At 33.4% G+C, this 144,179-nt stretch overlaps 2 protein-coding genes across 2 annotated transcripts; one reads left to right on the top strand and one right to left on the bottom strand.

Moving 5' to 3' along the window:
• Window positions 1-27,163: 27,163 nt before the first annotated feature.
• Window positions 27,164-98,742, bottom strand: LOC149475780 (uncharacterized). Its single transcript, XM_089712777.1, has 13 exons — window positions 98,310-98,742; window positions 82,550-82,691; window positions 82,051-82,160; window positions 38,836-39,040; window positions 37,609-37,784; window positions 36,698-36,883; window positions 35,861-36,086; window positions 35,115-35,238; window positions 33,575-34,026; window positions 32,341-32,483; window positions 31,619-31,700; window positions 30,489-30,604; window positions 27,164-29,569 (listed from the first exon to the last, which is right to left on the bottom strand). The coding sequence occupies exons 1-13, from the start codon at window positions 98,328-98,330 to the stop codon at window positions 28,484-28,486; spliced, it is 3,069 nt and encodes a 1,022-aa protein (XP_089568903.1). The 5' UTR covers window positions 98,331-98,742; the 3' UTR covers window positions 27,164-28,483.
• Window positions 98,743-127,762: 29,020 nt separating this feature from the next.
• LOC149475781 (uncharacterized) lies at window positions 127,763-138,026 on the top strand. Its single transcript, XM_089712453.1, has 9 exons — window positions 127,763-127,769; window positions 130,267-130,409; window positions 130,863-130,927; window positions 132,284-132,436; window positions 132,966-133,051; window positions 133,881-133,960; window positions 135,399-135,491; window positions 135,645-135,735; window positions 137,823-138,026. Exons 1-9 carry the CDS (start codon window positions 127,763-127,765, stop codon window positions 137,948-137,950), a joined length of 846 nt encoding a protein of 281 aa, XP_089568579.1. The 3' UTR covers window positions 137,951-138,026.
• The last annotated feature ends 6,153 nt before the right edge of the window (window positions 138,027-144,179 follow it).

A 144,179-nucleotide genomic window follows, 5' to 3' on the forward strand; every position in this document is an offset into this window, starting at 1 on the left:
ACACCAGACGCTCTTCACTATTTGCCAAAACGCGAGAGTATGGAAGGGAGGAGCGACTTAAGAGAGAGGTCGAGGTCCCCAATATGGCTTCAGGCATCTGAATCGTAAGATATATTTAAATTTATCTATACAGAATAAAATTGATTTCTCTGACATTAAAGTTCGACAATTTTTTTTTGTTTATGTTTTACGATGTCTTATGTCTTCTCTGTAAATACAAATTAGCATAACTTTCGGTCCTTTTTTTATTTCGGTTTACTGAATTAAATTTAATCTGTCTAATAATAGCAATTGTTTTTGCAGAGCGCCAAGAGTGGTTGTACGAAATAGTGACGAAGATCGCACGCCATTGGAGGCCGAAGACTCAAACACATTTTTGACCACTGACGCCCACACTATTTTTATTTCCCCAAATTTGAGTGAAAGGAGGAGTGGACGAAGGAGTGGTCGAAGGAGTGCACGAAGGGGTGGCCGAAGGGGTGGACGAGTAAGGAGTGTACGTGGGCGTGGGCAAGGCCGTAGGGGTCCTCAGTGGGATGTAGGACACCCATTGAATGAAATTTGGGTGACAGATGACGATGTGCCAGATGAATTAAGAAATATGGTAATGGATATTGTAAATAGCAGAATGCAAGGTCGCGACAGGAACAGACCTGAAAGAGGAACGGAAAGCGAGAATGAAGATGATGAGTTTTTCGATGCAGATGAATGTAGGGATTTTGAATGGGCTTCTATGCAGTCATTTCAGGGGAAGGAGGAAACGTTTTTACCAGCAGTTACTGGTTCGACTCAGGTATATAATTCGGCCTATGATGCTTTTCGTTCCTATTGGGATGATGACATTTTAGGTCTGATTGTGTCTGAGACGAACCAGTATGCTTCTAAAATAACGTCTTCCGCTTTCCAGTCTGAATGGTACGCTACCAACATCCACGAAATTTTGTGCCTCTTTTCTTTCTGGATGATGCTGGGCATCATAAAAATGCCAACCATCACCAGTTGTTTTTCCACCCACCCACTGTTAATGACGGAAGTCTTCAAACGTATTTTCATTCGCAAGAGGTACGAAAATTTGACGAGAGCCCTCAATTTTATAGATGCCGACCCCGGTTATGATGCTTATACCTCTGATTGTCTATACAAATTAAGACCTATAATATTACACCTAAATGAGAAATTTCAGTCGAATTATGTTTTAGACAAAGATATTTGTATAGACGAGAGCTTAACGCTTTGGAAGGGGAGATCGGATATAAAGCAGTACATTAGGTCAAAAGCTTCGAAGTTTGGAATCAAAACTTTCGAATTGTGTGAGAGTGTCACTGGCTACCTTTGGTCGTTTATTGTTTACACGGGTAAACAATCCTCAGCGGATTTAGAACAGACACACGGTGTATGTACAACTGTCGTAAAAAAGCTAATGGCACCTTTGCTTGGCAAAGGATATCGATTATTTATGGATAATTGGTATAATTCACCTCTTTTAGCTAGATTTCTTAAACGTAACGGCACCGACCTCATCGGTACTGTAAGACCCACCCGCCGAGATGTTCCCGTTCTAATAAATAAGGCTCCGCTAAAAAGGGGAGAGATTATTGCCAGACATTCCGGCGATGTCTCGGTGTTATCATGGCAAGACAAAAAACGTATAACCATGATTTCAACTTGTCATGGTTCATATACTGCCTTGCCTAGAGTTCCATCTAAACATACATCTCGTCCAGTACCATTCAAACCACAAGTGGTACTGGACTATAATAAATTCATGGGGGGAGTGGATCTCAAAGATCAAATGCTAGAGCCTTATTTATTGGAACGGAAACGTTGTCAAAAATGGCACATGAAACTTTTCAAACGGTTGCTCAATGTTTCCATCCTTAATTCACGCATTCTTCTTCAGTCATCAACTAATAAAGTTCATGATCATTTAGCTTTCCGCCTTCAACTAGTAGATTCTATCCTCGCTGAACACCTTACTCATTGTCCTCAAGCTCGCAGCTTCAATGTATCCAGCAGTAGATCGCAGCACCAAGAACTTGGGAAGCTGATACCTGTTGCACATTGGCCCACTTTGCTTTCACAAATCGTTGGTAATTCAGCGGAAAACCGCAATTTTCGAAAACGGTGTGTTGTTTGCCTTCGGGAAGGGAGGAAGGATATAAAAACCACCTTTTCTTGTGAAATTTGCCGTGTCCCACTGTGCATACAAGGTTGCTTCAAATCATATCACACATCTTAATCGTGCTTTTCTTTTTCCACTTCTTTCCATCCAATTATTCATAAATAATCAAATATTGCATCGTGTGTCAGTTCGCAATAATCTCTGAAACTACTGAATGGATTTTCAGGTTTACCATTGTGAGCCCAGAACCTCATAGCATCTGCATGATAGGATACAGACTGTAGTTTTTAATGGAGAACGTTCTAGCTGTGCGTCAATTAACATTGGTGTTCCACAGGGGTCTATTTTAGGTCCCTTCTTGTTCTTGGTATATATCAATGATCTACCCTATTATTTGCAGGATAGGTGTGAAATAGTTCTGTTTGCAGATGATACCTCATTAATATTTAATGTGGATAGGCATGACCCAAATGTTGACGAAGTGAACAGTGCTCTTTTACACATATCTGAATTGTTTACTGCTAATAATTACTACTTACTGTACCATCACAGTATATATTTAATAATATTTTGCATGTACACAAAAACGCTCACTTACACACAAGAGTAGGAGATAGACACTGTTATGGCACAAGGAACAGAAATAAAATTGAAATGCCATTTTAGCGGTTAGCTAAATTTAAAAATTCATTTATGGGTCAAGGTATACGCTTTTACAACAGAGATCCACAATGTATTAAAGAGTTTATTAGTGCTAAATATAAAACTTATGTAAAAAATATATTAGTTCAGAGAGCCTATTACAACTTTAAGGAATATATCGCACCCCTAGATGAAGACTCCGGTAACTCAAAAAACCGGTTTTCAGAAATAAAGAAAAACTGATATTTCTACATTTAGAAAAGATAATATTTTTAGACCGTGTTGGATTAAACTGTTTGTTTATTGACTTTTAAAAACCTGAACAATATATTTTTTTTTAGTTACTGGGGTTTTGAAGTAGAAATATTGAACTTTTTTGTACACTAAGAAGAGTTAGTTAACTTTACCTGAAATTAAAATGAGTTACGTTACTTTTCACCTGAAAAAAAAGCTGATTTTTGCTGAGGAGTTTTGAGGTATATTAGTTACTAGTTTTTCAGTCATAAATGAATAAATAAATATTTTTTTAAATAAAAATGCATAGGTAATATTAGAAAATTTAAATATATGTATTCAAATAAAACCGGCCAAGTGCGAGTCGGGCTCGCGCACAAAGGGTTCCGTAGCAGCAAATATAATAAATTACAGTTAAATCAACCTATCTCAAAAACTATAAGAGATACTTTGATCAAACCAAAAATCGTTGAAAGAGTTAATTAGCATGCATCACCTCTATTTTTTTTAGAATTTTATACCCCGTAGTTATAAAAATAGAGGGGGGGGGACATACTTTTTACGACTTTGAGAGCTGATATCTCAAAAACCGTTCACTTTAAGAAAAATGTTTTTTAGAAAACTTTATATCATTTTAAAAGACCTTTCCATTGATACCCCACACGGGTATGTACATCGAAAAAAAAAATTTCATCCCTCAGTTACATGTATGGGGGGCCCCACCCCCAATTCTTTTTTTTACTATTTAGTGTCATATTTTTGTAGCGGTTCATACAACACATATTCCCATCAAATTTCATCACTGTAGTACTTATAGTTTCCGAGTAAATCGGCTGTGACAGACGGACAGACGGACAGACGGACAGACGGACATGACGAAACTATAAGGGTTCCGTTTTTGCCATTTTGGCTACGGAACCCTAAAAATGGTACATATGAACTTATCATTACAAACTGTTATTACTAATAATTACTATTTTTATATAATAATTGAGATCGTGTACTACTTATCTAAACTAACTAACATAACTTTCTTAAAATCACAGCAATAAGTGAAAAGATGTTTAGTATAAAAAATAGAATTAAAAACTGTTAGTATTTTTGTAATTTTAGGCTCAACAACTATAATACTAATAAATCGATGATGTTCTTATAAAACTCTAAGGCAGTCTGCTAATAGTGTTACTTACCTACCTTATAATATTAATAGTAACTTTTGGTTATAACCCCGGTCAGTGGACTATAGATTGTTGTTAATAAATACGCAGGGTGGTTCCCACTTGTTGAATGAAAACTCGCAGCGATTTCAGAAGGTGCTTTATTTTCTTAAGCAATTACAGGTGATTTATTCGGTAGTATCCTATTCTATGACGTCGACGACTACGACGACTGGGTCTTCACACACGCGGCCTCCGTTAGGAGGCTGCGTGGGGGATGCTGTTCAGGTCGATTCGTCCTCTGCAGCAGGTTGCTAGCGCCGCCCGCTAATACGGGCGGGTTACTAGGAGGACGAATCGCCCTGTTTAGAAATTTGGGACACAGTATAGGAGACTGTGCCCGACTCATTAAACTTTGCCCTTTTCGCTTTTTGCGTTGACTCGACATACAATTTTTACACGTTATATACAATCTTAACCTACTTAAAGCTACCGGTAGGTACGAGTGAGTGTAAGGGCACAATACGCCCCGCCCACTCGACCCTACTACCGCCGCCCTATACCGCCGTCGTCCTCGTTTTCGTCGACCGCAACAATCTGCTAATGACCTTTCACTTTGAATGTATTCCCGTGTAGGTTGAGCTCGGAGATAGTGCGATGGTAACCGCGGAATTGAATTAATAAATTCAATAACACTGTCCTTGATTGCAGGATCAACCGTAGGGTGATTTTTATGTTTCCCTCTTTGCTCGCCCTCTATAAATACAGCCACTGACTTTTTATTAAAAGCCGTTTTAATTACTTGATCACCTATGTCAAGCGTGGCCTTAAAAAATGTTTTACAAACACGAATGCGCGAGTTGTTGTCTTCAAAATAGAAGGCCATATTTAGAGCCCGATAGTTTTCTGTGTTTGAGTATCGATACTTGGGCTTTATTACGTGGGAATGACGCAAAATGTACTCCCTCTGTCGCTGAAGATCTCCGAGATTCCAAAATGCATCAAAATTTTTTTGACGAGATGTTGTATTGTGAATGGTAGTACATTTCAGTCTGAACTTTTCTCCGCAAGGTGGTCGCATTTTGCGAGCAGCAGAGATTTCTTTTTTTTAGTTTGCCTCGTGACTTGTACGCCTTTCCTGAATTTTTTAGAGTTTTAGCTGGATTTGCTTTCCATGCATGTGCTTTTCTTAGTTATTTTTTACTCTGGACTATTTCCTCATGCGCTAGACTTATTTCAGTTGGAGAAGTATTTCGATCCAGATTATTCTCGGGATCAAAGTTGGCAACATTACTTTCGGCTACATTTTGAATATTGCGATTAGAGTCAGTAGCATTCTGTTCATTATCGGAGTTACTACTATTTGCTGCTGCTTGAACTACTGCTTGAACTGCTGCTAGTAGTTGAACTGCTGGATGAAGATGAAAAAGAGCGAGTGCGTGACGTTTGCGGTGGGGAGGGCGATTTATGCAAAGGAGAGAAGATTATTTTTTAGGACAGGGGTTTACGTAGTGTGGATCTGCAACGGAATCATCAAACTCGGTTTCATTGACACTGTGGATTGGTGATGAGACAATATACTGACGTTTGAGAACTCTTCATTGTCCTTCAGTGATAGACTGTTCAGATTGTAGTTTAGGCTGCTCGTCATAATTTAGTGAAGAGTCTAAAATGATGCTTGGTGATGTCACTAACCTTTCCTCCGCTGGTAACTCGGGCTCTTCTACATTACTGACCATAATTATACCCGGGGACAAATTCCTTGAACCCTCCAATGCTTTTAGCGGGTTAGGATCCTCCTTTTTTGTGTTCAACATCTCTAACATCAATTTTCCCCGACCTTTCATAATTCTGAAAGCAAATAATGATCACATTCATTAATAGATCAAGTAAAGTCAACCAACAAAAAACAACAAAACTTCACGATCTTAGTTACTTCGAACATTTATAACATAGAAAGAAATCAATTGAAAATGTTTACTTTATTAAAATTGCGTATTTAACTAAACAAGCAACTATAAACAGAGTTAATCTTTTATTCAGGAAAACTAAGAGCGAGCGCCCACGAGCAACTTTGTCTCCGCAACAATTTTGTCTCCGCAACTATTTTGTCTCTCCAGCCATGGGCTAGTATGAAAGTGCGCGTACGTAGCGACGCAACTCCCGGGAGACTTTTTTGTCCGCGGGTTCGGAGACAAGCCCGCGACGCAACTGTCGCCCTATCTATTGGTTTCAATGCAAGTGCGCGCACGGCGACAAAAATGTTGCCAGGCGACGGCCGCCGGCCAGTTGCCGCGTAACCGGCGTAGCGATAATACGTATTTATGTCAACGTATTTATTCTCGTACACAGTAGTTTTAACCGACTTCAAAAAAAAGGAGGAGGTTATCAATTCGGCCGGTATATTTTTTGTATGTATGTATACCAATTACTCCAAGGTTTCTGAACCGGTTTACGTGATTCTTTTTTTTTTGATGCGGAATGGTGTGGAATTGGTCCCATAAATTTTATTCGGATAAGCCCAGTAGTTTTTATTTTATGAGCATTTTTGTCTGGTCTCGATGACTTAAGGGCTTGGTCTAGTAGTGCAAACAAATGCATCCTGTCATCCTATATGTAAATAATACAAATGTACTAAGGGAAAGTTGCTCCACTTAATTTTTAAAAATTTAATCATTCGTATGCATAATTTAATATTCGTAATAAGTACCAAAAATGACAATTTGAAACAATTTTCGTGAAAATTACACCGGGTGATTTTTTTTTATCAGTACACAAAATTTGCAAATACTTTCTATTGATATCTTCAACTTCATGTTTATATAACTGATCAACTTTTACAAAGAAATTTGGACGAAATATAAAAAAAAATAAGCTTTCCATACAAAATGCACTATACATTTTTTTCGACCTAAGTTTCTTTGTGAAAGTTGTTCAGTTTAACTAATAAAACGGATAAACAAATTTTGTATATAATAAAAAAAATGTAATGTTTGTGTTAAAAAATTATAAAATAGAAAAATACGCAAATGAAAACAAAAGATAATTATTTCTGACTAGCTTCCGCCCGCGACTCCGTCCGCGCGGATGTCAGTCTTCGCGTCTTCTACAGATTTATTATATTATGTGTAATATATAGATTTATATTGATAAACCTAATAAATCTTTTGCTAGCATTCTGATACTTTATCGGTTGCACTGGATTTATCTCTTTTTTTTCAATCGCTTGAATGATATAGGATGGGTCCTTGATGGGCATCGAATGCTGAAGTCTCGAATCAATCAATTCTGACAGTAGGCAATTTATGTAAAATCTTGATAATGGTCCATCATTTTATTTTGCCTAAACGTTACATACTTTTTTATACAGGGTTACTTGTAAAACACCGGCAACCTCGCAGAACAAGATAGCTAACATCATAAGTAACAACATTTGTTCTACGACTTTTGATAATTTGTTAGATTTTATTTTCATACAAAAATAAATATTCATTAAAATTTTCCGTTTGAATATTATAAACTCTACGCCTCCCAAAAATTACGTAAACAAAAAGCGAACGAGAGGGGGAAGGGGCCGTCGCTTCGTCCATTCGATAATGAATAGAACATAGACTTACAAATGTTAGGAGAGTACAATAAAAGTTAAATCATTAATAATCATCAATAAGTAAAAAATCATTTAAAAATAATTTATTGCGTTATGCCAAAAGTCGTAGAACAAATGTTGTTACTCATGATGTTAGCTATCTTGTCCTGCGAGGTTGCTGGTGTTTTACAAGTAACCCTGTATATTCTATTTTTAACGAATTATTCACTCCAGTCCAAACAGCAAATAAGCAGACTTCTGCTTCTGCAACGTTTAGTTGTCCCTGAATTTAGAAAAAATAGTCATGATTCTTATCTATGACAAAAGTGTTATTTTTTGCATTGTATTTCAAATATTAAATTTTTTTTTAACCGCATCTTCCGCATTCATGTCTTTTGCCGGAATTAGACATTTAACTTCTACTAGTCCCATTTTCCCTTTTTGATATATGGGAGTGTATAAAGTAAATTTTTTAGATATTTCTCGTTATACTTTTTAAAAGTTATTATCGTCATTTTGCTCATTAGGTAAAGTAATTTCGATATCAGTTTTAAGTTTTTTGATACCTGCAATAATAACGTCATAATCGCCTGCACATACTTATCGATTACACCCTGTATACAATCCACCATCCACATTCATAATGTTTTCCTGTCCTCCTCTCCTTTACGCTGTTCACCGATACATTTGAAATGAGTAAATCTGCTACCACTGAAGGATGTTTCATTGTGATCAGCAAATTTTCACCACTGTTGTCGATTATTTGTTTTTCATTTTTAATCAGCAATTGGGAATCATCAGTTTTGTTTTTTGCAGATTGGTGATGTACCCTAACAATACGTCGAAAAGGGAAAGCATCAACGAATTATCGTTTTCGTCCTCTTTTTTTATTCTTCGCGTCTCTGTTACTTCTGTTTGTTTAGTTCTCAACACCCACTGAATTTTCTATGTTATTGTGATCTTCCATTACATCTGAGTTTTGATGATGTGATGATAATCCATTCGTTTTAATATTGGTACTTAGAGTTGGTAGACTAAACTAGAAATGGCGGACTAAATTTGTCAGCGCGTCTGTAAGATCAGAATATAAAACCAACATCCTGTATTTAACTTACAAAATTAATAATCAAACAACATGCCGCTACGTTGAAAATGACTAGAAGAAAAAATTAAAACACCTCGGATCAATTTTGGAGTAAACAAATCATTTTCCCCGTATGGGGATTTCCCCGGATGAACTTGGGAAGTTCAAGTTCTCAATACAAGTTTATATATTTCGTATTTCTCAAACGAAAAATAAACATTTTTGGAACTTCAAAAAAATTATATTATAAGGAAATTTATGAGCTTACTTTAGTTTTAAAGAAATATACATCCCTTTACTGACACCCCGTAAAATAAAGAAATTGTTGCCAATCACCTTTGCAATCTATTTGGTTTCATTAACTTTATGTTCGAAGATAATTTTTTTCTAGTAGTTACACGCGTATTTTTTTCGTTTATTTTCCATATCGAAATCAAATGTTTAAAAATACGAATATTTGCACAAAACTAAGATAAAAATAATCAATTAACAAAAATATTAAATTTAATGAAGTAGAGCAACTTTCACTTCGGTATGAAGGAAAATCGAGCGTAGAGCACACGTCAGAACGCTCCGGCCCAAGGAGCGCGACTAAAGAAATTCGCTAGGATTTTTCCTAATTATTTTAAATATTTTTTTAATATTTAAAGAATTATCAAAATTCAAAAAAAAAATTTTTTAAAGGATTAATACTCATTGGTCTTCAACCAACTCGAATAAATTAATGGAAAAAATAACTTTTAGCAGTATTTATCAATAGATTTTGTAAGGCAAAAAATGGGAAATTTAATGAATTTATAACGTTCTAATTAAGAAAATCATAAGTTTTTCGGCAATTGTATTCAGCAGTTTTTAATAACGACTATATAAGGATAATAATGCGCTGATCAGATTGTGTAAATTGTAATCGGTTGCAACGTAGTGAGTGCACAAACTTAGCTCGAAATGTCTTTGGGGGAAAGAGACTTATCTTGAAGGCCTGATTAAGGTAACATAAAGTAACTTTATAAATGTGAAAAAATTCACGCGCATTGCGTATATAACACTAATTGATAAACAAGAAAAAAAAATTCAGTTTATCATTTCATTAGCCGGGAAAAAATTGTCAAATAACTTGTTGAAAACGCAATTTTGCTAGACTGCAGCCTTAATTGAAATGTAGCAAGTAACTTTGATTCATTTCCAGGTAACCGATTGAGCTGAAATTTTGTATACGCATGTAAATTGGATAACGATGAAACATTATTATGACATAGAGCTGATTTGATGATGGAGTCGGAAGGTGGTCATAGGAACTTAGTAATATATTGACTCAACTTTATCGAGTTTGGGCTCGTTTGATTCGTGTTGAAAAATACACTAAAAAGTATTAAATAAAAACTCATTTACTTTTTACAATTACGATTACATATCTATACTAATATTATAAAGAGGAAAGGTTTGTAGGTATGTATGGTTTTCAGTTTTCACGCATAAACTACTGAACCGATTACAATGAAATTTAGCACACATATAGAGAGTAACTTGGATTAACACATAGGATAGGTTTTATCCCGGAAATCTCACGGGAATGGGAACTATGCGGGACAAGAGCACAGACCACAACCGTCTCTTCTAAAACCATGTTGATAAATGAAGAAAATTTTAAAGAAAAAGTTGCGTTGCTGTCGCTTTCGTGAGCGCATCGTTCAAAACTTTGCGAGGAGACAGCGACAGAGACAAAATAGTTGCCGGGCAACTAAGTTGCTCGTGGGCGCTCGCTCTAAGTGAACTCAAAATTTACGTAAATTTTCTTGTAAATTAAAGTAACTCAAAATAGCCAAACAAAACATTGTGATACAATATCATCAAAACCCCTGCAAATCAAAATGAGCAGTCCTTAATATCAACGAAATTTCAGCAAAAGTTGAGCAACTCCAAATAAGAAAATAAACTTACCTCACGTAAACTCCTGCATCTCAAAATGTGAAACTTTTGAAACTAAAGAATTAGGTAACTAAAGATGGCGGTGCGGGGCAAGGTCATTCAACTAAAGTAATGTTTCGCGCCACGACATTTTTTTCAAAATGGTGGACGATATTATTATGTACGTATTATTACCGGAGTCTTCATCAGTAGGGGTGCTATATGGAAGATGAAAATCAATGAAGGGTTGTCGCGTAAGAACCACTGGACAGTTTTTTTGGCATATTATGTTATATTATGTAGTTAGATATAACTGATATAAGTTACATAATATTATCACAGTATTACCATTATTTCCTACTGTAAGGAATCGCCTTTGATGTCACGCGATGCCGCCGCCAGCGTAGGTAATGACGCTGCCACACGAAAATACGCTAGGGTTGCAACAAATGGGAAATAAAACAATTGTGATTATTAATATTATGATGAAATCTTTATTCATATGTACATTCAAAATAATTGCGATTATTAAATCTGATGTAATTATTTGTTCATAAATATATAATTACAGATATTGCACTGCTAAATATTATTTACGTGGACACTTTATTTTTGGATGTTCTTAATTGTATATTATAACATTTAACTAAGTAATGCATTCGCATTGGGATGTACAATCTGACTAGAAAATAATGAGGACAACATATATACATAGCTTTGATTTTAATTCAACAGATACAATTAATACAATCTTTCTGAAATATTGTTTCCTTCTGGGATTTCAATGTAGATTTACATCCGTAAACCGAACAGTTTGTGCGCGCCATAATAGAATATGTAAGTACCTATGTATGTATAATAAAATTATTACACAAAAAATACGACTGCGTCATCCTTTCGCGCTAGGTAAAGCAAACTAAGCGTGTTTGCTTTACGCGGCCCGCGTCGCCCGACCCCCGCCAGTTCCCCTCCGTTTCTCTGCACAAGTACATTCGTCGCACTACTGTAGGAAATAATGGTAATACTGTGATATTATTATGTAAAATTCAATTATTGTAATATTCACATGATTTTAAAAGATCAACTATGGAGTTTCTTGCCGTTTCTTCTCCATGGATACTGCTTTCCGAATCGGTGGTAATTGTTAAAAATATATAATGACGATTCGAAAGTGCTTCTAAAAGAAGTCTAATTGAATAAATAAATGTTTGAGTTTGAAGCCGGGGCAGGTCGGGAAAGTAATATATATTTTGCAAAAGGCACAAAATTTCATTTTGGTTTCACGGTAGCTATTTGAAAGGTATTTATGAGAGAAGTGAAAGATATTTGAAGTGCTGAGTGTTTGGTGGCTGAGTGTGGGCGTTGGTTTAGTGGCTTAGTAGTAGAAGTACCAATTATTTCATAGATTTGTGTCATATTCAATTATTCCGCTGAAATACATTGATGATAACAAGAATTTTATGTATATGCCGCCGATTAGGAAATACACATATTCCAGCAATATATTTATTTCAAATTGAGAACCTCCTGCTGTTTTTGAAGAGAGTTAAAATACACATTATGTTTTTGTTTTTGTAATAGAATCCATAAAAATAGGAAACTTGTTTGAGGATTTCGGACTACCTTCTTTCTTCTCCGCGATTGAGTTGAACGCAATGGTGATGATGATGATGATGAACATTATAACCAATGTTTATATTTTTCGTGCAAATAATTAAAATACACATTATGTTTTTGTTTTTGTAATAGAATTCATAAAAATAGGAAACTTGTTTGATGTTTTCGGACTACCTTCTTTCTTCTCCGTGATTGAGTTGAACGCAATGGTGATGATGATGATGATGAACATTATAACCACTGTTTATATTTTTCGTGCAAATAAAGCAATTGTAACTTATGTTGTATTTTTTTATAACCCTATAGGTACTTGTATTCCTTACAAAAAACGTGACTTCGATAAACTACAAAATAAACAGGTACATCCCTAGTGATGTAGTTTTTCAAATCAAATAGTTTATTGCATACTAATACATTTTACATATTAGAAACATTTTTTTTTAAGTGGGGAAATCTTACCTAAGATACCCACGGCTCCCGGGGAAGGAGCCGTGGGTTATGTCGGATTCCTACCGACTAAAACCACACTGTGTACCAACGCGCTGCTTTAGACGGGATGCGGGGACACTATCGCAATCTTCCGCATCTCCCGCCCCGCAGTTGCCCGTTTCCAGGCCCTCCGAATGAGCTAACCTTGACCTAATATAAATAATGTTCATATTTTTAACAGACTAAAACTTTACCGAATGAATCTCAGTTCCTTCTCGGGTAGACTGAGACTCTTTAGCGTGATAATAATATAATACTAGTATTACAAGGTTGAAGAGTTATTTTGTTCATTCATGCTTATCTCAGAAACTGCTGTCCAATTTGAAAAATTCTTTCAATATCGAGGAAGGCTATAGGAGCAGAGCAATGAGGGTAAAAACGGGAGGCACAACTTCAGTAGATACGTTGTTAAAATTTAAATAATAGGCTCAATGTCGAGTCTCCGTAGTTATTTTCAGTATTGTTTCATTTATTGCAGTATTATTTGAGGGTTCATGGTCACTATTTCTGTAGTTAACATAGTATAAAACAAAGTCGCTTTCTCTGTCCCTATGTCCCTTTGTATTAGGTTTTAGACAAAGCGGGCGAAGCCGCGGGCGGTAAGCTAGTAAATTATATAAGTACTTAAACCTTCCTCTTGAATCACTCTATCTATTAAAAAAACCGCATCAAAATCCGTTGCGTAGTTTTAAAGATTTAAGCATACAAAGGGACATAGGAACAGAGAAAGCGACTTTGTTTTATATACTATGTAGTGACTAGCTGTGCCGCGCGGTGTCAACCGTGGGGCTCCGCTCCTGTTGATCTTAGCGTGATAATATATAGCCCATATTACTCGTGGATAATGTGGCTTTCGAATGGTGAAATAATTTTTAAAATCGGTCCAGTAGTTTATGAGCCTATTTATTACAAACAAACAAACAAAGTATTCCTCTTTATAATATTAATATTATATTATTAATATAGTGTAGATTAGGTTTTAGACAAAGCGGGCGAAGCCGCGGGCGGTAAGCTAGTTTGGGATATAATATCTAACCTAATATGTAGTTATAAGCAGTATTAATTTCCATTTCTCGTTTATATTGATAAATGAAGTATCTCGAGAAAGAAATTAATTCCTGCTTCTGAAAAGGAAGTCGACTAACTAAAGGTATAAGAACGATTTGTAACATTTTTATAGTTATATACAACTAGCGGTCCGCCCCGGCTTCGCCCGTGGGCCGTGGTACCTACATATTCACGTTTTCTCTACATAAGAACCATCCTCGTACTTCAAGGAATATAATAAAAAAAGAATTATCGAAATCGGTTCAGCCGTTCTAAAGTTATGCGCTTACCAACACATTTTGGGATTCATTTTTATATTATGTATAAGACTAGCGGTCCGCCCCGGCTTCGCCCGTGGTACATGTTTATGTTTTTTTCATAAGAACCATCCTCGTACTTCAAGAATTATATTAAAAAAAGAATTATCGAAATCGGTTCAGCTGTTCACACGTGATGCCGTGACAACGCGAAACGGGTTTCATTTTTATATATGTATATACTAGCTGTTCCCCGCGGTTTCACCCGCATTGCTCCGCTCCTGTTGGTCTTAGCGTGATGATATTATATAGCCTTCCTCGATAAATGGGCTATCTATCACCGAAAAAATTTTTCAAATCGGACCAGTAGTTCCCGAGATTAGCGCGTTCAAACAAACAAACACACACACAGCTTTATAATATTAGTATAGATTATCTTTTTAGTTATGTTTTTAATACATTTTGTTGTAATATTATGTGGCTTTAAAATAGCTTTACACTAGTTCAAATAAGCATATTTTTCTGATATTACTTCTAATATCAATAGAATATTAATAAGAAACGAATCCTAAAAATAATAACAATTTTTATATATGGAGATAGCAAAAAGAGAGTCAAATTTTCTATTACAGTGGTGTTGGGGAACACTTTTCCTCTATTAAACCTCATAAGGACCTGATTCACAGGCGTGGCTAATCTTTGACCGCAACAGCAGTCCCTCCGACATATTGCATCTGATTCTAAGGGACGCAGCAAACCCTGATCAAGATGACAATATTTGCTTGCGCATGGGCCGACAATGGGGGCAATCACATGGCAGTGGATTTAGAGCGGATCCACCACATCTACCGAATTCCTGTGTAGAAACGGACTCCCTCTGTCCCATGCCGGCGCGTTTGTTATATACGTACGGACGTAAAAAATTTCGCTTGCGCGATTCAGAAATATATTTTTCCATTTTGAGTTTTATTATACACTAGCTTCCGCCCGCGACTCCGTCCGCGCGGATGTCGGTCTTCGCGTGGATGGTTTATTTCTCCATTTTGAGTAACTCTGACAATGACATCTTATAATTATCTATTGGACCCAAATACGGCTAGGCCTATAATAATACGCAACGTGTGTTCGCGGTTCTACAGAACAACGTCTATGGATAAAAATGAAAAATTAAGATTAATTTTTTTCTACATATTTTTCCAGGATAAAAAGTACTTATCCTATTTTACGCCCAGGATAATAAGGTATAATTATACCAAGTTTCATCGAAATCGAACCGGTAGTTTTCACGTGATGTCTTCACATACAGACAGACAGACAGACAAAAATTTTTTTAATCACATATTTGGGTTTTGTATCGATTTATTTTGTAATCTAAGCGATCCAGTAACACCCCCTGCTTTTTATTTTTTCAATATTTTCAATGTAGACCCTTCTACAGATTTATTATATGTATAGAATTAGCCTTTTAGACGGTTATTTATTTTAAAGAAAATACTTTCAAAGAATAATCACAATTTTTAATATTAAATGTTAACAATTATTATAATAAGCGAAAATGGTGACGACGTCTCCGATCCGTGTATCGCAAAACAAGAGAGCGAAATCGAACGCGGTGCCTGACATATCCACCGACCTCGCTAACTGGCCAGCAATCCCTTTTCCATCTTTCACCTCCATGAAGGCCGAATACGCCCCTTGCCTATTCCACTAACTATAGATTATAAAATAAAACCTCCTTTCAAGTTATTATATTTTATTTTAAATTTAAATTAAATAATGTAGATGTTAATGTAGGAAAGCCCGGGAAGGTAGGAATAGGTATCGAGAAGGTAGGAAAAGGTACCGATAAGGTAGTTAGGAAGGTAGGTAGTTGAAAATCGAAACCCCATGTATTAATTTGTCTGTGATTTTGTCCAAATAAATCGTTTTTTCCCGTCGTGACAGGTTTTGGGCATGGTTTTAACGGTTTATGAGGGAATAGATTCTTGCATTTCTCATCGTAGTACAACGCAGGTCTTCTTAAAATCCTCGAGTAGTAATACCAGACACATGAAAGTTCTCTGACATCTTTATAGACCAGGACTGGTGTAAAGGGTGTAAACTTACGACCTTCAGGTGTTATTCTCGGTGTTTTTGGATAAATATGAACAGTGCGGGGGGAAACGGTTACAAATTTACCATCGTTTTCATAATCTAAGTCGATTTCGTCTTTTTCCTTGATTTGTCTTTGGTTTCTTAAAGCAGGCGTCGGCGTTGCAGTCGCTTTACCTTCTTCAAAGTGGGTGTTGTTCTCAAGTTTTCTTCGTAATTCATTCTCATAGTCTGTGATAGTTTTTATATTTGCTCTGTTTAGTAGTTTTTTATGTACATTTTTGAATACTTCACTTATGTGCGCACCTTGAATATTTTCATGGGGTTCACTGATTTTATTGTCTATGATATACAAGCTATGTACAGAATTAAAATATATTAAAATATTAACAATTAAGGCAACCGATACGTACATTTTGTGGTTCGATTTAAATATTGTAAATTGCTCCGACAATTTATTTATATACTTACTTATGCTTTTTGTTATCCTGTAACAGGAAAACGAAAACCTATTATTCATATTTTATTATTTGGATTTGTTATTAAATAATATGTAATCGTATATTTATTATTGGAAACAAGTTGAGTCCCGCGCGTAAATGACTTTTTCCTTTTAATCCTTATGAAATATCAGAATAAAAAGTAAGCATAAGTTATCTCTTATTGCATCGGCTACCTGTCAGAGAAAGTCTTGTGAAAATCGGTCCAGCCGTTTCAGAGATAAGCAGAAACATGCATACAGACAGCCAAAAAAAATAATTAATATTACTATTTTGCTAACTATATGTAGATACCATGTACCTAGGTATACATCCATGCATATGCATTTAGTAAAAAGCTATTATTTCAATAATATTACAAACAGACACTCCAATTTTATTATTGGTAAAGATATATAAAGACACTAGCTTTACGCCAGCGGCTTCGTCCGCGTAGTCAAAGAAAAACCTGCATAGTTCCCGTTCCCGTAGCATTTTCGGGATAAAACCTACCCTATGTCCTTCCTCAGACCTCAATTTATCTCTGTAACAAATTTGAAGTTAATCCATGCAGTGCTTTTTGATAGATTATACATATTCCACCCGCGGCTTCACTCGCGTGGTCTACAATATTTTGTGCTTCGTATATTTTTTATGTGACATACATTAAAGGGCAAGCAGAAAAGACATCAGTTTTGCATAGCAATTACTCTAGTTAAACATTTAGTGACATATCACACTAGCGGATTGCGAGCGGTTTCAAAGCGGAGCGGGTGCGCAACGAATACGTTGCGGGCGCGCAACGAACACGCCGCGGTTGCGCAGCGAATTCGTTGCGGACGCGTCATTTTGTATACTCTCGCACAAAAGCCAGCCCTTCCGCCTTGCCTAACTTCCATTCAATATTTCCATCGTTTCTGTAGCACTCAATTTTTTAACCGTACTGTGGAAATGCACTTACTTAACAGTTAACTAAAGATGTAATAACAACTGGAGTTGTTAAAAAAAGGTGCTATAAAATTGAATTACTAGGACTTTTAGAATGTACCATACATTCCAAAAGTATGTAACGACTGACCAGTATAATCTCTCCCATAGCAACGTATGTTATAAAGAGATTTTGTGAACCTAATTATGAGCAAAGTGATAGTGAGTTGCTGGTTGCTTGATAAAATTTTCTATTCACTGCTATTTATCTAATAATAAGATAGCCCTGTTTTAGTTAAGGAGCTTTAACATTTATTTCACTAATGAACTTTCTTAATGAGCAATTAAGTTATCTGATTGCATTTCGACCAAGATTTAATAGATAAAACAATACCCTAAACATTAACATGTTATGAAACTCGTAAAAAATAATGATCTCATAATTATTATACTATCACAAGTTATAAGTAACAACCAGCACGGATTCCATTTTGTTAAGGTGATTGCAACGATCTGTTCCCAGCCAATATCCCGCTAGATGGCGCTGAATTCTACATTTCTAGTTTATTTGAGTTTTTGCGTAATTGGAATAGTCATCAAACCTAGGAATAGTCATGGCGGTTACTGAATATTATATTTTATTGAAATATGTTATATCATTGCCTTAAAATCCACCCAATTCGGTAAAATTATGCGTTTTAACATCTGTCATTGCATACAGGGTCGTTTACACACACAGACGTATACAAAAATGATAAAGATTTAACTCTAGATGGCGTGAATGTAAAGCGCGTCACACACGGTGAAGATACTACCTATAATATTTTATCTAATCTAGTAATATTTTATATTACAGTATCTTAAGGTATCCGGTATCAGCGTTCTGACCATCATTTTTCTTTTTTCGCTGTAGAACCGCCATCCTGTTACAAATGACCCACAAAGGAGAATGACCACGGGTGGTATCGGTAAAATTTTAGTTGTGCCACGTATTCGTTATATTGTTAATTCCTATTTGTATTTATAATGATCATATGTATCAATATTAAGTCTTAATTAAACCGGATAAATTGAAATAATAGTAAAAGTAAAAGTTTTTCTTTTGAAACATGTATGAACTTTCGCATTAGTAGGAAGTAGGATTGTTATAAAAATAAAAGTTATATTTGTTGGCGTAAACTATTTTATTGTAATTTTGGGAAATAAATAATGTCAAAATTGATTACCTACAATAAAACGCAGTTTTATTTTATTACCTACATTACACTATTGTTTTTTTTTTATCAAAACATGTATTTGAAGTAGCAAATATGATATTATGCTGATCCAAGCATTTTCACTCAAAACTAATATCACTAATGATTTGTAAAAGTAAATTATTTCAAAATACATTTCATAACCAACAAGTAAGAATAATTATTCATACAACAACAAATCAAAAACACTATTTACTATGGAAAAAAAACCAGGAAGGTGAAAAACATATTTACGATTTCGATGCACTCGACTTTTAGTAAAATAATAGGTAAAAATATTATTATGGTTTTGATCACAGACACATCTGTGGTTTTGATTTTAGCTACTAGTATCAGAAAGCTGCGTGTGTTCAATGCACGTCGGGGTCCCACAACTGTGGAGGAAGGAAGGTAGAATACCTCCATCGAATAAGTGAAGTTTCTCGACATACTCGATTTGCCGGCCGGCCTCAATGAAGATTGTCCGAAAGTTGTATATGTGCTCTGTAACGAAAAAATTTCGCTAGCGCGATTCAGAGTGAGGTGTCGTACAATATACCTAATGAAGTTTTTCATCTTTTTATTTTACTGCAAATACAAAATAAAAATTAAACAATGGTAATGTAAATTCTAAACAAACTACTACCAAAATACAATTAGAACAAAAATCATTTGACTTGTTTATTTCACCCAGAGGCCAGAGGCGGCTCGTGACAAAATTGTATAGGTGTTCACTTGAAATAAAACAACGAAAATACAATAGCGTTCGGGATGATTTATTACAAAAAAATGAGCACCACATTTTATAAATGTCTATAACACTAAAAATTACAAAGTACAGGCTATTTCAAAACGAAGTCAATGACTAGGTATCAATAATTAGTAAATCACCGAATTTGCATTCGCGAGCGTAGGTATCCATAGTGTTTGTCACTGACGGTCACTGACCTCTATAACTTATAGTTATAGAGGTCAGTGGTGTTTGTTGTGTAAACATGTATGTATTTGAGTAGTTAGTAGCATATTATATTCTGAATTTCTGATCCATGCCTATTCACTCAAAACTAATAACACTAATGATTTGTAACAGTAAATTATTTCAATAGGTAGGTATTTGAACATTTCCCAACAAGACGTAAGAATAATTATTCGTAGGTATACAAGATACAATAACAAATCTAATACACTATTTATTATTTTATTATTTACTAGCGGTCCGCCCCGGCTTCGCCCGTGGTACATGTTTACGTTTTCTCTCCATAAGAAGTAATAGCTAGAGAGCTAGCGCAAAGCTACCTGTATGTATTTGACCAGACCTGGATTTTTGTGTGTTGATTCCCCTATACCTACTATACATGAGATGAGGAGTCACTAAGCCCAGAGTGGTGGACGGGGCGCGCGCTTAGGTAAGACAGGTGGAAATTTTTGGCGAACTTTGAAACCATTTGACCACGTCTGCCATTTTGATATTTGAAAATAGATTATTATTACTATCGGAAAATAACAATGGCAGACCATTATCACGCGGATAACATTCTGGCAGACACTTATGAAAGTGCTGAAAAAAATACAATTTTGAAAGTATTTGACCAGATCTGCCATTCATATATTTTATTTATTAGGGTCTTAAAAACTTATTTTCGAAACGGCAGACATTTTCATTGCGTACAGACTTCAGCAGACAACAAAACTTTACAGACTTCAGCAGTCAACAAGACTTAGCTTCTACATGGTCAGATGTATATATATGTATTACGTTCCCTGACCTTACATCAATGATTTACTTTATTAATGTTTTTATGGTCATTTACATTTAATTTTGAAAACTATGGAATAAAATTTATAAATTTGATGATACAAAACTAAATATACATTTGTAAAGAATCTCAAATATAAAGTTGTGTTGCAAATAACAAATCATCATTTAAATATTTAGTTTATTTCTTTATTTAAGAAACAATTAACAATTACAAAACAACATAAAAAAACACGCATGCATTTATTGAAATGTTCATTCATCATCACTATCGTATGGCGTTGTGTGACTCGTCTTCATAATCCATTGAATCGGATTCTGTAAAAGTAAAACGTAAATTATATAATAAAAGAAATGAGTCATTATAAACTTACCTAGTAAGGCAATGCCTTTGATGTCGCACGATGCCGCCGCGCCGCCAGTGTAGGTACTTCTGCTGCTACATGAAAATATGCTAGGGTTGCAACAAATGGGAAATAAAACAATTGTGATTATTACTATTATGATGTAATCATTTATTCATAATATTATGTACATTCAAAAAAATTGCTATTATTAAATCTGATGTAATTATTTTTTCATAAATATATAATTATTATTAATTACATAATATATTGCACTGTGAAATATTTACGTATCACTTTATTTTTGATGTTCTTAATTGTCTTTTATAAAATTTAAGTGACGCATTCGCATTGGGATCAACAATCCGATAAGAAAAGAATGGAGACAACATATACATAGCTTTGATTTCAATTCTACAGATACAAAATATACAATCTATCTAAAATGATACAACGGATGTTTCCTGCGTTTTCTCGTCAAAATACCGAAACAACGTAATTATTGTATAGTAGTTGGGCGTGAAAGTAAAAAAACAAATGAAAAGTGTTTTCCATATGATTATTTATTAAATTTACGCGATTAAGAATAATTTCAACGATACAATTTAGTAACCGAGAATTCAGAGGATTAAAGAAAATACCTGCCTGATCATTTTATCAAACTCTAAAAGAATTATGGTTATTTCGCATCACTCGGTTTATTAGTTTGGTAATAATTATTAAAGGTAGTTACAACCCTAGCCATTGAGTCGAACGGTAGGCAACACAATATCGACTTTGTGCGGGTACATATGGTACATTTCTTCTTGCTGTGAAGCGTAATTATTATTATTAAGATTTTTTAGGCTATTTTGAATCAGCTGTTCTAATTTAATTCTAGAAATTTATTAAAACGTGATTTTTTTAAAAGTATATTATGAGTTTATAAATACCTCAACCAATAGTTATTGTGTCCTATCCTCATTTCTTTATATCTTGGTAGTTAACTAAAGTGTTAAATTTACATAACCTCAACAACAACATTTACACTGCCACTGCACTAAAACTAAACTAACTAGCTCTCTAGCTATAAGAACCATCCTCGTACTTCAAGGGATATAATAAAAAAAGAATTATCGAAATCGGTTCAGCCGTTCTCGAGTTATGCGCTTACCAACACATTTTGCGATTCATTTTTATATATAAGACTAGCGGTCCGGCCCGGCTTCGCCCGTGGTACATGTTTACGTTTTCTCTACATAAGAACCATCCTCGTACTTCAAGGAATATAATAAAAAAAGAATTATCGAAATCGGTTCAGCCGTTCTCGAGTTATGCGCTTACCAACACATTTTGCGATTCATTTATATATATATACTAGCGGTCCGCCCCGGCTTCGCCCGTGGTACATAATATTTACGTTTTCTCTACATAAAAACCATCCTCGTACTTCAAGGAATATAATAAAAAAAGAATGATCGAAATCGGTTCAGCCGTTCTCGAGTTATGCGCTTACCAACACATTTTGCGATTCATTTTTATATATAAGAAGATAAGATTATGTGAAAATAACCAGGAAGGTGAAAAACATATTTACGAAAACATAGTAACATAATATGGCTGTCGCTACAATAATTATATTTCAATTTTATCTTTTTATACCTAGTAGAACTGGCCGACGAATAAAAAAAATCGTATTAGAATAAATACAATAAATTACGGAACAAAAAAAGGATTGTAACTGAATTAGGTATGTTTGTTTCTGGGCGCACCGTTTTCGACGACGCGACGCGCGACGTAAGCGTATAGGTATAGGTACCTACTTTGCTAAAACAAACTAATAAAATTGTGTGTCTGTCTGAAAATTCGGAAAAGCATATTTTGCAAGTTTGTAATTACTTTGATAGTTTACCGATTTATAATAATTGTAATTGTAATTGTATAATATATAATTTGCAATGTGGTGAAATTTCATAAAAATCACGGGCCAATTTTTTGTTTTGAATCCCACCGAAAATATAATTGCGTTATTAGAATAATTAATTACTATACCTACCCACGATCAATTATTACAATATAGTCTCAAATGCATACTAGAGAAATATTGCAATTTGATTCAATTAAAATGCATAGCATACAAAAATAAATTCACAACACAAGAAATTCCGCGCGCAAATCATAGCGCGTGTCAATGAAATCAAGAATGTTTTATATCAAGCCGACGCGGACGACGACGCGACGCCGAACAAAAGTACCTACGACGGACGACCACGCTTCGAGTTGCCAAACAACATGAGTAATAAATTGTTTACAAAAAAAACAAGTTTTCCATTTTTCTGTATGAGTAGACAGAACTTCAAAACGCCACCTGCTACGGTTTATATTATGAACGATTGTTATAAAAATAAAAGTTATATTTGTTGGTGTAAACTATTTTATTGATCAATAATTTTGGAATTTAAAATTGTCAACATTGATTACAATAAAACGCAGTTTTATTTTATTACACTATTGTTTTTTTTATCAAAACATGTATTTGAAGTACCATATAATATTATGCTGATCCAAGCATTTTCACTCAAAACTTATATCACTAATGATTTGTAAAAGTAAATTATTTCAATATACATTTCATAACCAACATGTAAGAATAATTATTATTATTCCTACCTACAACAACAAACCTAAAACACTATTTACTATGGGAAAATAACCAGGAAGGTGAAAAACATATTATTATTTACGATTTCGACGCACTCGACTTTTAGTAAAATATAGTAGGGAAACATAATATTATGGTTTTGATTTTTGCTACTAGTATAAGAAAACTGCGTGTTCAAACTACTTGTTTGTCTGTCTGAAAATTCGGAAGTACTTTGGTAGTTTACCGATTTATAATAATATTGTATATATCGTTGTTTAAAAAATATTCAAACACAATAAAATATGATATATGTACTGATTTATCACTGGTTTCAGTGATGAACTGATGAGTCAATTATAGCCACTATACTTTCGTCATACGTGTGTATGATTGATGTGATTTGCAACGTGGTGATATTTCAGAAAAATCACGGGTCAAATTGTCCCACCGAAAATATAACTGCGTTATAAGAATAACTATACCTACGATAAATTATACATAATACAATATAGTCTCAAATGCATACTAGTGAAATATTTTATTTGAATCAATAAAATAAAAAAATAAATAAAAAATAATAATAATACAAAAATAAATTCACAACACAAGAAAATCCGCGCGCAAATCATAGCGCGTGACAATGAAATCAAGAACTTTCGAGCCGACGCGGACGACGAAGGAGCCTAACAAAAGTACCTACAATCATAGGCGGCTCGTGACAAAATTGTATGGCCGTGTTCACTTGAAATAAAACAACGAAAATAGGAACCTACAATAGCGTTAGCAGTACAAAAAAAATGAGCACCACATTATAAATGTCTAAAAATTATAGAGTATTTCAAAACGAATTCAATTATTATTTAGCAATAATTAGAAAATCCCCGAATTTGCATTCGTGATCGTATTCATAGTGTTTGTCTACACTAATATTATAAAGAGGAAAACTTTGTTTGTTTGTTTGATTGTAATGAATAGGCTCATAAACTACTGGACATTTTAACAATGCAATGTTTGCAAGTTTGTGATTACTTTGATAGTTTACCGATTTATAATAATTGTATACTTATATCATTGTTTAAAAATATTCAAACACAATATGATATAGGTACTGATTTATCACTGGTTTCAGTGATGAACTGATGAGTCAATGTTAGCCACAATACTAATCACTTTCGTCATACATGTGTATGAACTATGATTGATGTGATTTGCAATGTGGTGAAATTTCATAAAAATCACGGGCCAATTTTTTGTTTTGAATCCCACCGAAAATACATATATTACTAATTGCGTTATTAGAATAATTAATTACTATACCCACGATCAATTATTACAATTTACAATATAGTCTCAAATGCATACTAGAGAAACATTGCAATTTGAATCAATTAAAATGCATAGCATACAAAAATAAATTCACAACACAAGAAATTCCGCGCGCAAATCATAGCGCGTGTCAATGAAATCAAGAATGTAATTTTATATCAAGCCGACGAGCGACGACGCCGAACTAAAGTACCTACAGTACCATTTACCTTCAGTGTACAATACAGTTTACAGACCTACGACGGACGAACAATAATGAGTAATAAATAAAAAAAAACATAGTTTCTAAGGTCATTAGTTTTATTTTATTTTATTGTTATTTTCTTTGAACGATTGGAAATGAAATTACTCAATTTTTACACAGAACTTTGATTTATTAGAATTATGCTCATTATGCATAAGATAACGAACGCGAATGCACGACATCTAGCGCGTCAATGTCTAAACATCGCCTTTCGTTTAGACATTGACGCGCTAGATCTGTAATAAGTATATAGTCTATGCGCTAGATGTCGTGCTTTATGTCGTGTTTCGCTTGGCAAAAGTCACGCACACTACTGTAGAAGTGTCAAATTTTTCCGGTATTTTACTGTTGTTTTTCTAAGTAAATATTGTAAATTATTGATTAAAAAGGTCGAACGCGCACACATTTCATTATAGAGAAGTGATAAAATGATTAGTTTTAAAGAAATAGTGTCTGTGTTAAGTGTTTAGAGGTAATCAAAAATGTATGGAGGGACGGTCGGAACATCAACCTTAATGAGTGTACATGACTGCGACGTAAACGTTGCGCATCTGCCACGCGTCCGCAACGAATTCGCTGCGCAACCGCAACGTATTCGTTGCGCACCCGCTCCGCTTTGAAACCGCTCGCAATCCGCTAGTGTGATATGTCACTTAATGTAGAGAAATTAATTAAATATTAATAATACGGTTTTATTATTTCCTAACGAATAATGACGTACATCATCCATCTTATCTATAACTAGCTGCGCTTCGTGGTTTCACCCGCGTGGCTCCGCTCCTGTTGGTCGTAGCGTGATGAAATAGACTATACCTATAGCCTTCTGCCTTCCTCTTTGAATGGGCTATCTAAGACCGAAAGAATTGCACGCCTCATAAGCGAAGCGTTGAGGTGGGTACTACTGTCACTTCGCGCAAAACATCTGATTTTTCAAACTTAAATTTTTAAAATCGGACTAGTAGTTCCTGAGATTAGCGCGTTCAAACAAACAAACATACAAATAAACTCTTCAGCTTTATAATATTATTTACCCTAAATTAATTTTAATAAACACTGCTATTTTTGTTATCGTTAAATACCAACATTAAATATATTATCCTCTATTGCTCACAAATTGTTGTTTAAAGTACTTGTTTTGCGCTCATTATACGACTTGGCTTTCGGTTTTTTTAACTACTAGCTGTCCGCCCCGGGTTCGCCCGTGGTACATATTTAGGTTTTCTCTACATAAGAAGTAAGAACCATCCTCGTACTTCAAGGAATATAATCAAGTCTTAATTAACACACAATATTTAAATCACTCCGATTTTTTTATTCCGATAGATGGCGCTAAGATAAAATTTTGACAAGTAGATAAATTATCTTTTACATTATTTGTGTCTATTGGAAGGATGAAATAACAAATTTTATTTTTTTAAATATTTGGCTTCGTACAAGCCTGTTTGGTCGGTGGTTCTCGGGCGAAGCAAGTGAACTTTCGAAAATCTTTGAATGCAGTTATTTTCTGTAAAGGAATGTTTCTTTTCAGCTAAATTTGCTATCTCCAGTATTTCAAGTACTTTCCCTTCAGGGCCCACGGTCGAAGCCGGGTCGGACCAATAGTGCTATACTTATTGTGATTTGTGGTGCTATTAGACATAAGTAGACACACATAGACACACATTTATTTACAATCAATAGCACGCACAACAACTGACAAATAATAACAAAACACAGAACATTACAAAATAATGAAATAAAAGCAATAAATAGTTGTTATTATGTGCTATGGCTGTAAAATGGTTCTGGCTCAGCATATGTCATGAGTCAGAGGATTCATGACGCTGTTGATTCTGCCAGAACCCAGAAATTAAGAAATTAAAATGATTTATGAATGAAATATGTTTTATTTATATAGCTTAAGGTATAGCTCATGAGACATGTCGTCTAGACATTTGATTATTTCAGTGTAATAAAGTCACAAGGAAAAATGGAAGGAATAAAATAAAAGAAAAAACATACTTTTCATAACTTTAATTTTGTACAGTGAACTTACTGACGTACTTGCTTCAATCCGTCGAACAGTTTCGATTCCAACGGACATCGATGCAATATATACAGTTGCGAATTTAAAAAATTACCCTAGAAACAACATTATATTAGCCTAACTAATAATTCAACTAAATTCCGCCTATCACGTGACGTAGCGCTGTCCCTGTCACACGAAATGCGTGCGAAAGAGACGGCGATATCAATTCCTAATTCAAATTGGACTATCGGCCATTTTGAAACCGTTATTTATTACGTCACATTTTTTGGCAGTTACAAGGAAAAAATACCGTTTTTTTACATTATATTTACAAAAATGGAATACTATATCGAATAAGATGAAACACTAAATAAAATTGGAAATTAACGAGAGATCGGAACACACGTTGACATATCACATTTACGATTTGCGCTATGAATTTTTAATATATACATAATATAAGAAATAAAATTAATTATATAATAGCTGCCAAGACATATTTGACACAAAAATTAAGTGATTAAAACAAAATAGAACAACCATTATTATTAAGTATTTAAAAAAAATCTAAAATAGAACATTACAATTTAATAATCGCAAATTAAAATGTGCATATTAAAATAATTTTTCTTGCAATTTCATATTTCATAATCAATTAAAATAAGGGATGAATAAATGTAACTTTTTTAACTAATCCCTGTTTTGCCGCCATTTAGCAATTTGACATAAGTAAAATTAAACAGATATAAAAAAAATGTGTGCGTGTACTAGTGTACACACGTAAGAAGTGAAACTTCTTTACGACCTTATTTTTCAAAAAATAATTTAGGTACTATATGCAACTTTACAGACATACGTCGCAACAGGCGTGGTAAAGAAAAAATGTTACATTAAATTTTTATCCAACACCGATAAAGAAGTTTCACTTCAAATCATAGATAATAAATACAAATATTATTTTTAGCATAGAGCATAGTTAATATTTAGTAAAATAAAAACAAATTTTCAATTAAAATGGAAATTCAAGAAACTCAACATCCCTCTTTGGACAAAATAATAAGTTATCTCTTTATTACACCATAAATACATTTTTTTAAATAACAACTATTACGGCCAGTTTCACAATTCTACATGTTATGTTTAGTTCTGTCAAAATGACAATGTACAAAAAGTGTTAAAAATCGGCGAATTAGCAAATTGTGAAACCGGTTTTAAATCCCGTTTTAAATCAGTTAAATTACAAAGCCGCGCAATAAACAGAATAAGAACACACTTCATAACGCAAATCCGACTTAACCGACTAGAGCACACTAATTTTTCGTTGTCGGCGTTCCAATGTTCAAAAGGCCCGAGTAACCCCTAAACTGATTGGCCATAAAGTCCCTATATAGGGCCAATTGTCTCTGGTCCATTTGGCCCAAACTACTGTAGAACGCGTTCATATACATCGGGTCCATGAAGGGGTTGACGGGGCCCTTTTGCATATCCATCATTTGGGTCAAATTCTGCCCTTTGAACACATTTGTCAGCAAATTATTTGGCATCGCGCTGTTTTGCGAGTCCTTTGACCCTGTTGAACTTGTTGGGGATACGTCATCGCGCGATATTTGGTAGTTGGGGACCACTATGGGGGCCTTTTTGACCCCAGATGGGGATGGGAACGGTTTGGGGTAATCTTTCGGTGGTGTTGGCGTTTTTGCTGATGTGAATTTGCCGTTCGAGGACCGCTTTTGCGGCGGCCGTTTTTGCGTTGGGGTTTTCGGGTTGACGAGCGTTATTTCCAAGTTGGAACCGACCACCGCTTTTCCATCTAGAAGCGTGTAGTTTTTCGTCAAATTTTGCGGCGTGGGGGTTACTGACTGTGGTATTCTAACTATTTCTACTGCTGGTTTTTGTGGGGGTGGAGATTGGGATTTGCAAGTAAGGTCGAGAATATCTTGAGGGGTCGGTACAGAGGGTTGTATGGCCCTTTGGGGTTTGATGGGGGTTCCTTGTAGCACGTGTGGGGGCGGCATGAAGGGGTCTTTGGGATTGCCGTAAACTGTTTTCTCTGGCCCACATGTTCCAAAGGCGCTAGTGGCTTGAATAACTTTTGGGGGTTGAAGGCCATTACCGTAATTTGGTGGGATAATATTATACATTTGGAATAGTTGCGCTTGCGTCATTATTTGGTGTTGTACCGCGGGGTTGAGAATGATAGGCGCGGGGTTTATTAACGGGGTTATGGGGGTCAAAGGTGTTGCTAGGGGAGTCGGCCAAATAGGGGCTGGGGGTACGGCAGTAACTTCTAAGCCCCGTTCTTTGAGGATTTCCAGCTTTTTCTTCTTGACGCTCTGTGGACTCTCTGGATACTCGTCTAAGTCTATTATTTCTGGTGTTTTTGGTTTGTATGGTACCTGGAAATGAAAATGATTGTATTATTATTTTATATATTGTTGTATTGATAATTACAAAAAAAAAGCTTTTTTCGTGACGTTACGTCTGTGTAACAAACACTATGATATTATTTATGAACTATTAATGGTAAATATATTTTTAGCCATGTTTGAGAAACTTTTAACTACATAGCGCCCGGCAAACTTCTTGGCCAAAAAGAAGCGTGGTGGGGGAAGTTTGCGCATCAAGTTTTAATACATTTTTATTTGCGCATTGCGCAAGCTTCCTTCACCACGCTACTTTTTGGCCAAGAAGTTTGCCGGGCGCTACTAACCTACTACATTTTACCATACCTATTATAATGTTAGCCGTTCATTGGCACGTAAATAAATAATTAAACTACACATAATTAAAGAATAAGAATTAAAGAATGTTTTCATTAGTTCTATAATCTAAAGAGAGGAAAGTGTTGTTATTCTATGTAATGATAAGGTTCAAAAACTTCTTGTTTGGTTTGAAAAAAACCTTTCACTAAAACCTAATAAATTATATACTAAAACCTTCCTCTTGAATCACTCTATATATTAAAAAAAACGAATCAAAATCCGTTGCGTAGTTTTAAAGATTTAAGCATACATAGGGGCAGAGAAAGCGACTGCGTTTTATACTATGTAGTGAAGTATTTATTATGTAGTACATATTCAATTCTTATAAAGATACTAGCTGTTCCCCGCGGTTTTACCCGCATTGCTCCGCTCCTGTTGGTCTAAGCGTGATGATATATATTATAGCCATAAATATTATTTTTTTTTGTTAGATAGCCTTCCGCGATAGATGGGCTATCTAACACCGAAATAATTTTTCAAATCGGACCAGTAGTTCCTGAGATTAGCGCGTTCAAACAAACTCTTCAGCTTTATAATATTAGTATAGATTTACCTCAACGATTTCATCATCGCTATGTGGGGGTGGTGGTGCGGGGTGGTGAATACCAAAGTTGGTGACTGGGGCCGGTGGTGGTGGGGACGCTTCTACGCGAACTGCTGGTTGTGGGGCTGGAATAAAAAAAAAAGTTTTTTATTTTGTTTCATAAAAAATGAGTGTGCGCCGAGCACTCGTGTCAGAAGTGAAACTTATGTCGGCTCCATGACATTTAAGACCTATTGGAAGAAATAAATAATTTGAATTAGAATTTGAATTTTGAATATGAATCACGCGACGGTATTGCCATGGCATATCATGATACAAGCTTGAAACTTTACTTTCAACGCGCCTAACCCTCACGCTCTTTTTTGTATTTATCATGGACCAAAAAACTATGTATTTTTTTTTCTGTGTGTAACTACAATAAAGAATTAAAATAAATTCTTTCTAAAGAGAAAATGTTTGCGCCAGTTTAATTTAATGTGTAATTGATTGTAATATTATTGTATAAAATAAATTAATAACAATAATAAAGGGATTGGGTACTTTTGTATCGGCTAGTGGCGTCGTGATGACATTTCGCGGCCAGAGATGAAACTTGGATATTTGAAAAGAGCAATATATTGCAGATTTGCTATCGTAGTCGTATATAGATTTGCAATCGTAGGAGAAACCTAAAAAACTCAGAAAAATCTTATAATCAATCATCTAGAATCTAGGTATATGAATAATACATAACCAAATATCTCTGTTCCTAATACGTTTCGAGGTTTGTGTCCATAATAACTTTTGCTCACAATATATTGCTCTTTTAAAATATCCAAGTTTTATCACTGGCCGCGAAACCCCTTTATTGTGGTCATGACGACGCGGTTGGCGCAGTGGTAAAGTAACTGCCTACTGAGCCGACGGTCCCGGGTTCGATCCCCGGTCAGGGCAAATATTTGTGTGATGAACTCAAATATTTGTTCTTGGGTCTGGGTGTTATCTATATATGTATTTATTAAATATTATATTTATCGTCGCCTAGTACCCACAACACAAGCCTTAACTGAGCTTACTGTGGGACTAGGTCGATTTGTGTAATAATGTCCTATAATATTTATTTTATTTTATTTATTTATTGTGGGTAGTTATAAACTCACGTGTGTTGTTCGGTTGGTGCGGGCGGGTCGGTTTGACGCGCACAGCTCGCAGCGAGCTGCGGCCGGCCGGACGTGCTTTGTGCTGCGAATTACATGTATTGAGTTATTTAACTATATTAAATGAAATAAAAATATTTTTAAGCTATTGCATAGCTTTTATCGCGGGCCTTGAGCGCGGGGACCGAATCGAGAAATTCCGTAACGAAAAAACCTCACGCTCCCCCTCCCCTCGGGGACGGGCTCGGAGGTGTGGCTTGAAGGCATAGCATGCAATAGCTTTACCGCGGCAGTCCCCGAGTGTCACACCTCTTTTTTTTTCTTACACTTCATTGTAATAAGTACAATCATTAAATAACAAGAAACAATAAAAAGAAAATATGGTACTAGACAGATGTAGTACAATTGGCGGCCTTATCACTGAGCAGTGGTCTCTGCCAGGCAACCGAGCAGCAAAAAGCGATATATTTAGTAATAAAATTTTTCTTTTTTTTGTTGTTTGTTGCGAAATATTAAAAAAATATGTGTTAAAATAAATGAATGTTCGTAAATATATATTTAATAATTGTAAATATATGTATTTAATAAATTATATTTTACATCCACTTATTTTGTTTCATTTTCTACCTCAAGTAGCAAAGCCCACAGGAACGGAAATTATGCAGAATTTTTTTTTGAAAACGCGGGCGTAGCCGGGGGCGTAAATCTAGTAAATAAATAATTACCTGATCTAAATTAACTGCTGTGACTGAATTATGGCCGTTTACTGCGTATTTCTCACTTAAAGACGATAGGCTAGTTAATGCGTTCGAAGCGATGCTACTCTGCGCGTCTGATAGCTCCTTTAGTATTGTCGTGTCTGAATTACCTGTAAATAGCAGATAAATATGTCAAAAAATGCGTAAATTATATGTAAAATAAAATGAGATGTAAAAAAAAGTATATTTTTTACAAAATTTCAGAAAATAGTTGGTGAGATATCCAATTAATATTATAATTAGTCTACTAAACAAATTATGATGTTACTTTGCAGTGATGTAGCTCATGTGCCAACACAACTGTAAATATGTAGTTATGTATGAAAAACAAAACTATACATTGAATACATTTATAAAGAATACTTGGGAATTTTTATCATGTCTGTCTGTAAGTAAATCTGGGCTAAACTCAAAATAGTTTGGAAAATCCAAAAGTGCACGCCTCATAATTTTTTTTAATAATTATTTAGTAATTATTATTTTTGTTTATTTAATAACAATTAAACCACATCGAATCAGACCCTGAAAAATGAAAGGGTTCTATTCCTGAGCATACTCAAGCGTAAGAGAAAAAAAAAGACTCGATTAGTAAAGTATTTCGGTCGCTATCGTGTTAACAAGAAAATCCTCCGCACATACAGACACACGGACGTCCAAGACAGAACTTTTTTAAACTGTTTTTTAACTAGTTTAAATAACAAAAATGACATCAAAAATATCATGAATGTTAAAAATAGTGTTTTTTCTTAATATGTGTGTGTATGTATTATCTTACAAGTGCAATGTATGATACATAAAGACATTTTAAGTTTGAAAAATCAGATGTTTTGCGCGAAGCGACAGTAGTACCCACCTCAACGCTTCGCTTATGAGGCGTGCAAAATACTGCATTGATTTACTTCAAACTTTGCATAACTATTACTAACAGGTCGGGTCAACATATAGGATCATCACGCTAAAGACAATAGGAGCGGAGCAATGCGGGTAAAACCGCGGGGCACAGCTAGTTATAAAATCTATACTTAATATTATAAAGCTGAAGAGTTTGTTTGTTTGAACGCGCTAATCTCAGGAACTACTGGTCCGATTTAAAATTCTTTCGGTGTTCGATAGCCCATCGAGGAAGGCTATATATGGTAGCAAAAGAGCGCAGCTAGTAAAGATATAATAGTATAGATGATTCACAAGAACAGAAACGTACCTAAATGCAACTTCTGCGCGAGTTCATTTAGAAACTCCTTGCCATCTTTCCTATCTTCAACCCCCACATCTATCAACTTTTCCACCGGCTTCACCGATATCTTCCCCTCCCCTTTTCCCTCCTCTCCCTTTTCCCCCTTTTCCTCTTCCTTCTCCTTTGTTAGTGACTCTAGAAACTCCCTATTTAACTCCTCCGCAGGTTTTGAGGTAATATTCATGTCCTCTTTTAGTAATTCCCCAGTTTCATTGTCCAAAATGAGTTTTTCGTCGGCTTTCGGGCTTGGTGTGCGTAACCTCTTTTCTGGGAAGTCGGTTTTATTGTCTATGTCGCGTAGAGGCGAGTCGGTGACGTCTATCGTGTCTATGGTTTTTGGTTCGTCTATTTTGCCGTTTAATTTGGGGAAGAGTTTTGGGTTTTCCCGGCGCTGGTGGTTCTCGAAGAGAAGCAGGAATCTGGAAGGAGGTACATAGATAAATAAATATATGGGGCATTTCACGCGAAGCGGACAGAGATTTCAGGGTCAGGTTTCAGATTTCAGTTTTATTTTAAGGGCCGATTTTTCAATGCTTGGATAAAACTTATTCGTCGAATAATGTATAAAACTACCATTTTAAAAACGTATTCTAATTGCCCGTATTTGATACTTTACGTGACATTTTAATATTATCGTGTAATACTTTATTGGACGGATAAGTTTATCCAAGCATTAAAAAATCGGCCCTTAATTGTGTGTTACACCTGTATATATGGGGATATTACCGCGTTTCGCCATTATAATACATACATGTAGCTTCTAAACTACTGCGATGACCACTTTAGAACTTTGCACGAAGTTTAAGCATAATATAAGCCATTTAATTAATGATCTAAAAAAAATTAAAAATATAATATAAAAGTTTGTAAAATGTGACAAAGAAAAATATTTTTTTTATTTTTCTTAGGAATTTAAAATTAAATTCGAAATTCGAAATAAGAGGATAAAAAGTTTATTTAATAAGGTATATTATTTAGTCAACAATTTATTAAAAAAATACTTTTCTTGAACTGATAATTACATTCGAATTCGTGCATCATACCGAGGATATATACAGGTGTAACATGCACAACTCTATTTTAGAGCTTTTAGTTTAGTTTATAGACATAATACTATGATCAATATTGGGAGAAGCCTCTGGCTCCTGAGACACAGTTTTAACTAGTTCAGGAGTCGAAGGATTCATTATCTAGACCTGTACAATTATTATGTCAATAAAGATTTTTATTATTATTTTTTTATTTTATTATTAATATAAAAGTGAAGTCCCATGTCCCCTAGTGGGGTAAGGGGCAGATGCATTATTCATACATCTGTTTCACTGATCGATTTTCTTTAGGGACAAATAGGTGGTCATCCTTCTGTGTCCTGCCAGACCGAGACATATTTTTTTTCTTCGTCTCCACCGGGAATCGAACCCAGTACCCCTCAGTTCTACGCTCACGCGTCAACCACTGTACCAAGGAGGCGGCAACATAGTAATAACTAATAACCATATTTTCTCACCTCTCATAAAGCCGTCTAGCCCTCGGTGCCAGACCTCCATATAACAACTTCCAGACCCGCCCTCTGCACGCCGCTTCGTAGCCGCCACAAGATCTAACCCGACCGTATAGCTTGCGGAGGGATACTGGAAGTAAATAATATATTATATTTTCATTTAAGCTAAATTCATACTAATACTCTAATTAAAATTAACAATTATATAATTAAATTCAGACTTATTCTGGACTAGAGGTCCGCCCCGGCTTCGCCCGTGGTACATATTTCGCAATAAAAGGTAGCCTATGTCCTTTCTCGGGTATCAAAATATCTCCATACCAAATTTCATGCAAATTGGTTCAGTAGTTTAGGCGTGATTGAGTAACAGACAGACAGACAGACAGAGTTACTTTCGCATTTATAATATTAGTATGGATATTGGAAACAAAATTGAAAATGTTGAGTTAGAAATAGGTAGTTATCCCTTAATTCTATTTCAAATTCTGACTTAGATATAGACTCGACTCAAGTCTAATTCAAACTCAAATTGAAGTTAAATGACACACTAAAATTGAAAATCATTTGAAACTGCTGTAACAATGTTCAGGCAAACAATGAATTATATCTCCTAATTAGGTACGTTATCGTCAGTTCAAATTAGATATTTTTACAAATACTAAAATACATAAGGTTAAAACCTAACATTCATGAAAAAGTACGAATATTGTTAGAAGTATTCCTTATTTCGTAAACACGGGTAAAATACATACTATTTTTCGTATGCGCAATCTTCATATAACTCCTGTCCTTGTAAAACTCTCTCAACTGCTGTAAAAACTCTTCATCTTTCACGCTTTCCTGTCTCTTCTCGTCTCTATCCGGTCTCTTCTCTTCTCTCTCCTCTCTATCTTCTCTCTCCGCCACTCTGCTCTCTGTTTCGTCTTCTTCTTCGCTCTGCTTGTCACCGCCGTTCCTGAGGGATACTCGGCGTGGTGTCTGGAATATTTTATTTTTATTAGAGGTTTTGTTTCATTTTTAATCCTTTGACTCTTATTGAAGTGAAAACTTCTTTAGCGGCGTTGAGCACTTTTTCTGTATTGGGTATAAAATCTTAAACTCGCGTCAGGACACGTGACCTGATCGAAAAAGCGTAAGACGGATACCATCCCAAAATATCAAACATGCTCAACGTTAATAATCAAGTTTTCACTTCTGCCGGCACTCCCGGAGTGCAACCCGTCTTTTTTTATGTGGCGTGTTGTTTGGAATTCAAAAATTGTATAGGTTAACAATTCTAATTGTTATTATTTCATTTAGTTTTCCCGTGTTCAGTTATTATAATTGGCTATTGACTGTATCGATAATTATTATTGGTGCCATTGTGAATAAATTGTAAACAAAATGTGTGTTTTGGTTTGTAGACTGCACTTTTACTTGTAAAGTTTTCATGGAGTTTTGAAATAGTGATGATAATAGTTTTGGAATAGGTGATTTTATAGATTCGGAGGAACTCTTATTTGACTTCGTACCAGGGCCAGATTACAAGAATATTTTAAAAAAAGTTTAATAAAATCTATAATCACTAAAAACAATAATAAAATGCTCACCCTCGGCTCCGTCGGCGTGATGTCACTGTCACTCGACCGCGAGTCACGGTCACGGTCAGGGTCGTGGTCACGGTCACGCGACCGCGCCCGTGCCCGCCGCCGACCACGTGGTCGTCCCTTTAGTTTCGGCGCGAGATGGTTGCATACGAACTCGTGGCCTTCCAGCTCAGGGTACTCGAAGGTGTCCTGTGGAGGATCAGACTTTAGATATTACTTTAGATATTATTGGGTAAATTATGTTTATTTGTAAGAATGTTAGTTAAAAATGGTGTAAATATGCGTGAAGGTATCTCCTTACATCACACGTAATATAACTAAAATCTGTTTGGTAGGTTTTCGTGTGCAAGAGAAGAAAATAATAAAACTAAATTTGTAATTTTAGTATTTAATTTTATTGTAATTAGAGGTCGGTACCGGCTACCGCGAGTACGAGAGAACCATGATGGTACTGTGTGTTTGTGTTTCTAGTACCTCAGTACCCTTAAGTTTCTGTGATCTGTGCTCAGTACAGTTCGATGCAAACTTAATGGCGGCTCGGAAGTTAGGTGCAGATGCGAGTGCGGGTGCGCACAGGTCCCTTAACGTCCCGTTTATATCTAAAATTGTTTTCTGCGCATCGGATCGTACGATGTTCCGAGCCGCCATTAAGTTTGAATCGTATTGTACGTGTGTATCCTTGTGTTATAAGAGTGTTTTGTTTATTTGTGTCTGTCTGTATGTGTAGGTCTTTTTCACATACGAGCACACCACGATAGTGCTGTATATGTCTGTGTGTGCCCTCACCTTGCAGTGCAGAATTGGCAGTATTCTCATGTATTATTAGTGTTTTTGTGTGTGTCTGTGTGTGTGAGATTCGCCTTGTAGCACGGTATTCTTTTGTTATTAGTGTATGTGTGTCTGTATACACGCACCTTGCAGTACAGTATCCGGGTATTACTGGTGGGTGCCGCGTACCCGCCGAGCGCGGCCACCAGCGAGTCCCGGAGCCAGGCGGATTGGATGCCGTCCAGTCTGGCCGCTAGAGCACGGTATCTGCAGTAGCGGGGGTAGGAGAATACTACGACGCCTGGACTGTCGGTGTCTAGGGCTGGAGGGAAAAAAATTGGTTGTCTGTAAAGTCGGTTTACTGACGATAGTTGAACGTGACAACGTCCGATTGCGCTTCTTTGTCACTCGTTCCGCGCTCTCGCTTGCACTTCAAGCCTTACATGGAACGCCTCAGAGCGAGGTAACGCCGCATGTGTCATGTTTTTCGTGCGAGCAGCCGGCTCTATCGAATTATAAGACGTTGTCACGTCAAAAATATGATTGAATTAAGTATCATAATCATCAACAAGAGTAGTACCATGCATGTCTTTGTTAATCGAGCTGCATATACCTACTTACTGTAGGTACTATTATAGTCTACTAGCTTTCCGCCCGCGGCTTCGCCCGCATTTTCAAAGATAAACCCGCATAGTTCCCGTTCACGTGGGATTTCCGGGATAAAACCTATCCTATGTGTTAATCCAAGTTACCCTCTATATGTCTGCTAAAATTCATTGTAATCGGTTCAGTAGTTTTTGCGTGAAAGAGTAACACAAACATCCATACATCCATACAAACTTTCACATTTATAATATTACTAGCGGCCCGCCCCGGCTTCGCCCGTGGTACATATGAAAAATAGATGTTGGCCGATTCTCAGACTTACCCGATATGCACAGAAAATTTCATGAGAATCGGTCCACCCGTTTCGGAGGAGTATGCAGACTAACATTGTGACACGAGAATTTTATATATAAGAAGATTAATAGTCTATATTGTCTTAGGTAAAAGTATCATTATTTATTATTGTCTATAAGGCTGGGGGGAGATAAAAATAGTTTCATAATTTAGAACGAAATCATCATCATCGAATGCTAGAGCCTGTGACAGCGAGTACGCGGTAGCTCGCCTCAAGCATCTTGATGAAGTCATTATTTTTCGCCTACCCCCTGTTATTAGCAACTATGTAGTTTCTTAACGGTTCTTCTCCATAGATGCTTTCCGAATCGGTGATAAATGTTAAAAATGTTATGACGATTCAAGGGTGCTTATAAGAAGTCTTATTGAATAAATAAATGTTTGAGTTTTTGGTCAATTATCAAAATACTTACACATAGCACTCTTCTCTCTCTCCACGTCACTAAAGTCCAGTCTCGTATGATGCAATGGCGCAGTATGCTTCGGCTCACTGGGCGGAGCGCACGCGCCCCGCCACACTGCGCGGAGCCCCCAGCGCCAGCCCGTACCGGAGCACACCCAGGAGAGAAGGTCCTCAGCCCGGAGGACCACTTTATCGTTGATTGCGAGTACTTCGTCCTGGAAAGAGGAGGATTTTTGGTTAGCAAAGAACGGCTGAATGTCTTTTTAAGAGAATCAAAAAAAAAAGACGGGTTGCACTCCGGGAGTGCCGGCAGAAGTGAAAACGCGCGTAGTAGAGAGGGGATAGCTGTCTACTCTCCATCCGTCTTACGCTTTTTCGATCAGGTCACGTGTCCTGACGCGAGTTTAAGATTTTATACCCATTACAGAAAAAGTGCTCAACGCCGCTAAAGAAGTTTTCACTTCAAAAACAAACAAATTTGTTTTATTGTGCACAGAGAAAAGTACAAATAAGAATACAAAATTAGTCACTTAATAGAAAATTAAAAGAAAGAACGTGAGTGAGCAAATAAAAGAAGACTGTAAAGGGTTTAAAAGGGGCAGTTCGATAATGATTTGTATTTTGCAAAGTAGTACATGCGTATTGTAATTAGGATTTTCCACAATCTACAGATCGTAGAACAAATTTTAATAAGAAGAGTCAGACTTGCGGACAATAAAGGGCTTTTAGAAGACGTTAGGTATTGGATTTTGTTTTGTATGTATTACGCACTGTGAAGTGTGTTCAGCCGTTCTATTAATTAGAGAAATAAGTTAAAAAAAAACAATAAATATACATTTAAACACAACACAGACCCTGGCTGCAAAACTTTACTGTTTGAACATTAAAAGATCTTTCTTGAACTTAGTTCAATCGATAGTCTGAATGATCCTCAGCCATTTAATCAAACAGCCAGACCAATGTAATGTATAAATAACATTTAGCTATTAGCCTATAAACTGATATTACACGAAATATGTTGATGAAAATAATAAATTTATAACCCTCATCACAAATCTGTTATTTCTTTAGGTAGAATTAATTTTCGTAAGCACATAAAACGTTGAATAAATAAGAACAATCCATTAAGAAGGTGAGCGAAAACTAAATAATTAATTAGCGATAAACCTCGCTCAGTACGGCCCTGTGGAATTATTTGAAAGGGGGCGGGAGGTGGACAGGGCCGGGCTCGGACATTCGTTTGACTATTTAATTTTGCGTAAAAGGTTTAATTTTTTTAACAGATAAATGTTAATGTTAGGGATAAAATAACAAGCGGTATCACTTTAAAAAAAAAAAAAAAAACAATTTTTGTTAAATCGATACAATAACAATTTTTGTTGTAAACAAATAGAAACTTGATGTATTTGTTTAAAATATGTTTTCTTGTGTCCTTATTATAATTGAAATATACCAAAAAATTAACATTATACAAGGGCAAATAGAAACTCTTTCACATAATACGGATTACCTCATATAATATTATCGTGACTCCGTAGTTCACAGAATTTGACTAGTTAAAAAATATTTTATATAAGACTAGCGGTCCGCCCCGGCTTCGCCCGTGGTACATATTTACGTTTTCTCTACATAAGAACCATCCTCGTACTTCAAGGAATATAATAAAAAAAGAATTATCGAAATCGGTTCAGCCGTTCTCGAGTTATGCGCTTACCAACACATTTTGCGATTCATTTTTATATATAAGATTAACATTTATTGACATATTGGTTTTTTATTGAATATTTAATTTTATTGAAATATCCCACGTGAACATATTCTATTTACTAACTTTTATGATTATTATCAAGAAATCAATTAACACAATAAAATATGAATAATAAATGTATAACAAAAATACACACAGTCCGTGCCTGTATTTCTAAATGAAGGGGGAACTAAAATTGCTTTCAAATAAGTAACAAGGCGGCCGTATTCTGGGAGACGGGCGATATCGATTCTATGTCGAAACTATATCGCTTTTAATTTGTAAATATTTCAATAATAGATAAATGTAGTATGTATATAATACAGATACTTATGTCATAGCCAATTCAGCTGTTTAGCCGCTTAATTAAACGGTGACGTTCTATTAACTTCGTAATATCCTCATATGCTATTTTGAACGGCTGATATACTTGCGAGTTACGACATATTATTAAAGAATAGTGATTATAAATCTATAAAATACATAATTGTCGAAAAACTATACTAAAGTCGGTTTGCTTCTAAGCTTAACCATTAAACAGTTTAAAGTGAATTTTGATTCGATAGATAGATGTAACTTTTGATATTTGTAGGTATAGGATACCCTTTTAACCGATTTCATTATCACAAAAAAAAACTTGAAAAATAAATATCGGAAGGAAACTTATAAGTATAACGAGAGCAGCCACGGGCGTATAGTTCAATAAAATTGTTTTAAATAATGCAATAATATCACGTACTTATTAAGATTTTTTTGTATTGTAAGTTAACGCGATATAAGTCAAATATGCATATTACATGACAGTATTTTTTTTTATGAATTCAATTTAAATGTTAATTGTTATACTTATTACTTCATTTGATGATAAAACAAAGGAATAATTAAATGTAATTTTTGGGTTTAATGCTTTACTCGTATTTTGAAGTTTCTTTTGCTTATAGCTACGAATAAAATATTAAAAAAAAGGATTTACACGTTTATAATGTAACAGGAAATTTAAAATTTCATTTATTTATCGCTATTATTTGTGATATCGCAAAGCCGCTATCAAATTTTAAAATGTACATTGAAAAAGTATTTTTGCTAGTATAAAAAATTGACACAAGCGAATCCAGGCGACAAATATTACATAACTAGTTTTAGTTTTATAATTTAAATTTTTTTAATTTTTTTTAAATTATAATGAAAATAAAATTGTTAATCTTATTTTAGATTCGTTCAGAATAAGGAGGTCAATTTATGCCGGCATTTTGTGAGAATGTACAAAAGTAATACTTTCGTACTATGTATAGTAATTGTTTGTTTGTCTGTCCTTTAATTGTAATTACATACAATATGTAACGGATACATTAATATTGTTAATATGATAAATGGGTAACTATTATCGCTATTAATATAAAAGTGAAAAATTTAATTTGAGGCTAATCATGCAAGAACGGCTGAACAGATTTAGATGGAATTTTTAATAGATTGTTTTCGAATAGGAAGCAAAGCTGCAGGCCGAAGCTAGATTAGCTATAAAAATCATAGTGAAATGTGAAAAAATCATAGATTAAAATTTAAATTTCGTCGAATTAAAAATATGTTGGTAGTTTTTGAAAATAATGGACCCAAAAAGTTAATTCAAAATAATACTAGATAGACCCAACCCAATTTTATTAAAAATGTATCGTAAAATGATTCCTTTGAATGCCAATTTTAACATTTGCTTGAGCTGGCTTTTGACAAAACCCATAACGATCGCGATCGGATCAGCAGTTTCCATGCTACCATCGAACAGACATACATCCAAATATTCAAAAAAATCACAACAAACATACAGTAAGTTACATTCGGATTATAATAAATAAATTAATTAAAGTTATAATTGTAACACGTGTCCATGTGTGCGTCACACTGTGTGTGTGTGTGTGTGTGCGTTGTTTCCTTGAAATAGGGTAATGATACATGGTGTTGTTTTTTGTTACAATAATTATTATTAGTTTTTATTTTTTTATATGACAACTATATAATCCAGTCAAATTATATTGTAATATGGTTAATGCTTTGTACATTTTATTTGTTACTCTTTCACGTAAAAACCGATGTCGAAGATAAAATATTGTATCTACATTACTTATATATACATATTTTGATAGATATTAATAGACAATATAGACTAGAATTTTGATAGTAGTAGTATGGTATTATGTTATCTGTGGTAGTAGCGTATATTGAATTATTTATGATTACCTTAGATACCATGGAGTGAAGCCACAGTGAAGTCATTATAATAATGTAATAACTAATAATACTGAAACGAGATACCTACATTTTACTTTATCTTACTTTAAAAGTAAAACTTGCGATGAGTCATCGGTCTTTTTTCAGAGCCATTTAGCTGAAAAAGCCTAGGACAACATAGTGTCTCCGATTTGAAAGGTCCTGTTTTTTATTATTAAAATTTATTAAGATTAGTCTTTGAATAAAAACGAAAGATAAGACTTTATTCATAAGACATAAACATTTGAATAATTCATTGAATTTTGTAAAGAATGAATGACGTTAAGACACTCTCGCCTTTTCTTTTATTATTATTTAATATTATTGTCTTTTGACATAACTGATAAAATGTATTAAAGATAAAAAGTAGGTAACATAAATAAAATAAAATTACAGAAACGTAATTTAAGTCAGAGTTCTGTTGACCTTGTCGCAAAATACCTATAGTCGCGTAGTAAATTAAAGTGTTTTTGCTTATGTTTTAATCCAAAAAAGCATTGTAAAGGTGTGTACATTGTAGATTTCTGAATAATTATCCAAACACAGTTTAACCGTTTTGCACGGTGGTAAATGTTATGTTAAAAATAAATATGTTATGACGATTCAAAAGCGCTTCTAGAAAAAGTCTAATTGAATAAATAAATGTTTGAGTTTGAAAAAAACCATGCAGCACCATCTCACTAAGATATAAATTTAGTAGTATGTACAGAATTGCAAAAAATACGTGTAATCTATCTTCGTTTAAAATATTCAGAAACTTAGTAGTTGAACACATGACCTTCGTTCAAAAAAACACCATTTAAACAGAATAGTCCAAAAATGCATAAAATATTAAATTTAATCACATTTATTCATTACCAAAACCGAATCACGCTGTATAGTGTGTCACGAAACACACACACACACACACACAAAATTGATAGCTCGGTCTATGAGTGCATCGCTCCTGACATAAGGGTGTGTGCACACTGGTATGTATTATTGTGAATATTTTTGGCAGTTTATGAAATTTGGCAGTTTTTAACGGATTTAATGTGGGATTTATTTGTAGTATTTGTTATACCGATGTATAGGATCTCTTTAAACTTTATGTGGAATGTACTTGCGAGCTTACTTACTAAAGGATATAAGAAGTACTTTTTTATTTAATTCTTTTTTAAACAGAACTGTCTTAAAAAGATTAAAGTAAAAATAACTATTAAATGTACATTCTCAAATAACGAGAAGATTTTATTGGTCGTTATATATTTGTCATTTAAACCGAATTGCGTAATAAACCTTATCGCTATTAATTAAAAAAAACGCCATTAAGAAACTAACAAAAATATTATAATATACTATTTATCATATTAAAAATGTACTAATAATTAAATAAATAGTATAAACAAACATTCAATACATGTAAACACAGCTTTACGGACATAAATTCTCAATAACACGGAATGGGGTGAGGCGGGAGGGGGGGCACAGAGCCGGAGTGGACGCGACAATTAATAATAATAGTTATTATTATTTAAATTCGCAGTGACACAAATTATTTAAAATTATGCAATAACAATATCTTTAGAACAATTTAAAATAGAACATTATTGTATAGTAATTAATAATAATTATTATTTAAGCAGAAAAAATATAATAACATTATCCTTCTTTGCGGCTTAAAAGAGAACACAATTCTACAGTTTATTATTATTTGACTGAAGTAGCTTCAGAGCTAAATGATACAAGTAAGATAATATAGTAACTTAAATACTTTGTATTGCATTTGCTTTTTAAGAAATAAAATGATATAATAATTTCTTCATAAGTACCACTTTACGTTTTACTAACTTAATAATGTTAATTGAATAAATAAACAATAATTATAAATTTGTCTAGTATTCACTTTAAACATAACTAAGTATAAAAATTAATTAAATATTTTATATGAAAAGTAGGTCGTTATCTATGTTATTTTTATAATGAAATAAATATAAAATATTGTACAGTAACTAAAGAAATTGATTAAAATTCATAACTCCATTAATTCAACTAACAATAAATATATAAGATAAGATCTAAAATAGCCAGGGACCATGAAAATATTTTTATAAAATTACTAGCAATGCCCTGCGGTTTCACCCGCATAGATAGCGATATCTTTACAGTGAAAAGTCTACTATAGGTCGGACTATAGGTTTAATTTTTAATCACATGAAAATCACCTTTACCCCGTACCGCACTACGGCCTTTTTTTTTGTTTTAGTGGGGAAATCTTTCATAGATACCCACGGCCTCCAGGGGAGGGGCCGTGGGTTATGTGTATGTCGGATTCCTACCGACCAAAACCCCACTGTGTTCCGTCAAGACGCATATTGGTAGAATTCCTCCGTGACCCCCGCACTACGGCCTGCTCAAACAGTATACCTACTATTTTCTGTAGATTGACACTTTTAAATTCGTTATATATCTTTTGAATGGAATATCCAATTCTTTTCATTTAAAAAGTATTTTGCTGGTATTGAAACAGTCTATAATAAAACATCATTTAATGGGATAAAGATTAATATATGTGTATGGATAACATGGTTTGATTACTGTCGGCACTTCTATTTACTTTGAAAACGTAAAAAAGTTGTTGTAGTAACATAACTACTGAAGATGGACATATGGTATCGCGGACTTTCTTGTAGATATTGATCCATTCTATAATACTGTAGAACATTTTTTTGTTCTATCTTCAATAGATTCCGCAGCGCACGCGATGACAGAAGTTTTATTGAGGATTTTTTTACACCTTGGGTTACATTATTGCATTTTTGGTAAGGATCTCTAATTTTTTTGAAAATGCAATATAGCCTATGTTGCTCAGTAAAGATGCAGCTTTCTAATGGTGAAAGAATTTTTGAAATCGGTCCAGTAGTTTTTGCGTGAAAACCATACATACATACATACTTACATACATACTTACAAACTTTTCCTCTTTATAATATTAGTATAGATAAATAGGTATCAGACAATCAGACACTATCTCTACCTATTAATACGAATTGCTCCATAATATATTGGTAGTACGAATCATGTTATATAACATTTCACATTCAATTTAGATTAACATTGACGAACGTGTATTACTCATATTTTCAAATGAAATATATACTTAATAAAGAAATCGTATTAATCTGTAATAAATACTGAAAATATCTGAGAAGTTAAACGAATCCTACATAGATAATTCCATAAACTGATATAAATTCTAGCCAATATCAACAACTTTTAAATGCCACGTCGATCAAAATTATTACAAAATCGAACTAATTACAGATCAACCCAACCTAGCTAACTTAACATTTATTATTTACAAGCCTCAACTCCACGTGGTAGTAGTAGTCCAAATGGTACGTAATTTATCAAATAATTTTAACAGTTATCACCCTAAAAGATAAATTTACCAAATAATTGTTAATATTACTTGAATTGTACGTGGTATGACCACATGACTAACACTTAATTTTAAATACATAGGTAGACTACCTGACCGGTAATCGATGTACTTTTAAGATACCCCTATCACTCAGGGTTATAAAAAACAGTTAACGATGTATTCTCAGACCTAACAAATACAACGCTTAAAAGTTAAAACATTCACAAAAACGATACAGTCGTTTCGGAGAAATTTGATTAAAAAACTATGATACGATAATCCATAGATCACAAATCCAAAAACCACAGATACATAATCCTAATTACGCCAATTAATACAACAAACAAACAATCCTACACTTTAGCTTATTAGGAGTCGTGAATTATCGACCCACCCCTTCACATGAAGCCCTAAACGTTACAGGGGTAATTGATCCGAGAGTCTTTGGCTACACAGGTTTCTTAATTGCTAACCGACTTCAAAAAACGTGTATTAATGTCATTTTGACGACTGGAAAAGACACTGAATTTATGATAAGAGTTTGATATACTTTAATCGATTTACAAGGAGCCGAGCGAGCGTCAGAATTGAAACTTCTTTCGCAAGATTCAATAAATACCAATAGCTGCATAAATTTATTATTATTCTTATATTACATTACTAGCATTCCACCCGCGGCTTTACAATTAAAACCTCTTCTTGAATTACTTTATATTAAAAAAAGTGAATCAAAATCTATTGCGTAGTTTTAAAGATTTAATCATACATAGGGACATAGGGACAGAGAAAGCGACTTTGTTTTATACTATGTATCTATGTAGTGATAGATCCCGCCCACACTATTCTTATTATTATGAGTGTTTTTTGGATATTTCCCGTTTTATTTTTTTAAAGTTATTATTGTCATTTTACTCATTAGGTAAAGGGCTTTCGATATCAGTATAAAGTTTTTTGATATCTGCAATAGTTACGGAATAATCGCCTGTGCACACTTGACGATTACACCGTCCTGTATAGTCCTGTATAGCCCCTGTATAGTCACTATTGACATATTCACCAAAACATACAAACATAATAAAGAAACGATGTGATTTAAAAATAAACAAACGTAAAATGATATCATCCTTGAATCATGTATTACAATAATATTATAACACTGACGCGTTTAACCGACGTGTCTAAAATCGAAGTGCGGTTCTCAATTCTTAACGTGTTTATTATTATGCTTTAATTATTATGAAAATAGCTATACCTAATTATTAATAATATAAATTACTAGATTTCCGCCCGCGGCTTCGCCCGCGTTCGCAAAGGAAAACCCGCATAGTTCCCGTTCCCGTGGGATTTCCGGGATAAAAACTATCCTATGTGTTAATCCAAGTTACTCTCTATATGTGTGCTAAATTTCATTGTAATCAGTTCAGTAGTTTTTACGTGAAAGAGTAACAAACATCCATACATCCATACATCCATGCAAACTTTCGCCTTTATAATATATATTAGATATTAGATATTAGATATTAGATAAATTAGATATTAGATAAATAAATGAGGTGTAGCTTGTAAAAACTTTTTTTGTTCATTTTTAAATGAAAATAAAATGTTATATGGAAAATCAAATATGTATATAAACAAAACTTTACATTTACCTAAAGTATACGATTGTGACATGAGTTATTCGTAGTAAATATTATACGGTGGTTAAAATATATATATTTTTTAAACAGGCCAATAAATACGAGTTATTGTAAGAAAATTTAGTCCGAAATTCTTCAGACAATTATCACAAAACAACCGCAAAATGCAAACGATCTATTTTTATTTGAAATATTTGATCAAAATTATATAAACACGCATTGAATTTTCATTCCTACGTTAAAACTGTACAAAATAAACAAATTCCGATTGAAATATAAAATTTTGAATATTTAAATGCACTACAAAAAGTAAATCAAAACAGAACGCAGTTTTAAGTTCTCCTTTCATTGATTGTCATTCCGCAAATCCTTGAAAAGGAAACAAAAAGAGCACTTACTTTAATATAATATTTGGTGTAAAAAATATTCAATTAAAATTAATTGCAAAAATAAAATACAAAGTACGTCCCTGGTAAGCAGTGAAAGATGAGAGCCGGGTCGGTTACAGCGCTCAAAATGTTTTGATACTTTCACTTATTTTATTCATTTTTGCATTTTATCTAATCCGTTCCGTTATTGTTAGATTTAACAAAAGAACTTCTAATCCCGAAAATATTTAATTTATTTTTCGAACAATTACTATACAAACAACAATTATATTTCGAAATTGTATTATAAATTATAATTTATAATTATAACTGCATAAATAAACATGACTGATTCTTGTTCTCACGCCAAAACCGATTGAATAAATAAAACAATTACTTTTTTAACACAAAATAAAACCACCTTCAAGTGGTCAGAACTGAATAAAATTTCAATAGGACCTATCGGAAGGAACTAGTTCTTGCACTTTCAAATAAAAAAAGAATCATCAAAATCGGTTCAACCAGTAGGAAATTTTGTAGAATACTTTGATAAAATTTCATAATTATCGCAAAATGACACTAAAAATACATAAATACACCACAGTAAAAATTACTTCCAGTAGCACAAATTCCACGTGCATCCCAAACAAAAAGCTAGTTAATAACTTTCCAAGTAAACCCCTATTAAAACATTAAAAAATTTAATATAACAGTACAAATTGAAAAACATCTCACGGCCGTGTATAATGAGCCTAAGTCTATTATATGACGCTTACGTAACTGCCTCGTAGTTGCCGCTATCGTCGCGAGAATCAAATAAACATATATAATTATTATTAAATCGCTCCTACATATGACACTAGGCACAAATTATTTTTACTGCCCGTTCAGATTTAACTATTGTTTATATTTATCTATACTAATATTATAAAGAGGAAAAGTTTGTAAGTATGTATGTAAGTATGTATGTATGTATGTATGGTTTTCACGCATAAACTACTGGACCGATTTCAAAAATTCTTTCACCATTAGAAAGCTGCATCTTTACTGAGCAACATAGGCTATATTGCATTTTCAAAAAAATTAGAGATCCTTACCAAAAATGCAATAATGTAACCCAAGGTGTAAAAAAATCCTCAATAAAACTTCTGTCATCGCGTGCGCTGCGGAATCTATTGAAGATAGAACAAAAAAATGTTCTACGATATTATAGAATGAATCAATATCTACAAGAAAGTCCGCGATACCATATGTCCATCTTCAGTAGTTAAGTTACTACAACAACTTTTTTACGTTTTCAAAGTAAATAGAAGTGCCGACAGTAATCAAACCATGTTATCCATACACATATATTAATCCTTATCCCATTAAATGATGTTTTACTATAGACTGTTTCAATACCAGCAAAATACTTTTTAAATGAAAAGAATTGGATATTCCATTCAAAAGATATAACGAATTTTTTAAAGTGTCAATCTACAGAAAATAGTAGGTATACTGTTCGAGCAGGCCGTAGTGCGGGGGTCACGGAGGAATTCTACCAATATGCGTCTTGACGGAACACAGTGGGGTTTTGGTCGGTAGGAATCCGACATAACCCACGGCCCCTCCCCCGGAGGCCGAGGGTATCTATGAAAGATTTCCCCACTAAAACAAAAAAAAAGGCCGTAGTGCGGGACGGGGTAAAGGTGATTTTCATGTGATTAAAAATTAAACCTATAGTCCGACCTATAGTAGACTTTTCACTGTAACGATATCGCTATCTATGCGGGTGAAACCGCAGGGCATTGCTAGTTATTTATATCGATCGTACATAATTTAATTTGTGTACCAACATAAAGTTTTAAGATTATGTACGTGAAATTGTACGTGTTTCTTGTCTTTTCATAATAGGGAGATATTAGCTAAAATTAGTTTAAATTGATAAATGATATAATATTAATTATTGTTGGAATGGAATGTAGGTACCAAATAGGATTTAGCTCACCATATCACATTACAGCTGACACACTGATTTCCAGCCAAAACCTTGAATATTATCTTGATTATACTACAGATAGAAGTAGCTACTTTAAAAATGTTACCTGTCTCTTTTTAGACACCATGTTGTTTTACTATCAAATTTTTGCTAAAAAATAACATTTGTTCCCAACGAGTAACACCCTCAAATGTCACACTGTTACTCGATGGGAATGTTTTTAAGAAAAAATTCCCAACCAGTCACACTGTTACTCGATGGGAACTTTTTATTACTAATTTCCCAACCAGTCACACTGTTACTCGATGGGAACTTCTTATTAGTAATTTCCCAACCAGTCACAATATTACAGTAGTTAATGAAAAGAAGAATTAAATCGGTTTTTACTTTAAAAACATTTATTCATCATATTGCTGGTGATTCTCCTTTGAACGTTTTATTCTTAAATAATTAAATAAAATTACAATACCTAAATACATACATACATACATAGACTCACGCCTGTATCCCCGAAGGGGTAGGCAGAGGTGTAATATTACACCCACATCTCGCCATCTATATTTAAGTCCCACGTAATAAGGGGGGGAGGTACCTAAATACAATCAGCTTTATATAATATATCAGAGTAAATCATCACATTTTACAACAATTATCAGTTTTCAGGAAGTGCAGCTGGAATTAACACAAGGTCTTATTTCAGTTGGCCATGCTTTGGAGATTTTACGACACTAGAATTAAGAACTGATACTTATTGTAAAATGTGGTGATTTACTGTGATACATACATATAGGTACAAACATAAGGCTGATTATATTTAGAAAATTCTTCTTTAAAGGTTCAAATTAATATTAGAAATAAGGACTGTTAATTATTGTAAAATGTGATGATTTACTCTGTTATATTATATAAGGCCGATTGTGTTTAGATATTGTTACTATGACTAAAACATTAAAATGAGAATTACTAGCAATATGACGAATGTTAACGTGTAACGTCCGTAATTAAGTAACTGCATTTACCAATGTTGTTATTTTGTTTATATTAATAAAAATTTAAAAAACCGATTTAATTCTTATTTTCATTAAGTTCAACAGTGTGTTCCCATCGAGTAACAGTGTGACTGGTTGGGATTTTTTTTCTGAAGAAATTCCCATCGAGTAACAGTGTGACTGGTAGTGTGACCGGTTGGGAATTTTTTCAGAAAAAAATCCCATCGAGTAACAGTGTGACATTTGAGGGTGTTACTCGTTGGGAACAAATGAAAAATAACTCAAAAACTTGACATTGACCTGTTTTCTGTGCCCTTTTATCGCTTTTATATTGTTTTCCTTTTAATAAAAATAAATAATTGAATAAATATTATATTTTTTACGCAAGGTATAAGTATAAAGTCTATTGTTTTATCAATCGAATCTTGTACAAGCCCTTTATTAATTATGATAATTGAAATATTATGCAAGTTAGTCGCAGGTTTGAAAAAATGTCTTATCTTAGCGTAAAACAAAACAGCATATCACGATTACATGACACAGGTATGGTTCAACGCACTGTAACATTAATATGATTATAACTAGTTGCGCCACGCGGTTTCAGCCATGGACAAAACCAGATAAGAGCGTGTACCGAGCACACATGTCAGTAGTGAAACTTCTAGCAAGATTCAAAGATACCAAAATCGTCGCCTTGACGTGACGGTAATGCCATGACCTTGAATTTTTACTCTCAAACCGCCTAAGGAAGTTTCACTTCAAAAACTGCCACCCATTCCCGTAGGAGGTGATTTTTGCCGTTTTTGACAGTTTTCAACTGTTTTATACAAAATTTCAATTAAATAGGTAATGTAGTGTATTATAGACAGACATAATTTATAACATTAGGCACTCTTACAAAATTCGTAAACACACAAAAACATTATCAACATTGTTTAAAATTTTAATGAAGAATATGTCATTTGATTAAATCACTTGTACTGTTAAAAGATTATAGCGTCTGATAATTTTTACTGCAGTATAAAATACAAAATGGCCGACATCGGTTAGCCCTACAAACTTGCAGTGAAATTTCTCTGCTATAGTAATGTACTTGTGGACAATGATAAGCTTATCGTGGAATTTTATTATTGCCGTATAATCAATTATTTCTGAGATTATGTAGTACAAACATAATAAACAACGTCCGAAACACCTATGATTTGTTTTACGGTATAAATTAGTTGATAAAACTAAAATTAATTGTTGTTGACATCCGTGATTGCTGAACGCAATATTACGTTGAGTAATATTAAAGCAGCCTTAATTATTATTTTTCTCAAATCTGCTACCTGCTAGTGAAAGTCCCTTTAAAATCGGTACCCGTTTTGCAGATTAACGGGAACCAATAGATAGGCTGTAAAAAACTATTATTATGACAAATTCTATGTAATTTTATAGATAAAGGGCTTTCGAGGTTAAAAATATATTATGATTTTATGCGCTGACATATACGATGAGAGATAAAACTTGAACATATTATAATTTATTCAAAAATTCCAATGTTTTACGTGTATTTATTTTATTAATTGCTTATAGGTTTCTATAAATAATTTCGACACACTAACTCATTTATACTTCCGGTGCTAGACCAGTTCGAATATTGCTAAACAAGATATAGAAAAAAATCATAATATTTAATGTCAATGTTATGGATTTCTTGTAGAAAATAAAACTTAAACCTTTATGTTTAAAGTCCATCGGCTTGAGGAAAACTATTAAAATATGTAGTATGAAAATAATTTATGTTAAATGAAACTATTGAAGAAAATTATTAAAAGCACAAAGAAAACGTTTATACTTTATACAATAGAACTTATAAACATACTTGAAAAACATAACCCTCTTTCAGATGCAGTCGGGTAAATATATATACCTATATGTATTAGTGCTAAGATTTGAGAATTATGTCATTTATTACCTAACATAAATCAAAGTCAATGCCCAAGACTAGCGGATAATAAGCATTACCCCTTTTTTTACATTGGTTAAAACTTAAAAGTACTGTTTGACATCGTTTGAATGACAGCAAAATTTAAAATTTCTCGGTTTCCAAAGATTTTTATCTGTTAATGTACTTCGATGGATATCTTGTTAATCAAACAGGTTTAGTTCTGATTGCATACAGATAAGATTTTGTGAAATCACTTAATTAAAGTATTTGTAACAATATTAAATATTTACTCACCGTAAAGAACAAAAACATATTTAATTTACTTAATATGTTCATATAAATTTAATTTTGTATGAAGACGTATACATGGTACACTTATTCAAAAACATCAAATACATATATGAATACTACAATATCTATAACTTCAATAAATTCAATAAAAAATAATAATCAAAACAAAATAAAAACGCAATACTTATTTAATAAAAAATTTCAATAAAACAATATTATTAAAGTATCAAGAACCCTTGCTCGCAGTACGAGCGTTCGAATTTTCAAAACAACTCATTTGCTGAACGTCACAAGTTCCTAACAAATTTAATCTTCACATTCTCAACTCTATTCCTTGGCAATAAGATACAAATTCAAATTGTTTACTTAACTTATTAATATCCTACAGAATTTTGTAGATTAGGAAATCGGTATTTTTTGTTGGACAAACGATTGCGCGCGGTTTTTCTCGTTTTTTCTTTTGAATATTTCGATTGGTTATTGATTTGTTGTTTGTTAATTTAATTATAGTATACTAGTTTATCACGCTGTTCTGTCTGTATTTAGTAACATTTATCAGCATACTATTGATCTATCTAAAAGTAATATTAAATCGAAATCTGTTCAGCTGTTTGTGTGTACTGACTACTGTACAACAAACATGTTAATAATTATTATCATGACGTATTAGTATTAATTCAAAAGTATGTAAGAAATTTAAATTTATAACGATTTTTTCATACAAAACTAATCTAATATACGTCTATCTCACTCTAACTTGTCTCTCTCGCACACTGCACGTATCACGATGAAACATACATTCGACAAATCCGCATTGTGATACGGAAACAAAGAAACATTCATTTCAATGATATTCATTTTTAAAACCAAAAAGTATTTATAAAAAGAAATAGTATGTATTAGCAAAAGGAAAATACAACATGAAAATATGTATTAGCAAAATTATATTATGCAAAGCACACGTGTCAGAAGTGAAACTTCCTTATCAAGATTCAAAGATATAAAAATCGTCGCCTTACTCCATGACCTGACAGTATTGCCATGACGCGACCTTGAAATTTTGATCCAAACGCGCCTTAAGAAGTTTCACTTAAAAAAATAAATAAAATTAATATAAGAAAAAGGCAAAAAATATCTACTGCGTAATTTTATAAAAATAAAAAAAAAACAATACTATTGTTCTAATCACCGTGGCAGCCATTTTGATTTGAAATTACTTATAATAGCTGTGTTTTACCTGAAAATAAAACACATATTAAATACTTACCTATATTTGAAGCTTACTTATTGAGAGAAGGTACCTAGCTTTTTCCGCCTATTTTCCCTCTCTTTCTCGTTGTATATATGCTATCTCTCTCGCACACGGCACACCTCCCACCAGGTGGCGCGGCCGGCGCACGATAATGTGCAGGCGCTTGATCTTCTTCATTGAGTCGAAATCCTCAACAGGTGGACGTTAAGTGTAAGCTTCAAATATAGGTAAGTATTTAATATGTGTTTTATTTTCAGGTAAAACACAGCTATTAAACACTTGACCGTAATTTGAAGCTTACTTATTGAGACCTGTTTGTTACCCACCTGGTGTACAATATATGGACGCCAATGTGAATTTGAATAGGTACATAAGTAATTACTTATTTCTTTATTTGAAAGAGTAAGGTGTGCAGATAGTATACCAATAAATCACACAAATTTTTATATTATTTATATTAACAATCCCAGATGAAAAGTTAATCAAATAAGAACCAAAAAGTTAATCATAATGATTAAAAGTATTAGAACTTATGAGATTGGTTCAAGCGTACCTTAGTTAACCTTTTGGGCTTGAAAAGTTAAAGTTACTACAATTTTCACTATCTTTAGCGTAAATCTGCGAAAGCGCCAGTAACGACTTTCAATTACGCATTTAGATGTTACTTACAAAATGAAGCAACAGCTGATCCCGACGAGGCAAAAATACCTCAAACTCAAACCTTTATTTATTCAATTAGAACTCTGTAGAAGCACAATTGAATCATCTTAACATAGAATTACCACCTGTCTCAACTCACACAGTTTTAACCCAACCTGCTACAAGCGGACAAGAAGAGAACTTGGTCCTTACTTTTGGGGTCAGAAATAAATTTAAAAGGTCACCCCTTGAATAAGGCAATAAAATATCAAAACAGGTAAACGGTTTTAATTATAATACAGATTTTTAACATCCAACCAAACCGTGCGGTATCTATTAATGTTTAGAGCCAACGCCACCAATCATAATCTAAACATGGCTAGTACTTTCAGTACAATGCATGAATTATTTATTTAAAACTGATAGGTCATAAACTCTGTACTGGAAACAAATATACTGAACTTAAGAGACTAAAATGATAAGGAGCTTATCTGTGTCCCAAAACTGCAATTACTACAGCCAAGTACGTTACTTTTAATCAATTCGGTTTTAAGATATAATTATGATTTACATCAGAACTTATATACCGAAAGCCTCGGGACTACATAACGTGACTTATCTTCTTATTCTTATACTTATATAAAAATGAATCGCAAAATGTGTTGGTAAGCGCATAACTCGAGAACGGCTGAACCGATTTCGATAATTCTTTTTATATTCCTTGAAGTACGAGGATGGTTTTTATGTAGAGAAAACGTAAGTACCACGAGCGAAGCCGGGGCGGACCGCTAGTTTATAATAATAGTGTTTGTGCACAACACTAGGCAGTCAACAGCTATATGAACGTCAGATAGGAAAAGAGCCAAATTTATCCAGTCAGTAACAAAGGATTTTAACTATAGTTACTTTATTCTAATTCAACCAACTGCTACTAGCTACTCCGTATGTCTTTTGGATAGACGGAGGCAAATAGGATTTTTATTCCAACTATATCATTTGATATTTTGAAAATGTACTCCACATTTTCATACCGTCAGAGTCATTTTGCAGATTATAGTGGTGCAGCACTGAACACTGTCTATTAGGTGGCTGATGCTGCTGACACGGCCTTCAGTTCCGCTTTCCAGAATACCTTCACCCTTCTAGGTGTTACTACTACTGAAATAGCGGTACTCTATCGCGTCGTTCAGGTCTCTAACTGACATAATGGCAAGAGAGATTATAAGCTTAACTATGCATTATTATGTTAAGGAATATGGTGGGTTTTGAATACTATCGTCGTCTGAAAGTATCTCCTTTCGATTAACTGCATTAAGGATGCAGATCTGATCCCATCTTTGTTCCGTAGGAATGCTACGACAGTCTAAACGTTACACTGAACAAAGAAAATTGCCCTGAATATAGTCGGTTGTTCCAACATCCGTAATATGGCTAGCCTAAGGTTAGTTATCCCTTGATTGTGACTGCTACCAATGGAGGCATTGCTCTTGTGTTGTCCACAGTTGTGCGAGTGCAAAAATGAAGAACTGAGCTCGTGGGGAGCTATGTCGAATGAATCTGTGTTAAGATTATGACAGTATAGGACAGTTAGCTGTGGATGCGAAGACAGGACATTACTTTATTCATCCGTAAATACGCGAGGCAGCCACGGACAGCGATATAGCAAGAACTAAACTAGCAAAGTTTAGTTCGCTTACCAGACTTTGTCATGTTTTAAATGCAGTATATCCTCTGAATAGCATTGCATTTATGACTATTGATAAACTTAATTCACCCGTAAACACGAGAAGCAGGCACGGATAGCGATATAGCAAGAACTAAACCAGCAAAGTTTAGTTCGATTACCAGACTTATATTTTAAAAGCCGTATAGCCTGTACATTTCATTTATTGCCCCCCCCCCCCTCAAAGCAAAGAAATGAGAAGTCATTTGGCAGAGCTTTCTCGTTAAGGGTAGGGGTTCCAAGTAATATCTAATAATAAGAGGCTTTTGTTTGGAAAGATTGACTTTCCGTTATTTATCCTCTATCCTATGTAACTCAACAGTCAGTATTCTCAGCATTCGTTGAGTACTTAAACGTTTTACGTTAATAGTTGTATATAACTTTATTATACAATATAATAATCCTGGTGGGATGACAAAAAACTTGTCTAACAAACGATTATCCTAATCCCTCAGCGATTTATTGTTTGAGCCCCGAAGAAAAATCTCATGGGTGCAATAATGAGGTCAAATGGGTTGAAAAACGAGTCAAATAAATTGCCTACAAGACCGGGCAACTAAAATAGGCCTATGAGAGGTCAACTATACGTAATCAATCGTCATTTGTTACATTCAATCGCTTTGCGATTAAAAAATCTCTTCCGATGTTTGTATATGAAAATTGGTCGGCTAGTGCCATTTAATTACGATACCAAACATACCGTTGACACAAGGCTTGGTGACAATCCTCGAAACCACCGCCACAAATCATCTGCGAGATGATATTTGATCCGACTCGCCTTCCTTTGTTGTGATTAGGCTTTGCATTGGTAAATACAATTTGTTCAATTCCAATTTCCATAATTGGTAAACCAATGGTGGTTTCCTGATTCCTGAAGCGTAAACTTTTAGGATACGAAGTATCAATTTCATGCGCCCATTATTTGACGTATCTAACCTTTATTGTATTTTATTAGGTCATTTACTATACTGCCCACTGTGAAGTAGATTTCAAAACCTTTTTCTACCTACCTTAGAAGAGTGAAGATCCGATACGGTCATATCCAAAACTTCTTTCGTGGGTCCTCGTTGACAAAAGCAAATATCTATGATCATTTTAATGATCAATCCTTTGTATATTTGCACCAATCGCCATTAAAGCCCCGCGAGGGCTGATATATATTTGCACCATTTCCCCGTGGGGACGGTTGTTATCAAAGCCCCGCGAAGGCTGATATATATTTGCACCATGTCTCCGTGAGGTACTGTTGTAATCAAAGCCCCGCGAGGGCTGATATATATTTGCACCATTTCTCCATGAGGGACGGTTGTAATCAAAGCCCCGCGAGGGCTGATATATATTCGCACCATCTTTTCCGTGAGGGACGATTGTAATCAAAGCCCCGCGAGGGCCGATATATATTTGCACCATTTCCCTGCGAGCGACAGCTGCGCGAGGGATGTTTGTAACTAGAAATAAGTAGGGCCTGCCAAAAAATGCTTAAGAGACACCCTGCGAGGGTGAATTTGACCTGGCTAACCCCTGCGAGGAGTAGTGGCCACATTTATGTATTCTGCTTCGAGCAAGAATACACCTTAGTGCTAATATAAAAATAGCAGTAAATAATCATTTAAATAATATAGCAATTAACAAGGTCCTTTAACTTATTTTCCAATGTTAGCGACATTTAATAAATTCATAATTCAAATCAATTCACTAAATTTTAAAATGAACTTCGATTCATATTTATTTTTGTTCATGCAATCGATGTAACATTTAGTTGCTTTATATCCGTTAACATTCCTTACGAACGCAACCATACCGTCGTAGGACGTTATAATATTTAATTGCACAAAATAATCTCCACTCACCCGCAATTTTTTACTTTTTGTCAAGGTGTACAAGTTTATAATATTATTCTAAAACGTTAGAAGTGAATTGTAAATCCTTTGAAATAAGTGTATCTAAATCTAATTAATTATATTAAGATATCTCGATAATTATTATACGATAACCCTTTCAGCACAAGTTCAGTAAACCAAAGAATTTAATTGTAAAATTTTTGGTACTTACTCGTTTTAACAAAAAAGTTGCATCATTTGAACATAGGAAACGTAATTTTCAATCAAATTAGCCGTGTGTAATATGTCTATTTTCACATAAAAACGGATCAGAATAATACTCATAAAAGGACACGTATAGACTACGGATAGTTTTGAATGTGTGGAACATTCATGGTACGTATCTACTATACATGAGCGAATTCCATCATTATTCAGTTGAGCGGTAACTCCCGTACGATTTATAAAATAATATCACAACGTGTTCTGACATGTCGTGACTTCTTGGAGCTGACTCATCTCGTTCGATAATTTTTAGTAATAAACTATGATAGGAATTCCGAACCGTTCCTAGCGATAACGACAATGTAATAAAGTCGTAGCAATGGATTGTATGCCTGTAAAGCTTTGAGTTGGCTCATATCCATACTAAGTATTAATTGTAATTTTTCCACGAAAAATTCACTTGTACCCTTGTAATAAAAACACATTATTAAAAATGAAATAAAATATTAAAAATATCTATATACAAGAGAGGGTATTTGATATATCATATCAAATAATCACAAAAGTAATATTAACGATTCGAGTAAAGCCGAACGGTAACACCGTTAAAATAGCTTTACTCACAGTATTAAAAATTCAAATATTAATTAGTACATATTGCATAATGAAATATTTCAAAAGAAAAGTTACTATTTCAAGTAAAATGTAACGGTTGTATCGTTAATTTTAAATATCTTTATTCATGCTATTAAGTATTTAAGCATATTGAAAAATAAACTATTGCTGAAGGATTCATTAAAAACCTCAGCATTTTAAATAAAGTCCAACGATTATACCGTTGACTTTAAAGATTTTTACTCATTTTTAAGTAAAATATTATTAGAATAGATGTAAAAATAACTCACTGTACCGATCCGACGGGATACACTTTTTAACACTTTTAGCACTTGCTTTAAGCAATACTTAATACTTAATAGCACCAAGGTTGTAGTCTTGTAGACAACCTTCTCGCGGCGGAAGCTAGACGCCAATGAAGAAGATCAAGCGCCTGCACATTATCGTGCGCCGGCCGCGCCACCTGGTGGGAGGTGTGCCGTGTGCGAGAGAGATAGCATATATACAACGAGAAAGAGAGGGAAAATAGGCGGAAAAAGCTAGGTACCTTCTCTCAATAAGTAAGCTTCAAATTACGGTCAAGTGTTTAATAATATCAATTTATTCATTCAGATTCAGTAGATATAAAAAGAGATATTTCTAATCTATGATAGTACAGTAATATTTAAATACTATTTGCAATAACAGTTCATTCGTTTTTGAGTAATAAATGAACAATTAATATTTACATTACACACATAAAATAAGACGGAGATCCATTTCTTACAATGTGGTTAGAATAAAGATACATGCTTCGTATTTGTTATGTCGATTTTCCTCTATAATTCATATAAAAATTAATTAAATTTAAATATTTCAAATATAATAATATTAGAAACAAGGACAAGACAAAGAAAGACACACACTCACATATCATATACATATATATAGGTAACACAATTAAAAATTTCATACAATCAAATCACATAAAAAACAACATTGTTTTTATTATAACTCCCCCCCATTACCCACCCCCTCCAAAATATCGGTTAAGCCCGGTTAAATCAACTGTGGGGCGGTAATCCGCTCTGAACCGGTCCTAACTGGCTTGTGGACATGTCATGAGCGATTGCGATTTGAGAACGATTGTCTCGGTCTCATAATACAGACGAAAATTATCCATTTCAAAAAACCAGCCGAGTACGAATCGGACTCGCACACCGAGGGTTCTGTATAAACCTGTTTCTTTAATGTTGTGATTGTAAATCAATACTTTTCACAATTTTTCCTTTATCTGTGTTATAACTTATAAGACGTCGCTTCGTACCTTCCTTAGGTTTTGATTCCCTTGTAAATGTCGTAAAGTGCTAATATTTGCAGCATTCATCGGCTGTATCTTTTTATTGTGTTGGCTTATATTCTTTCACAGCATCAAGGGACGATAGACTTGAGTATTTAATATAAATTAAAGACGGATAGTTTATTTCTTTTGTGATTTGGAACCCTAAAAAAGTCTAAACGCTATTCTCAATCTATTAAATCTATTTATTATAAGGTACTATGAAATTTTTAAATTAATACATTACTCGAGCAGATTAAAAACCATCGAAAAAGATTCACCCATTTTGTCATATATACCACAACATACATATCACTGATAGTCATGTGATAATCAAAATTAGTTGAAACACAATAATACATTTTCTTTCAAATGATTAAAATTATAATCGTCAACGTGGAGCGACCATTGCTTTGGTTTAGCCTGGTTCGAACCGGATCGCTTTGAGGTATAAGCACAAGCGTTTTAATAAAAAGCAAAATGTTTATTTTTTTCTTGAAAATTTATAATTTGAAATTGTATAGAACTTTTTCATGTCTTTTACAACAATAGAAAAACAAAAATATTTTCCGTACTAAATATTATTACGCGAAAGTAAGATTTGCTTGTTATTTTAAGAATTCTAAATGTAGGTATATTTTTATTAAACACTACGTATGTAGTTTTGTAGAGATAATCTTCAGAAGCTGTCAATAACGAAATTTAAAAAATTCGATCAAGGTAGTTAAGAATTTTTAGTCCTTGCGTGATATTTACATGCTCCCTGATTGCTCAAGGTTATATATCTAAGGCGAAGCCGGGTATTATGTAATACAATAAAATCGTAGGAAAGTCAAAACTGAACACTGCATCAATTTTTTTAAACAATTCTTGTGGCATGAACTACAATCGATATCGCAGCCAAAAATATCGTTTTAAAAATTATTGTCTGTCTATATTATAAGATCTAATGAATATCCGGGCTAAACTCAAAAAAGTACTGCATGAATTTACTAACATACTAAGCTAATATAATAAATCGCTACCGCTTATATCTTGTAGCGGGAATTAATACACTTCTATTATTAGTAGAGAATCGATAACGCGAGTTAAATGTGACGGCCCTTGCGTATTGGCTTAACCGACTTTTAATAATTGAGTATACGGTTATTACATCATACTGTACTAATATGAAGCTGAAGAGTTTGTTTGTTTGAACACGCTAATCTCAGGAATTGCGATTTGAAAAATTCACTGTTAGTGAAATAACGCGGGCAACACCGCGGGCGGAAAGCTAGTGTTTTATAATCTTCATGTGTATTGATTTATCTCATAATTTGTATGTTTTAAACACATAAAATAGCTGAACGGTTTTGAATGTAATTTACGTTGAGATGTAGCTTGGAATTTGTCTTTTTAGACTGAATTCTTTATTCCCAATTCGGTTCAATAATTATGTTTTTACTTATTAAAGCGATCTTTATACACGAGCGTTTTTTTTTTTTTTTTTTTTTTTTTTTTTATAGCATTGGAAGGCAAACGAGCAGACGCAATGGCCGATGTTGATGGCAAAGTGCGTCGCCCATAGACGTCCATAACATACGTTATGGGTGTTGCCTACCATAGAGGGGAATGGGATGGGATAAAAACGGTCTTAAGGAGAAAGGTGGAGCTAACCGTGAATTAGGTAGCGGTGTGCTTTTGGCCTTTAAGAAACACATATGCTTTTTTCTTGAAATAACTCAAGTTGTAGTTCCTCGGAAAGACAGTCGATGGCAGATTATTCCAGATCTTACATGTCCGTGGAAGAAAGCTACGGTTGAAACGCACCGTTGTGCTGCGCCAACCATCCAGGTGGTGAGGATGGTATAGGCTTTTGTGGCGGGCTGTGCGATGATGGAATTGAGCTGCTGGAATAAGCTCAAACAGCTCTTCAGAACACTCCCCGTGATACAATCGGTAAAATATGGAAAGACACCCTAAGTCCCTTCTTAACGATAGAGGGTCAAGCTTTACGGTCAATCTGTGGTCGTTGATGATTCGAGCCGCTCGACGTTGGATGCGGTCAAGTGGAAGAAGTTGGTAGTTCGGGGCTCCAGCCCATAGATGAGAGCAATACTCCAAGTGGGGTCGCACCTGTGCTTTATATAGCAGCAGAAGGTGATTTGGCTCGAAGTATTGCCTCGATCTATTGAGCACACCCAACTTTTTAGAAGCCAGTTTAGCTTTTTCTTCCAAATGACCGCGAAATTGGACGTCTCTCGAAATATCAACGCCAAGGATTCCGATGTAGGGTGAAATGCTTAGGGTAGTGCCCTGAAAGCGGGGTGCATTGCCAAAGGAAGACTTTTTTGCCGAGAACACGCAGACCTGTGTCTTCTTGGGGTTGAATTCCACGAGGTTTAGTCTACCCCATTCTGAGACTTGTTCCAAGGAGGTCTCAATAGAAGAGACAAGGCTCGTTCGACACTCATCTATAGTCTCCTTAGAGGATTTTGCATGGCCGGAATAACTGGCATCTCCAGTGCTGTCATCCGCATAGCAATGTATGTTGCTGGTTTGCAACATATCATTGATATGCAGGAGGAACAGCGTTGGAGATAGCACGCAGCCTTGGGGCACACCAGCATTTATCGGCAGAAGTGCGGAGCATGAACCGTCGACAGCGACCTTGATGCTCCTGCCATTGAGAAAGCTAGCGACCCAATCGCACAATCCCCCAGGTAGTCCGTAAGATGGAAGTTTGGAGATAAGTGCCTTGTGCCAAACCCGATCGAAGGCCTTGGCGATGTCCAAACTTATAGCCAACGCTTCCCCCTTACTCTCAACTGCTTCCGCCCATTTGTGGGTTAAATAGATGAGAAGGTCTCCAGCAGAACGACCGTGACGAAAGCCATACTGGCGATCGTTTAGTAGCTGGTTTTCTTCTAAGTAACCCAGGAGCTGGCAGTTAATAATGCTTTCCATTATTTTGGAGAGTATGGAGGTTATGGCGATAGGTCTATAGTTTACTGGATCAGTGCTATCGCCTTTTTTTGGGATCGGGTGCACCAAGGCAGTCTTCCACGAATTCGGAAAGATACGCGTTGAGTATGAGAGCCGAAACAGGCGCGTCAGAATCGGTGTAAGTTCGGGAGCGCACGTTTTCAGTACAGATGGTGAAATGCCATCAAGCCCACTCGATTTAGAAGTGTCCAAAGAGAGGAGCGCTTTTCGTACAGCTCTTTGCGTGAACCGGATTTCCGGCATCGAGAAATTGCACTTTGGGATGGAAGGCGGTGAGGCGTCTTTGTCGTCCAAGTTAGAATTCGCTGCAAAGATAGAGCCCAAGAGGTCAGCCTTGTCTTTAGCAGAGTGAGCCAAAGTGTCATCTTCTCTGCGCAAAGGTGGATATGAGGATCGACTAAAGTTGTTTTGAATAGCTTTAGCAAGCGACCAAAAAGCCCGGGTTCCCGATGGAAGTTTGGCAAGTTTCTGCCCAAGTCTATTTATATAACTAGCCTTCGCCATGGCAATTTCTTTTTTGTAGGCCCTGGAGGCGGAGTTGTACTTTTTTTTAAGTGCTCTAGTGTTGGGATCAGATAACGACTGCGCATTAGCCCAAGCTTGGAATTGCTCCTGTTTGCGGTGAGATGCCTTGGTGCAGGAGCGATTAAACCAGGGCTTAGTTTTGCCACCGACGGGAACTACAGAGGATGGAATAAAAAGTTCCATACCCTGCAGGACCACATCGGCAACAGAGTTGGCGCAGTCGTTCGGATCATCCGTCGAAAAGCAAACTCGGCCCCATGGGTAAGATGCGAAGAATGTACGCATCCCATCCCAGTCGGCTGATTTATAATGCCAAACTCGGCGGCAGGCAGCCTGTGCTTGCCGTTGGACGTGACTGACAGGGACTACACTGCGGATCAGACAATGGTCTGACGATCCCAACGGTGCCTCAACGGATACCTTATAGTCACCAGGGTGTGTGGTCAGGAGCAAGTCCAGTAAAGAGGGGCTATGTTCGTCAATGTCAGGTATACGTGTAGGTGCGGTGACCAGTTGTGTGAGACCATATGACAATGCGAAGTTATAAGTTGTCCTCCCTGCGTGGTCGGTTACCCGAGACCCAAGCCAGTCGGAGTGGTGAGCGTTAAAATCGCCCAACACAATTAGCTCACTAGATGGGAATTGCTGCATCAGTCTGTCGGACGTCGTCTGAACATGTTCGAATAGTTGTTCCGTGGCGGTGTTTCCGCTATGGGACCTGTAGAGGCAAGCATATATACGGGAGCGATCCCTAAATTCAATATGTAACCAGATAATGGACAGACCCTTAGCTTCATATGTGCAGAGACGTCGGCAGCAAATGTCATTCCTAATATACACGCAGACACCAGCGCGTGGGACGAAAGCATGTTCAAGTTTGTAGCTTGGATACGTAAGATAGGCCATGTCTGGAGAAGAGGAAATCTGAGTTTCTGTCAGAAAAAGCAATGCCGGCTTAGCTGTTTCAAGGTGATGATGAACAGCATTTAAGTTGCTGTGGAGACCTCGGATATTGCAAAAGTCCACGGAGAGCATAGAGCATGAAGATGTTTTGCGTCTATTGTTTTTACCCCTAGGTGTAAGAGAATGCGGATTTATGCCCGCCCCAGAGTACGACGGGCTGCCACAGCGCGGACGCTGTGGGAGGGATTCTCCTGCACAGCTTGTGCCGGTACCCTCCTGGGGTAAACAACCTGATAAAGCCGCTTGCATGTTGTGATAAAAGAAATATTGGAAGGATAAAGGGATTTGGAAGGAGTTAGGGAGAAGGGGCGAGGATGGGAGGGAATGAGGATAGGGAAGGAGAGGATGGGAAGGGGATGGGAAGGGATGTGGGCCTCCGGACCCCTCACTCACCGTACGGAACGCGACAGTAAACTGTCACTATGGCGCCGATATTCTGTGAGGGTGTGGTACCTTCCCCGGTGCGAGCGTGGCCCAATTCGTGCCGAAGCATGCTCGACTCCCACTAAAAAATTTGTCCTGCCTTGAAATCGCTATCCATACTAATATTATAAATGCGAAAGTAACTCTGTCTGTCTGTCTGTTACTCAATCACGCCTTAACTACTGAACCAATTTGCATGAAATTTGGTATGGAGATATTTTGATACCCGAGAAAGGACATAGGCTACCTTTTATTGTGAAATATGTACCACGGGCGAAGCCGGGGCGACCCGCTAGTCCTTGATAAAGTGTACAAGTTAGAATTAAATCTGTTTAAAGTGCGTCAAAATATAGCCTAAAGGAATCGGTTACATACAAACATACAGGTGAAGCTAATAAAACCGTATTTAAACGGGCAATATCATCTAAATCAATATATCTATTTTCGAGTCATCATGATAAAATCGCTGCAAACAAAGTTAGTTTAAACCTCGTGACCCTGTTTATGGGTACGTATTATTTTGTTTTTGGTTATGTTTTAATTTTAATAGTGTAAAAGAAGGTCGTGTATTGAAACAACTCAAGAATGGCTGAAGTCTGAACGGATATTATTGTTTTTTTTCGTTAGATATGTCTACCGTCTACGCTTAGATTAGGATTTAGGATATATCTTACCAAAAAGTCTTAGTGTGAAGCCGGGGCGAGATCTAGTGCAAGTAAAAAAGTAGCCGTAACTAAAAAAGAGCGTGAGTGCCGAGCAAACGTGTCAGAAGTGAAACTTCAAAGAAATCCAACCAAAATCGTCGCCTTACTCCATGACGTGACGGTATTGCCATCGCGACCTTGAAATTTTACTTTTAACGCGCTAAAGAAGTTTCCTTTCTAAAAGTAGATGTTACTAAAAAACGTTCCTAAAACGCCGCGTTACAAACGCGGAACGCCCGTGTACACTCCGACTCAACCCAAATGCAAACTCGTATAACCGGTTAATTTATTGATAAGATTTTTTATTCTTAATTAACGATAAGTAGGCATTTAATTAAGGCGTGTTTATGAAGCGAGCTTATGTTTTGTCCTTTTGTCTGTTTGTCTGTACGTCGCGAACGGTTAAGTATCTACGTAACAATGATTTTTTTTTTATTAGTTACTAGCGGTCCTCTCCGGCTTTAATCGTGGTAGATGTTTATGTTTTCTCTCCTTAAGAACCATCCGCGTACTACAAGGCATACTACAAAAAAATTATTAACGAAATCGGTTCATCCGTTCTCGAGTTTTGCGCTTACCAAAACATTTTGCGATTCATTTTTATATATAAGAAGATACATGGTCTAGAATCCTGTTTTATATGTTAGTATAAGGCAAAGAGATGAATCAATTTCTATGCGTTTTTTGAGACGATATTTTTTTTTCACATTTCATAGATATTTAAGTCCCTTTTAAGAGAGAAAAAAAAAGTCCTTTGACCCTATACCACAGAATATATAATAGACTATGACTATAATAGAATAGAACATGACATTTGTCCTAAATACATAAAAAAATCAAATTTTCTTTAAATATGTTTTTCAAATTTACCTATAAATCTATGCTATATATTTACTCAATAAAAATCGAACCCATTACCTTTTAATTAATACATTAACCACTGAACCGCGGAGACAGGAAGTGGGAAGGACGAACCAACAACTTTCACATCTTTATCGTAATAAAACTATTCTATATATTTAATCCGTTAAAAATACACTTAAACCTTCAAAAAATGATTAATATTATAGATATGAAAATTAATTACAAGTGTAAACTATTAATGTAAACATTAAACATAAAACGGGTACAATGTTATCGATAAAACTTTACATCATACATAAATAATTATACCTACACTTTGAACAGTGTATTTCAATAGATCAGTGTATAAAGTGTAATTTAAATAAATTTTATATTCAAATAATTAAATATTAATAGAAATAATTTAAAGTTTCAACATCTCTTAGTCGCGCTACACCATTCCGCTTACGAAACATTATCGGACGCAGAGGAAAAATGCGCAAATGAATTTTTATACATATATTATTATTAATATTTTTTATACGTATTTTCTTAATATGTATAAGAATTTTAGCAATATATAGAGAATAATAAAACTGAAGAAGCTTTTTCATCTGATTAATTTCTTGTGTATTTATTCTGTTTCATAGCAAAAAAATTATAGTATCCGTAATATGTTTCTAAAAGTGAAAGTAATTTAAATAAATAATAATGACAAAATCCTTTCATATCCGTTACGAGAATTTCATATATATAAAATCACTACTTGATTACTGTCTAGTCTGTATACCATTGATGGATAAGTGCCTAATAATTATCTAAATTAGTTTAATTATTTTTCGTTACCTCTAACAAAGAATCACTTAAATCTTTCACACTAATCATTACAAAACAAACAAAAAAACTAATCTAGTACTAAAATTTTTCCATAAAAATAGAAAATGAACTGGAAATCTCAGTTGCGTCGTTATCCGGAGCGAGTTTAGCGAAACTCGAGGGCACGGGGCTGTGACTTTGATATTTTATTTATTTATTAATTTTAAAGAAATTTGTTTTAAAATAATATTCAATAAAACTTTTCTCTGTAAGGTTTTGTAATTTATCTCTTGAATGTTTAAAATATAAATCATTTAAGTTAAATAAATAACTAACTAAATATAATAATTGAAGTTAACTAAATGAATAGGTACTTAAAGTGAAGACAAGTACTTATAACTAAACTAGCTGTGCCCCGCGGTTTTATCCGCATTTCTCCGCTCCTGTTGGCCTTAGCGTGATGATATGTATCTATACCCTAAATGGTTCCTCGATAAATGGACTATCTAACAATGAAATAGCTTTTCAAATCTGACGTTGTTCCTGAGATTAGCGCGTTCAAACAAACAAATTCTTCAGCTTTTAAATATTTGTATAGATTTTATTTCTTACATTCGAATAAACTCCATTATATTTAATTATTCTTATCATTATCATACAACAAGCTTTTCTATATAAATTTTCGCAAAATCGCATTTAAATCGGTGCAGCATTTACAAACACATCAACTGTATTGCAAAAGAAAAATTACGTTCAAATTAATATAAATAATTATCCTGTGTCAACCCTAAATGCCGGAGCACGCTCATTATTTACTGCGGAACAAAAAATACATGGAGTCGATGTGTGATTATAATTTTATTTTTAGAATTTTATTTTTGTTTTAATAAACGTATCTTGGTTTTGTCTTAATGTAACCGAGTTTTTTGTACTTAACGAATAAATTATTATTAACTTACTAGATTTCCGCCCGCGGCTTCGCCCGCGTTTTCAAAGGAAAACCCGCATAGATCCCGTTCCCGTGGGATTTCCGGGTTAAAACCTATCCTATGTGTTAATCCAAGTTACCCTCTATATGTGTGCTAAATTTCATTGTAATCGGTTCAGTAGTTTTTACGTGAAAGAGTAACAAACATCCATACATCCATACATCCATACAAACTTTCGCCTATAAAGTATTAAGACAAATACATTAGGTATGGCTTCTTACTTAAATTCTACATAAAATTTCATACCAAACTATACAGGGCATATTGCATTTTTGCTTACATTGCCCCGTTTTAACATGTGCAAAAAACACGTGCGAACAATTTAATCTTGATGTAGAATACAAAAATCTTTGACCAAAGTCTTCAAATATTTTCGTGAAACACAGACAAAGATACTTTTGCACTTATAAGTATGTTTACTATCTCGTATATCATCATCAATCGATTTAAAGAAGTGTGACAAAATATAACTATTCACATTATAAATTCTAACCTACAATATAATACTAGTACCTACCTATCTTTATATTATGCTATTAATTAAAAACTAGTACATACATACATATTCTAATTGCAAGCTTTGATTCTTTTTTATCAAAAACCTCTTTTGGGACAGATTTAGATATCCATACTAATATTATAAATGCGAAAGTAACTCTGTCTGTCTGTCTGTTACTCAATCACGCCTAAACTACTGAACCAATTTGCATGAAATTCGGTATTAAGATATTTTGATACCCGAGAAAGGACATAGGCTACCTTTTATTGCGAAATATGTACCACGGGCGAAGCCGGGGCGGACCACTAGTATGTTAATATGTACACAAGTGTAGTATATAATAATCGTAAAAACGTGATAAAATTTCGTATTATTATTACTACTAATCAAATGCGATAGTGTGTATTTAATACATATAACAGAAACGAGTTTTTATGTAAAACTCCATAAATAAATTACTTTGTATTGGAACATTAGCAGAAGCACTATAAGGATTTGTTACTTCACATTTATTTTTCTGTTGTTTTCTAATATTAAAGTAGCTATTTATTTTCATACTTTTTGATAGGATTTTCACTTTGTTTCCAATTTTAAATTTACGAACTTTGGCAAACATTTATCGGTATTTTAGAGAAAATTTAAGACCATATAAAATAGACAATATAGGAATATAACATCTTTTTCAAAGTCGGTTAATAATTATTCTGTTCACAAGTTAATAATAAAAATAAATTCTTCAGATATCTATGTATTGTCAACAAGCAGATAAGATATTATTTACGCTGTGACGTATTCATTGTTATTATCTATTATATTACAAGCTAGCTACGCGACGCGTGTTCACGCGACTCGCATGAATATATTATCTTATTAATATACTAGATGGATGTATGTTTGTTCCTCTTTCATGGGAAAATAATTGAACGGATTTTAATAATACTTGGCAGTGCTATAGCTTCAGTATCAGAATAACACATTTGCTGTAGAAATACTTGCTTATAATCGCGGGTTCGTCAATAGTAAAAATATACAACGTCAGACGTACCTACTAGAAAAAATATTGTTTAATGAATACTTATCTTGCCCGTACACTCTATGTACGGGTGATTTATTTACGTACATATAAAATTTAATTAAGTATACCTTTTAATAGGTTGATGTCACAAAGCAGGATTAGTTTATGCAAGAACAGTATTATGATTAAATTTTAAACTTCATGCAAATATGTATTCCAAAAAAAATATATTGAAAATAAAAGATGTATAAAATTCGACTCCACAGATTCCCTGTTAATAGGACATCGTCTGTCCCTTTCGCACATTTAATTCCGCCCCCTTCCCTCGCTAGGGGAAGGGTTGGCGCATTGAGGTATGTAACTGTTATAATAATGCAAGAAATAAAGAATCTTACACTAAAAAGCGACAAATAAAATTAGCCTATATGTTACTCGGTAAATATGGAGGTAGCTTTCCAATGGTAGGAGAATTTTCTAAGTCGACTTAAAATTTGATTAATCTTTATTGCAATTTAAAAGGGTAATGTCAAAATTATTAAAAACTAGCGGTCCGCCCCGGCTTCGCCCGTGGTACATATTTACGTTTTCTCTACATAAGAACCATCCTCGTACTTCAAGGAATATAATAAAAAAAGAATTATCGAAATCGGTTCAGCCGTTCTCGAGTTATGCGCTTACCAACACATTTTGCGATTCATTTTTATATATAAGAGAAGATGTATTTGTTCAAGCATCATACATTACAAACAAAAACATAAAGTTAAGAAGTTATCAAAACAAAACATGACTTGTTTCATTTGTTTAATTTAATTTTTAAATTAACACGTAAAAATTACGACCGGTCTCGAACCATCATTATGCAGGATTTTTTTTTACTTTATATCTACCATTACTGTTTTTTGCAATGATTCTTTATTAATTTAAGAAGCGGATCATAAAAAATGTTGTGTGGTTTTATGAAACCACGGTAAAAGTGAAACTGTTCGAACGGTTCCGAACACTGCTTTGTGTAGCGCATGTCGCGTGACGGTCGGCTGCGGCAGCCGCGATACACGCGACATGCGCGGCTACACAGACCAAAAAGTTTGAGACGATGTAATAAAAGTTTCACTTTAATAAAAAATTTACTTTTTTTCCATACATATATCATTTATCAAAGTCGGTTAAAATAAAGACAGTTACATACCACAGCGCGTCGTCCACAAGGGGAAGGCTGATGTTTGACTTGTTATTTTTTGTCCATCCACAGAAATATGTATAATATAAAATAAATTATTTTAATGCTTTTAACTATAAACTATTAGCCTGACTTCGTTTGTGCAAAAAATAATTACTTGTATTATTTATATTTTATACTAGCTTTCCACCTGCGGCATCGCCCGCGCAGAAGAAAGAAAAACCCGCATAGTTCCCGTTCCCGTGGGATTTCCGGGATAAAACCAATCCTATGTCCTTTCTTGGGTATCAAAATATCTCTATACCAAATTTTATGCAAATTGGTTCAGTAGTTAAGGCGTGATTGAGTAACAGACAGACAGACAGAGTTACTTTCGCATTTATAATATTAGTATGGATGTACGTTTTTATGGACGTGTGTATGTTTGTTCTTCAATTATGTTAAAACTACTGAACACATTTTTATGAATTTTGAAATGTAGCTTACGTACAATAACACATACGCAATAGAAATACTAGCTTATGCCTGTGGTTTTGTTCGTAGGAGCGAAAGTACTGAACAGATTTTGATAAAATTTTGCAAGGTGGTTGCTTATGTACTAGAATAACAAATAGGTTATAGAAATACTAGCCTATGCCCGTGGTTTTGCCCGTGAAATCAGACTTGAAAACCAAGTTATTTCTGATAAAAAAAAAATATATATATACCTAGGTATTAAAAGTCTCATGTCCCCTAGTGGGGTATGTGACAGATGCATTGTTACATCTGTTTCACAGATCGATTTTCTTCGAAGATGAAGTCACGCAAAAACTACTGAACCGGTTTTGGTGAAATGTGATATGTAGATAGCTCACGGTACATAACTTGCTATGTGTGTAGAAAGAAATACAAAAACAATGGTGTCACTATATGTGTTTGATCGCGCTAATCTCGGGAACTACCGATTGGAAAAATTATTTCGGTGTTAGATGGCCTATTTATCGATGAAGAGATTAGAGGTATATAGGCTCTTTATCATTTCGCTAAGACCAACAGGAGCGGAGCACTGCGGGTAAAACCGCGGAGCACAGCTAGTTTTTAATATAAAATAACACTATTTAATGAATAAATCGTTAATTTTAGTTTCTAAGTTTCACTCTTATCACACGTAAAATCAACATAAAATTCAAAATCATATTAATTATGTTTTGTTTAATGTTCAACTTGGATCAAAACTCTTTAACGGATAAACCGATATTAATGTAGTTTCCTATAGAGTCTAATCATTAAACCACGTTTCAAACAAACTACACTAAAAACCAGTAATCTAAGTAAATCTTATATAAATAAACTAGCGACCCGCCCCGGCTTCGCACGGGTTCAATGCTGATACTAAATACACTAAACTGTGAAAAACTGTGAAGTGTGAACGTTGTATATAAAAACATAGCGTCCCGCTCCGGCTTCGCACGGGTATAAAATAGATAGCCGGGCGGCCGGCCGGTACCGCCGCAAACGCTACGTCCCGCAATTTTTAAATCTGTAATATCTTCGAAAATATTCACTTAAATCATACGGTGTAAAGGGCCATATAGATCTATATTAAATGAACAATGTATTCAAGGTATTTAATTGGTTAAGGATTAATGCTGTATTGGTTAAAATCGCATCGAAAATTAGCCATTATTTGTCGTAAAAAGTAAATGACAAAAAAAAGTTATTGTGGGTTATCCATAAGAGATAGACATATACCATCGCGGACTTTTCTGTAGACCTTTTCAATGTGTATAATACTTAGTACATTATTTTGATAAAACTCGTAGGGTTCAGCCTGCGTTTGCAATTTAAGCGGAAAAAATGTAACTTTTTACGACATCACATTAGAAACCTCAAAAATAACAGTACTTCTCCACTATTTAATGGATGTTATTATACATATAAACCTTCCGCTTGAATCACTCTATCTATTAAAAAAAACCGCATCAAAATCCGTTGCGTAGTTTCAAAGATTTAAGCGTACAAAGGGACATAGGGACATAGGGACATAGGGACAGGGAAAGCGACTTTGTTTTATACTATGTAGTGATATCACTTCCTACATTACTATGGAATTGCGTAAAAAAATCTTCCGTACATACATTTCAGTAATTATATTAGCACGTGCAATAAATTAAATAAATAAATAAAAAAAACAAGCAAAGCCAGGTGCGGGGCTAGAGCGTTCAGAGAAATTACCTTCATTGTTGATATTTATGCGGCGCACGGGAACACGGTTGCAACTTTGTTTCATTTATTTTTTATGCATGTTATAATTTTGTGATGGAAATTATTATTTTACATCTATTTAGAGATCGTTATTTTATTTAATTCGTAATTATTTGTTAGTTAAAATAATGTCCTTTGTTTTTTAATGGTTTAAACTGTAAAGTATGATCTACATCTAACACGCATTTAAACAGAATCGATACGAAAGCTACTAACTGTAACAAAATTCTACATTGATTTTGACAACAAACGTCTGTTAAAGTTTATCAGTTCACGACTTTTAAATAAGATTGTTCAAATTAAATTTATATATTGTTACTTGATCTCTACGAAGTAATTTGTTAGAGATAAGTTGAAGGATAAAGTTTTAGGATCACGTCTCTATTGACAATACCTTTACAAATACGATTATATAAATAATATCGTTATACAATCAAAATAATTTAAAGATTTATAACATGTAAAATTTAATATCAAAATTGATATAAATGACAATAATAAAATCCAAGTTACAACCGTTTTCCATACACAAACCAACCTTTAATATACGCACACAGAAACAACTAATTTTATGGTCACGCACACATTAACAAAACCGCAATAAAACGGAATCAAAAGCAAACTCTAATACAACCAGATAAAGTCGAATATCAAATATTTGAAAACGAATTTAGAACGTTTCAAAATTGGAATGCTCTTGCAGGTCGAGCGTGAGTAGAATCTGTAAGTATCGGTATCGAAATAAAAACTTTAATTTCAGTGAGATAAGGTTGAGATTTGAGAAAATTGTGTTTCGAATAAAAATTCAACTTTATTAGGGCTGGTGCTCAATGCTGGTGACGTAAGAGATTTTTTTATTTTTTTAAGATATAATCTGTGCTAACTAGACACTTAGGGCGAGAATAGACTGTTAATATTAATTTTATTTAACAATTCAACCTTTTTGGAGAACAGTTATTTTATTGAGAACAAACAGGAAGTATTTGAATTTGGAACGTGTAATCTCACAAATATTGAAACGGATTCGCGCCGGATTGAATTATTTTTGGACATTCGCATTACGAGTGTTTTAATCACGTTTAATACTAATATGAATTATAATATTTGTATTTTATTTATACAAAATCTACTGTGTAGTTACTATTACGCATTTATTAATTCTACCAGGATACCAGTAATTCTACCAGGACTTATAGGGGTATAAAAATAATTCTCGACCTATTCACAGAACTACCGAATAAACAACATTACATCAAAATCAGTCAAGCTATTTACGAATAATACGTGTTTGGTGATCTGTGGTCTGTGACATGGAAATTTTATATATAAACATTAAAAATGATTATTACTTATGATTTAATTAGAAAAAGAACATAGGCTACTTTTTATTGCGAAATATGTACCACGGGCAAAGCCGGGGCGGACCGCTAGTTTTTTATAAACAATTAAATTTTCTTATGTTAAATTACAATTAGAAATAAAAATATTTCATTATATTCTATAGGATATAGGTATACTAAATATTTATTTGCAAACATATTTATTAAATGACCATAGATTAAAAATAATATACAGATAAAGTAAAAACTCTTAAAATTGGGGCCAAGGTCGGCACGACTGGCTTCGTCTGAAATATATTAAATATTTTATGTAAAACTAATCAGCCTATATGGTCTAGTGGTTATAGCTTTTATATTAAAAGTACTGGGTTCATTATCACTACATAGTATAGAAACTATAGAACAAAGTCGCTTTCTGCTGTATGTCCCTATGTATGCTTAGATCTTTAAAACTGCGCAACGGATTTTGATACCGATTTTAAAAGAGAGATTGAAGAGTAAGGTTTGTATCTGATTTGTTAAGCTTTTGATAATAGGAGTGAAACCGCGGGAGGAAAGCTAGTTTTCTAAGAAATTATACTGTACTAGTTTTCCGCCCGCGGCTTCGCCTGCGATTTCAAAGAAAAACCCGCATAGTTCCCGTTCCCGTGGGCTTTCCGGGATAAAACCTACCCTATGTGTTAATCCAAGTTACCCTCTATATGTGTGCTTAATTTCATTGTAATTGGTTCAGTAGTATTTAGGTACGTGAAAGAGTAACAAACACACACACATCCTCACAAACTTTCGCATTTTTAATATTAGTACTGCAATACTGTATATTGTAAAATAAGCGATCTGAAATATTTAAAGATTGTCAATATATGTAAATTAAAACAAAATAAAATATTTTATTTCTACATGATTGAGAGTAGATATAATATATAAAAACCCGCACAGACCGCGTTCCCGTGGGATTTCCTGTCCTTCGTGGGAAGTCCTTTCTCAAATCAAAGTATATTTGTACCAAATTTGATCAAAATCGGTTCAGTGGTTAAGGTGTATAGAAGAGACAGACAGACAGAGTTATTTTCATATTAAATAGTATAGTGAGGATTTCCTCAATTTCTTATCTTTAATTACTTACAAATATTTCCTTCATAGCTTTATTAAAAAAAATCACGTCGAGTATCGAATCCCACACCTAACTCACGAGTTACCAACCACAGCACGCTAAAAAAACAAATATAATCGCGTAGGTTGGCAGCCCTGTGTCATGTTCATAAATAATTACTGAACGGAAAAGGGAAGGCCGTGGAGCTGCCTCTGTGTTTATTGATACAAAAAATTTATATTTAAAACTGCGAAACACCAAACAACAAACTTAATAGTAATTTTATTTGAGTAAACATATCAATTATAGGTTGCAGATGTTTTGTTTACATATATGGGTATGAGACTGGAATGCTCAGGAACGGATAGACTAAAAATAATGATATGTACGCTGATCGAAGATAGCTATCAAACGTCGCCGCACGTAAACAAGAAACGGAATTTGCTTTATTACAATGAATTAATTTTATGTTGTAAAAATTCAAAATAAAACTGCTTAAATTGTTGTTCAAAAAGTTGTTCGTCTCTTTCGTTCTTATGTCAAATAACCTGATAATGAAAGAGATATAACATGCATAAATTAATCTATTTTTAAAACGGAACACAAATAATTTTGCTAAAAGTCGATAATGTTGTAAAAAGTACATAATGTGTACTGACAATTACGTCTTGAATACGGGCAATTTTCAGAATCGATATTATATGTAATACGAATGCAATAATAATAGTTATGTTGATAACTGATAAACACTAATACGTAGTAAGGTAAGGTTAGTTATTATTAGTAGATAAGTGTTTTTTTTACTCCATACAAAACAAAAACAAAAAAATTGTCACATAAAATATCTTTAACAAAAAATTAAGCATTTAAGAACTAGTTGCGTGCAATGACTTCGTCTGGGAATAGTTCAACTATATTCCTCTTTCATCGTAGTCGTAAAAAGCTAAAAACGCGCGTTAATTAACTGTTTTATGTACGTAAAAGTGTGGATTAAATGGTGATAAAACGAACGTATTGAATAAATTCCAGCTAATTCAATTCAATTATCAAACGTTGGGAACCACTGTACCGCTTATCTGTGCGAACATTAAAAAAAGGTATTTCGTTCGCCTTACAAAATATCATTATTATTACTTTTCAGTACAGTCGTGTAAAAAATGTTTTTTATTTATTGATTGCTTTTTATATATGGATAAATATTTTATGTAAATATTTTATATTATATATTTTATTATACTTAAGTACATATCAAAGATTGTATATTCATTGCTGCTCAGCAACTTATCTGAAATCTACTACTATATGCTTATATTTTGATGTCGCTGAATGAATTTATTTATTTTTCTTTAAAATATAGTGCAGGTATAATAATAAAAATAATTACCTAAACCAGTCACTTTTTTGACATAAATCGTAACAAACAAACTAAATCTTATCTAATCTTTCCTCTCTATTATATTGAGATCTAAAATTTATAAATCTATAACAGACTTATAAATACATTATGTAATTTGTCAATCTGTTCTTGACACTGGCACTGGTATTTGAAATGTCAGGTTAAAATATAATACAAAGAAACATGTCGAGTTTAAGATCCGACCTTAATTTATAAATATACAAATATTTTTATTTATAGCTACAGTGTAAAATTATGTAAATTATCTGCATCTATCATAATGTTAAGAATGTTTTGTTATTATTATCAGATACTTAAATTTATTGGCGGAAATAACGTTCAGGAGCACATGAAAATATTTATATTTAGCTTTTGAAATAAATAATAAAAAGAGCGTGTGTGCCGAGTATACGTGTCAGAAGTGAAACTTCTTTAGCAAGATTACAAGATACCAAAATCGTCGATTTACTCTGGGGCGTGACAGTATGATGCGATCTTGAAATTTTACTCTCAACTCGCCTAAAGAAGTTTCACTTCAATAATAATAATAATCAAACACATTATGTAAGAATAAATTCGTGTCTTCAATTGTCTCATAAACCACAAAATATCAAGTACTTTGAACTAAGCAAACCTATACAAGCATGTTCTTTTCTTCTATACAGATAAACAAACAAACAAATAATTAAACTTCTCTCCACAACTGTACTCTAACGTTAGCGGTTATCAGTTATTTACGGAGAGTGAACCCGCGATAAGATACGAATACCTAGATCCGAACCAATCGTAAATAGGACGAGACTTTTCGAAGTTTTACCGACTTCACAAAAAGATGGTGTACCAAATTTTAGGAAAAACAACCAAAAAAATATTTTTGACCATAAAAAAAGAGTTCGAGCATTTAATAAAGATGAGATTTAAAATGAAGATAGGCAAAGCACGTTTAATATACAAAAAAAATATATAAAATAGCTCGTAAAACAAACAAAGAAAAAACAGATTAAAATTTAAATTACAGTTTTTACTTTTTATAAAGAAACATACTTTATAAATAGAATTGTACCATGACGTTCGAAAACTAGTACATTTTAAAAAGTAGGTAAACCGATAACTTTTATTGCCATTATTAACTACATATTTGCATAATATTATAACTAAGTGATTCAATATAAATAATTATAATCTATCTATTTATTATAGACATTTGCTTTGCATATTAATATAATACATGAAAAAACATGTATGAATATAATATATTAATATCCATAGATAGCATTATATTCACAATAACATTTTAAAACTCCTCGTTCGCGGCTCGCGATAAGTTTGCACCTGACATCAAAATGGTCGCCATATTTAGCCATCACATATTTCCTTGATCTAAACCTTATCGGTTCATTGTTTTTTCCACAAGTACATTGACATTTATCAGTATTACGATCACAATTCGATAATGTACTAATTATTTCATTCAACTCATCAAAAACCAGTTATTAATAAGATCAACATTAAATTAATTTGAATTTAAATAATTCAAAGTCGAGTATGTAAATTAAAAATAAATAAAAAAAGAAACAATAACAGCTCCATGGCAGTTCCTGTGTTAAAATCCTCATGTAGCCAACGCAACGTGGCATTGTATAGCGCGAGTGAAACACTTTGATATTTATAATATTTGAATAAATTATTATTATTTCGTACATTTAACTCGTATAGTCAATTAATTTTAATCGGTTTATTTTAGTGTTTGAGTGAGAATTGGTAAGTTGTTATATATTTTTTATACATTTGGTATGGTTATATATTTTTTATATTTTTGCATAGATATTAGATATTATGAAAGAATAAGCGTATCAATAAAAATTCGTTCAGTTCGGGTACGAGGCAATTAATATACATGAGTACTATCATGTCTTTGACCTTGGCTTTACGGTGATCTATAGTGCGCAAAATTGAAATAATTATATTGCAACAATTTGAAATTTTTTTATTTTTTTTTATTTAAACAATTTGAGAATAAAAAAATAACATAATTGGCATTATATTTCTGCATTTAAAAGCTGCAAAGTATACTATAAATTATCCTCACTTTCACAATCTTTTATAACCGCGCGGCGTTAAAAATTAAATAAAATTTCGAATTGAGAACAATCCTTCCACACTAAAGAAATCGATATCTTTAAAATGCATATTCACATCATCACGGCAAAACATCGTAAATCTCAAAGCTGCCAATAAATTATTTTTTATTATTCATTTATCGCCATTAAAAATAATAATCAAAATATCAAAACGATTGCACCGCAGTACCAAAACCCATAACGTACTAGAAAATTACTCTAGCACTAGTGTAGGGGAATTTCACCGTTATTGCAATGTGATAAGGATCAATTCACCTTGCTCTATATACTTGGGGTTGTGTTTGGTTCGAATGTTGAGTGTTCTATTTTTAAATATTTTCGATTTTTGATAAAAACACGTCTTATTATTTTTTTGTCACTTTTTTACGACTTGTGATGACGAAACATAATGTATTTTTATTAAACAAACAAATATTATGTAATAAAAACATTATTTTATATTTAAGCCTTATTACAATAATATTATAGTCATATCAGTGTTTAAAGATACCAATTCAATTCAATTTAAAATATTTATAATTATCGAAAATACTCTTCCGAAGTTAATTAAATAACACATAGTGAAATTATTGTATTGTCACCGATCCTTGATATGACGTGTACAAAGTTAAAATTAAATCTGTCCGTTTAAAGTGGGTCAACATCGAATCTAAAGTCACTTACACACAAATATACAGGTGAAGCTAATAAAAGCGTGTTTAAAACGCTTCAGCTTATGAAATAAATCGCTATTTCTTATGCATTAAATCGTACGAACAGTAATTTCATCCATGAAATAGTTGGCGTTACCAAATAGGGATTAGAGCGAGACAGCGCTATTGGTAAGAGCGAGACAGAAGAACGACTGATTTTCGACATTTTGAATGCTTTGTTTAAATTTTTTTTGTCACTTCGCACAGATAACGTTTAGTGGAATATTCATGTTCGTCAAGTTTTGCTTTGTAGCTTATTAATTGCTAGATCGATATTGATGTGATTGAAACGTGATAAATATAGTCAGAGATAGTATTATAAATTATAATACATAACTAATTACTTTGAGTGTTTAGATTTTTTAACCATATTCATATAGAATAGAGATGCATCATGCACATATGGAAGATTCGATTTATTTTATGCAGTTGACTAAAGTTTCACTCGCCATGACTAGAACGCCTCAACCAATTTGGATGTAATGTGACATACGGATTATTGTATTATTTAATGTATTAGGTATATATATTAACTAGCGGTCCGCCCCGGCTTCGCCCGTGGTACATATGAAAAATAGATGTTGGCCGATTCTCAGACTTACCCGATATGCACAGAAAATTTCATGAGAATCGGTCCACCCGTTTCGGAGGAGTATGCAGACTAACATTGTGACACGAGAATTTTATATATACTTAAGTTAAAATAGGTACCTATTTACATACCTATATATTAATTGTGTTACATGCTCTTGGGCTTTTAGCTTGAGATATACTTTTGCTATAGCTACCTAATTCTATTTCTTTGAAAATTGAACACCTCTGTACGGTAGGTATCATTTGGGTGAACGGAATATTTTAAAATAAAACAATAAAAATTTCAATATTTTTTATAGTGATTTTTTACGTATTTTTTGCCTACTAAGCGAATTATGATAATTGTTTTTTATTTAACTACCTTCCGGATAGACTCATTAAAATCACATTAAAATGTTGTCCATTTATGACCATTTGAAAGCGGTTTGCTTTTTTCATGCTTTTTACTTTTCTCGATCCACCCCCTAATTCTAGTATTTCCTATACCTCTAATCTGTACCTTATTTTTTCATACTTTTTACAGCTCTCGTTCCCCCGCAATTCTAGACTGTTCTAGAATATTCTAGAAGCTCTAATCTGCACCCACCTGGCCATGCTGTCCCCTGCCATCAGGCGTGTTCTCAGGAAGGAAGTAAAGGCGCAGGGAGACCAGGGTCTGGTCGGAGACGCGGTCCGTCCAGAGCAGCTGCAGTTCCCCTGGAGAAGAAGACAAAAAATCGTTAAAAAAATAATAAAAAAATGTTCAAAAAAGCTTGGGAGTTGGGATTAAGTGTAATTTTGTGTATATGAATTTGTTTTTTGGGTGTATGAAGTTTATTTTGGTATATTTATTTATTTATTTTATTTTATTTATGACACTTCATTGTACATTTATCAGGAGTTTAAAATAAATGAATACATAAAGTTGGAAAGTGTACAATAGGCGGTCTTATTCACTTATTGCTTAAAAGCAATCTCTTCCGGGCAACCATAAAAATAAAGGACATGTATTTATACATTGGTAAAAAATTATGGTTATTTTTAATGTGGATTTTTTTTGATGTTTTTTCTTAACAATTATTCAAATTATTGCCTAATACACTTACCAATGGACACCAGCTCAGAATCCTGCCACACCCTGACGAAGAAGAAGTCCCCTATGGCTATGATCCTTTCCAGAGGTCCAGTCAACCGGAGCGCCTTGTAAAATGTGTATTGACCATGTTGACCGCATGGCGCCCCTACCAGCTGTAAAAAAAGAACTTGTTAGTACAGTCCCCTGACCGCCTCCTAGATACAGTGGTTGACGCTAAAGCGTAAAACCGAGGGGTGCTGGGTTCGATTCCCGGTGGAGACGAAGAAAAAAAAATTCTCTTCTGGTAGGAGTGTAGGACACAGAAGGCTGATCACCTACTTAACTTACTAATAAATTATGAAAAATATTTTAAAACTTCTAATAACGTAGATTTAGTTCAGTTTTTAGGGTTTCGAAACTAAAATGGACCCTTATAGGATCACTTTGTTATCCGTCTGTCTGTCTGTCAAAAACCTTTTCCCCAGGAAAGCATGGAAGTATCAAGCTGAATTTTATATTGAACACTCGAGTCTACGGTACCTTGAAGATGTGAAAAAATCAAACTTATAAGCCAACGCAATCAAAAGATACAGCTTCGCAATTTTCGACATTCGCAAGGGAACTACAGGGAAAAAAACGTATTTTCAAACAATATTATAAAATTTAATCTGCTGAAGCAGTTGTAATAAATAAAATTATTTTTATAACATTACTGAAAAGTATGTATGTACATAGAAATAAGTATTTCTCAACCCTATGGAAGCCTTATAAGGACCGGTTATTTTCCTTCTAATGTGTATTAAGGAAAAAGAAACATAATTTCATTTTAAAAAATTTAATTCATTAAATATTATTAAATTTATATTTGACTGACCGGTTGGCTTGGTTGGTAGTGGCCCTGCCTGCCAAGCCAGAGGTTGTGGCCTGTGGGTTCGATTCCCACCCGGGGCAAATAATTGTGTGATGAACATAGATGTTGGCTCTGTGTCTGGGTGTTAATTATCTATATAAGTATTTAATTAAAATTATATATGTATGTTTATCAGCCATCTGGTTTCCATGACACAAGCGAAAGCTTAGTATGGGATCAGATCGTGCGGCGTGCCGTGTGTGAAAATTGTCCTGAAATACATATTTATTTATTTTATTTATTAGATTTTTAAAGAGTGTATGTGCCGAGCACACGTGTCAGAAATGAAACTTCTCCGGCAAGACCCAAAGATACTAAAATCGTGGCCTTACTCCATGACGTGACGGCTTTGTCATGACGCGACCTTGAAATTTTACTCTCAACGTGCCTAAAAAAGTGACACTTCAAAACAAACAAATTAAACCAACTCCATAATAGAGAATCAATGTTCATAAAAATATCATTCGTTCCTTATTCACAATATGTTTCACAGTTTCGGAGGTATGCACGTACAAACACATTAACACAAATTATGCGATTTAGCATAAATAATTTAGTGCGTATGTGAACGCAGCCTACAGGCAATCCAAACTGCGGATGTGGCCATTTTGTGAAATACCGTCAGCAAAAAAAGTTATTTATTAAAATAAGTAAGAAACTGACAATAAAGTTAGCCAATCCTATCCTCCTAATATTACAAATGCATAAGTTTGTGAGGATGATGTGTGTGTGTGTATGATTGTTACTCTTTCACGCAAATACTACAGAACCGATTACAATGAAATTAAGCAAACATGACTACTACCGGGTAAAAAGATGGTAACTTGGATTAACACATAGGATAGGTTTTATGCCGGAAATCCCACGGGAACGGGCACTATGCGGGTTTTTCTTCGAAAACGCGGGCTAAGTCGCGGGCGGAAAGCTAATAATAAGTAATTTTTAACTTGTCACTTAAACTTAAATTAATATCTAATTGAGAGGAATAAAAATTTAAATTAAATGCAATGCTTAGGGTGAAATTTATCTTCCGTCTGTCTATACCTATTCTAAAACATACATATTTTAATCCTGCTTAATGATTTTTTGTTCTTTTTTAATTGCAATCGTGCAAACAAACAAAAAATAAATAATTCCTCGAGCGAAGTTTAGTTCAGAAATATTTACATTTTAAAGTTATTATAAAATTTTAAATATAATGATAATGTTCCAATTTCTTAAAGAATAAAGTTATCGTTTTTATCATATTTAATTTATTTCCCTATTTGAATAATTACGTTATTCAAGGTTAACAATAGACAGACATTAGCATAGTTTCAACTTTCAAGTAATAATAACATGTATTAAAGTAAATTATTTTATCTATTAAATATTGCATAATTATTGTCAATTTTAAATATACTAACATTCATATATTTGAATGACACGACCAGATCTTATCAAAAGAAAAAATTACAGTAGATTCACCATAAAATTATGTTATCCTTATGGTTTTGCGGGTTGTCTGGCAGAAATCGCTTACAGCGATAAGACCGCCCTCTGTACATGTTTTAACTTTTATCGCTCTTCTGTTGTAATCCTGTATGTGTGTGCAATAAATAATTTTTCATTCATTCATTCATTCTACAGTAGATGTATAGTTAATTTTTTAGCTTAATTTCCTATTAAACAAGCCATTTTTTTCCTAATTATCAATTCATGAGCACCTTACTTTCCTAGTTATTTTATATGCATAACGGCTCAACGCATTTAAATTATACATATTTGATTTGTTGGATTCGTCAACATTTAGACTAGAAACAGGTACTATATTTAAATTTTAAAACTTCCAATAATTCATATTTCACGCATTCTTATTCTATTCATTACCATAAATTTAAAATTAAAAACAACATTAGAAAAATTAATTAAAAACTTTACGACCATAAGATTAACTTTTCTAATTCAACAGAAAAACATTCCTACTAATAATTATTAATTATATAATATTTTTTTTTTTGTTTTACATATAAACATATTTATTTTTTATATATTTTTGCTGACGCTCCCCAACTCGGCCTCTGAATCAATAAGTATAAAATTGAAACCGCCCCGGGTTGATAGTGAACGTGCGAGCGGGATAGATATACATTAGGCTCGATACACACTGGCGCATTCTTGTAGTATGCTTCTTTGTTTGTTTTGAGAATATTAGAAGTCAGTATGTGTGTGTGTGTGTATTTCTAATGTGAAACATGAGCGAGTCGCTTTTAGTGTTAAGGAAACCAGATTGATTTTGTGGTACATATTTAATATATGTATTATAATAAAATAAAAATGTTATTGATTAATTGATAGAGACAAAAATCAAAATTTCGATGTCGAAGCCTAAATATGGGAAACAAGTATTTAAACAGTAAGTTAACAAGTATAAATGATTGAGTGATTAAAATATGGATTACGTTAAATTAATGATAGTAATTACTAATGTTTTCTTGCAAAACAATATTTTCTTGCAAATCTCATAAATCTAAGGCTCGTAAAGCGCTTGCTAAATGATATTGATGTTTTTTTCATCAAACTCGAGCATTTACTTATTCATTTAGACTTCTTAAACCGAGAAGCACTTTTTAAACCGTCATAACAGTTTTATCATATTTTTGGTGTATTGTGTGAGTAGATAAATATTCATACATTAATTCAAATTAATTAAATACATCAACGTTAATTTATAATATAAGTAGTTATTTGGTTATAAACCATTATAATTAAATTTTCATTACTGCAACACCTATTGTTTTTCCCCTTATAAAATTCAAAATCCTACCCATAGGTTGCTTGGTAGAAATCGCTCAGTAGCGATAAGGCCGCCTTTTTGGCTTTACATTATATTGTTTTTTTCTTTTTGTTATATTGTCTGTTTTTATTTGGTGCTAAATAAAGTGTATTTATTATTATTATTATTATCAACAGTGTGTACACACCCTTATCTTTCATTATTCAAGATATGAGTCAGTTGTAAAGGATTTGAGCACAGTGGCGACTCGGCCTTTTATTTTTAACAAATATATCTCTATTCTCTATACTAATTAGTAATTCTTACTAATGTGTATAGATTTAAAAATCCAATGTTATAAATGTAAAAATATATAACATTTAAATTAAAAAAAACTTCGTCATCATTAGTTTCATAATTCAATGCGCAAGTAAGTGTTTGTTACGCCTGCGTCTGAGTAATGCTGAACGGATTTCGATGTATTTTTATTTATAGATAGATAGGTATGTACTAACATAATAATATATGCGCATTTGAAAAAAAAAAACACAAAATCTTGAACCAGAAGGGCATACGACCACTACATAGTATAAAACAAAGTCGCTTTCTCTGTCCCTATATCCCTATGTCCCTTTGTATGCTTAAATCTTTGAAACTACGCAACGGATTTTGATGTGCCTATGTGGTGGTATTTTTTAAAAGTTATTAGTGTCATTTAGATACTAAACTTACGATCATTAACCCAATTTTAAAATATAAAAATAAATTATTAAATGAAAATCGTATGCAGTAAGATAAAATAATTTGGAAAATCCAAAAGTGCACGCCTCATAATTTTTTTTTAATAAATATTTATTAATTATTATTTTTGTTTATTTAATAACAATTAAACCACATCGAATCAGACCCTGAAAAATGAAAGGGTTCTATTCCTGAGCATACTCAAGCGTAAGAGAAAAAAAAAGACTCGATTAGTAAAGTATTTCGGTCGCTATCGTGTTAACAAGAAAAAGGATCCGCACATACAGACACACGGACGTCCAAGACAGAACTTTTTTAAACTGTTTTTTAACTAGTTTAAATAACAAAAATGACATCAAAAATATCATGAACGTTAAAAATAGTGTTTTTTCTTAATATGTGTGTGTATGTATTATCTTACAAGTGCAATGTATGATACATAAAGACATTTTAAGTTTGAAAAATCAGATGTTTTGCGCGAAGTGACAGTAGTACCCACCTCAACGCTTCGCTTATGAGGCGTGCAAAATGACACAAATATATATTATTATAACAAATAACTTAATTATATACTTCATACATAGTAATTACGTGGTTAATAATTACCTAATTACACACAACATACATACATTACAATACAATCTTAGATAAATCAAATCTGACTAATTGTCAGATTTTTCAAAAAGTTACAACAATAATTTAACTGACTGTGGCTTATATCATTGTGCCCGACCATTCGAAAATTATATCAATGTACAACAAAAAAACTTTGCTAGCGCGATTCAATTCTGCTCAACAGCGTGTAGCGACATCTATTGTCACTGAACGAAACTTGATAAGTACTCGATATAACATTTTCTCTACCTTTGTTTTGAGATGATTTCTGTATGTGTTTGAATAAATTTTCTTAAATTTTTATTTAATAAAATAAGGAGGTCAGGTCAGCATTACTTTTTAACTTATATATCCTTATATATATATTATACTTATACTTATATATATATTAAAAGTTATCATATAATAATTTCTCAAGGTATCTAGAGCATGCCTTATTAAATTCGCACTTTAACCTCGTAACTCGTAAGGCCCAGCCTAAATTTTGATCTGTGTACGTTACGAACCAATGTAGTAAAATGTTTAATTAGGTTATGTACTGAAATTACAAATTATGTACAAGTAATTACGTCCCTATAAAGTGAAACCCTTTTTTTTCTTCAACCTTTTAAGTATTTTTGAAATAACGATAGTGGTACGTCGTAGGACCTATAAGGCAAGGGCTGGACTGTGGATTTTCATAATTTTAAATTTGGTTGGTTTTCCTTGGGAAAACATATCGACAATCATTAAAGCGGCTCGACGGAACACAGTGGGGTTTTAGTCGGTAAGAATCCGACATAACCCACGGCTCCTTCCCCGGGGGCAGTGGGTATCTTTGGAAGATTTCCCCACTATAAAAAAAGGCACAAATTATATTTTCGATATGAAATATCTTAGCATGCTTAAAACATGTTTATTAATAATACAGTTATTAAGCTACATAATTTCGAATTTTAGTCTCGTAAATCTTAATATATATAAATCTCGTGTCACAATGTTTGTCCTCAATGGACTCCTAAACCACATAACCGATTATAATAAAATTCGCACACCACGTGTAGTTCGATCCAACTTGAGAGGTAGGATAGTTTAAACATGTAGGTACCACGGGCGAAGCCGGGGTGGACTGCTAGTTTTATATATGTACACGTATATTTCGCAAAAACTACTAAACCGATTTCGGTGAAACATTGTACCCAAATCCATAGAAGGATTTTAATTTAGAATTATACTTACACAGCCTACTATCTCTGTACAAAGAAACACATCCGTTGCAGATCTTAAAACAAACTTACAAACACTTCGCTCTCAATATTATTAAAATAAGTATAAAATATTTAATTAACAAGAAACAATCATATGTTTAAACAGTTAATAATATGTATCTATAAATAAGTATGACCGTGTTGGCATCTCACACGCTATACTACTTTGTTCCCCGGTGTTGTCTGTTATTTAGGTAAGGAACTTAAATTTAATAAACTTACTTTAAAATGTTGTAGTTAATGTCTACTTGTCTATACTAATATTATAAAGCTGAAGAGTTTGTTTGTTTGTACGCGCTAATCTCAAGAAACACGGGTCCGATTTGAAAAATTATTTCACTGCTAGATAGTCCATTTATCGAGGAAGGCTATATGCTATACTAGATTTCCGCCCGCGGCTTCGCCCGCGTTTTCAAAGGAAAACCCCCATAGTTCCCGTTCCCGTGGGATTTCCGGGATAAAACCTATCCTATGTGTTAATCCAAGTTACCCTCTATATGTGTGCTAAATTTCATTGCTGCATCAATGCTTTAACGATTTATTTGTATATAGATACTAGCTATCCACCCGCGGCTTCGCCCGCTTTGTCTTAAACATAATAAATTATATACTAAAACCTTCCTCTATCTATTAAAAAAAACCGCATCAACATCTGTTGCGTAGTTTTAAAGATTTAAGCATACATAGGGACATAGGGACAGAGAAAGCGACTTTGTTTTATACTATGTACTATGTGTACTGTACGTATATATATGTACTACTGAAACTCCGATAAAAATCAAGTTCTAAATTTAAACTTAAAATTCAAATGTATCAATTCAAAATTATACAAAACATTTTAAAACAAATAAATACACATTTAAAAATAAAAAATAAATCAAAACTTTGAACCCTAAAAGATATTTAAGAAACATTAAAAAAAAACATAGTTTCGCCACTCGATATTGACATAAAAAGGAAAGCGCATTATGAATACCTCCGTCTCTTTCGCACCCGCACGGTGTGTATCTCTCTCTCGCTCTAACATTATAAGGTTGCTACGCGGCTTGAATAAATTACTGTATTAAAAAAATCGATAAAAAATGTTCGTGTTACAATGTTTTTTATCTTTAAGTGCCAGATATATTTCTACAAATACTTATAACAAAGATTATATCTTCATTAATTAAAGCAAAAGTAAATCTGCCTGTTTGTTATTAAACAGAAATTGCTGAACTGATTTTGATGTGTTTTGATTCTTTAGATAAGGATCTATTCGTTGTCTCGTAAACTAACCGAACCGTTTTTAAATATTTTATCACTCTTAGAATAAATTTCATCAAAATATTGTTACTGAAAAGCTAAAATCCACCTAAATAAATATGTACATAATGCACTTGAAAACCATACTCCTCCTGACACAGTAGGTAAAACATATTAATCAATATTTTTCCCTGTTTTTCCTCTAAATGCTTTGTATTATAACAGACATCAATTAAGAAATAATCGCAAATACCTGAGTTAAATTAATTATTACATTGTATATACAAACAACGTAATAGAATAATTATGTACTTGTATATTGATATAATACTTTTAACCGACGTCAAAAAAGGAGGAGATTGCTGTATTTTATCTTAAACTAGCTCCGCTTTCACCCGTGGCTCAGCTCCTGTTGGTCTTAGCGTGATGATAATATAGCCTATAGCCTTCCTCGATGAATGGGCTATCTAACACTGAAAGAATTTTTCAAATCGGACCAGTAGTACCTGAGATTAGCGCGTTCAAATAAACAAACTCCTCAGCTTTACAATATTATAAGTAAGTATAGATTAAATCGTCATAACGAATTTGAAAATGACTTTTGAAACAAAATGTAAATGTTCACTTTAAAATCATAAAAGAGTGTACCTAGCACACGTGTCAGAAGTGACACTTCTTTGGCAAGATTCAAATATCGCCGCCTTACTCCATGACGTGAGTCGTGACGGTATTGCCATGATGCGACCTTTAAATTTTGCTCCCATCGTGCCTTAAGAAGTTTCACAGTTCACTACAAAAATATTGCTATAAAAATATCATAGACGTATATCGAACATATTTTATATTATCTTCTGATATTAAATCTGCTTTTCAGTGGGATTTTTCTTATAATTCAAAGCAAATCTATGAAAATCTTTTTTAAACTGATAAAAAGATAATATAATATCTACATCCTCCTTTATCAAACTTCAATTATCAATTTCATAAAATCCATACTAATATTATAAATGCGAAAGTAACTGTCTGTCTGTCTGTCTGTTACTCAATCACGCCTAAACTACTGAACCAATTTGCATGAAATTTGGTATGGAGATATTTTGATACCCGAGAAAGGACATAGGCTACCTTTTATTGCGAAATACGTACCACGGGCGAAGCCGGGGCGGACCTCTAGTATTATATAAATAATTAGTGAATACCATTCATAGTTTCATAAATAATTATCAATAAAAAAATGCGTGTGTGCCGAGCACACGTGTCAGAATTGAAACTTCTTTGGGAATATTCATAGATAACAAGTCGTCGCCTTACTCCATGACGTGACGGTATTGCCATGCGAGCTTGAAATTTTACCCTCAACGCGCCTCAAGAAGTTTCACTTCAATAAATGACGAACGAAAAAAAATATATTTCAACAATTAACAAAATTATATACATATTAGTCTTATTTCATTTAGTATACAACAATAAAACATCAACATATTTTATAAAATATTTAATACATAAATAAGTAAATAAATAACTTTTGCAGTGACAACCCTATCCCTAACACCCTATTCTGTATAATGTTTCTTCCATATTATATTGGATGAGGGCAGCGTTTCACAAAGTTTATTCCTTTGTTACGATTTCTAGTGCGACTCATGCTTGACTTTTTTGTGTGTTTGTCCATGGTTATGTCCGGTATGAGCTAACTGGTTGGAAAACTTTCATTTTGTACATTATTAGATGTGAGATAAATATGTCCTAGCTATGCCCCGCGGTTTTTCCCGCATTGCTCCGCTCCTGTTGGTCTTAGCGTGATGATACACATATATTATATGATTTATATGTATAGCCTTCCTCGATAAATGGACTATCTAACACCGAAATAATTTTTCAAAGCGGACCAGCAGTTCCTGAGATTAGCGCGTTCAAACAAACAAACAAACTCTTCAGTTTTATAATATTAGTATAGATTTATGTAAAATTCTCCTCTGAAACAGCTGCACCGATTCTTATGAAATTTTGTGTACATATAGGGTAGGTCTGAAAATCTATTCCGACGTCTATTTTTCATACCCTTAAGTGATATGAGAACAACGTTTGCTAAAGCTAGTTATTTAGGTACATAGATAAAATCGAAAAACATAACCTTTTTAGCGCAGTCGGATAATAAAATAGTATTCGCCCGCGGCTTCACTCGCCAGCTGTTACCCTAGTTATTTGTATCTCCAATAAAGTTTTATTTTTGCTACAAAAGTAATATTAAAAGTTTATAAATGTCTTGACTCTTACTTTATCTTGATAGTTGTTAGATTTTTAACCGACTTCAAAAAAAAGGAGGAGGTTATCAATTCGGCCGGTATGTTTTTTTTTTTTTTATGTATGTACACCGATTACTCCGTGGTTTCTGAACCGATTTACGTGATTCTTTTTTTGTTCGATGCGGGATGGTGTCGAATTGGTCCCATAAAAATTTTATTCGAATAGGCCCAGTAGTTTTTATTTTATGAGCATTTTTGTCTGTATTTGTAAATGTTGCAAGTGCAAGTTTGAAGTCGGTTGTTTTTAATGCAGTTATTGACTTGTTCTTAATTGAGGTACAGACTACAGTGTAATGTCATTTAGAAGAAAAAAACATGGCGGATATGGCGCCAATTTGTGTGTCAATTTTTTTTTATCGAGTGGGATGTTACAATGAAATGTTTTGTGGTGTTTTTAATAAAAATCAAAATTAAATCTTGATTATACTATATTATAAATTAACAATAATGTGGCTAGTTAAATGAATGTAAAAATTAAGTGCGCTTAAATCTTTGACAGCTTAACTATTGAAGCATAAACGTCAAAATATATTATTTTACGAAAAAAAAGTTTTTTTTTAATGTTCTGTTACTTTTTTAATTAACAGCAAATCATTCTGCAGCAATGCCGTTATACATAATATATATATAGGTTTCTATAAAATTAACAATTCTCAAGAAGTGTTGGCGGGTTTCCAAACGCGAACGACAATATTTCAAGTAGCCTCTATCACATGGGTTTGCTTGTATTTTTATAATACCTACAATACTTATATTGTATTACTTATATGTATAAGAGGTAGGTATATACAATGCTTTTGAATTATTTTTTTATAATAGTCTTGTGTTTCTTTATATTTTCGTTTTTTGGGATAACTTCAAAATGTACAATGTTATTGGCAACGCAAATTACTAATGCTATCTACAATTATTATATTATCTGATTTATCTGTAAACAAGTAATAAAATTAAAAATATCTATTGTCATTTTAGCAAAATCTTAGCGTTTCAAATGATATTCTATTTATGTCGAAAATAGGACATTCTTAAATATTTTGACAATATCTAATGATAAGGAAAAAATACCTACTTATTTGTAAAAACCATGTCGTTTACGGCACAGGTCAATAACACATGTGACGTAAGCAAGTGTTTTTAAAAAGAAAATTATATTGATACAGGAAATGAATAGATTTCACTAAATTTCGAGTTTTTCTAATGGTTTCATACTAATCTATACTAATATTATAAAGCTGAAGAGTTTGTTTGTTTGTTTGAACGCGCTAATCTCGGGAACTACTGGTCCGATTTGAAAAATTCTTTCGGTGTTAGATAGCTCATTTATCAAGGAAGGCTATAGGCTATATACCATCACGCTACGACCTACAGGAGAGGAGGCACGGGGGTGAAACCGCGCGGAGCGGCTAGTGATAGTTATTAATTATACTTAACTATATTTTTTTAATTAAAATAGTTATTTGTAAAGGGTATTATTTTTGAAGTGAAACATCTTTATCGGGGTTGGAAAAAAAATTTAGTGGTAACATTTTTTCGTTACGCGTGCGGCGTGACATTTTTCCGTTATGCGCCATCTTTTTCCCCTACCACGCGTGATTCGACGTATTTCTGTAAAGTTGCATATAGTAAGTTATTTTTTAAAAAATAAGGTCATAAAGAAGTTTCACTTCTTACGTGTGTACACTAGTACACGCACACATTTTTTTTGTATTTATAAAATGCATATTAAAATAAAGAAGACAAAATATTAAAAAATGTATATTGCATGCATGTTTGTTTGGGTTGACCTTCGAAACGGCTGGATAAATGATGACGTACAAATAACATAGAACAATTGTTTGTGAATAACAGCAATAAGCTAACTAGGCTTGCCCCGACTTCGACCGTGATGAGCCGGGCAAAAAATCTATACTTAATAATAATTTATATCTATAAAGTGTTTGTAAGGTCCGATTTGTCAGAGGGCGTCCGTAAATTACGTGAGGTTTATTGAAGTGAAACTTCTTTATCGGGGTTGGACAAAAATTTAGTGTAACATTTTTGCGTTACGCCGTACGCGTGACATTTTTGCGTTACGCCGTACGCGTGACATTTTTGCGTTACGCCATACTCGTGACATTTTTAAGGTCATAAAGAAGTTTCACTTCTTACGTGTGTACTCTAGACTCTAGTACACGCATACATTTTTTTTTTTAGGTCAACGTTAGGTTAGACGAGATTTGCCTCAAACCCCCCCCCCCCCCTAAAACACTACACGTAATTTATGGACGCCCCCACTTACCAAAACACGAGCAAAACCGACATCAAAAGCTAGTTAAAAATTAAATTAAAATTAAAATACGTATTATTCATCACTACGGGAAAGTATCAAAATTAGACCGTCTATTTATAATCAACTGCGCGCACTTCGTTTTACGAGCGAGGTTAAAAATAGCTGTATTGTTTTGTATGAAACTCTTTTGAATGTGTAGTTACTTTTAATTCTTAACTAGTGCTACCACGCGACGTCACATGCAACGATAATCAATTTTGTAAGTTTCATCAAAATTGGTTAAGCCATTTTGGTATATTTCCTACAGATTAATAACGATATGTAATGAGATAGCAATATGAGAAAAAATAATCAAATGTAGTTGATAGAATAGGTACTTCTAGGGTAATAATTAGACATCGGATTATATGCACTAACAAAATGCCAAAATATGCATGCAAATATGCACTAAAAAAGGCCGAAATATGCACTAAAAACGAAAAATATGCCTAAAATATGCACATACAAAATCCAAAAACCTTTAATATTTTTATATATTTTAATCAAAGATTGTACAAAAACAGCGAAATTCTCTAAAAATTAAAAATAGTTTTTGTAGCAATATACAATTAAGCATTTTTTCAAATTTTCAAGCGCAAATTTGTGAAGTTTGTCACCCGCGAGCCCAGTGTTGCCACCTTAGACCATTTCGGGCTAAATCTAGCCCTTTTTCGGAAATTCAACCCGTGTTTTAAGTTTTTAGCCCCAAAAGGGTAATCTAGCCCTACTTTGAATGTCTCAAAATTCACTTGAAATAGAGCCCGTTTTTCAATTTTTTGCCATTTTACCATGTCAAAATAGGCTTTGTTTACTCGCTGAGCGTTCTGGTTGACTAATAAAGGTTAGTCAACAATCAAAATGCTCAGATTCGGAATAATTACATTACAAAATTGTAATTAAACTAAAAAAAATGTCACTTTTAAGCGTTCTGGCGGTACTCGCGTCTAATTTATTCGTGATTTTTTTCGCTGTTTACTTTTTAGCCCTTTCTAGCCGTTTTCAGAAAATCGAGGTGGCAACACTGCGCGAGCCGCACTGTCAGTCAGTCGGCCACTGCGCCTCCCAATCCCGCTACTTAACAAAATATGCACGATTGGGGAAAAAGGCTAAAATATGCACTAACACCGTAATTAGACAGTTTTATGCATTTGCATATGCAAACATGCAAATGCATACATATAATCCGATGTCTAGTAATAATAATTCTTCTAATAATTAAAATAGTACAACAAATGCTTAACATTTTTTGATAGAGTTCAATTAAATTTTATCAAATACTAGCTGTGCCCGCGGTTTTACCCGCAGCGCTCCGCTCGCGTTGGTCTTAGCGTGATGATATAAGGCATATTATACTCTATACTTCTATAGCCTTCCTCGATAAATGGGCTATCTAATACCGAAAGAATTTGTTCCTAAGATTAGCGCGTTCAAACAAACAAACTCTTCAGCTTTATAATATTAGTATGGATGTACAGCTAGTTATGTAGTATTAAAGATTACTTTTAAAAAAATATACCGGCCGTATTGATAACCTCCTCCTTTTTTTTGAAGTCGGTTAAAAAGCCACGAGGTCTCACTGCCATCACCCGCCTTTGTCATAATTTCAAATTTAAATCTTTTAAATTACAATTCACGCTATTCCAGTTTAATTAATCTATTGAAGTGAACATATCGAACATTCTCGAATTCATTATTTACTAGCGGTCCGCCCCGACTTCGCCCGTGGTACATATTTACGTTTTCTCTACATAAAAACCATCCTCGTACTTCAAGGAATATAATAAAAAAAGAATTATCGAAATCGGTTCAGCCGTTCTCGAGTTATGCGCTTACCAACACATTTTGCGATTCATTTTTATATATAAGATTAAATTACAGTCGTATCTAGGTACTTACAGAAAAGATAAAAAAAATACATAACAAATCATTATTCCAAATAAAAACAAACAAATGAAATGTTTATAAATTATACTAATTAATCGTATATTATAATTACTTAAATGCACAATCAATAAACATACATAACAATTTCGAAATTATAATGCTACCTATTGTCTCTTTCATATCCCCCTCTCTTTCCCCCACCCCTCTCTCAACAAACTTTAACTATAAACGGGTTGGCTTTAGTTAACTGCCGCACGAATTTGTTGGAAATATTTATATTTTTAGTTAGCTAGGTAATGTAAGATTGTAATTCCAAAATATTATCGTTAGGAAACTTGTAGTTTTTTAGTTATTAATTTTTAAAGTTAATAATTTTTTGTGCGAAAAAAGTGCATTTATCCGTTTTGTTGTGCAAAAAAGCGGACCAAGACGTTCCATTTCACTGTACTGTGACTTTACACTGCGGCCGGCGAGTGCCAAAAGCGATTTTAGGGCGATTCCTACTCAAACAAAAAAAAATCTACGTAGGTAGGTTAAAAAACTATTAAACTTTTATTTTTAATATCCAAATAGGTAGCGAGGAGCGAAGCGACGAGCGTGTTAGGTTTACTCTTGAACTGCCGCACGAGCCGAGCGAGCGAAGCGAGCGTGCCGCGGTAGCGGCCGGCGAGTGCCAGAAGCGACTAAAGGGCGATTCCCACTCAAACAAAAAAGACGTGTGGCACTCGGGGACTGCCGCGGCAAAGCTATTGCATAGCATGCCTTCAAGCCGCACCTCCGTGCCCGTCGGAGTGGGGAGCGTGAGGTTTTTCGTTACGCAATTTCTGGATTCGGTCCCCGCGCTCAAGGCCCGCGATAGAAGCTATGCAATAGCTTTAAAAAAATCTACGTAGGTTAAAAAACTATCAAACTTTTAGTATTCAAATAGGTAGCGAGGAGCGAAGCGACGAGCGTATTAGGTTAACATTTGAACTGCCGCACGAGCCGAGCGAGCGAAGCGAGCGTGCCGCGGCAGCGGCCGGCGAGTGCCAGAAGCGACTTTAGGGCGATTCCCACTCAAATAAAAAAAACTACGTAGGTTTTCACAACTTGTTTGTATTTTATTTATGTATCGTAAAATTTTTGTTACACCAATTCCATACATTTTGAGGTTAGAATAGGAAAATTGATTTTTCTCCAAAACTATTGGTTTCCTAACTTTCCCCTTTTGGTGGGAGGGTCCCCCCCTCCTCCCCCCCATCCCCCACCCACAAAAAACCTATAATACGTGCGGCAGTTCTCTAAAGAAACCCCCTATAAACTAATTATTATCAATCTCATTATCTTCAATATTAAGACTAATTACTTTATATATATAACTAAAATATTTATAAAATATAAAAAATAAATATATCGACAATATTCAGCTCATGGCACAACCCTAGCGCTCGACGCACACAAGCAAACAACGAATTAATAACAATTTTCTTTCCTTTTAAACACAAAGAAACCTCATTTTTTCTTCAATTATAGCCGTCTATACGAATTAAAAATTATAAATACAACCGAATTTTCAAAAATAGACAATCAAGGATATAGACAATAGATGACTAATAAAAAAAACATTCCCATAATTATTAATCTATGATTTACATAATCTATTTAAAAATGACACATGCTGTTTTTTTTATAGTTTTTTTTTATCCCGCCACGAGGCAAAGGACTATAGCCCTTACAGCCAACCTTTTGTTTCGAAATTTAAAATATGAAACCTCAGAAATATAATACGTAAAAATATCCGTACCTTGTACGATGGTTTCTCCATATTATTTCGGTAATCCAAACACCATTCACAAATCACATTTTCTATTCAAAATAATTGAATGCAACAAAAAAACAAGACGTTGCATTGTGAACGCTTACAAAACAGTTATTTTTCAAGCGAACCTATTTTTAAATCACTAAACATATCTACGCGCACTTTTTTCACAGCAGCGATCACTGTTCGATTTGCCACTAACGAATTATCTATACATTAGTTTATTAACAGTAAAAGTATAAATATAACTATCGTAATTAAACACAAAACTTATTAGCCTAATAAAAAAACACTGGCTGTATAATCGGATGACAATTATCGGTTATAAAAACAATATGGCGATTGACAAAAATAATTCAAAATTCGTTCGCGTACATTTTTGACAAACAGAACGCGGCCACCTCGACGGACGGCAAGACCACATCTGTGTGCTTTCATTGTATAGCTTATTCGCTCACACGCAGAGACTCTAGGGTTGATGGTATTCATTTTAATTATTTTTCCGTGTTTATTTATTAAATGATATTCTGGCTTTTAATCCTTTTATATTAATTGTTTTTGCCCAATTATCTCCAAATTTATAAAGGTCATACGTATCACAATAATAATATTATATACGTCATAGCGAGAGATAGTAAATAAATTGCCTTCATTATTTTTAAATGTGCACTGTATATTGAATTCTTAGAGAATAGGTAAGTTGTTACTAGGAAATGTAAATAATAAAGCATAAGAATGGATGAAATTTATATAAAAACAATGATGAGTAATTTTGATTCATTGAAAATTAATAAAATTATTATTATGATATTTTATGATTATTGAGATTTAATTTATTTCATAATTTTTGTTTACGTTAGTGTTTTTAATCGACTTCAAAAAAGGGGGAGGTTTTTTTATTCATTTAAAGTGTGTTGTAATTTATGCTTTTCATTGTATAATACATATTGTGAACCATTGTATTAATTAATTGATCTCACTTATAAACTTCCAAGTTCCAACACCTTCTGTGAACTATATTAATCTATATATATAATATAAAAATGAAACCCATTTTCCTTGGCATCACGCGTGAACGGGTGGACCGATTTCGATAATTATTTTTTTATTATATTCCTTGAAGTACGAGGATGGTTCTTATGTAGAGAAATTGTAAATACTAAATATGTACCATGGGTGAAGCTGGGGCGGACCGCTAGTTAACTAATAAAAATGAAATTCTCTCATTTCATAGAACATAGCTATCAAATGAAAGTAAAAATATATTCATATTTAAAAATTAAAATTATTTACCAACGTTATTTAATTTTATAGTTTACAACCGCAATATTACATAATTAACATACATTTTACAAAATTACAATAAAATTATTATGCAAACATTATTATCCTTTTCAGCAAGTCGGATAACTATTTAAATACAAGGTTGACAACCTTGGCACTTCCACATCGAAACACAGACTTGCTCCGTAAGGCCGTGTACACATTATATTTTATTAATTTAAATTTTTACAAATTATATTTTATTTCTGTTTATTTATTTATTGAAATGTTTATTATTGTAATATTATTATTACGAACACTGTTTTGAAACTAAGATAGTATAACTGTTTAGTATTTGTGGTTTTGAATATATGTAGATACTTGATTATGCTAATTTTAGTAGAGAATAAATTGTCGAATATACTAAATTGGTTTAATATAAATACTATCTAATAATGATATAATAAGAACTTGTATTATATGTATACAATGACTGCATATTATTCAGATAGATACAGTTAAGTAATTATTATAAACAAAAAATTCGATGGCGGAAACATTACGAATTTATTATTTTATAAGCATTGTTATTCGTATAATTTTTTAAAGAATAGAAAAAAATTAAATTATTGTTCTTTTAAAAATATAATAATATTTCTACGTATTGTTTTAATATATTATTCTTTTTCATTTCTTGGTATCGATTACGAGATGAATTCGATCGATTGTAAGATTACAAGGAAGGTTATGGTTGTATTTTTGTAGATAGCTTAAATATGTATTTATTTATTTATAAATGTGATACATTGGACGTTTCTTATTTTTTGCACATATGATCTACCTATATATACTATCAAGTAATTGTGAAACGATCAAATATCAATTTGATACGTATACAGTTATCTATATAATATTTAACACAAATAAAAATAAATTACTACAATAATAAAAACAAATATATTCCGCACACAGTGTGCACCCGCCTATACTCCGAGTAGATAACACACACATAGACAATCGCAGTAACTATGGTTTCGGCTGATTACAAACGACGGGAATTTATTTTTAACCGACTTAGCAAAAAGTGTGGTTTAAATTTTAATTGTTATTGCTTTAATATCTATATAATACAAATATATTATAAATGTATATACCTTCCTATATAATAATTAATAATATCATATATGCGAAAGTCTGTTTGCTATACACGGCTAAACCATAGTACCGATTTTGACAAAATTTTTACTGAAAATAGTTTAAGAATGATATTTAAATATAGGCTACTTAATTTTTCATAATTCTACTTCTAAAAGGTTGACAGGAAAGATATTGGTTTTTCTTTCATACAAAAAACAGTAAATTTGACTAGCTGTGCCGCGCGGTTTCACTTGCAGACGAATTCTCAAAATCAAGTCTTTCTATAACTCGTGTGTTATTCTGTTATAAAACCTTTATTCTTGTAAAGTTTCATCCAAATCCGCGCAGCAATTTTTACGTGAAAAAGTGACAAACATCCACGCTTACAAACGAATATTAAAATAATTAGAGTAATGGTATCCATAAGTGATAACTTAATATCATTACTTATAATTATATTTTTGTAATGCTAATGATAGTAAACCTTAGCACAAAAATTCTTCAAAACAGGTGTAGTAATTCCGAGAAGTTGCAACGACTAACATACAAATATAAGAAACACAGAATGTATAAATTTAAATACATATTGCCACAGATCAAATTATTCATCTATAGTCTATACTAATATTATAAAGCTAAAGAGTTTGTTTGTTTGAACGCGCTAATCTCAGAAACTACTGGTCCGATTTGAAAAATTCTTTCAGTGTTAGATAGCCCATTTATCGAGGAATAGGCAAGTGAAAGTTAGACATTAGCGGCCTTTACACGCAAACTCTATCGCGCGTTCTGTGGATCGTACAGGATTACGCGCGGGAAAGCCTGCACGCTCAATCGCTCGCGATTACCTTTGTATGTCTTAACTGCGACACTTGTTCTTTCGCGCGCGATTATTCGTGTTTGCTTTCCTTAGCGGAATGAGCGGCCGTGTAAAGACTAATCGCCTGTGATAGACCGCGTGAAAGAGGCGCGTGTTGGAGTGTGTGCAATGCACACGGTTTTATCGACAACCGCGCGTGATTGAAGTGAAAAATGGAGACAAGATATCGGGTGGCGCAAGTTATCATGGTTGCTGGTTTAATTGAACTCAAAAAACTTTGCATTTTTTTACAACTAAATCACGATTAGCGTCAATAAAACCTTTTTCTTTATAAAAGTCGATAAGTTTTTTATATGCTTGGTCTTTTAAATTCTTGTGTTTGTACTCTTCCGATTTTCCAGAGACATGGGAAAGATCTGTATAAAGTAATAAGCTCCAATACTAATTCCTTGCTCCACGTGCGTATGTCCGCCATCTTATTCGTGCGCGAAAGAATTTATGTGTAAAGGCAACCTGTGTACAATCGTGAGTGCGCGATTGCGCGCACGACTGATGAGCGCGGCATGTGGTCTATCCTTCCGTCCCCTGCACCCTTTATACGCACGCTCTTTCACACACGATTGCTGTTTCATGCGCGATAGAGTTTGTGTGTAAAGGCCGCTAATATCATCACGCTAAGACCAACAGGAGTCGAGCACTGCGGGTGAAACCGCGGGGACCAGCTATAGTTTCAATATATAGGTATAATCAATAAATTGCAACATGATTTTAATTTTTATTGTGTTTTTTGAAACATATAAATAGAATTGTAATTAATGTTTTAATTACAAATTTTCCACTCATTATAAAATGCATATAAAAGCATAGGTAGATGGAATATAAACAATAATTTTTGAAGTGAAACTTCTTTATCGGGGTTGGAAAAAAATTTAGTGTAACATTTTTTCGTTACGCGTGACATTTTTCCGTTACGAGCCATCTTTTTACTATCCCTACCACGCGTGATTCGAATTTAATTTAATTTTAATATTTCTGCAAAGTTGCATAATATAGTAAATTATTTTTTGAAAAATAAGGTCATAAAGAAGTTTCACTTCTTACGTGTGTACACGCACTATTTTTTTTTTGTTTCAAAGAATCATGTTGTAAGTTTTTAAGCTATTGCAATTTGCATAGCTTTTATGTCAGGCTTTGAGCGCGGCTACCGAATGTAAAAATTCCGTAACGAAAAAACCTTACACCCTCCACTCCAACCGGCACAGCGATGCGATGCTATGCAATAGCGCAACCGCGGCAGTCCTCGATTGCCACACCTATTTTTTAACCGACTTCAAAAAAAAGGAGGAGGTTATCAATTTGGCCGGTATGTTATTTTTTTATGTATGTAAGTACACCGATTACTCCGTGGTTTCTGAACCGATTTACGTGATTCTTTCTTTGTTCGATGCGGGATGGTGTCGAATTGGTCCCATAAAAATTTTATTCGGATAGGCCCAGTAGTTTTTATTTCATGAGCATTTTTGTCTGTATTTGTAAATGTTGCAAGTGCAAGTTTGAAGTCGGTTGTTTTTAACGCAGTTATTGACTTGTTTAAGACTCACAAAGATAAAGGAATACATAAATACGGACAAAACCGCGTGTATCCAGTAGTTAATTATGATATTATTTAACGTCACTTTCACCACAAACTATTAAAGTTAACCGTGAAAGTTAGACATGATTACATTCTTCCTAGTTTGCTATTAATATATTATGTAACTAGCGGTCCGCCCCGGCTTCGCCCGTGGTACATGTTTACGTTTTCTCTACATAAGAACCATCCTCGTACTTCAAGGAAGATAATAAAAAAAGAATTATCGAAATCGGTTCAGCCGTTCTCGAGTTATGCGCTTACCAACACATATTGCGATTCATTTTTATATATATAAATAAAGAAAGAAGATAAATTCGAAATGATCGTATCTCTATCATGACGAAAAGGGTGAACGGATTTGGGTAAATTTTGGCGGAGAGATAGATCTCTGGAAGTACCAACCTTTGATTTTGATAGACAGACAGAAAAATAAATATAAAGTTTATATATGAAAACAAGCTTTTTGCTCCGACTTCACCTGGGTTGACTCGGGCTTAAAAAAAATACAACGTGTGTCCCAAGTACACTACACGTGTGAGAAATGAAACTTCTTTAGCAAGATTCAAAGATACCAAAATCGTCGCCTTACTCCATGACGTGACGGTATTGCCATGACGCGACCTTGAAATTACTCTCAAACGCCTAAAGAAGTTTCATTTCAAAAATGTAGCCTATATTATTATTTTACATCACTACATAGTATAAAACAAAGTCGCTTTCTCTGTCCCTATGTCCCATTGTATGCTTAAATCTTTAAAACTACGCAACGGATTTTGATGCGGTTTTTTTTAATAGAACGAGTGATTCAAGAGGAAGGTTTTAGTATATAATTTACTAGCTTTCCGCCTGCGGCTTCGCCCGCGTTTTCAAAAAAAAACCCGCATAGTTCCCGTTCCCGTGGGATTTCCGGGATAAAACCTAGCCTATGTCACTCAGAAATGATGTAGCTTTCCAACAGTGAAAGAATTTTTCAAATCTGCCAAGTAGTTTCGGAGCCTATTCAATTCATACAAACAAACAAACAAAAAATCAAACCTTTCCTCTTTATAATATTTGTATGTATTTGTATAGATGTATAGATGTATAGATTAGGTTTTAGACAAAGCGGGCGAAGCCGCGGGCGGTAAGCTAGTTATACATATAGTGAAATCATTTTCCTTATCAGTAAAGTACTTTTGGAGTAAAATAACAAACAAAATTACTCCTTTATAATATTACTAGCTTACCGCCCGCGACTTCGCCCGCTTTGTCTAAAACCTAATAAATTATATACCTACTAAAACCTCCCTCTTGAATCACTCTATCTACTAAAAAAAAACCGCATCAAAATTCGTTGCGTAGGTAGTTTTAAATATTTAAGCATACAAAGGGACATAAGGACAGAGAAAGCGACTTTGTTTTATACTATGTAGTGATGATACAAGATAATAACAAATAATTAATTGCAATAAAAAATCATGTAGTGTGTTCACACTCATGCACACAAGCGCACATTTTGTTGAAGACGTAAATTTATAATTCGTACAAATGAAAATAAACTCTATTTTTATAGCAGTTGAGACGATTTTTGTAAACAACATTGTTTCGTGGTGTCGTAAAAAATAGGACGGCATTCGATTCCTTCAGTTTGGTAACAGATGTATTGTAATAATAATATTAATGTCGACATCGATAATAGAATATCGATATATCGATAACTAGCTTTCCGCCCGAGGCATCGCCCGCTTTGTCTAAAACATAATACATAAATTATATACTAAAACCTTCCTCTTGAATCACTATCTATTAAAAAAACGGCATCAAAATCCGTTGCGTAGTTTTAAAGATTTAAGGATACATAGGGACAGAGAAAGCGACTTTGTTTTATACTATGTAGTGATGAATGATGATATTATTTTCCCGACGTTTCGCACACGCATGCTCGCGTAAAATCATATAATTATCTTTTTAATATGTATTTTTTTACTTTTACAAAATTAATTAAAATAATATTAAACAAAAAAATCGTCCAATGTGTTTACAGCCCTACAGCAATTTAAACAAAATGGATATGACACAGCTTGGTTTCACACTACGTGATTTTTTATTAGATTTGTATATTTATTTTGATTATTACACTACAAAAGGGTTTCTTTTTGAAGTGAAACTTCTTTAGGCGCGTTGAGGGTAAAATTTCAAGGTCGCGTCATGGCAATACAGTCACGTCATGGAGTAAGGCGACGATTTTGGTATCTTTTTTTTCTTATTGTCTTTAGCTCCCATTATTAATATGCTTTAATTCTATGTTATGTAATTGTTCTTTTTATACCCCACTCGATTATGTTCGAACGAAAAAATTGTTATTGCATTTTAATAATATAGGTACACACAATAATATTCTCATAGTTACGACGAATCTTAGCATCTCAAGCTAAAATTCATCAAGCAGTTTAATTTCCAAAGAATAACATACATACTAAAAACTACCAATTCCGTCGCAGCATCTATACTAATATTATAAAGCTGAAGAGTTTGTTTGTTGAATTTGAATTTGAATTTGTTTGAACGCGCTAATCTCAGGAACTACTGGTCCGATTTGAAAAATTTCGGTGCCATTCATCGAGGAAGGCTATATATGTATATCACGCTAAGACCAACAGGAGTGGAGCCACGCGGGTGAAACCGCGGGGCACAGCTAGTTTATAATATTTAGGTAGGATTTTGTTTTTAATGTATGTGTAGGTAGTTATATAAAAAATTATATTGTTACTCGTATTAAATAAATAAAAAATATGTCTACGTGTTTTACAAGAAGATCAAATAAAAAAAAAAATGACAAACAGTATTTACCATTACAGTAAAATAAAATAAAATAATTAAGTCATATATTTTTTTTTATTTTGACATAAAAATGCCAAAAAATAAACAACATACACACTTTTACAACACAATCGGTTAAGAGGGTACGAAAGAGAATTCATTGAAATATATTCTCAGTAAACAGAATAGGGAATGGTGTGGAGTCGATATTTTATAATAATTTTTTAAAAGTGCATTTTAATAAGCTATTTTTGGAGTTGTATGTTTGTTCATTGTTGTATCCACAGGTTGTATCCTACTAATATTATAAATGCGAAACTTTGTGAGGATGTGTGTGTAAAAATACTACTGAACCGATTACAATGAAATTAAGCACACATATAGAGGGTAACTTAGATTAACACAAAGGATAGGTTTTATCCCGGAAATCCCACGGGAACAGGAACTATTCGGGTTTTTGTTTGTAAACGCGGGCGAAGCCGCGGGCGGAAAGCTAGTTTTTCATAATTTTAAATGTGTTTAAATAAGTTTCAGTTAAAAACTGTTAACGCAATATACTTTAAATCAGACTTTTGGGTTATTTGAAAAAACTCTACTTCATCAATATAATTTGTAAGACTGTTAAGTCATTTGTGTCAAATACCTAGGCAATATCTTTTCTTTTTGTTTTGTTTGGAGATGGTGTCAAATATGTATTAAATAAATAAATAAATCTTCTATCTTCAACAGCGAAAACGCAGAATTAAGTACGGTTGGTACTACAACATATTGATAAGTAATAAGACTACATACCTAACCTATACATATAAATTTACCTATACCACAGAATACATAATACATAGTAGCTAAACGCTACAGAACGGACACTCTCCGCCTCCCGCCAAAATTAAACACTTACCTCACCCCGCACGATCAGTCTAAAAATGGTCCATATTTTTCTACAGGGACGATATGCAACGAAGATTGACAACATTAATCAGTAATTTTATTATTTTGGATTTGTGATTATCGTTTTTCGTAGAAAATGGTTAGATATTGTGCTGTTTACGGATGTATTTCATCAGAAAAAAGCGATTTTTTTTACGCTAGTCAAAAATGTGCCAACCATCAAGCGTTAACATTTGCAGTCTCTACAGTGTGACTGTCAAAACGATAATTTTGTATGGAGTGTCCGGGGTGTGCCTATACTTCCATTTCATATTACAGGTATCAATATCAATTTTTAACCGACTTCAAAAAAAGGAGGAGGTTCTCAATTCGACAGTATTTTTTTTTGTATATTTGTTACGCGATTACTCCATCAATTATAAACCGATTTGAATAATTATTTTTTTATTTGGTAGGTCATACGCCAGAGGTGGTCCCATTGTCACCAGGTCAGGATCTGATGATGGGATCCCGGGGAAATCGAGGGAAACCCTCAAATTTTTTAGGCATATACACTGTTTATCAGAAATTCTTTAAATTTGTACATATAGGTAATTAGGTATAGTCTTGAAGTCGGTTTTTGTTTTTTTTTCTAAAAATTTACTTTATGCATTAAACGACTCCACCACAGACATATTGTATCAATCAATGTCTGTGGACTCCACACATTTCGTGGTTCCAACCATCCTTTCCCTCAGAAATCCTACGCGACAAAAGTTTTAATTATATCCCTATCTCCCTCGCACTTATAGCCTTACCATATATCACTGTCTCGCTCCCACTCTATCTGTCTGTCTCATTTCCGCACAGTTTTTGTTTGGCCTAAGGTCCGTTCATATTACTTTTAATATGTAATTAGATAATTATATTTTTGTGTTAAATTTTAGTATATGTTTATTAACCGATTTTGAGAAAAGAGGGTATTTTAAAATGTGTTTAAAATTTTTATTATTACTTCATTCCTATACTAGCTGATACCGTGGTTTTACCCGAAATTGGTCTTAGCGTTATGATTTAATATAGCCTTCCTCGATAAATAGACTATTTAACAGTATTACAATTTTTAAATTCGAACCCGTTGTTCCGAAAATTATCACGTACTAAGAAACAATTTTCTTTCTCCTATTTTAACCCCAAGCGAAGTCAGGATGAGTGATTTATACTAATAATTTTTACTTCTATGGAAATTACATTCAATACAGTCCAACACACAGAAATAAGTAGGCACATTATATGCATGCATGTTTGCTTGTTCATGCATTTCTCAGAAATAATTTCATTGCATTGAGCTCATTGTTCGTCCCAAAATCTTCCACTAGGTAGTTAAATAGTAGTTCAAGATTTTTCAATAATGGTTTAGTAGTTTAGGAGATAGGAAAATAAAAAGAAAGTTGATTATTTCGGTTAGAAGAAGAATTTTTAATAATTTGTATCTTAATAGCATTATTTTAAGTCCATGGTTAAATAGTTATTAAAATCGGTCTAGCAGTTTTAAGTTAAAACGTAACAAACATACAAAAACTCCAACCGTTTTATAAAATCAATTTCGATAGATATAAAAAAACTAGTATAAAACCGAGCAAACCCAGTAGCGTGCCTAGTCAAGATCACAAAAAATATATAATTCATGCAGACCTACGTTTAAATGCTAAATCTGAAAATTGTGTAGTGCGACTGTAGCTCTTGATACTTGAAAATATTTTTAATAGATAAAAATGTAGTAAATAATGTGTTGTAAGTTTAAAATAGTAATAAATTGAAGTCATTATAAATCGGTGTACAAATTAAAAAGTTACATAAATAATTATCGATTCTTCAATTGAATAGCTTTGCTGGAACAAACATAGAAACGAAACAAGCTCATAACCGCTAAGAACATACCACCAATTACAAAAAAAATACCATTTATTGCATTCAATAATACTTAGTTAACTAGATAAAAATCAAAATACATACTATTATTCATTCTCTCATTCATTTTTCCTGTTGTACTTTATTACGTAACAACTTTAATACTGCATATACATAGTATAAACAGAAGATTTGATTGTTTGTCAGTTTGTTTATAACAAACTCTGCAACTGCTGTACCGATTTTGAAAGTTCTTTCATCAGTAGGATGCTGTGAATGAAGTGAATACAATATGACTTTGTACGAATTCTTGTTTAAGATTCGGATTGAAATGTGATTTTTCATTACCAATTTCATTTTAATCCGGAAAGCTTGTGTGAAACCACTTTTTTTAAATACATTCATTGATAAAAAAAATATAGGTAAACACTTAAAAATACGCAAGCAAGATACAAAAAAGTATTAATAACATAAAAGTATTAAAAAAATAAATCGCAATAAACGACAGGTCAATATTGTGTCTATGCCAACGCTGCATGTTCGTAAACTCGACTCCAACTCCAACACAATTCCACACTGTATCATACTTGCAACGTATTCCCTTTAAACTACTACCAAAATAAACACAGTGTCGTTAGTTGGAAAATGCGGTATCAAAAACCAAACTTGATAAGTTACTGTTATGTGAATTTGTACCGTATGTGCGTGAAATAGAGTTCAGTTTCGCGATGCATTTGAATTTGGAATGCATGTGTAGTTTGTATTTTGTTTGAATGTGTGCGTCGTACGTGTTCGATTTTTGTTTGTGTGCATACGGTAATATTAAACTGGAATGTCTTTTGTATAGAGTTGCGAAGGAATAGACTAGAATTTTTATTGACGTGACAACGTCTTATAATTCGATAGAGCCGGCTGCACGCACGAAAAAACATGACTCATGCGGCGTTACCTCGCTCTAAGGCGTTCCATGTAAGACTTGAAGTGCAAGCGAGAGCGCGGAAAGAGCGACAAAGAAGCACAATCGGACGTTGTCACGTTCAACTATCGTCAGTAAAACGACTTTACAGACAACCAATTTTTTTTTGGTTTGTGTCATATTTGAGGTAGTTCAATACCTAGTAAAAAAATGCGAAAAGTAAATACATATGTATAATTGAAATAAGCATGTTCCAACTTCCTATACGTCTAGATATTTTCTGAACTAGGTAAAAGTTCCCACGTAATATCCTGTTATATCTTATTAATTTTTTATTGTAATTTATCAAATGTGTGAGTAATAACCCAAAATAAAATTAAAAGTACTACAAAATAATAAGAAGCAAATAAATAGATATTATTATGGGTAGGTACGTATTCCCATTTTAATGTTGTTGTTGTTTTATGAATAAGAAAATTGTTATTTTCTTAGGCCCGTAGCACACCTCCGCTGCAGAACTGTAACAGCGGAACCGCAGTAGTTTCGCTCTGTCTTGTCCCGTGTACGAGAAGCGGAACAGTAGCGAAACTGCCTGTTCTAACACATACATCTAACTATTTTTTATCTCTTTCTTCGCGCGGTTTCGCCGATCTCTTCTAAAGCCAGCCACACTACCGCGCTCACGCCGCTATTTGTTTGCGGTGCCGCAATGTTTTCGCGCGTGTTTGTCAAAACCGGCAAAAATAAAACGCGGAACTACATTGTTTTTGTAAAAGAGTATGTAAATCATCAAAACTCTGAGGGGTCATTCTAAAAATACATATGTATATGTATAGAAACGATCTTCATGGGACTCGAGTTCATTACATAGTAGGTTTTCTCCTGATTTCTTTCTTTTTTTATTAATCTCATGCACCCAAATTCTACGAGTTTTATGTCTTTTCAAAGTTAAAGTCCACAATAATATTTCTTCTTCCTCTGACTCCGATAACGACGACATTTCGCTTCGATCGTTGCTTCTTGACTGACTCGCATGAGGTTTCGCCGATGCCGGTTCCACTAATCAAACTACACTTGATCACAGCGGAATTCATCTAGCGGTTCCGCGGTCATGGTATCGCAGCGGAGGTGTGCTACGGGCGTTATTCATAAAACCTGTAGCCTTCAAAACTTTGATTTTAAAAGCCATGTCTACACATTAATAACTCTATGGCCGGTACGATAACAGTTAAAAATGTAATAACTGTTTCAAGTTAAAACGAAATAAATTAAGTTTCTTAAAATCTCACCAACTTACACATACCATAAACCGCATCAATTTATGTGCAGTAAGATTGTGTATTACGGTTAAATTTATACATACATATTACCATCTTTCTATATGTAACTTTTGATGTTTGATAAATATAATATCTTGTTATATAAAAAATCATATGTCACAGTGTGTAACCTTGAAAAATGCTTGAGCGATTTTGATGTAACTTTTTGTATCGGGTGTCCTAGGAAATAGCAATCTTATTACATGAAATCATTCTGTCACAGTGTGACAGTGTAGCCTTGAAAAATGCTGATTGAATGAATGATTTTGATGAAACTTTTTGTGTTTAAGGGGGGCAAAATAAAGCAAAATAACCAATCTTCTATTAGATGATACGTGTAATATTCAAGACCAAATCTAAAAAATAAAATATATATATCAAACTAGATGATATGTTCAACGATTCTGTTTAATCAAAAACATAAAATATTAAAATTGACTCGATAAAAAAAATCACCAAGTTAGCTCTAATTTTCTCACTTTTACGTTTTCTACTTGACATGGTAATAGGTACTTATTATGATTTTTTTTCATAAACAATTATATTAAAACATTTTACAAGATATTTGTCAGAGCATTTTGTGTATTATTACTTTTAGTTTTGGTTTTATCTGCGATAAACCACTTTTGGCGCTCTTTTTTTCTCGAGATAAAACGTTTGGTTTTGTCACGATAAAAGTGAATGACCTTATTTTTCAAAAAATAATTTACTATATGCAACTTTACAGAAATACGTCGAATTACGCGTGGTAGGGGAAAAAGATGGCGCCGTAAAAAAAAATGTCAAGCCGCACGTGTACCGAAAAAATGTTACAATACATTTTTTTCCAACCCCGATAAAGAAGTTTCACTTCAAAAATAGACAATTATATCTTTATATTATGTACATAATAGATATAATAATATATTTAACACACAAACAAACAAACTAGCTTAGCATACAAAAACACGATCGGAATTTAACCTAGCCTTATTTCTAGAACTGCAGCGATACTAATAATAAATATACATATATAACTAGCTGTTCCCTGCAGTTTCACTCGCATTGCTCCGCTCCTATTGGTCTTAGCGTGATGATATATAGCCTATAGCCTTCCTCGATAAATGGGCTATCGAACACCGAAAGAATTTTTCAAATCGGACCAGTAGTTAGTGAGATTAGCGCGTTCAAACAAACAAACTCTTCAGCTTTATAATATTATTATAGATTTTCTTGCCGGTTCTTCTCAATAGATGTTAAGAGTTAAGACGATTCAAAAGTGCTTCTAGAAGATGTCTAATTGAATAAATAAATGTTTGCGTTTGAGTTTACCCATATTTTTGTCCGTGAGTGAAACCGCGTGGCAGAGCTACTTCATAAATTATTATCTATTGTAATATGGAAGCTATAGTAGTATATATTGAGTTGATATTACCTTTTCATTTGGTTGATATAAAACTTTACAAATTATGTACTAAAACCTTTCTCAAGAACAACTCTATTAAAAAAAAAACTGTATATCAAAATCCGTTATTTAAGCATACAAACATCGACAGCGACTTTGTCTTATACTATGTAATCAAGAAATATCAAATATGACGTCATATCGCATTCATATCAATATTATGTGCATAAAATAGACATTTTTAGCAAACTACAAGTAAATCAACATTAATTAAAGTCGGTTAAATCACGAACAACAATTAAAGTAAGACTCTCTTATTTATTTCAAAACTACGAAATTGGCTCGAGCTTCAACCCATGTTTAGAATCATAGATTATTTGATAGATACGCCATTTTGTTTTTTAAAAACAATAATCAAATGGTGCTCAGGAATAATGCTGCTTTTTTTTGCTTTTTATGTGTACACTATCTTCCCATATTTGCAACTGTATATTTCATGCTTGGTACTGGTCGCTTGGAAGAAATTGCTGTTTAGCAATAAAGCCGCCAATTGCTTCTGATATCCTTGTATTGTAAAATTAAAAATTTGTGTGCAATAAAGAATATATAACTATAACTATAACTGCTTTTTAGAAATATTAAAATAATGGTCAATAAGACTGAGATTATTAGGTACAAACTACATATAGGCATAGGCGTATTACTGGCTGTTGAGAATTACATCGGAACGAGATTTGACAAAAGTCGGTCTAGCGGAGCGTCGCGTCGCGTAGATGAAGACGTTGCTTGGTTAAAAACGAAGAACTGCTAGAGCACCACGTTTGCGACGAATCGCTATTGTTCCGAGTAATCTTGTGAATTGTTGTATCAAAACGAATTAAAGGCGATTGATTAAGTGATTCCCTAATCACTAGCGCATAGATTTGTGCGATTAAATAATTTTGGTTTGTGACATTGGTGATTCATTTGTTTCCACCAACATTATAATTTACTGAAGATATGGCTGATCCTGATGATTATGGCCATATATAAATATATTTTTTTCCATCTTAGTAGTTACTTAAAAAGCTGTTTAGGGTTCAACAGCTAAAATTTTGTAATCTTATTATGACAAAGATTTACATGTGGAATGAAAGGAAACAATGTGTGTATTGATAGTCTGTTACTCAAAAATAATGCTGCAAATTGATGGGAATGATATATTTTGGAACAAAGAGAAACGGTGACTACAACGAGAAACGGTGACTACAATATTAGGGTATTATTAATTGCACGCCGTGCGTCCGTTCGGGTGAAGCCGCGCGGCACAGCTAGTACAAAGTAATTGATTTTCTGTTCATTTAACCTTAAAATCAATATGTTATTGTTGTTACTGATAAGCTTTTCTACTAATTAATACATCTATTATGTTATCAGTATTATTCTTTGATAAGGCCTTGAATACACTTGGGTATTAGGGTAAGCGTACACATAACTTAACAATTTTTTATGAAAATGTGATAAATTCATTAATTAAAATAACGTGATATCGAAATACAATCCATACTAATATTATAAATGCGAAAGTAACTCTGTCTGTCTGTTACTCAATCACGCCTTAACTACTGAACCAATTTGCATGAAATTTGGTATAGAGATATTTTGATACCCGCGAAAGGACATAGGATAGGTTTTATCCCGGAAATCCTACGGGAACGGGTTTTTCTTTGAAAACGCGGGCGAAGCCGCGGGCAGAAAGCTAGTATTAAATAAATGTTCTTTTACTTCATTTTTATTTAGGAACTGGGATTTTGTTCGATAACATGAATAATTGATGTAAGTGCTATTCTGCCAAATGACTTCTTTTCCTATTGGTGAATTTTTACAGTCACAAAACATTTGATCTCATTAAGTTTTCAAAAAGTAATACATATGTTACTAGCTTTCCGCCCGCGGCTTCGCCCGTTTTATCTAAAACATAATAAATTATATACTAAAACCTTCCTCTTGAATCACTATCTATTAAAAAAAAACCGCATCAAAATCCGTTGCGTAGTTTTAAAGATTTAAGCATACATAGGGACATAGGGACAGAGAAAGCGACTTTGTTTTATACTATGTAGTGACTAGTGATGTAAGGTTCTATAACAACACTGCATAAAAAATTGTGGACCGACTTCGAAAAAGGAGGTTTAATTAAACTATATAAGTAAATAATAATTAATATTGTTATTAGTAGTATTAGTAAAAATTTGTCAAAGCATTTAAAAAACTGTTATGCCATTATTGTCATAGTTTTACAACGTAGATAGTACCGTGGACAAATATATTGGGTCCATGATAGTACTGAAGATTTATCCAAAATGATTCAGTTATTTAAAATTCATATATCTTTCATTTCGTGTTGATTTATTGTAGAGACCATAAAATGGAATCTAAAAACTTATTAAATAGTAAATACTCAAAAATAAAAATGGTTGCCTGTAAAGTCGGTTTTACGGGCGAAGATTTTACGTGACAACGTCTTTTTCTCGATCATAGTTGAGTGGGAGAGAGACGCAAGGCATTCGGCGGGCCTCTCTCTCGTTCGGTGACTCATCGTAACGTTACCGAGCGTTACACTTTTTCATAAGTGACTCCCAGTCGCAACCTAATTTAAGACGTTGTCACGTCAATATTAATATTAAATGAATGTTATTAACAAAACATATTTCAATGTACGCTCACCCTTACGTCTGCTAATAATAATGCGAACATACCTTGCTCCCTAACCACTAGGGGTGGGTGTGTGTCGATAAAAAATATCGATTTATCGATAAACTACATTGTAACCTAGAAGTCATCTTTATAAATTGAAGTCTTAAGTCTTAAGGAAATTGAAAGTAATTTTTGACCTTGATGATTATATAAAGGACGTAAGTACATTGAGTTTTTTTGTTACTTAAAACAGTAAATTAAATATTTTATTGCTAGGTACACTTTTATCGTTCGTAAAGAAACAATTGTTATAAGAACAAATATTGCATTTCTTTAATAGCAGAGGTAGTGTGTTTTTCAACGGTGTTTCTTACCAAATATTTTATTATTATAAATATATTATTATAAATTCGTAAGTATGGCAGGGAAGCTTTTATCCTATATTCGAAGGCTTTTTATAAAAGTTACACGTTTGTTGTCATAAGTAAACGTATGAATAATCATAAAATAGCGCATAATATACGGTGTTACATATTTTTAACTATCCACAACAAACTAAAAACATTACGTTTAAAAAACATCGATAAATAATATTCCTCACGGTTCAACCCTATTGACCGTATCCATTTAGTTTGACAAGCATTCGGTTTCATATATCCGTTGTTTGTGTGTGCGCGTGTGTGTGTACGCGTGCAACTGTGTGCGTTCAGGGCTGCTAAACAATAATTAATGTTAATTTGCTTAACCGACTTCGTAGAAATGGTGGTAATGGTTTTTGAAAATATATGAACGAATTTAATTTCAGAATAGGTTGTGATAACGCATTATGTACTTACCTATATGTTTTTCACTTTTTAATAAATACTTAATTATTTGAATTTCATTAATATTAAAGCAGCCTTTTAAACTACATAATAGATACACATAACATGACATAACACAACCATTTCAATCTAATATTTATATTATATGGAAATGGATACGGTCAATAGGGTTGAACCGTGAGGAATATTATTTATCGATGTTTTTTAAACGTAATGTTTTTAGTTTGTTGTGGATTTTCCATGTATACAACTCGATGGGTTTGTTATACCATACACTTCTGAGGTGAAAAATCTGGGATTAACCTTTGACGAAATACTATCATGGGTACCACAAGTCAAAGCTGTTTCTAAAAAAGTGTATGCATCCGCAAACAGTTTAAAACGGTTAAGCCACTTCCTACCTATACCTACCAAGGTTATGCTTGCGCAGACTCTTCTTTTGCCACTCCTGGATTATGCTGATGCGTGTTACACAAACTTATGTGAAGAGCAGCTTAATCGACTCGAACGGCTCCAAAATACTTGCATCCGATTTGTTTATGGGTTGCGAAAGTTTGACCATATTTCCGAGTATCGTAGGAAACTTAAATGGCTGCCAATCCGTTCACGCCGGAATATGCATGTCCTCAAACTTCTCTACTCTATTCTTTTCTGTCCTAATTCCCCTACCTACTTAAAATCTAATTTTAACTTCCTTACAACTGATACCTACTCTCTTAGATCTTCCAACAATCTTTTGCTTAGTTTCCCTATACACTCGACTAAATATTACACCTCCTCCTTCACTGTCACTGCAATCCGTTTATGGAACAACCTACCTGAGAGAATTCGTTGTGCTCAATCAATAAACTCTTTCAAGAAAATGCTGAAAGATTATTTCCTTTCCCTCTAATTGTAGTATTTATGTAATTATCGTATTGCTGTTTGTATCTGTAAGTATGTGTATGATATTTGTATATGTATGTATGTATGTGATTATTATATTCTATACGTATATAATATTTATGTATATGTGTTACTATATATTTTATTATTCAAATATTTATAACTCATGTTAATTATTGGCTCATACTACCGAAGTTATTATATTTTTATCCTCTACCCGACGGTTGCCTGGAAGAAATGGCTTATAGCCATAAGGCCGCCCACTGTATGCCGATTGTATCTTTTATTTTGTGTCGTCTTAATTTTGTATTTCCTATACAGTGAAGAATAAATAAATAAAATAAATAAATTATAAAGGCGAAAGTTTGTAAGGATGTATGGATGTATGGATGTATGGATGTTTGTTACTCTTTCACGTAAAAACTACTGAACCGATTACAATGAAATTTAGCACACATATAGAGGGTAACTTGGATTAACACATAGGATAGTTTTTATCCTGGAAATCCCACGGGAACGGGAACTATGCGGGTTTTCCTTTGCAAACGCGGGCGAAGCCGCGGGCGGAAATCTAGTAATTCATAAAATAAGACTATTTACTATTTAAATTAAATTTGGTTCAAGGAAAAATAAAGGACAAAAACTATTTCAACGAAGCATGCAGTTTTAAAATATAAGTTAACTAGCTGCTCCGCGCGGTTTCACCCCCGTGGCTCCACTCCTGTTGATCGTAACGCAATGAAATATGTACCTAGCACAGATGTATGATACCTAGCCTATAACCTTCGTCGATAAATGGGCTATCTAACACCAAAATAATTGTTCAAATCGGACCAGTATTTCCCGAGATTAGCGCGTTCAAACAAACAAACTCTTCAGCTTTATAATATTAGTATAGATTCAAGACTAAAAAAAGTCTTAGCTTTATTTGTTCAGCAGTTATGAGTAACTTCAAAGTACTTAAGTAACTTCAAACGATTAATTGAAATAATTCGTTTTTCAGCATAAGGAAAATTATTTATTTAGAGAACTACATTACTACGAACGTCCAGATTATTTTCATCAAATATTAAATTACCTATCATAAGATATAAGTACACAAAGATAGTACAGTTTTATGATAATAATATTATTAAGATGATTATTATTTATTAAATATCAAATTTTATTATATTATGAAAATCAAAGGAATACAATGTTATTCTTAGCTTCAAACTATCTACCTACAAAGTTTCATCAAAATCGGTTTAGCAATTTTTGCTTGAACGTACGTTGTTTATATTATACTGATTTTACATATAATTTACTGAAATGATTGTATTTAAAAATAGAAAACCACGTAATGTTAATAACAGTATAGATGAACATCTAACCTTGAGGTCAGTTAGATCTTATGTCAATTAAAACTCATGTCAAAGAAAATCTTCAATTATTTATATTTTTTTAACAAACATTTTTTTTATGAACTATTAAGTTTTTTTATCCATACTAATATTATAAATGCGAAAGTAACTCTGTCTGTCTGTCTGTTACTCAATCACGCCTTAACTACTGAACCAATTTGCATGAAATTTGGTATAGAGATATTTTGATACCCGAGAAAGGACATAGGATAGGTTTTATCCCGGAAATCCTACGGGAACGGGTTTTTCTTTGAAAACGCGGGCGAAGCCGCGGGCGGAAAGCTAGTAGACAATAATTTACTATCTTTCGTTGTAAAGGCTTTATGGATTAAAAAAGGTTTACGACTTTTTTTTTAATTTTATATCTTACTAGCGGTCCGCCCCGGCTTCGCCCGTGGTACATATTTCGCAATAAAAGGTAGCCTATGTTCTTTCTCAGGGTCTAAAGATTATCTGTGCCAAATTTCATCAAAATCGGTCCAGTAGTTTATGCGTGAAAACCATACATACAAACCTTCCCGCTTTATAATATTAGTATAGAGTATAGATGATTAATTTTAAAGTTAATTCGAATTCGAGTTATTTTAAGGAAAAACAGCATTTAGAATTAATAAAATAGTTATTCATTAATCATTATATTATTACAGACTTTAAAAACAGTAAGAATTATTTTTTATCTGTGTTCAAACACAAATAGTCACATAATCTGTACTTCCTTTGGAGTCCTATCTTAATAACAATGACGTATTAACTCGCTAGCAATCTATTTATTTATTTATCGCAATTAATTCACTACATAGTATGAAACAAAGTCGCTTTCTCTGTCCCTATGTCCTTTTGTATGTTCAAATTCGGTTTTTTTTTTTTAAATAGATAAAGTGATTCAAGAGGAAGGTTTTAGTACATATATAATTTACTAGCTGCTCCGCGCGGTTTCATCCCCGTGGCTCCACTCCTGTTGCCCGTAGCGTGATGAAATATAGCCTATAACCTTCCTCGACAAATGGGCTATCTAACACCGAAAGAATTTTTCAAATCGGACCAGTAGTTTCCGAGATTAGTGCGTTCAAACAAACAAACAAACAAACAAACTCTTCAGCTTTATAATATTAGTATAGATTAGGTTTTAGACAAAGCGGGCGAAGCCGCGGGTGGAAACTAGTATATACTATTTATCTTTGTAAAATCCATATACCTATATGTACTATGTATATAGTATATCCTACTAATATTATAAATGCGCCAACCCGCACTTGGCCAGCGTGGTGGATTATGGCCTGTACCCTCATAGGAGGCCCGTGTCCCAGCAGTGGGAACATATATGGGCTGATGATGATGATGATGATTATAAATGCGAGTTTGTGAGGATGTGTGTGTGTGTGTTTGTTACTCTTTCACTCAAACACTACTGAATCGATTACAATAAAATTTAGCACACATGTATAGGGTGAATTGGATTAACACATAGGATAGGTTTTATCCCGGATATCCCACGGGAACGGGAACTATGCGGGTTTTTCTTTGATAACGCGGGCGAAGCCGCGGACGGAAATCTAGTTAGTACATATATCTATTTAATGAATTGTAGATATTTTTACGTATGTATGCAGATGAAGCAATTCTAGCTTTGCGCAACATCAACATCTTCGTAAATCTTATTACTTTAAATCGTACTTAGGTTGCCTGGAAGAGATCGCTGTTAGCAATAAGGCCGCCTTTAAAATTTGGCCAAATTTAATTTGGAACGTGGCATTCCATTCCCATTTCAAAATTCGAAATTTACAAAATACGCCAACCCTGTTCTCGTAAACAGCGCCTATGTGTGTGTGTACGATAATAATATAGGCAAATAATTTTTTTCTCTAAACCAACTGCGTCGAGGGAAAGAGGTGTAATGATTTAATACAAATTTGTAATTTTTAGTAAAATATTTATTATTACCTATTTGATTTACTTCATAATGTTTATCACAAGTTTTTACTTGGTAGGTGAGAAATAGGGTGAATTTCGTATAAAAGCTGAAAACTTTGGAAAACTTTTTTTATCATGCAAAATGGTATAACTTCTGAATATTGTTATGAAATAACAAGTTTCACACATGGCTTTACACGCTTCAATTCCAATATTACTTACCTACTGATTTTATCAAGAACTAGCTTTCCGCACGCGGCTTCGCCCGCGTTTTCAAAGAAAAACCCGTTCCCGTAGGATTTCCGGGATAAAACCTATCCTATGTCCTTTCTCGGATATCAAAATATCTCTATACCAAATTTCATGCAAATTGGTTCAGTAGTTAAGGCGTGATTGAGTTACAGACAGACAGAGTTACTTTCGCATTTATAATATTAGTATGGATTTATGTCATTTGTAAATTGTATCTTTGTAGTCAAATTATTTATCAGATTGGATTGAAAATATTGGATACCTATTATTTTTGTTAGTCTTTCGCGCAAAAGCTGATTGGATCTGCATGAAATTTGGTACACAGATAGCTTATAGTCTGAAAACCATCGGGTTTTCAGACTATAAGGTATATATACTTAGGTATCGACCTACATAGACTTCTTATCAAGGTTACTCGCGAGTAAAGCCTCGGGATCAAGCTAACAGATTGAAAAAGAGCGTGTGTGCCGAGCACACGTACCAGAAGTAAAACTTTTTTGGCAAGGTTCAAAGATATCAAAATCGTCGCCTTAGTCCATGACGTGACGGTATTGCCATGACGCAACCTTGAAATTTTACTCTCCACGTTCTTATAGAAGTTTCACTTCAAAAACTATGACTAGCTGTGCCTCGCGGTTTTATCCGCGTGACTCCACTCCTGATGGTCTTAGCGTGATGATATAATATAGCCTACAGCCTTCCTCGATAAATGGGCTAATGCAATATCGAGTACCTGTGGAAAGATATAGGTACCTATGAAAGTTTATTTTAAATATTTTCTTTAATATTTGTAATATAGATAATATGTATTATATTTTTACAGCTCTATCAAAACATTTTATCATTTAAAAACTGCAAAAACAAAAAGGACCTATTCTTGAAGTAAAATATCCATAAAAGTTTGTCTGTCTGTCTTCGGAAGCCTGATCCTCATATTATTTTACTTATAACCATTGAACCGATTTTGATAAAAATTTGCCACAAATAACAACAATCAACCCATAAGAAGAAACAATAGCACATCTAGAAATTCGTAAGACCTACTTACATTGTCGAAAACATTCTACATCAACTAAAATGCAAGCAAAACCAGGCACGCAAAGCTAACTTACAATCTATGACGTCGCTGCATTGTTTATTTTTTTGTCAAATTTCGTTTAAAATGACAAAAAAGCGGGAAAATTTGATTTATTCAATTCCTCTAGCGCCCAAATAGATCCGACCCTAATTCCCGCGCGCGTGTGTGTGTATTTATAGATAACGTGTGTGTGTTGATTTTGTTAGGGCTGGTACTGTGTTTAGAATGTGTTAAAATGTATCTATTTGTTTAATATATTGATTTTTATATAAGTATTGTTTTTATTGTTCCTATTGGACGTTATGATTACAAGACAATAAAGTGTTTAAAAACAAATGATCGTTTACAGAAAGGCAAGCACTTTTTAAAGTGAAACTTTTATTACATCGTCTCAAACTTTTTGGTCTGTGTAGCGCATGTCGCGTGTATCGCGGCTGCCGAGTAGGTATACCTACTCGGCAGCCGCGATACACGACATGCGCTACACAAAGCAGTGTTCGGAACCGTTCGAACAGTTTCACTTTTACCGTGGTTTCATAAAACCACACAACATTTTTTTTTGAACAATGTTTAGATTTTAGAATAATGACTATTTTCTTGCTGCATTATACTATATAGGGTGGAAATTTTCTATGAGCCCTGGAGGGGAAGTACTTGATATAACTATAGGAGATAAGCAGCAAATTTTTCTGAAAGGAAAGATTCCTTTTTAAAATAAATAGAAATGCATTTTTAATATATTTATGAAAATTCACTTGCCATGCCCGCGAATCCAACTTACTAAAAGTTGTTCTTTTACTTTTTTACTTATGTTGTATTTATTTATTTAATACTACCGTTCCCCTAGGATTTCCGGGATAAAACCTATCCTATGTCCTTTCTCGGGTATCAAAATATCTCTATACCAAATTTCATGCAAATTGGTTCAGTAGTTAAGGCGTGATTGAGTAACAGACAGACAGACAGAGTTACTTTCGCATTTATAATATTAGTATGGATTAAAAACGTAAATAATTAAACACAATAGTGCCAACCCTAGCATCAGTTTGCTTTCCGTCCGACACGCATGCCACATTGAGTACAATATAGACAGAATGTTGTGGACATACCTTGTGTAAGTAATTAATATTATTTATTTTAAATTAAAGGTTTTTATTTAGATTAAATATTTAATACAATATTCATTTATAAAGTTTTCTTAAAACAATACAATTCTTAAAACAAAACAATAACAATTTCAGTTGAAATACTACGACGTAGGAATATATTAATTACACATATTTTTTCTTTTTTAAACAAGACTATTAAAAAACAGTTAAATCAAATTTTTCTTGGTCAATATATACGATAAAATATTTTCACTGGTTAATTTTTAAACATTTATACTTATTATAAAAGAAAATGTGTGCGTGTACTAGTGTACACACGTAAGAAGTGAAACTTCTTAATGACCTTATTTTTCAAAAAATAATTTACTATATATGCAAATTTACAGAAATACGTCGAATCACGCGTGGTAGGTTTATGAAAAAGATGGCGCGTAATCGAAAAATGTCACGCGTAACGAAAAAATGTTACACTAAATTTTTTTCCAACCCCGATAAAGAAGTTTCACTTCAAAAAAACTACACCGTATTTTTCACCGTAGCTTTCCTTAACTAAATAAATGTTGCAAAATCCACCTATTAAATAATAAAATCTTATCCACAACAGTCTATCTTACATATAGTTATACAAAAACAAAACACATGCATTATGTAAGTACACACATTGACACACACACATACAAATATGTTTTTAATTTGTACAAATCTTCGTAGTTCGTAGTCATTTGATTTCTTTAAATTTTTATTAAATGTATTATTATTGCTTTTGTTATTGCGTTTCATGTTTTATTCAAATCTATACTAATATTATAAAGCGTTTGTTTGTTTGTACGCCCTTATATCAGGAACCAAGGGCCCGATTTGAAAAATTATTTCACTGTTAGATAATCCTTTTATGGAGGAAGGCTGTACATAGTATCATCACTCTAAATTCTAAAACCAATAGGAGCGGAGTAATTCAGGTAAAACCACGAAACACAGCTAGTGATACCAAAGATAATATAAAACTAGATAATTTTATATACATTTAAAACTAAATTATAGTACTTTATAATAATAATTATCATCATGACCTTGGTAATACAATAAGCATAAAACCTTCTGTTAAATTGCAACATATTATATTGTTTTTTATTTATATGTGTATCTAACTCACTGTAATAAAACTACTGAACAAATAGATATGAGATTTTGAAAAGTAGGTACATCGAACTACTCTTTGAGCCAGTTTTGTTTGTTTGACTCTTAATACCTCTTGAACTACTCACTAAACCATTTAAAAAATATTTCGGATCGCATGATATTTTGGTTTAAATTATGGTTATATTCTTTTAGAGTATATTCAAATTTCAAATATAAATTTACTTATTTTCTAGGTCAATTTAATTAGGTATTTTGTTCGTAATTCTGTAAAGTTTTATTTATTTCGTTATAATATACTTAGTACTTAGTACTTACTTATATGCAATACTATTTTTAACCATAAGTCTAAAGTCTATTAGTACAAACAAATAAATAATTAGGCTTTTAAATTGCCATAAACATTCAGTAGAATACACATTACTATTTCAAACTCAAAAAAAAACCTAATATGTAAATTAAAAAAAAAACCTCGAAATTGCCACATACAAAAAAGAACATCTACATTTTTACTACAAAAAACTATTAAAAAAAAGTTTCAAAACTCCATTGCATAAATTGAACAGTAAAAAAAGTATATATTCCTTCACCTTCATATTAAGCACACACACATACAACGCTTATCTGTCGTCGAGTGTGACATGTTTTGTGTGTGTGAGAATTACTCATGTTACGGCTAGTAATTGAGGGCATAATGTAAACTGTCTGATGAAAACAAATCATTTTAACTTTAAGTATAGTAATGGAATAACTTTCGTATTACATAAATATTTATATAATCACTTTATCGCTACATGTACTTATACGAATATTATACAGGAGAGTTTTCTTTTGTTTGTTTGTTACTATTCAACTTAAAAACTGCTCGACCCATTTTTATTATTATATTTTGCCATAATAAGATAGCTGACTTTCTTATAATATTTCACAAGAACTAACAAAAATATTTATATTTTCGTATATTTAACGTTTCAATAAGAGTATATTGTAATTAGTATTAATAGATACTTATTAGACCCCATTATAAATTTAAAAATTACTTTATTTATTACTAGATTTCCGCCCGCGGCTTCGCCCGCGTTTTCAAAGGAAAACCCGTATAGTTCCCGTTCCCGTGGGATTTCCGGGATAAAACCTATCCTATGTGTTAATCTAAGTTACCCTCTATATGTGTGCTAAATTTCATAGTAATTGGTTCAGTAGTTTTTACGTGAAAGAGTAACAAACATCCATACATCCATACTTACAAACTTTCGCCTTTATTTATTATTATATTATATTATTTTTATTTAATAGTATATAATATTAAGATGCAAGCGGAAAGTGCATGTCGACAGTAACAGACAAACAGTAACAGATAAATATAATTCAGACACTTTCATGGCTATTCAAAATAAAATATTATAAGTTGTAAAATTAAGCGTAATATAATTATTACGCTTAATTTTACAATTTATTTTCTACACATGGCTTTTTATTATTCCGCCATATATTTAATGTTTGTCTGCAACTGCAGCAATATATACAACAATGATATAGTACTTGACGCTATTTCTGTTTATGTATTAGGCTTTAGTTTAACGTGGGCTTACATGGAAATTATACTATACTAGGAGAATACCCTGGCTTTACTCGGCAATTTGACAATACAAATTTTAAATTGGAAATATTAACGGGCAATTAAATCAAAAAGCATGAATATAAACAATGAATTCTAGGACAATGTTGATTGGCAATGGTCAAAGAATTTTTTAGTTTTTATTTTAAAGTCACTGTCGCATTGAGCGAATAATGCGTAATGATATGTGTAATGTGATAGGTAGTTACGAAATATGCAATTTTCCAAATTAAAATTTTAGAGTAAGTAGAATGCAACTTAACTTTATTAAAATTTAATGAACTAGAGTCTTTTGGAGACATAATTTTGATAAGTTAAGTAGGTAGGTATTCTTTTTACCTTCTCCTTACGAACACATAAAAGGGTTATCCAATTTGGTGCAGTCGTTTGGAATCTCTGTATAAAGTACCTATAATTTTAATTTTTTTTCGTCGCTTAGTACTTACTGCTCTGCGTAGCACCTGAAGCATACGGATTTATGTCGAATCTTGTTAGCCTAAGTATATCTTTTATTGTATTTTTTTTTATTGTTGTGGTAACAGTATTTTTAATTGTTTTAACATCTTTCACACTCTAAGGGTGACAAATCAACATCGAGCTATGCTGCGCTGTACTGCGCTGTGCTGTGTTTGGTCAACTCGCTCGTCTAATATTTTAATGAGGATACAAACAAACCATGCTGTGCTGCGCTGTGTGAGGCTACGCTCTGTTTAAAAACGCAGCAGTCTCGAGCGAGGCGCGCTACCCGCCGTGCTGAGCCGCGCTGTGTCGAACTGTGCTATGTTTTTATGGAGCTCTGCCATGCTGCGCTGTGTCGAGCTTATCACTACATAGTATAAAACAAAGTCGCTTTCTCTGTCCCTATGTCCCTATGTCCCTTTGTACGCTTAAATCTTTGAAACTACGCAACGGATTTTGATGCAGTTTTTTTTAGGGTTCCGTACCTCAAAAGGAAAAAACGGGACCCTTATAGGATCACTTTGTTGTCCGTCTGTCCGTCCGTCCGTCTGTCAAGACCCTTAAATTTATACTTGAAATTTATAGCAATTACTCAGGTCTACTGTCCCTTGAAGCTGTGAAAAAATCAAACTTCTAAGCCAACGCAATCAAAAGATACAGCCGTTTATGCCGCAAATTTTCAACACTTGCAAGGGAATCAAAACCTACAGGGTGCTTCCCGTGAACTCAGAATCTTGAAATTTGGTACGAAGCAACGTCTTATAGCATAGATAAAGGAAAAATTACGAAAACCATAAATTTTTAGTTACATCACATAATATATTTTTTTTTAATAATTTTAAACTTATTTGTACGGAACCCTCGGTGCGCGAGTCCGACTCGCACTTGGCCGGTTATTTATTAATAGATAGAGTGATTCAAGAGGAAGGTTTATATGTATAATAACATCCATTAAATAGTGGAGAAGTACTGTTATTTTTGAGGTCTCTAAGGTGATGTCGTAAAAAATTACATTTATTTGAGACGATGTAATAAAAGTTTCACTTTAAAAACAGAACTTCTTTTTCAAAACAAAATAAACTTCTAAGTAATAATAATAAACATATCAAAGCACATATTTATCTATGTTTGGCTTAGTTTTGAGCCTTGTCTGTCCATCTTTTCCCAAGTAAAAATCACGGGAACTTCAGATATCTCTTCATTGTCATCGTCTTGCTCGGTGTCGTATGTCTTTTCTTGTACCTCCACGTTGTCTTCCACCTCACTGTCATTTTCGTCTTCATAGCAGAACCAGAACTTGTTTCTTCCAGCAACAATCTGATTTGATCATAGTTCATGTTGACATGAAGTATGGCCTAAAAAATTGGTCAAAATGTAATTTAGAGCAACATTCATACATATATTTTACTATACATACTTCATAAAGTATTCAAAGTCTTAAAAAATATATAAATGTACAAAATATATAATATTAATACTTACACAAACTTGCACCTATACTCGCGTCGGTCTCATGGACCGATTGGCGCCAAATGCTATGACACGTGAACTTCTGCCGACCACGCGACCTGCACTAAAATGAAGTTAGCCCCAAATCCGGAAACTAGCAAGGAACTCGACTTCACAGGATTTACCTGCATAAAAATAATTACGAAAATGTGTTTCGTCGGTCTCACAGACCAACGCGCGAGTATAGGAAGGTTAAAAAACGTAGCTTAAGAAACACAGCACAGCACAGCGCAGTACAGCGCAGCATCGTTTAATTGTTAAAAAAACGTAGCTTAAGAAACACAGCACAGCACAGCGCAGTACAGCGCAGCATAGCTCGATGTTGATTTGTCACCCTAAACATTTGTGTATCCATAGAATAGGCTTATACATAGAACGTTATTAATTGTACTTGAATAATTTGTTTGTTAAATTGTTGTATAAGCTGTTTGGAAAAATAAAATAAAATAAATAAATAAATAAATTATAGTCTATGGTTTGGAAGTTATTCGCCTATACAAACATTGCGATGATGAAACTTTGTGCTGGTAAATGGCTGGTAACATACGTTTGAAATTACCTATCTATGGAGAATAATACTGAGGCTGCAAGTTTTTAACGAAAATTTTGAACTTTTTAATAGAGGTATTTTTGTAATATGTAACATGTATGAAATGTTATCTAAATGCCCAAATCTGTCGTTGCCCAAACCTAATGAAAAGTTTGTCATACAAATAAACCATAGTACCTCGTTCGCTCACCCTGAATATTTTTTTTTACCTACATACTTAATTATTTACCCATATTTTAGCGCCATGTAAGGGCATCCTAAAGAAGCAATACCTTGATAAACTCGACGTTGGACGATAGCGTGTAGCGATTCAAATGGAATCAATAAGTGTAATAATATTTATGGATGCGATTTAAATACGACGCAAATAACTATTTTATATGCTATTTATTCAGAATTTAAGCTTACACAGATAAAAGAAAAGATGTACTTGTACGTTCCATTGTATAATGTGCCGAAGTATCTGTTTGAATAAATAAATTATAAACACCTTTGTTTTTAGTAATGGCTCCTATTAATTATTTCATAAATAATCTTATGACTTATCATATATTATATTTTATTGTTCTATAGTTTGTGTATAGGTATGTACTGTGTATATTATAATCTAAGAATAAGCTAAGAATATAATATCAATAAATATGTGGCTATTACATAGCGCTATCTATAACCATCTATAACTAATAACAGTGAATGGCAACTTTAAAACTACTTCAATACTCTAAAGATGGCGCGAATCTGAATTTACTGTTACGTATATTATGAAAAGTATCCATATAATTATGTAATTACGGTTGTTAATCGATAATATATTTCATTGACAACCATTAACCCTTCTTCCTACTATAACAATAATAGTACTCAACTACAATTTTCCAAGTCTGTAATATTCTGAAAGAAAATCACATGAAATGGAACGTCGCCATTTGACATGAAAATTGACAGATGAATGCAGAAATGAGAAATTTCAGTAAAATGACGCATTTATTCGTTTCGTATGTTTTTGCATAATTCGGCAAAACGTTTAATATATTTATTCAAATAATACGCATATTTAGTAGTTAGCTAGTGTCCAATTATTTCTAAATCGTGTAAATATTAGTTATAACCGTGGATCCCAACATCAGTGGTATGTTTGTTTGTTATTTGCAAAATTGTGTCGTATTGCCGGTTTTTGTTTACCTAGTTAATATTTTATTTAAAAGCCATGTACTGTGCGCAAATTCATACTTTTATTAACATATAAATAAGGCGTAACGTTGTTTACGCCTATTTTGAGTCACTACATATTGCTACATATCTTTTTTTTTGAGAAAATGAATTATTATTCATATCTATACATAAATTGGATCGATCAATCTATAAAGTATCTTCCTAATATGTGATAATAAATAATCTTATTGTGTATATAGCTTTTTATTTTAACAAATTTAGTATAAAAGTTATATAAATTATATAGGTATTATGTAATTTTACCTGATGCAGATGCAGTATTTGTATTGAGCTCAAAAATGTATTTTTCTTTGGAACAAATTAACTTATTATTTCATTATATGATAAGAACAACATATTGCTTTAATGATGCTAAAATCTTGCTTTGATTTTTAAGTAAATAATTAATTAAACACAATGACTAGTTGTGCCCTGCGGTTTTATCTGAATTGCAATTATTCATGCAAATTTTGAAGTAAATCCATGCATTTGTCTTTCCTCTAATTTTCTTATATGTAACGATGAATTTTCTTGTTGTCATAAAAAACTGCATGTTTTAAATATGAAATGTAGGAGGTAGGATGAACATATAAAAATAAAATATAAATTTCTTTTTATAATATGTTTATTATATATAGAACAAAAACATTTTAAAACACTTATAATTCAAGAACCGCTGAATGGATTTTAATGATTTTTTGTTGATTCTTCTCTTCCGACATTGAACATCTTAATTGCACCGCTATATAGCTTAGAATCAGTGGAAACAATTACACAAAAAAAAATCGTATATTTCTCAGATTATCATGTTACATCAAATACAGATTACACAGAACATAATATTGTATTAATAAACAAATAGAAAAGGATGCGTCTCGTCAATAGACGCATAACGCGCAACGCGCAAACAGCGCTGTTTTTTAGATGCCCCTGGTAATAGTAGTAGTAGAATAAATTATTTTGAAGATACAAGTTTATATTATACTAGCTGTGCCTCGCGATTTCACCCGCATTGCTCCTCTCTTGTTGGTCTTAGCGTTACGATATATAGCCTTTAACCTTCCTCGATAAATGGGCTATCTAACACCGTAATAATTTTTCAAATCGGACCTACTAGTTCCTGAGATTAATGCGTTCATACAAACAAACTCTTCGGCTTTATAATATTAGTATAGATTTTTACATAGTTTCACAGCATAGCTATTTAATTTTCGCAGTATACCTGCATAGCACATAATGGAAATATTCCCTAAAATGTAAATTTCGTTTTCAGTGGAGCTATGCACGGGCGAGGGGTGGCGTGGCGTGGGCGTGGCCCGCTCCCCCTCGCACGAGTCGGTCACAACCGACCTGTCGCTGTTCAGCGTGTCTTCCGCCGCGTCTGACGCGAGAGTGTTGAAGCTGCTGGCTTCTAGGGTAAGCTCTCTCCCAGGAGACCTTTTTTTTGTTAATGGGGAGGAAATCTTTCAAAGAAACTTGTCTTTTGAGGGAAAATTTATTTCTTATTTGATTCTTCTTACTCAATATTTAATGTTTTCTTAGCATATTTCATCATACAAATGGTAGTATATTAAAATTCATGACAATAAGGAAGTTTTAATTGTAATAGTGGTTTAAGATAAAACTAGATTTCCCTCATCAATTAAACAGGTGAAAATACATTTTATGATGTGAAATAATTATTGGTAACCATATTGTAAATGTAGTTCCTCTTTGTTTGTTATTATCAGAAGGATAGATTGAGTTAAGTGAGTTGTATGTAGTTATTACTTATTCAGAAGGCAAACTTGGCTACTGCATTATTTCAGTAATAACTCATGACTATTACCAAAATTTTTTTAACAATAAATATAAATTTCTATATTTCAGGCCGGCCAGGGTCCAGATCCTTCTCTGAGGGTGGCCAGTCCGAATCCTGAAGGGAAATCGATAAGGTATCGTATGATAGATTTATTTTTACTTATGAAATAGTAACCTAAATTGATAAAAGAAAAGTTTAGGATAAAATTAATAATTGGTGTTTTATAATTGTAATTCCATATGCCTTGGAATAAAATATTGAATTAGAATTTGAAAGTTTTGACAAGAAATCTGGAGTTATGTAGCATCTCTCTTTTGTGTCTATTTATCTGTATGTATGTTTATTAATTTTTTATTTTCGTTATTATTTATTACTATTTTCTTAATGTTCTAGTATATGTACATTCCTATGCCTTCTATTTATATATGTATGATATTTATAACGTGTAATATTGTTTATTTTATTAATATAATTTCTATCCCTCTATACTTCGGTCTGTAGCTGTACTTCAAACAATGGGGGCCACTGAAAATCAGTGCTGTGCTGTTGAAGGCACAGCTTATTACTGAGTTGGTCCCCTTTTTGCTAAAGGTCTGCCACACTTTTGTCTTTTTCTGTGTTTTTTGTATTCCTTATTCTTTTTATTATATCTGTTGTTGGCTTTTGGCGAAATAAATTATTCTTATTCTTATTCTTATTCTTCTTATAGTTATTATTGATTATTGATAAGGTCTTCCGCCATTTTTTTTATTTTGATTTTTTCATATAACAAATTAAAATATTGGTTTGAAAAAGTTATCGACCACACTTAATTTGGCAACCAATCCTATAAAAATTATTACTTATGCCAAAAACCCCAACCTCCTTGTCTCCTTTGCCTATTAATATCGTCGAAAAGATGCTCGCCGGGTGCGTCTCTGCGCACAGCAGGGGCTGCGTCTATAAGTTTTTTTTTTTTTATGAGAGAGGAGGCAACAGAGCAGACGCGACGCCTGATGGTAAGCGTTCAGCGTCGCCCATAAGCACCCACAACGCCAGGGACATTGGAAGTGTGTTGCCGGCCTTTTAGGAAAGAATACGCTCTCTTCTTAAAGGTCCCCAGATTGTAACCATTCGGGAATACCGTACCAGGAAGCTGGTTCCATATGACTGTTATGCGCGGAAAGAAGCTCCGTTTAAAGCGCACAGTTGTCGACCACCAGCAGTTGTTGCAGCTAGTTTATAGTTGGTGACATATTGACCACACTTAATTTAACAACCTATATAGATATTATCCCAAAAAAACTTCTAACCCTTCCTTCCTACCGCTTCCATAACTTCCATAAGCAACCATCTCCTACGATCCAATACCAATTTTTATCAAAAAAGTAGATTTTTTTACATTTGGGTACCTATATAGCCTTCGACATGGTTTTGCTCTGCTCCTTGACCTATTATTCTTCAGAAAAGACCAAATTTTCGTCGATTTAGTTATCTCCCCTCTCTTTAGTCTTCGTCGGGGCTCCCCCGCGCTTCCCCTACAAGCTGACGCGTGTCGAGACCTACTCGCAGGGTGCGCCGCCCTCTGCGCTCAGCTCGGGCTCCGCAGGTCGTTCAGCGCGGGCGATGTGTCGGCCTCCGCCCCCGCAGCGCCTGTTCGATGGTAAGACAGAAATCCATACTAATATTATAAATGCGAAAGTAACTCTGTCTGTCTGTCTGTTACGCAATCACGCCTAAACTACTGAACCAATTTGCATGAAATTTGGTATGGAGATATTTTGATACCCGAGAATTGACATAGGCTACCTTTTATTGTGAAATATGTACCACGGGCGAAGCCGGGGTGGACCACTAGTATTATATAAATGCGAAAGGGAAATTGTGAGGATAGATGTTTATTCGCCTTGGACTTGATACTTGGCGGTATTTCACATGCTTAAATGCTTGTGCATTATATACCTCATGTCTCCTGCTTACTCTTACTAAACTCATGTCATCGGTGTTATTTGTACTTTTTTTACTTTTTTTTATCTTTTTAACACGCTGTTTTCACGATAATAGTTTTTGTTAATTGGTATCTTTGAAATTTGCCAAAGAAGTTTCACTTTTGACACGTGTGCTCGGTTTTTCACACGCTCGTTTATTACTATATTTAATAAATTTTAATACAGTGTATTTATCAATTTCAGTGCGACTTCAGAAGTCGGTTTGTGCGCGGCGCTGGAAGCTCTCACTTTGAATGCAGCATCACGATCCTGTAGCACCTGGGTGGCCGGTGAGATTTAGCTACCTTTTTTGATAGAAATCCAATCAATTTTGGAGCAGTAATAAAACTAATGTGGGGATAGATATTGTTGTACAATGGTTATAGCACAAATAATATATGACAGTGATAGTTTAGTTATCACAGTTCAATAGATTTCCGTATAATTTCGAATAGATATAGTTTTTGATTCAAAATGAGACAGGGACTTTTTAAAACATTGATTTTGAGGTTTTCTATTGTAAATTGATTAGTTTATAATAAGTCATAAATAATAAACATAATAAAACAATGCAAAAACATGAACTTATAGATTATACTAGCGGTCCGCCCCGGCTTCGCCCGTGGTACATATTTACGTTTTCTCCCTACATAAAAACCATCCTCGTACTTCAAAGAATATAATAAAAAAAGAATTATCGAAATCGGTTCAGCCGTTCTCGAGTTATGCGCTTACCAACACATTTTGCGATTCATTTTTATACCTATACTAGCGGTCCGCCCCGGCTTCGCCCGTGGTACATATTTACGTTTTCTCTACATAAAAACCATCCTCGTACTTCAAGGAATATAATAAAATAAGAATTATCGAAATCGGTTTAGCCGTTCTCGAGTTATGCGCTTACCAACACATTTTGTGATTCATTTTTATATATAAGATAAGAAGATTATACTATCTACATTTTTGTGAAAAGGTGTTAATAAATTAAAAAGTACAAGTGGCCTTTATTATTATTTTTGAGGACTATCTGATAGTAATCAACACAAGCTTCAAGCAAGTTATCAAGAAACTAATCTTAACTTCATAGTTTTAAAGGGAATAAACTATTAATATTAGTAGGTGGATCTCAACTGCCGTCGCCGCAACGCTCTCATCCGATAACTTCGGTGCAAAAAACATTACCGACTGATAATAAAAAGGTAAATGTATATTATTTTTATTTATTTATTTATTACACTTTATTGTACATTAACAGCCGTACAAATAAACGAGTTATAACATTTTATGCAAAGAATAAACTAAGAATAAGGAAAAATCATACAAATAAACACGAAATAAATGTAACCTAGTATATCTTCGTAATAAGTATTCATACTTATGCTATTCCGTCCTTATTACGGCTACCACCCTAGTATAAGTCTGACATAACCGAGTTATAACATATCTTTTAGTACATTGTGCTGTGTTTTACAAGTTTTAGAAGCAATTTTCAATCTAAATTTGAGATAATAGCAATGAGAGTAATACGAGAAGTAGAAAAAGTTGAGCAAATTAATAATTTCATTACGTACCTATTGAAATGGAAAATCTTGTATGAAATGTCAAAATATACGAAATTATGAAAAACCCTTTTGATATTTATAATGATTTATTTGTTTACAACATGCGCCAAACCATACATACATAAAACTTATTTCTAAACTTATCACAATAATATACACTTTCGTTGAAAATATAAATCTTCTAAGCTTGGAGTTGTATGTTTTGAGTACCAGTTATTTGGCAACTCTCTATCTCAAGGTGGGTTTATCTTCTGTTCTCCAGATATTGGATAGCGTTATCTATCATTTGCTTGCATATTTAATGATATATTTAAATTATTTCCAATAAATATTTAAAAAATAAATAAATAGAACATCGTATGATGAAACTTCACAACAAATTCGACGAAGTCAAACGAGCGTCAGCAAAATGACAGCACCAAGGCTTAACCGTAGACAATTTCAATGTTTTTCATAATTTTGTGAATGAATTTGCGACGTTGCCGCTTCGCGCCTATTGCATAGCGTGAGCATAGTTACATCGACGTTATTCCAAATTTATTTGTAAGAAACTATGACATCCTTATTCTTTATTTATCCTTATCATATCTATGCATTGCATAAGGTTTGAATAAGCAAGTTTTTATTTGTACGGCTGATAATATATAAGAAAAGAAACAAAATGAAACAATAATTGTGATACAGTTAATATTAAGCTATTGCATAGCTTCTATCGCGGGCTTTAAGCGCGAGGACCGAATCGAGAAACTCCATAACGAAAAAACCTCACGCTCCCCACTCCGACGGGCGCGGAGGTGTGGCTTGAAGGCATAGCATGCAATAGCTTTACCGCGGCAGTCCCCGAGTGACACACGTCTTTTTTTTTTAATTAAATTTAAACGTACAATAAACAATTAAACTGATAATAATGCTCAAAAAATGTTATTATTTTAAATTGAATTTACTTAAACCGCATCAAAATCCGTTGCGTAGTTTTAAAGATTTAAACATACAAAGGGACATAGGGACAGAGAGAGCGACTTTGTTTTATACCATGTAGTGATAATGATGCTTAAAATAATTATTTTTCCTTTAGGTTCGCCAAAGTTACATAAAACGTCGTTTGCTGACGACTTACCGAGCTCTGGAGAGAGTTTCTCAGTCGGAATTCAATTTGGACAAACTTGAGGTATGTTTGTATGTACAAATTTTTAGACCTTTTATTTTTTACCACTAAAAAGTAACACAAAATGAAAAATACGTGTATACATTTTTTACAAGTACCCTCATTTCACATTTTTTTCTTTTTCATACTAATATATTTAAATTGTTAATCTTCCAGGCGGCTGCGGTGAGCGCAGTGAGCGCTGTGTCCGGCCCGGGACCGACCACACTGACCGTGCCGAACAAACACACGAACTACGTGCATCCCGGTACGTTTTATATCCATACTAATATTATAATTATGCGAAAGTAACTCTGTCTGTCTGTTACTCAATCACGCCTTAACTACTGAACCAATTTTCATGAAATTTGTTATGGAGATATTTTGATACCCGAGAAAGGCTACTTTTATCCCGGGAAAATGACGCTATCCCGGAAATCCCACGGGAACGGGAACTATGCGGGTTTTTCTTTGACTGCGCAGGCGAAGCTGCGGGCGGAAACTTAGTGTATTTATATATTGCAGACTACATGTGGGATTTCCGGGATAAAGCTATGTCCTTTCTATTCAATCGTTGCTTAGCCGTTTCGCGTTTTCAAAGAAAAATCCGCACAAATCCCGTTCCTGTGGGATAAAAAATAGCCCGTATCTTATTCTGGGTCTGGACCTAAATACTAAATTTAATTGTAATCGGTTCAGTAGTATTTTAGTCCGGGATACATCGCCCATTTTTGCAAGTGATTACTATCAAGCTAATTTTTCGTGAGTAGCTTTATTTTGATGAGATGCCCAATAATTTCATGTACAAAACTCTCGATTGTGGTAGCTACCAGAGGAAACAAGGATAAAATATTTTGATTTGATGGTTCTCAAATATTAATTACTAACTGAATGTTTTTTTTTGTTCAATCTCAAGATAATTATCTAAATTATTCGAAAAAATATTTGTCCTACAAAATCTATGGTTTGATCAAAGAGTCCCCCTTTTCAATGTGTATCGATAACGAAGTCATCATAAATGATTACTAACCAGCTGATTTTTTTATTTTCACTTATTTAATACTTATATAATTCAACAGACATATTGTCCTACAAATTGCGTAATAAATATTTGAGAACCGTCAAATCAAAAATTTTTATCCTTGTTACCTCTGTAAGCTACCACAATCGAGAGTTTCGTACATGAAATTATTGGGCATCTCATCAAAATAAAGCTACTCACGAAAAATTAGCTTGATAGTAATCACTTGTAAAAATGGGCGATGTATCCCGGACTATTTGGGTGAGAGAGTAACAAACATCCATCCATTCTCACAAACTTTCGCATTTATAATATTCGTAGGATACAGAGCAGAGGCGGCTCGTGACAAAATTTTATGGGTGTTCACTTGAAATAAAACACTGAAAATACGTGGTGTAAAGCAGTACATTTATCAAAAAAATTACATTTATAAAGGAAATAATACATACGTCTTTCTTTTTGGTGTGCAAAAATATCTATAACTTAAAGCGACAAGACATTCGTAAATGTCTGTTGTTGCTTTCATCACAACCACACAACCACGGTGTTTTCACATAATATTGTTCGGATTTAAACACACGCGTATATGTTTTCGTTTTTGTCGTACATTTTTGCGTAAGGTCAAGTTCAGGCCGTGGCAGTCCCTGCTTTCAATTCAAGCCGAATTTGTAACGTTTTAACACACTTTTTAATTAACGCCACATTATAATTGTTCATTTTCACACTCACAAGTAATACTGATAACTACAGACTATTTCAACACGTATCTTATGATTTTAATTAGAAAATTCCCGAATTTGCATTCGCGCACGTGCATTGAAGTTGACTCGAGAGTCGAGTGTTTACTGTTTGTTTATAATATAGAGAGTGGCAACATCGCGCGCGGCGGTAAAAACGAACCGGCAACGTTTGCGGGAGCGGCGCTCCGAATTTTGCTATCTTTCCATAGAAAATCTTCTGTTTCACGCGCGCAGGGCACTGGCAAACCCTCTCTTTCACTCCTATTGGATTTCGTATTAGGAAATGTACTAAATATTTTTTCATTGGAGCGCAATCGTGAGCGCTCCGCTTCGCGCGTTACTGTATAAATACAATATTATTCAAGTGTATGGAATGAAGGAATGATGGATATATTCATTGGTATTGACAGTAGTTTTTTACGATTACGATTGATTTTAAATAGTAATAATTAATATTAATAATGAAATTAAGGAGTATGATTTTATTATAATTATTTATGGGAGTTCACTGCACCAGCGCTCCTTAGGGCGAGCCGCCTCTGATACAGAGATAAATAAAAAACATTTATATAATATAAATAATGTAATTTTCAGAAGCTGCACACTTGGCTCTCACCGCAGCTGATCTAGAGAGAGAAAGGGGGCGTCCATTGTCCAAATACGAACGGAACATGATGATATTCAATTGGCTGCACACTCTTGACGAAGCGGCACCGTTTTAATTCTGATTCTGAGTGGTATATTTCATTCTGGAATGTATTCTAGACTGCATACATGATTCTGGAATGTATTCTGGTCCGTATACTTCATTCTAGAATGTATTCTAGTGAGTATTCTTGATGCTGGAATGTATCCTAGCGTGTATACTAGATTCCGAAATATATTCCACATGGTTTACTCGATACAAGAGCATATTCTGGAGTGTATTCTACGCGTAGTTTACACCATATATAAAGTTATTTTGAGTGTTTTGAAGGAATACATGCCGGTATTCTGATTTAAGTTATTATTTTATTGAACTGAAACTTCTTTATCGGGGTTGGAAAAAAATTGAGTGTAACATTTTTTCGTTACGCGTGACATTTTTCCGTTACGCACCATATTTTTCTTATCCCTACCACGCAAAATTCGACGTATTTCTGCAATTTCATAAAGTTGCAGATAGTAAATTTTTTTTAGAAAAATAAGGTCATTAAGAAGTTTCACTTCTTACGTGTGTACACTATACCTAGTACAAGCACACATTTTTTTATATTGTGTTTAAGCAGTATTCTGGTTGTAATATTTGATTTTATAATACATAACAGTATTCTAGATTATGAATATCGTGTTCTGTAAAAAAGCGCCTAGTTTTATAATAGTCTTCTTATGTTCGTTTATAAAATAGTATCTCAAATGTATTTTTAATTATATTATAAATATTAAATAAAAGCACATAACTCTACTGTGTATGATTGTGTTCAATGTTTGATTATAGTATGCATTTGATTCTAGAATGTATTATGACAGATTCTCGACTGTATTCTGTATTCTGAATATTATTTTTAATTTATTAAGTACTAGTGGTCCGCCCCGGCTTCGCCCGTGGTACATATTTCGCAATAAAAAGTAGCCTATGTCCTTTCTCGGGTATCAAAATATCTCCATACCAAATTTCATGCAAATTGGTTCAGTAGTTTAGGCGTGATTGAGTAACAGACAGACAGACAGAGTTACTTTCGCATTTATAATATTAGTATGGATGTTGAATGTTTTTAATGATTTGAACTAAAAATAAAACATTTGATAGTTGGCTTTGATTCTGATTTAATATTATTTTCTATATTTTAAGTTTAATTTAACTTTTTATTTCTATTTCTTAGATTTTATAATTTGAGTTTGTTGTGAATTTGCTTTGCGCACATTTTATTTCCTATTTATCTGTGATTATTTTAATGTTAGACTTAAAATGATACGTCTCGCTTCGTAAGATAGGTTGTGTGAAATATGGTTTAGTTTTATTTCTATATATTTCTAAGCTATTTCAGATTTATTAGGAACATAATTTATAATATAAAAATCGTTCTTGTGCGATATCAAAAACGTTAAAAATACCCAAATTGGTCAAGCCGTTCTCGAGTTATAGCAACACATTTGGCGACTTTTATTTATATAGATATAGGAATTATCTGATCTCTTTATTCAATTTATTAATTTATCTAAGCACAAAGTAAGCACTAAGTAATAATACATAATAGTACTAGCGGTCCGCCCCAGATTCGGCTGTGGTACATGTTTACGTTTTCTCTACATAAGAACCATCCTCGTTCTTCAAGGAATATTATAAAAAAAATAATTAACAAAATCGGTTCAGCCGTTCTCGAGTTATGCGATTACAAACACATTTAGCGATTCATTTTTATTATATAGACTAGCTTACCGCTCGCGGCTTCGCCCGCTTTGTCTAAAACCTATTAAATTATATACTAAAACCTTCCTCTTGAATCACTCTATCTATTAAAAAAACCACATCAAAATCCGTTGCGTAGTTTTAAAGATTTAAGCATACAAAGGGACATAGGGACAGAGAAAGCGACTTTGTTTTATACTATGTAGTGATAATATAAATAGATTATTATATATAACAAGAAAAAATTGTTAAAAGGCCACTTATTTAAAATATTACTAGCTTTTTATACGCATTTTTAGCTTTTGTAATAGATTTTTTTTACAATTATCATATTATAGTGTTGAACGTCCGCCATTTTTAACGAACTCTCAAACAATAAGTATATATTATACATATGTACAATTCGTAGATTATATTTTTATTTATTCAATAAACAATTTTAATTCTAAAAAATTCCACTTTTTCATATGTTTAATTTCTTTATAATATGTTTAGATTCTCAGGTGGAGCAATATGTAAAAAAAAGTACAAAGATTATTTGAATCGGTCCAGCCGTTCTTGAGTTAAAAAAGCATCCTTTTTTTATGTTTAAACTAGATTTCCGCCCGCGGCTTCGCCCGCGTTTGCAAAGGAAAACCCGCATAGTTCCCGTTCCCGTGGGATTTCCGGGATAAAAACTATCCTATGTGTTAATCCAAGTTACCCTCTATATGTGTGCTAAATTTCATTGTAATCGGTTCAGTAGTTTTTACGTGAAAGAGTAACAAACATCCATACATCCATACATCCTTACAAACTTTCGCCTTTATAATATATATTAGATATTAGATTAGATTTTTCCCTAAAATTTTATATGTGGCTGAATATTACAAGAGATATTATTTATTCGTAAATGTATGCTTTTTTGTTTCCTTTTATTCTATTTAACGATACATATATTGTAGAGCCATTTTAATAGGCAACATTTGACAGTTCAACAAAATTCAACAACGTAACCTAGTAACCACGACATAGAATAACATGATATTTCGTTTTGTTAGAACTGCACATTTGTTTAACTTTTTTCAATTACGATTACATATTTATAATAATAATGACCGATAAAAGTAATTTTAGGACTTGATTTTACTGATAAACCATTCTAAACATAATAAACATTTTCTTATTTAAAGAACTGACGTCGCTACAATTTTGTGTCAATAAACCTTTTTTCTTTTTAAATACCAGAGACGTTACTCTAAAAATCGAACTCTGACATCTAGAATCGAATGCATTGATTACTTGGGAATAAAAATTATCATAAATTATTGACATGTGTTTCAAGTTCGATTGACAAATGTTTCAAGTCCGTATCGATTAATTCACTTTAATCGATGTTTTTAAGCAGGTTACCACCCTATGAAGATAAAATTGATAGACGTCAAATGTTGCCTATTAAATTGGCTCTACTATAGTTCCTTTTAATTTATTTCAATGCTTTTTCTTTTCAAATTAAATTTTAAATATAAATAATTATTAATTACCACATTTCTATTCCAATCGCTTATTTGGTGCAAAATGCATATATACATATATTTGAAGAAAAAAATAGACAATTTTTTTAATTGACTGTAAAAATGTGGTAAATATGAAATATATAATAACTAGCTTTCCGCCCGCGGCTTCGCCCGCTTTGTCTAAAACATAATAAATTATATACCAAAACCTTCCTCTTGAATCACTCTATCTATTAAAAAAAAACCGCATCAAAATCCGTTGCGTAGTTTTAAAGATTTAAGCATACATAGGGACTTAGGGACAGAGAAAGCGACTTTGTTTTATACTATGTAATGATGATAATATTGACATACACATACAAATTAGGTATATCTATTTTATGTCTGTATGTGTGTTTATTATTGTTTTCTTTTTTTCAACATTTTTCGCAGATATATTTGCTCCGTTCTTATACGTCCCGCGCTCATTGTTCTAACATATCTATTTATCTAGATATTCTATAGAAAAATATTATATAAAATTAGATTTATTATGTGGTACAGAAAGATACATAATATGCATAGTTTCAAAACACGAGTTTTTCCTGAAAAGGCCTTTTTTGTAGTTAAAAATAACAAAATACCATATTAAATAAATCTACATTGACTGTATTGATCTCATAAAATGAATTCACATTGTTCAATGAACAATAATTAGTTTTAAATTATAAGTAAATGCTTAAAAATATCGGATATAATAATCTGTATGTTTTTAAAGAAATATTCGATGTCTATGGTATAAGACTATGGTTGGATTGGGTAATGAAAAATAATAGTAAAAAAATATACATATTAACAATAAAAAAGGAAAATATGCCAATTTACTGTTAATTTAATATTAACAGTATCGATCAAACAGCTTTTATTAAAGGTCCACTGTAAAACAGTTATTGCTTTTTTAGTATAAATGAAGTAAAACAGTTTTCATTCCTTTTTAGTACATAAATATAACCCTCAAATTATTTGATTAGTTGTAACTTGGACACTTTGATTAGTTGTTACTTTTTTTTGAACATATTGTATTTCGCGCCAATAAAGTATCTTGTCAAAATATCGTTGTATATTTTTATTATTAAAGCGCGTCACACACGGTGAAGATACTATAATATTTTATCTTAAGATACTTTAATATTTTATATTACAGTATCCGGTAAGGTATCCGGTATCAGCGTTCTGACCATCATTTTTCTTTTTGCCATTGCGTACTAAGACCCCTGTAGAACCGCCATCCTGTTACAAATGACCCGAAACACTGACACAAAATTTCGGGTCATTAACATATTAAAGTATCTTAAGATAAAATATTAATAGTATCTTCACCGTGTGTGACGCGCTTTATCCTCATAAAACATATTTTATTCATAAGACCTTTTTTATTTATATCTAGGCAATTTGTGGTATAAAATTATAAATTTAGCGTTACAACTATAAGACATATTTTAATAACAAGGAAACCAAATTATTTTGATTAGATAATTTATTCGCGTTGAATTTATCATTGTATATATGTCGCAGGCAAATTGTATTATCTCGCCGTTTACAAATGCTCGGCAATCGGCATTTTGTAATATGTTGAGGATGGATTTACTTTTTCCAAAATTCTACAAAAAGACGGTCGCGAGCCCCACTTCGTGGGGCTCGACCTATCTCTGTGTAGTTTTAAAAACACGAACCTAACCTAACCCACCCCCTTATCCAAACGAAAAAGACGTGTAGCACTCGGGGACTGCCGCAGTAAAGCTATTGCATGCTATGCCTTCAAGCCACACCTCCGCGCCCGTCGGAGTGGGGAGCGTGAGGTTTTTCGTTACTAAATTTCTGGATTCGGTCCCCGCGCTTAAGGCCCGCGATAGAAGCTATGCAATAGCTTAAAAATTTCTGATTACGAATTCTCGACATATTTCAGAATGCCAAGCTAATAAACGGCGAAATAATACAATTTGCCTGCGACATATACATTATTATTAATTAATAATGAAGATATGGCGTAGTCAAATATACCCTATCCATGTGTGCGCAGGAATGAAGGTTTATGTGTGTGTAACGAACGATCGTTACAAAATACAAAGTACCTATTTAAAAAAGAGCGTGTATGCCGAGGACACGTTACAGAAGTGAAACTTCTTTGGCAAGAGCAAAATCGCCGCCTTACTCCATGACGTGACGATGTTGCCATGACGCGACCGTGAAATTTTATTCTCAACGCGCCTAAAGAAGTTTCACTTCCAAAAATTATTTGTGTACATTGCATTTATTATCTGATTTATTAATTTAATAAAAAACAATGAATTTAGTTGTAAGTATGTATTTATAATGAATTTTAACAATATTATTAAAAAAAATTTAATAAATAAAGCCAATACCTATCTTCATTCCAAAGCACAAAATAATGTGTTGTGATTCTCGGTTGATGTGTTTTGTATGTAAAAATGTTATAATAAATAATTTTATGTCAATTGTGTTTTATTTTTACCTCTTATATATAATAAAACTATTGAAATACAAGGAAAATTTAATTAATTTCCTACTAATCTGGGAGACAGCTTTTGAGTTTGTAGATTTGTTAAAATTTTCCCTCTACTCATCAACAGATGGCGTGATAATAAATTTAAGAGACCGTTTCTGAAAATGGAACCTATAGTATAAGAAAAAGATACTATAATACTATAACTGTCGATTCTTAGATCAAAAGAAACAATTCCCAAATTATGATTTAAATTAGGTCTACCTACTGTGTTAAAATCATCAAATCAACTACTTACCAAAGTACAAATCGATAATAGCAGCTTACCTTGCAAGTTTTAATTCATTTTATTTTCTATGCCGATTTGAGCTGACTATTGACATTGAGCTAATTTTTTTAAGTATTTTGTTAGTATAATAAGTAGGTATGATTCGATTCAGATTTCTTATCGATTGTTATAAAGCTGTTCAGGTATTGTCAATAATCGTAGGTAGGTAGTAGGTACAGAGCCGTTAATCAGCGTTACTTTTTGAAATATTTAACGCACATCTACGGTCTTACTA

This window comes from Colias philodice, chromosome 29, assembly GCF_061535455.1.
Source record: "Colias philodice isolate Cphi_HAF_F1 chromosome 29, ilColPhil1 Martin Lab GWU primary, whole genome shotgun sequence".
NCBI lineage: Eukaryota > Metazoa > Arthropoda > Insecta > Lepidoptera > Pieridae > Colias > Colias philodice.

Bases quoted from the DNA above. Each gene is read 5' to 3' on its own strand.
- LOC149475781 (XM_089712453.1), top strand. The intron at 132,437-132,965 runs GTAAGACAGAAA...TATCAATTTCAG, and splicing joins CCCGCAGCGCCTGTTCGATG to TGCGACTTCAGAAGTCGGTT. The intron at 133,961-135,398 runs GTAAATGTATAT...TTTTTCCTTTAG, and splicing joins TACCGACTGATAATAAAAAG to GTTCGCCAAAGTTACATAAA.
- LOC149475780 (XM_089712777.1), bottom strand. From the start codon at position 98,330: ATGGAGAAACCATCGTACAAG. The intron at 36,087-36,697 runs GTGAGCATTTTA...AAAATATTCCAG, and splicing joins TCACGCCGACGGAGCCGAGG to ACACCACGCCGAGTATCCCT. The intron at 32,484-33,574 runs GTACGTTTCTGT...TGCTATTTACAG, and splicing joins CGCGCAGAAGTTGCATTTAG to GTAATTCAGACACGACAATA.